At 39.8% G+C, this 129,042-nt stretch overlaps 2 protein-coding genes across 7 annotated transcripts; one reads left to right on the top strand and one right to left on the bottom strand.

The window, feature by feature from the left end:
* Positions 1-13,978: 13,978 nt before the first annotated feature.
* CENPJ (centromere protein J) lies at positions 13,979-32,319 on the top strand. 6 transcript variants are annotated; one of them, XM_027802549.2, is made up of 17 exons: positions 13,979-14,126; positions 15,618-16,127; positions 18,166-18,289; positions 19,054-19,287; positions 20,477-20,621; positions 22,173-22,278; positions 22,563-24,177; positions 25,635-25,767; positions 26,625-26,790; positions 27,771-28,010; positions 28,623-28,722; positions 29,674-29,768; positions 30,488-30,586; positions 30,698-30,838; positions 30,952-31,036; positions 31,131-31,251; positions 31,896-32,319. In XM_027802549.2, the coding sequence occupies exons 2-17, from the start codon at positions 15,705-15,707 to the stop codon at positions 32,086-32,088; spliced, it is 4,020 nt and encodes a 1,339-aa protein (XP_027658350.2). In that variant the 5' UTR covers positions 13,979-14,126; positions 15,618-15,704; the 3' UTR covers positions 32,089-32,319. The 6 variants fall into 6 exon arrangements, with proteins under 6 accessions (XP_027658350.2, XP_055558641.1, XP_055558645.1 ...); XM_055702666.1 differs by having other exon boundaries at positions 13,982-14,126; positions 29,674-29,771; XM_055702668.1 differs by lacking the exon at positions 13,979-14,126 and adding an exon at positions 14,146-14,213 and having other exon boundaries at positions 29,674-29,771.
* A 1,100-nt stretch (positions 32,320-33,419) lies between these two features.
* On the bottom strand, positions 33,420-87,673 carry RNF17 (ring finger protein 17). Its single transcript, XM_055701687.1, has 37 exons — positions 87,585-87,673; positions 86,851-86,942; positions 86,072-86,130; positions 84,995-85,050; positions 83,575-83,674; positions 80,278-80,358; positions 78,713-78,813; positions 77,717-77,888; positions 76,564-76,640; positions 74,237-74,311; positions 73,011-73,058; positions 72,784-72,827; positions 68,946-69,107; positions 67,853-68,042; positions 67,242-67,407; positions 65,717-65,907; positions 64,744-64,879; positions 64,125-64,278; positions 63,292-63,407; positions 60,817-60,937; positions 59,963-60,077; positions 56,521-56,739; positions 55,426-55,576; positions 54,198-54,316; positions 53,343-53,433; positions 52,404-52,519; positions 51,781-52,088; positions 50,374-50,537; positions 49,408-49,527; positions 48,280-48,360; positions 47,479-47,604; positions 42,723-42,833; positions 37,445-37,601; positions 36,324-36,459; positions 34,839-35,028; positions 34,377-34,478; positions 33,420-34,278 (listed from the first exon to the last, which is right to left on the bottom strand). The coding sequence occupies exons 1-36, from the start codon at positions 87,671-87,673 to the stop codon at positions 34,380-34,382; spliced, it is 4,533 nt and encodes a 1,510-aa protein (XP_055557662.1). The 3' UTR covers positions 33,420-34,278; positions 34,377-34,379.
* Positions 87,674-129,042: the final 41,369 nt, after the last annotated feature.

Raw genomic sequence — 129,042 nt, 5'->3', positions numbered from 1 at the left:
GTCTTAATTAGTCTTGCAGTTTGTTTGCCAGAAGAGGGAGAAAATGGGCATTTAAATAATTATTTAATAACAATACAGTGAATATTGTTTACTTTGTGAGGACAGGGAATGACAACAGCAGATTTCATATGGGTAGTCCCAAATGTTTTTGCCAAAAAGGTTATAGAAAGTTTACAAGGTACAGTTTCTATTTACACATTACATTCTTTAAAATACCATTCACTTCCCTGAATGTATTTTAGACAAGACGACAACTAAACCAGAAAGGTTACAAGCACAGCAGAAACCTTCATCTGTGAAAAACAGAGGACAAAGCTGTTTGCAGAATGAACAATGCATAAAGCCATACAGATCTGGCACAAGCATTTTCTAGGATTAAAGTTCCATTTTAAATACACAGCAGAACTGCCAAGGCAGAGGCATAGTTACAGTGAGATTAATTTACCTTTATTTTTTTTCTGTGTCCAACTATGTATTTATTCAATACTTGATGGCATCTTAGTAGACATATCCACAGAAAATCCACTAAATAAACAGAAAAGAAAACCCTACCTGAATGGCGCTCCAGGGAAGATGATGTTTAATCTGCATGCTATGACATCTACATGAGAAGGCACTATGTTTCCCATCCTTTTGAACTCTTTAGATGAAAGTGGACAATACTGAACTAGTTAGACAAGTTTCTATCCCGAGGACACCCCATGCTGATTCACTATGAATGTTCATAGTTTAAAAGGTTAGAAGGGATCAAGAGGTCATTTGACATGATTTCCTCTATAACACATTACATGATATTTTACCCAATTATGTCTTCATTTAAGCTACTGTTTTATTTTTAAAGCAAAGCTTCATAACAGACAACCAAACTTGATTTCAGAGAAGGCGAGTTCATCATTTTCCCTGGCAAACTGTTCCAAACCTGACTGCTAAATCTGCCCGTCTTTTTTACATACTCAGCTTTAACTTCCAGTCTTTGCTGTTTAGTTTATTTCTGTAATGACATTAAAAAGCGATTTGATAGATGCAATCATACAATACAAGATACCATACGAAGTCATGGAATCACCTCCCAGTTTGCAGACAGAGGTCAATGTGTGTGGCCTTGAGGTGCGGCGAATGAAGAGAAGCGACGTAGCTTGATGCAAGCAAGATGTTGATTTATTAGTGATTCTTTTACATTTATATACGTTTCTACCTTCTACATGTTACACACTGGTTAAATCTTAAACGTGAACTACATAATCTAAATGGAAACTCATTGCTCTTGGGAACATAGTCATTCAGCAAGTACAAAATATTTGCTTTCCTCGGAGGTGCAGTAAATGGAGAGATCAATAAAGCCCTCTGATCCCCAATTTATTGCTTAATTCACATGATATTGTACCAAGTACTTCCCCATGTCCTACTTCAGTTTTTCACCCCATTTAGAACCATACACTATGACTCACTGAAAAGCAGCAGAATTATTCATTATTTGTATCATAGTAACAAGCAGAAGCTCCTTTCAGGGCTTCACTGTACTGATTGCTGTACATTTCCATCATTTCTGTGTTTTGAAAGATTTTTAATCAGAAAGTTTAAGATTTAAATTAGATGTAACACATAACAGACAACATAACATACATTTGTCAGAAGCAAACATATTATTCTACTGCAATACTTTGGTGAGAAAATTACAGTGATAATAGAGAAGTTTTATCTGGGTAGACTTAGGCTGCATTGAAAGAAGAAAACATTAAAGTACTTTTCAATATTCCTCTCTGCATTGCAGTACATGATAACATGTAAGTTACTGTTGATGTGTATAAAACTGCAAACCTCTTATTCATCTACTGATCCTCCTATATTCTCTCACCATTACAGAAAAGCTTAGTTTTTCAAGGACACTGTATTTTGCAACTTCAAAATCTTGAGGGGAAGAAATGAGTATCTTGACCATTTTGACTGTAAAATCAGGAATGGAAACAAAGTAATTAAAATCACATATGCCCAGTAAATAAATGTACTGTAATAGTGTCCAACATCATACTAAAGTAAGAACTAATATAAGAAGATCTATTTTTCAGCAGCAAAATAACAAATTTTTTTTTGAGAAATGAAATCCCACCCAGACAAGCTCCTGCATTAACAGGCCAGAATGTCTAGTATGAACCTGAAGACTGGATTTCAAACTTCATTCTTTAGAAAAACTATGGAAGCAACACAATAAATGTATTTTCATTGCTTGGTTGCATGTTAATTTTTTAATAGCTTGGTCTATTCCTTCCCTGGCTAATTCCTCCCTTATTCCTGACTTTCACATTAAGACACGTATGTGTAGTCATACCCTTCAGCATCAGCACTTTTAAACCAAGTGTAGTTTCTAGTACCTTCCCACAGAGTAACTAAATACTTGCCCTATGACTGAACAGCAGTCTCTAAAAGTGAAAGCTGCATTTGTTTAATAGCTTTAAGAGTGTTGGAGCTGTTTTTGTTCCTTTAACTTAGTAATTAGAAACAGTTCTAACAATATTGCTTCCCTGTCAACCAAGAGCAGTCTTAGTCACCTTGGTGTTTCAGCTCTCCCAAGAATTTTCACGGGAGAAAGAGATGCTCAGCGCTTCCAAAATCAATGAATTGGACTGGATTGCAAAAACCCATGTGAAGCAAGAAAAGAAAAAACCTGTGATGATAAACAGAGCTCCAACTAGAAAATCATAAAACTTGAGCCATACTAATGCCTGCTGAGTTGGTAGAAGCGCTTTGCATGTGTTAAGGAGCTGGACTGTAGGTGTACGCAGAGATGGAAAAAGGTAAAATCAGTAAAGTACCTCAGCCTTCTCCATATCCCAGCTCTCCCACTTCCTTCTGGTGAGCGCCTGCATTTCCCGTAGTCATCCTTTTACCACCAACGTACCTACAGAAGCTTTTCTTGCCATTGATGTTCCTGGCCAGATTTAACTCTACCAGGGATTTAGCTTTCCTTACCTGATCCCTGGCTGCTCAGTCAATTTCTCTGTATTCCTCCCAGGCTACCTGTCCCTTTTGGTGTTTGAGTTTGTCCAGGAGCTCCTTGTTCATCCATGCAGGCCTCCTGGTGTTTTGCTCTTTGTGGGGATGCCTCGCTCCTGAGCTTGGAGGAGGTGATCCTTGAGTATCAACCAGCTTGCTTGGGCCCCTCTTCCCTCCAGGGCTTTATCCCGTGGTACTTCACCAAGCAGATCCCTGAAGAGGCCGAAGTGTGCTCTCCTGAAGCCCAGGGTAGTGAGCTTGCTGTGCATCCTCCTCACTGCCCTAAGGATCTTCAATTCCACCGTTTCATGGTCACTGCAGCCAAGGCTGCCCTTGAGCTTCACGTTCCCCACCAGGCCCTCCTTGTTGGTGAGAACAAGGCCCAGCATAGCATCTCTCCTTGTTGGCTCTTCTATCGCTTGGAGAAAGAAGTCATCATCCACGCACTCCAGAAACCTCCTGGATTGCTTATGCCCTGCTGTGTGGTCCCTCCCACAGATACTGGGGTGGTTGAAGCCCCCCACGAGGTTCAGGGCTTGTGAACATCTGTCTATCAAGGGCCTCATCCACTCAGTCTTCCTGCTTGGGCGGCCTTTAGTAGATCCCCACTATAATGTCACCTGTCCCTGCCCTCCCTTTAATCCTGACCCATAAGCTCTCATCAGCTCCTCATCCATCCCCAGGCAGAGCTCCCTGCACTCCAGCTGGTCGTTGACATAGAGGGTGACACCCCTTCCTCGCCCCCCCTGCCTGTCCTTCCCAAAGAACCTGTACCCTTCCATTCCAACACTTCAGTCACAGGAGCCATCCCACCATGTCTCTGTGATGCCAATAATCACAGAGATTATCACAAAAATCACAGCCCTGCAGGCATGCACATGTCTCTTAACTCCTCGTTTTACTTCTGAGTATTTTTTACATCATGACAGCTGAGGACATCAACAGTACCCACAAGAACATATGTATTCTGAAATACAGGTTACAATTGCAGTTTCTATGCACATAACTATAATATTAATCCAAACCCTGTTTATTTGCAATTCATACTGGTACAATCCTAGAGTCCAAACAATTTTAATTGAAACATCTAATCTAGAAACATGGGACCTGTGCACTTCATCATTAGACAGCAGAGAGCAGAACTCAGGTGACAGTTCAGCTCAACTAATACAGAGATATCTTCAGAGTGTGTCCACTTTTCCACAGAAACTATGAAGATATGAAGGTGACCAGGTGCCCAATGTTCTGCAGAGCTTTTAGTAGCACATAGGAGGTCCAATAACAGGCCAAGTTCTGTTGTGGCCAACATGGTACAACCCCAAAGCTATTTGGGTATAAGTGTTGAAAAAAAAAAGCTGGGCAGAATGCTAAGTAATCAGAATATGTGCTTTGGTAGCCTTATAAAGTCACACATTATTTTATTGGAATCATATATATACTGAAAATTGAAACCTTCAGCATAGTTAGGACAAAATAAAGAATTTAGAGTACTCAAATCAAATGGTCATTAAGTTAGAGGCAGTGGATTTTGCACCTCTAACAGCTAACATTAAGCATGCAAGAACTGATGGGCACAGGTAAATTAAATATTACATCAGAATGAAATCAGATATCATTTGCTTGGAAATAAGATGATAAATGCATGTACTTTTTGTTTGTCACATATGACAGAAGTATAGCTTTTAAAACCAAGAGCTCTTACCTGATACAGCAGCACCAAGCCCCGATCTGTTCTGAGGTTCCCATTTAGAGACAGACAAGACACTTTTTAATCACAACATTAACTTCTGAAGCTTAGGTGAGATTTACCCTGGACAGGCTGGCCACTTGTTAGCTGTTCTCAGCATCCGAAAGCTCACAAAATTTACGTATTAAAATCTCTCTCTTCTCACTGTATTTATAAAAATGATCCAAAATAAAGATTTCAGTTAATACCATTGTACTGCATTACCTCTTAGTTCATTTGCTGTTTTCAATAATTAATTTTTTTAGCAAAGCTTTTTTTGAAGCTTGTTTTTAATGAGGTAATTTCCTTGACTTTTTTCCCACAAATCACATCTGGAGATCAGCAGTTTATGTGTCAACGCATCTTGGAAGATCCTGAATCTACAGCACAAAGAAATCTGTCACATCTTTGGAACACTCTTGCTAGACCTCGATATGTTATTCATCAATTTTTTATTTTCTCTCCTGAACAGATGTGCATTGTCAGAGTTAGCAGGAAACCACTGGGCTCTGAACAAGACAATTATGTGCCTACAATATTCCTTTTCTTCACACATTCCTTTCTTTTCCCTTCAATGTCAACATCTTATGTTATACACAATTTAAACTACAGACTCTTGAGGATGACATATACTATATTTGCTGTTTGTAAAATGACAATCACCTGTAGGAGCTATGCATAATGGGAGGATTTCAAGTAACTCACACAATGTTCTAATAGGAAATGTTATACAAAAGCGAGAGGGAGAAATTAGCTCAGTCATACTGTCCTGGTTTCAGCTGGGATAATTTTCTTCCTGGTAGCTGGTATAATGCTATGTTTTGGATTTAGTTTAAGAATGTTGATAACACACTGATGTTTTCAGTTGATGCTAGGTAATGTTTATACTAAGTCAGGGACTTTTCAGCTTCTCAGGCCCTGCCAGCAAGGCGGCTGGAGGGGCACAAGAAATTGAGAGGTGTGGTAGGTTGACCCTGGCTGGATGCCCGGTGCCCACCAAAGCCGCTCCATCACTCCCCTCCTCAACCAGACAGGGGAGAGAAAAGACAACAAAAGGCTCCTGGGTCGAGATAAAGACAGGGAGATCATACAGCAATTACTGTCACAGGCAAAACAGACTCAACTTGGGGAAATAATTTTATTACTACTCAAATTAGAAAAAACACCTTCCTCCCCACCCCTTCTTCCCAGGGTTAACTTAGTTCCCAATTTCTCTATGCCCTTCCCTCAAGCGGTGCAGGGGGACAGGGAATGGGGGTTACGGTCAGTTCACCATACATTATTTCTGCTACTCCTTCCTCCTCATACTCTTCCCCTGCGCCAGCATGGTGTCCTTCCCACAGGAGACAGTTCTCTATGAACTTCTCCAACATGAGTGCTCCCCACAGCCTGCAGTTCTTCATACACTGCCCCAGCGTGGGTCCCTCCCATAGGGTGCAGTCCTCCAGGAGCAGACTGCTCAGCATGGATTTTCTGTGGGGTCACAGGTCCTGCCAGCAAACCTTCTCCAGTCTGGGCTCTTCTTTCCAGAGGTCCACAAGTCCTGCCAGCAAACCCCCTTCAGCGCAAGCTTCCCCAGGGTCACAGCCTCCTTCAGGTATCCACCTGCTCTGGCATGGGGTCCTCCACAGGCTGCAGGTGGATATCTGCTCTGCTGTTAATCTCCATGGACTGCAGGGCACAGCCTGCCTCACCATGGTCTTCGCCGCAGGCTGCTGGGGAATCTCTGCTGCAGCACCTGGAGCCCCCCCGCCCCTCCTTCTACACTGATCTGGGTGGGTGTCTGCAGAGCTGTTGCCCTCACACAGTCTTACTCCTCTCTTTTGCTGGTGCCAATTATCCCCCCCTCCCCCCTCTTAAATACACTATCACAGAAGTGCTACCACCGTTACAGATGGGCTTGGTCTGGGCCAATGGTGGGTCCGTATTGCAGCCGGCTGGCATCGGCTCTATTGGACATGGAGGAAGCTTCTGGCATCTTCTTGCAGAAGCCACCCCTGTAGCCCCCACTACCAAAAGCTTGCCATGCAAACCCACCACAAGAGGGGACACAGCCAGGACAGCTGACCCAAACTAGCCAAAGGGATATTCCACACCATATGATGTCATGCTGAGTATATAAACTGGGGAAAGAAGGAGGAAGTGGGGGACGTTTGGAGTGATGGTGTTTGTCTTCCCAAGTGACTGTTAGGTGTGATGGAGCCCTGCTTTCCTGGAGACAGCTGAACACCTGCCTGCCAATGAGAAGTGGTGAAGGGATTCCTTGCCCCGTTTTGCTTTGCTTGTGTGCATGGCTTTTGCTTTACCTATTAAACTGTCCTTATCTCAACACCCAAGTTTTCTCACTTTTACCCTTCCAATTCTCCCCCGCACCCCACTGAGGGGGAGTGAACCAGCAGCTGTGTGCTGCTTGGCTGCTGGCTGAGGTTAAACCATGACACATACTCTCCTTAAAACTAAAAAAACTGTATATGGAGAAACCAAAAACCTGAAATCATAACACAAGGCATTACCTTCTCCCCAGGGTGGATTAGAAGTAAGCACTCTAATATGACAACTTTTATGAGCTCAGCGTAATTGCTAGCTATGGAAAGAAGGAAATAAATGTCACTTTCAAATGGAAGAAGTAATAAGGTACTATGCCTTCACTATTAAGTTAGATAATGTTACATAATTCCCTGTCACTGTCATGCAAATACTTATATTTTAAGGCATTATCATGTTCCTTCAAGCTTCTGCCAGCTTGCATCCTCCCAGTTTCCAGGCACAGTCTGGGAGACACAACATCACCATGACCATTCCCATTAGGCAGTTTGGATATGAACATCCAGTCTTGAGGACCTCTTAAGAGGATTCACTAGTCCAGCTGTGGGCCAAGCCACGCCTGCTGGCCACAATCCCTGCAAGCATTCCTAGGCATGTAATGTACCAGTATAGATGCCGCCCACTGATTTCACTGCTGTGCATATCCTTGATTTCTCCATGCTGCGTGTTCAACATATTTAAAATAAAAAGCTGTATTTAAATTAAAAACCGCAATATCACAGACTTCTAACTCTACAACCATCTCTTCCTCACTCTGTAATCAAATGTTTGCATTCACAATAACATAACCAAAACCCAGTTCAAAGATGCACCTCTTTATTCAGAGCTTCCCCTCTCTGATGATAAGAAAAACACCATGGCAATTTATCCAGGAAAAAAACCAAACAAATACCTGGCTCTTTTGTGGAGGCAGAATATTACTCTTAATTTTTATGTGATGTTTCAGTACTACACAGCCAGTATTTTCATTTAAATATTGAACAGAGACATAATCTCTACAGTTCTTATTTCTCTACATGAGGCAAGATTAACACTCATATTTTCCTACTGAGATCCCAGAAATAAATCTGGAACTTGTCATTTTTTGTGATTAAGCACAAAATTAACTACTCCACCATTTTATTTTATGGACGCTTTCAGTCTGCTCCTCTCCTGAACCAGTAGGTGTTTTACTTCATTAAAGTACACACAGTTTGCAAAGACTGACATTGCCCTTCTGTTAAAAGGGAAAATAATTTTTTTTTTCATTTTGGCTGAGAAAACTTTCATTCCCATTATCCACCTAGGTAGTCTCTGATCAGACATATTCTTTGCAACTCTAGGAAGTTCCAAAACAAATCCCATTTTATTAGCATGGTAATCAAATCCACCCAGAACATCTCTTAATCAGTTTTGGTTTGGTTTTTTTTTTAATTATGTGGAAAATTTAGTGTGACCTACGTTTGCAATACAGTCATGGCTTGAACAAAGTGACAAACTCTTGGTTTGATCTCTTGCTGCTAATACCCACTTCTAGTAATGCGGAATTATCTTAACTTAGACTGGAACAACCTTGCTTTCAGTTCCCCTTTCACACCATACCATTAAAAAATAACTCTCTCTTTCAAGAATGTAAACTGCTTTTCATGTTTCCATTCACTGATTTATAATCTATAATATATATATAAACAACACCATCCCACAACATTTAAAAAGAACTTTGGAAAACTGATCCAGATTAAACCCAACATAGCAATGCCCCCCTGGCACCACCACCACCAAAACCCCCAAATACAAGAGGCTAATTTTAATCCAGATCTGTTTTCTGATTGATTTCACCCCCTGGCCTATGGCAAATATTTACAAAAAGGAGTAGTGTAGCAGTGGAAGCAATGGAGAGGTAAGGGAGAGACAGAAGTAGGGGGATTGCTTCTTTCTCAGCATCATCAACCTAACTTGTCTGTAAAACAACCTCAATTAAAATCAGCTGTGTGTCATTTGTGACAAACTATGCTAAGATATGAGGGGCTGGGAAAGTTTTATTCAAACAGGAGTAGAATTTATAACAACAAAATATACAGGCAGCATCTGGTTTAAGTGTTTAAAATGTATCATCAATGTGTATTTTTTTTTAGATGCCTATGAGTGTAAAGTTATTTTAAAAACTGATGAGAATGACAATTACAGTGTAAATGAGAACATTATACAGGGCACTGAGCTTTTTATATAGCATGAGCTCCTCAGCATGTCATGGGCTTTATAGAGTTTCAAACCCTATCAATGGTAAATGAGCGTTACATGCGAGCTAGAGGGCCTTACAGCTGGGTGGGTTCAGACAGAAGCCAAAACCAATGCCCCCACTGAGCTTATTTCAAGCATGGTGCCCAGTTTAGTTTTCCCTGAAAGGCATTCAGAAGGTACACCTCAAAACCACTTTGAGAACTTAAAAGGCAGCTCTTGACAAAAAAAAGATTTGGCTTAAAATTGCATCACTGCTCCAAGCCAAACGGCTAATGCAGACACACTGCTAACAGTAACTAGCATGAATAGAACATACGCTTCTAAAACAGAACATTCAGGTCATGAATTCTTTTTACCAATGACTCTTTGGATCCCAGTACACCATGTCCATATCTCATCCAGAGGGTTAGTATCAGTGTCACTGGTAAAGCATTTGGTTTTACTCTATTTGTATTTCTGGAAAAGCTACTTGATGATGTAAATTTTCCACAGTGACTTAAGGCCAAATAAATTTACTTGTGAGATAACTGAATAAAACTGACACTCTAGAGTACTTGGCCTCCCCAAATTTACCCTGGACTCACAAGATGAGGCAAAACAAATAAGAAATTGCTTGTTTGAAAGTCAAGATAATGTGAAAGGAAAGCAGTTCTTGTGTTAGCCAAAGATGTCTAATATTAAGTGCCCTTGCTCTTGGGGGAGGCCATTAGGAGCAAAAATGGCCTTTCTCCAACTTAGTGAGAACTCCCACATAGACTGCAAATTCTGATTAAGCTTCTATCCTCCTACTTCTATAAAGAAACACCGCCTACATTAAAGACTGCAAATAGGAAAACACATGCTGTTTGAACTACTTGCGTTCACATTTTTCTGCACTAGGTATGTGCAAATCAAGAAACGCTGTATTAGAGCCGTTTCTTTACTAGTTTCTTAGGACAAAAACCAAAGAAAATCATTACCCAATAGATTTTTCTGGCTTAAAAATTAGTATTGGTCAAATTTCACCAAAGCCTTTACCAGGTCAACAAAGCCTTTATGTCAACCCTGCAGAAAGATTCCACTGTAGTGTGGAGAGAGACAATAAATGAAGAGACAGTAACAATGCAGCGGAAATGTTTAAATGGCACTGACAACACTTCACAACCTTATACAATATTATTGATTAATATATCAATGACCGAAGCCTAGAGAAGATGACTAGGATAAGGTTTCAGATAAACAACCAAACCAAAACCACATTAGCCTGAGGTAATTTTAGAGTGAGATTTTGAGTTACCCATAATACCTTTAAGGAATGTGTTTATTTTCTTACTCCATGGCCTATTTGATGCTAAATGTATGCAAGTAAAGTTGTTCTTTGGTACAGTAAAAAAGGAATCATTTGGCCAATTAATGTGGAATAACTTACATTATTAGCTAAAAAGATAAGCAGCTGTTAGTCAAGGAGAGAAAGCAACAGAATTCATTTGAATCTGGGTTTTCTTGAAAACCTAGAAAATCAACATTAGCAGACACAATTTTATACACGTCTGTTTAATTTTATCTCAGGAAGGTAATCCATAGGGAGGGCTCAAAGTATCTACTGCACTATACACCTGATGGAACTGGCAACTCCTTAACAGTAATACATACTTTTAGGTTGGGCAGACAGCAGATCAAAGGGCACATGAAGTCATGATATACCTGTATTTTGTGGCTCTTGTTTTTGTTTCTTATGGCATTAGCAGTGCTTTTGGCATAAAAGTACTCTCTGCTCACACAAAAAGCCCCCAGATCTCCATATTTTACCTAAGAGGTTTTCACAAGATACTTACGAGGTGATTGAAAGATCTTGTAGGACGCAGCCTTGTTATAACTTGACTCTGTGGGAAACTGTACCTTTGAAAAGCCCTAGTTTGTAGTATAAAGTCATACTTGAAGCTGCTTTATCATTTTGAATCTTGTTACAAACCAGATAATTTGAGGCATATATAAAGACAAATGTGCCGCTGCCAAAGGCTTCCTTTTGAAACAGAACAAGGTCTTAAAATAAAAAGATTAGTCAGGATGAGTTTGGTACAACGCTCTGGGTGATGCTCTGTGTTGTACTCTAAATAATTAGAAAAGATAGGGTGGGCACCTTAAGGAGATAAGGAGACCATCAAGTCAGGAAATCGTTGAACAAAGAAAATTGAAAGGTCTACTCCACCCAGATCCCACCTATTGTGAATGGAATGATTAGGTGTCAAAATCAAATGAGTACTATGTAAAGATGCTGTGTAACCTCTCATGAAAACTGTATAAAATACCTAACTTTTCACTGAAAACGTTGCAGCTATTTTGTCCAGTGCAAATCGGCTAGCTCCCCAACATTGCACGAAATAAACACCTTTGCTGCTTGAAGACAAAACTGGTTGCTGTGCCGTTTTGTCATCACTTTCACAACCGTAACATAGATCTGGACACTGCCTCCCACTTCACTAGAGCTCTGTGTGCACTAGTTTTCACAATATATTCCCTAAAGCAGATTCTGGATACTGCTAAAGCATCACCAGAAGTTGTCTACTCAGGAAATAATGAACTCTATTTGCACAGCCAAAACAAAAAATGTATTAGAAGGCAATGAAACAGACAATAAAATGCAAGCATTGGCCCTGTCTATATATCCACATCACATCTGGAAAACACCAAAAGCAACTGAAATCGGTAGCTACATGAAGTGCAAAACTCCACAAAAGTATTTTATATTACATTTGCTTAGGACTGTCAAGCTGCTAAGAACCAAGAAAAGAATAGAGAGAACTGATCTGTAAATAAACCATAGGTCAGCTAGTAAGCAGAAAGGAATGCGTAAACTCGAGGGATTCATTTGCTCCAAATCTGTCCGCAAAGACACCCCTTCCTTCTCTATTCCCAGCACGAGAGGTAATAAATGACCCCTGGTCCCACTTCTCTCTTCAGATTTTGAGCATGCCAAATCATTTACACTCATCTGCTCAGGCAGCTGCCCTCCCTAAAGGATCTTCCTGCTTCCCCAACAGCAGCAGAGCCTGGGTGTCATAGGTAGGAAGGGCTATACACACTCGTACACCCCTGTAAAGCACCCAAAGGGACAGCAACCCAGTCAAATAAGCCAAGCAAAGCACAGCGTACTGCACAGTAAGGGGCAGTAACCCTCGCCGCACTTGGGAGGAGGAGGAAATTGTCACTGTTAAAGCACAAGTGAACTTTGGGATACTTGACAGAGAAGAGGAAATTTAGCTAAAACCTGTTCAAAGTCTTGACCCCAGCAGCTTTTCTCTCCCTTGTGTGAAGATTTTATTCTCTGTCATTGTTGATGAATGCTACCATTGAGTAATAGCCTTCTACCATTTCCCTAGAGAACCAAACCTCTCAAGGAATTTTAGCAGTGTTTGGCTTTACTGTTTTTGAATGGCAGGATTTCCAAAATTGACAATCTGTATAGAAAGCTATTGTATTTAATCTGTGTGTTGAGAATTAATTAACTACTGATAAATACTTTTATAAGTGGAATACTGTGTTGTTGCAGCACCATATAAGGAAACTATACAAAGTGGAACTGATGACAATTACCACTGGTTTAACTCTTACAATTGCCATTTACGTTGGTGGAGATCCTAAAGGCCCGAATAGCCTCAGAAGGATTCCATGCAAGCACACAAGCTTGTACTTCATGATTAAACAAATTCAACACCGTTGTTAGCAAAGAATTCTATTTTTAGCACAGAGAAGGCGACAAAAATAAATTTTTTATCATCCAGCAACAGACCATGAACAATCTGCAGTCCTGCAAGGCCTTCAGCATGCAGGTAAACTGAAAACAAACCTCTACTGTATTGTCCTACTAAAGGGACTGAACACAATGCTGCGCTTTAAATAAAGCACGAGTACAAACCCTTGTATTTTCTAGCACAGTAGCTTAACACTATTAACAAAGAATCTAGCCAGAGGACAGCTGCACAGACAACATACCTGGCAAAACCAGAGCACAGGGAAGATGGTGGGACGTCTAACAGAAAGAACCCTGTGGAACTTCGAAAAGTGACAGCAGAAAGTAAAACTAGCGGTAGGCAACTGAAGGGGCTGCCCTGGGTTATACAGGCTGGAGCTCGGGTCTGTACCTGCCGCAAGAGCTGCAGAAACAGCTCTCGGCCCGCGGCGTGCCGCCGGTGCCCGGGCGCGGTGCCCTGCCGCTCGCTGGGGCGGAGGGAAACGCGAGCGTCGCTCCCTAACGCAGAGCGGCCTGCAGCACAGAGCGCCAGAAAGCCAGGGGAGGAGGTTTGGCCCATTTATCTTTCCCTTCCGCCCTTACTGCCGCTGTTTAAAGATTAAAAGGGTACAAGCAGCCGCAATAAAAACCGCACAAGCCCGGAGCCTCAGCCCTGCAGGGAACGCCGCACAGCGAGCGGCTGGCGCGCGGCCGAGCGGGGCGGCATCTCCTCACCACCGCGCTGGGGCCGCCGCCGCCGGGGCGCGCTGCGCGGGAACGGCCCTTCGGCAACAGCGCTGCCCCAGGAGAAACCCGGCTCCCTAAAGGGCCACTGGCGGAGGACCCGGGAGCCGCCTCCACCTGCTGGCCGCCCTCAGGGGCGAGGGGCAAGCCCGGCTGCCCGGAGGGATCCCCGCCGCCGCTGCGGGCGGGAGTCAGGGCAGCAGTGGCTGCAGGCGCCCTTCTTCGCGGCGCTGTCGGTGCCCGTTAACGGCCGTTTCGCCGCTGAGGCGCCTGGGAGCTGTAGTTCGAGCTCCGCAGAACCGCCTCGCAACTGGGAGGGGAAGGCGGCGGCTTGGGACTACACCCCTCGGCATGCTCGGCGCCGGGGCGGGGCGCAGCCTGTGGCGCCGGGAGGCTGTGCGATGGCGGCAGGTTTGTAATAGAAGCAGAGGGGTAGCGGTCAGAGCGGAGCGTTGCTGCGGAAGCGGCCTGAGGAGCCGTGCCGGTGCTGCCGCCCCGGTACCTGCGGGGGGTCGCGGCGCGGGTGCTGCGGGGCCGTGAGGGCGTCGCGGTGCTGCCGGCTGGGCCGGTGTCCGCGTCCGCGGGGGGGAGGCAGGCGCCGGGCTTGGCCTCTCGGCCCGGAACGCGGCTGTGCTCCTCGCCCCACCGGCCACCTTCCCGGGGATCCCTTCGTCCCTCCTCGCCTTCCCGGGACGGGTCAGCGTCAGCCCTGCCAGCCCCTTGGGTCGGCGCGGAGGGAGGTGCTGCTGCCCGTGGGCTGTGGGGGACGCTTCGCCCCGGCGGGCTGCCTCGCGCGGCGGGAGAATCGGCGCGTGAGCCCGGGGGCTCGGGCTGGGCGGCGCGGGGGTCTGCGCGTAGCGCCCTGGGGACCTTCCAGTGGCGCCTCAGAACAGAGGGCAGGTGAAGCACATTTATCTACGGGGAATTTTGCTGTTCCTCCCGGCTGCGCCTTCAACCAGCGTTTGGAACTGTAAGCCTTTTTACAGCGGGAGAATGAACGGAGAGCTGGCGTGAGCTGTCCGCCTGGCAAGGAGGAAGCTTTTAGGAGTTATTTCCTGATAGACGGGACTGCTGAGCCTGGGCCGCTGTGGCTGCCACTCCTTCGTCCCCAGCCCCTTCTTTCCTCGGTATTCCCGTGTGCACGGGCCGAGGTTGGTTGCCCTGGGACTAGTTGGAGGTGGCAAGGCGGAGGGGTCAGGCTCTTGCTGCCACTTCATCGTCATCACCATCATCATCAGCGCTGGCACTTTTTCTTCCTAAGTAAGGGAGTTGCTTTGGGTCTCTTACCTGCCACAACGCATTCATGTTTTGTGATGCTTATGTAGGAATTTGGTTATCACTGGAACTTTTGCAGTCTTAAAACTTCGGATGGATTTTAAAAGAGGCTGGTTGGGAGAAAGAAGCTAACAGGCAGCGTGGTTGTAGAGTTTCTACGTGAGAAACTAAGGAAGACATGGAAATTACAAGTGCTGCATTGACATATGTGCAGTAAAATGTTTGTATTTAGGTGGACATATTTGAAACTTTGCATTAATATGAAGGTCCTGTGTGGGAAATCTCTCTTTCCGCTCCTCAAATCACCTCTCTTCTTTGGTTGCAGGCACTTAAAACAAAAATTCTGAATCTCTCACTGTACCCCTAAGGAGAATATTATACACAGCTTTATAATATTTGGGATAATATTAGCCACACTCAAATAAATATTAAGATTAGAAGTTGGATTATGTTGATTTCCTGCACAGAAAGCATTTATTTGTTGTCCAAATTGCTTCTATTGCCAAGGGAGAAGTAGATTGTGACTTATTTTTATAAATACACTAGGTTGATTATCAGAGAGTAACACTCTTTTACTAAAATCTGTTCTTGTAGATTTCTTATTTTGTTTATTTGCTTAATTTCTAGGTGCTAAAAGTAGGTAATAATTCCATACCAAAATACTTGGAACTTTGAAAGTTATGCTGTCCTAACCCTACACAACACAATATTGTTATGTTAATGCTACACCAGCAAACAAAGGAATACAATGTAAAGATGCCCGCTGTTGAAGATCCGGGTAGTGAACAAAACTTCGTTGCACATTGGATGTCCGATAGTTCCCGTGCTGGAGTCTTATTAGATCCTAGTTTTACTGGTTTGAAAATCAACACAGAAGACTTGTTATCTGGACCTGACAACATCACAGCTTTCCCTGCTGAAGTGTTGCATCTTTCAGACAGTTGTTCTGTAAGCGATGACTCCTTGTGTGAAGAGTCTGGCAGCTCTCGCATGCTTCAGCAGTGTACTACTGAAACACCTTTTCCAGCAGCAGCAGCATGTAACCTAGAAACCTCTAAAACAGACTTTGTCCACGGTGAAGTGGATGGTCAGAATAAATCTGCTCACAGCGATCCACTCTTACAAAAGCTTGAACAGGTAAAAATCTTAGAATTCGTTGACATAGATGCATTAAGGTTTGGTTTTTTTTGTTCCTGCATGTGATTTGTCATACCTGGGAGGGAACAGACTCTTTGCAATACATAGAACACAGAAAGCTTAAAGAGCAAGTCCTAAGTCATAGCTAGGTGTGAGTAAAAGTTGATGGCCTCCTCATGATGTGCAGTTACTGAGTCTAACTTCTGATGTTTCCAGCTGGCACAGGTTCCAGTTTAAAATGAAATTGCATTTGGTGGCAGTGTACTTGTTCTCAAAATCGTTTTACCCGGAAAGGTGCACACAGTTTTACAATGTTGCTTTGTTTCTTCACTGGAAGCTGCAGAAATGGGGTGCCAGTCATTATGGTGGTAGTACTTCCACCGCAGATGTTCACAACATGGTGAAGTTGTATGCTCTTGTATCTATAGTAACACCTTCAGTTAGTTCTCAAAGGAGGTGTGTACACCCATATACCTGACTCTGTTTAGATGAAGAGAGATGGTAGTACTGAATGTGAGTGAGGAAATATCCAAGACAGTGGGACAAAAAGGCCTGGAATTACAATGCTGTGATGTTACTGTTTTTTTCCCCAATGCATGTCAGTTAATCCAGTGTAACTGGCTATACCTTTGCTTGTAGCTCTTCCCAATTACTAGACACAAATTGCCTTAGCTGGAATTGTTCAGCAGCACTTCAGTAGATCTTGCTGTTACGGATGAAGTTGCTCACCTCCTTGTCTATTTTGCTAGCACCTATCCTTATGTCTGTTCACTCCAGTGGATAGAGGGAGAAATCTAGAGTAGGTTTCCACAACTTATCTGGTGCTGTAAGTTTTTTCCTGTATTTTACAGGATAGGAAAATATTTATTCACTCCTTCAGTATTGTCAGCAGTATCAAACAGTGGCTAAATGACAGATAGTAGCTGGTTTAACTGTATCTTAAGAGGGATTATTGTCTCCTGTCTTCAAAAGTTATTGACAGTCTAATGTGTTCTAATAAAATAAAACTGATGCTTGTAGTGGTGAGCATAGTTTTGGAAGTACGAGATTTTTTTTCAGTTTGTTTTTATGAGGCTGTCATTATCAGAACTAGTAGAAGCATGATTTCTTTAATAAGTGAAGGGGTTTTGGAGATGAGACTTTAGATGATCTTTGGATCTTGATCGTTAGCTGACAGCTTCTACTTGCATAGTGTCTTCTGTTTTCATTGGAATGTTAAGGGACTACAAGGGAAATTCAAGAGAATTTTTTTCTTACCTGTTGGATGACAGGTGTGGTCCAGTTGTTATTCTGTGGAAGGATTTAATCAGGCCTCCTGTCTTTCCTTTGGAAGAGCTGGAACTAGCGCATATGTGTGTGTTGAAGTTACAGAGATGGGCACAGAGGCCTGCCACCCATTCTGCACCCAACCAAACCACAGCAATGCCCTGCCTCCATACGGCCCTTGAGGCTGGTCTTGAGACAGGGCCAGGGACTCCTGCTACACAAGAAAATGAGGACTGCGTGACTGAATTTAATCAGTAGTTTAATTTTTTTTCTTTTTTTTCAGGCAGCTTCATGAGCCTTAATATTTGATGCTCTTTTTTTCTTGGTACTTTTTATCAGTAGTGTTCACTGTAACTGAGATCTGGGAGCAAGAGACACTCCCCCACCTCCCTGTCTCTAAAGCTTTAATTTGAAGTATTTCACATTTTAATAAAAACACAGCATAATAGAAGTTCACATTAAAAGAGCAGAATTTGAGTGTTTTTCCCATGCAGTAGAACTGAGTGTTCTGATTCCTACTGTTTGTAGATTTTATGAGGCTATCATTATCAGATAGCCTCATAATTAAAGACTAGTGGAACTGTTAATAGGGCAAACTGGAAATAGCATGTGTATTCATAGGTAGAAAAATTCTTAATTTCCTTCATGCAACACTTACACAATGGAACATCTTTAAAACAAGAAATACCTTTTGTCTTGACAACACTAATCCTGTGGTTACATTCTAAGTAAACCTAGCCTCTGTAATATGTGTATTTTTTTGTTTGGAAAGCTGAAGGAATTGCAACAACAGAAGCAGGAACAGTTAAAGAAACAACAGATGGAGCAACTTCAGAGGCTAATGGAAGAGCAGCAGAAGCTGCTTAGTATGGTATCTGGCCAGACAGCAGTTCTTGGTAAGTTGAGAAAGAAAGCGTAGGACATGCTTTGAGTAAACTGAAGAATTTGATCCCATTTTCCAGTTAAAATCTGATGGTGTATTCAGTGTTCTTGATCTAAGACTACTTGATTAGTCAAAATGCTGCATCACTTCAGTGATGGAAATTGAGTACTGCTGTAGAAGGAATACTGTCTTGTTTTTCTAAACTGACAACTGCAATTGTAACTTGATGTGCACCATGATGGGAACCCTCGTTTTGAAGAACATATTTTACATATAAAAGACAGTGTAAAACAAACAGTTGCTTTCCTTTCCGATTAGCTGTTTCTCACATATCCAAATGCAGGGGTCCCTCCGTGTTTGTGCTCATGCAGTGCAGATTTATTCAGGTGATGAACTGGACTAGGGAGATGATTTGTATTTAAAAACAAATGCTTGTAACAGTTTTCCAGTCTTGTTTGCTGTGTGCAAAGGGAGGGGACAGTGCTGGGCTGGAAAAAGCTTTGAGAGCTGAGCAGGGGTATTTTCTCCTGTTGGCAGCATTAGTCCAACCTGACTTAAATTATTATCTTTCTTTCATTCTGCCTGAGAAAAGGAATTTAGGGCTTAGTTTATGAGAACAAAATCCAGATTGCCTAATCACTTATTTTTGATATGTAACATAACGATGGAGGCTGGGTGATCAGTCTTGCCCTTCAGTGCCATTTCTGTTCTCCTGTGGAACAGTGGTGTGGTAATACAAACACAATGACACAGCCTTTTTTTTTCTTTTCCTTCAAGGGTATACTGTAGTGGCTGAAAGTCAACAGCTAAGACCCGGGCATTCGGCGGGCTTAACAACTTTACGCCGATTACCATCATCTGGGTATCAGAATGTCCTTGAAGGCAGAACTTACACTTCAATTGTTTCTCCACATACACAAGACAGTGATTTTTTACAAAAGTTAGACAACAAAGAACACACCTCATCTTTGAAGAACAGTCTCTCAGGAATGTCTGCCTGTGAGAAACAAGGTCTGAGTGTGTCTCTGAAAACGTAGAATTGTTTGAAAAACAAGGGTGACAAATACATTACTGGTTAGATAACATGGTGTGTGATGGGTTTTTTTCCGCTTGTAGTTAGTGAACATAATTTTCTACTACTTACTGTGAAGATTTTATACAAGTGTTGGTTTACTTGGCTTGTTGGTTGGTTTACTGACAGCTTACAGACCTCAAGAGTGTTCCTGTTGATGTCCACTTGAGTTCTGTTAAAAGCAGCATGAGACAAAAATCAAGTTCTTCTGTCTTATGTGAAATGCTTGTCTATTTTAGGAAAAAAATATGACTGCGAAAGCTTATATATGTGATGAAGACTGGGAAAATAGCAAATAACTACAGGTATTGGATAGCTGAATTGTTTGAACTGAGGTGTAGCCACGTCTTCACATGGCAAATGGAGAATAACAATCTGTTCAGGGATACAGAATGTCTTCAGACCAGCTCTGTTGTGAGGCTTAGTACCTGACCTGGAATTAGGAATCAAGATGGGCTGACAAGGGTGCACCATATGACTAAAAATTACTTGTACATCAGAAGCAATGCACTGAAATTCTTCATCTTTCCACCTCTTCCCACTTTTACCATTGGCACCAGCATGACTACTCTGCTGCTATGACTGGAATAGTGGTTTTGGTTTGAATCTAGCAATTTAGTAAAGTTAAACCTTATTAACCTGAAGGGGTTTCAGGGAAAAGGTATGAAATTGCATTTCGTCATACTTCATGCCAGCTTGAAAGTTTTTAATCAGTTTGGTTTAAGAGAATGTGACAGGATAAATTGATCTTAATTTATACGTATATGTGTGGGAGACAGAAGCTTGGTAGGAGAGCTCTTCAGTACAACAGGCACCCAAATTTGTTCAGTTATTTTTATTTTTATGCCATAAATTAACAGTAGCAAAGAAGATGAACAATCAGAATAAGTTATTTAAGGTCTGTGGAAGATTTTTAATGCATAATTGGATGTTCTTTTAAAAACAAAGCTCAAATTCAAGTAAGGATTAATTTGGGGAAATCCTAGGACTATTTTATGCAGGAATCCAGACTACATTACCATGAAGCTCCCTTCTTGTTTTAATCGGACCTGAATGCTGCTTGAAGTATGAGCTGAAGAGTGACTTGTTGTTGGGGAGGAAAAAAAAACCATTTTATTAATTTCATAGGAAAAAACATGTGGTGTCCAGAACAAAAGATGGAAATATTAATGGAGAGTGATGATGATCACATTGATCCTTTATGTGTGAAAAATGCAGATCTCTCTGAGAATTCCAGCAGAGGAAAACATTTGTGGACTGATACAGAGGAAAGGTAATTCAGACCATTATTATGCAATTTTTGTCAAATAACACAAGTTTGGCTCAGTTCTGAGTCCTGATTGAAAGAGTCTGATATTCTCAATATGTGTAGCTTTCTCAACCAAGGATTCCATTTTGCTAGGTACTACGGAGACCTGTAGTAAGAGAGGCTCTGACTTGAAATTGCTTATGGCCGTGAAAGATGTGATGTGTATTGGCTGAAAAGGTGTGTGCAGCCTGGGGGTAATGATAATTTAGAAGCCTGTTTTAGTATAGCTTAGGATATAAGCAGTTATAATTGCTGTTCCCAATCTGATTTATTACAACTTATCCGTTGTTAGGTGGTGAAAGTAGTAACGTGAAGGAGGAGTGTAAGGCTGTGACTTTTTACTACCAGAAGTTATGTTTGTTTAAATGTCTGTATATGGCTAAGAAGTAATAATAGTGTTTGTGGCAGAAGCTTTCTTGAGTGTGGTAAAGGCTTTGTTTATGGAGTTGATAGAATTAGTAGTGGTTGGCATTGTTTTAAAGCTCTGCCTTTTCTGCCAGGTCATCAGAAATCTGAGAAATCCTCATTCCAGGCTGTGGTGGGTTGAGCCCAGCCAGCAGCTAAGCACCCACCTGGTTGCTTGCTCACTCTGTCCACCAGAATGGAATGGGAGAGGGTATCAGAGGAGCAAACTTGAAAGAATGTGTGGGTTGAGATAAAAACAGTTTAGTAAGTAAAGGAAAGGGGGTGGTGGTGGGGAAACCCAGGTGATGCACAGGCAGTCACCATCCACCTCCTGCAAGCAGATGGCTGCCCGCTTGGTCTCTGACCAACAGCTACTTTTGGAAGACCAAGTCCTTGGTTTTTACTGCTGAACATGGTGTCATACAGCATGGAATAGCCCTTTGGTCAATTCAGGTCAGCTGTTCTGGCTGTGTCCCCTCTCAGCATCTTGCCCACCCCCAGCTACTGCCTGGGGATGGGGAGTAGGATGAAAAACCAAAGAAAGCTTGACGCTATAGCTTAAAACATTGGTGTGTTATCAACACCATTGTAGTCACATCTCCAAAACACAGTACCATATGAACAGCTCTGAAGAAAGCTCACTCCATGCCAGCCAGACCCAGTACTCCTGTAAAGGAGGAGTAGTGTGAAAGGGGAGATAAGGAACACCATCTCAGTAGCGTTACAGAGTGGGAAGGTGGTGCTGTAGAAATGGGCAGTTTGCCTAAAATACAAGTGAAAGTTTGGTGACCTGAGCAGAAGAAAGGGTCCTTGAGAAAACCAATGAAAGAAGAAACAGCCAAAACCTGCATACAGTATCTTTTTAGATACGTATATTAACTATAGCAAGGATTTGATTAAACCATTTCTCAAAGGATAAACGGCTAGTGTCACAATGCATTTATTAGATTAACTTTGACACTTAATGATAGAAGTACCTCATAATTTGTCATCTTCTATGTAACTGCACCTTAGGTTTTTGAATAGCAGTGATGTTAAACACAGTTATTTTATATAGAAATGTAAGATCTGATCTTTTCCTTTTCCTTTTTTTTTTTTTAATTATACTAGACCTATTAAAGCTGCGATTCAGGAAAAGAAACAGACATTTGAAGAATTCCTGGAAGAACAGATAAAACTAGAAGAGCAGCGTCGGGAGCAAACCCAGAAGTTACAGGTTATTTGTATTTTTAACTTTATTGTTCTTTATGTGTTGTTCCAAGATGTGATAGGTGCTTTAAAAATGTACAAGGAAGATTCTAACATCAACAGCTACCACTGAATGCAATATTCACGTTCTTAAAATGAAACAGTAAGCCTCAAATACTTCACTTGTTTAAGATGTCTTTAGAAACCCAGTAGAAATGTAGTGTATAAACTCCTAGTCATACGTGGGGTTTATTTGAAGAAATCTTGAAACTGTAACATTTTATGTTTGACTTTTTCCTTACCCCTTTTCAGAGGACAAATGGATCAGCTGTTCAAAAACCAGTGATCAAGCGACCCTTCCTGAAAAGAGGAGAAGGCTTAACAAGATTCACTAATGCCAAATCTAATATTACAAAACCTGGAAGAAACACCCCAAAACTTCAACAAAAGGCTTCAGACGACAGAAATGTTACTAAAGTAGATGGATCACAAATACAGAAGAAAACCGTGCCTCCTGGCAAAGAACTGGTTCCTGAGAACCCTTTAGCACAGTGTAAAAAATATAACCATGCTGATAAAGCAAAACATTGTCCTATTCAGAAGACCCTGGTACTCAGGAATCACAATGGAAAAAATATAGAAACAAGAATGCAACCAGGAAAAAATCATGATGGACAGATGAAAGATTCTTTCCCATCAGAAATTAACAACAAAGTAGAAAATAAAGAGAACTTAGTAGGATTTGATAAGTTTAACATTGGCAAAATCCGAAAAAAATTACCTGGCACAGAAAAACCTCAGTTGCCTTGTGAGCTGGCCAGTGCCTTTTCTAATTCTAAATGTCCTGTAGGTAACCCTGTAAAAGATTCAGAACTGTCTTTTGAAGTTTCATTTCAGAATAAGCTGGAAAACTGGGAAAAAGAAAAAGAAAAAGAGAATCTAGAATTAGATGAATTTTTGTTTCTAGAACAAGCTGCAGATGAAATATCTTTCTCAAGTAATTCTTCATTTGTGCAAAGGATCTTAGCTCAAGATCAGCAGACTTTAAAAGGCCGTAGAATGTCTTCTACCCCTATCAAGGTAAAACAGCAGCAAGTAAAGGCACTGGCTGCTGAACTTACAAATAAGGAAAATAGAAAAGCAGACTGTATGATACAGGGAAATATAAATGATAGAGCAGTCATGCATACAGTCTCAAATTCAGGAACAGCTTTTAGAATGAAGGATCCATTGAATAAAACAGACAGTGTAATATTTTCAGCTTCTTCTATGACAGCAGCTCCTGCTTTAAAAAGTAATCAGTGGATTGTAAATGAAGATAAGGGTGAAGGCAGTGGTGATACTACTACAGATTCTGAGAGTGAATTTGAGACCACATTAAAGCATGAAAATGAAGATGCAAGGACATCCGTTATAAGCCATAGGGAAAGTGATCCAGAATTTTTTGATTATGGAGGTTCTGTTACAGACATCAGCAAAGAAAGCAAAAATGGAGATGGTGACGTTGGCTTGTCAGACAAAGATTGCAGTGCACTGTTAAAGCAAAAGATTCTAAAAGCTTCAGACCATCAGAAAAACATGTCTTGTATAAGTAGGAATAAGTTTGAGTTTGATGATGAAAGAACATGGAGTGACCTGGATGAAACTGATGTTAACAGTGATTTACCTGAAAAATACACTAAAAAACCTTTACAGATGGACTTTTCCAGTAAGAATGACACAACTGTCCCAGATAAGGTAATAAAGAGGAAAGTTGCGTCAAAGAGAGGAGATGAAATATCCGAAGAGTCTGCAGTGGACACTGATTCAAATGGACCTCCCGCATCAAACCTGATGATGAAGCTGTTCCTTTCACTGAAACCAAAACAGAAGGCAGGCTGTCATTCAGAGCGTGAAATCAAATCAAATGTGGAACAGGAGCCAGGAGGTGAGAGAACAGCAACTGGTAGGAAATGAAGACATATTACAAGTCTTTCCTTCTAACACCTAAGCTGCAACCTGACATTACACCAAAGGGTGTAAGTACAGACTTCTGCTGCAGGAAATGGCTCTCTTCTCACCTTTCATCTCCTCTCCTGGTTGCATGTCTGATGTCTGATCTAACAATTACGTAGCTTGCAGGATGAGTACAATCAGTGAAAGTTTCATTTATTTTATTTTTCTAATTTTTTTCTTTCCTGGAGGCTAGTTTTCTGTCAGGCCAGCTCATTGGACTAACTTGATCTGGAGCTTCTGGGTCACTGTTTCTAAATGAAGGGAAGTACCAAAGGCATGCCGAAAATGAAGCGGTACCTCCCTTTCCGCTACGTTTGTACCAGAGCAGGGTAATGCCGTGCACTGTTAGGTTAGCTTCTTCCTCTTATAAAATATAAGGAGGCAGCAGCCCTGTCCGTATTTTCCAACAGTAGTACAGTATCTAGAGAATTCATGTGCAATATGGGGAACATGGATTCACTTTTCTGCTTTGCCCAAGCTGATTTTGACCGTGTAGTCATAGCCAGGAAGGACTCCTCTAAAGCTCCTGTTGAAGCTTTTATGCGTTTATGTGAGATCATGAAAAATGCAGTTGTTCAGTGAGATCAGGGTGGCATGGCCTAGGACTGAAATCTTTTCTCTCTTAGGTGGTGAGCTCTTGGTTTCAAACTCTGCTCCAGTGAATGTTCAGGATTTTGTTTAGGTTTTTATGAGAAGTTCACATGAAAGTAGCTACTTCTGCTTATTGTTTTGTGCAGAATTGATTTTGTAGGGTTGTCTAGACGTGCCTGCTAGATGATGTTTGCAGGAAGAGGGCTAGGGTGCTGGTTTTTTATTGAATCTCACAGCATTTAAGGGTGAATGAGGCAACTACCTACACTGCAGTATCAGTATTTAGGCTCTTCTGTTGCATACTCAGAAGCAGACTATTAAAATTCTGGGAGTGTTAAGTAGTGACTGAACAGGAAACGGATGGAAAAAAAAGGCCACGAATCCCATTATCAGCTTTGCAATAGATTTCAGATTAGTGATGGCTGTGAGCAGGCTTTGGTGTTGAATAAAACTTAAAAAAAACCTAGAACCATAAACTGTCCTGTTTGATGCTTGGCCCTTATACCTTCATTTAATTTCTCTAGCTTGACATGAAGCCCTTCACATTCCAATTCCTAATACATATTTAGTTCTACAAGGATGATAATGTACTCGGTATTTGAGGTACTTCACTAAACGGTGCAGAGTGCTTTACAGTGTCACTTCTGTGTGATTTGAATAGTAGAAATTTTTGCAATACTATTGCTATATCTAAAATAGTATAACTTGATTTATTTATTTAACTGGTGCATGATAATTGTTTACTTCAGTCTTAGAGATGGCACTTACGATAACTTGCATCTGGCTGTTCTTTGACAGGAAAGACTGTTCCATCCCAGGTACTGAGAGAGAGACTCACTGAACTGGAAACTGAAATAGAGAGATTCAGAGCTGAAAACGCAACTCTAACTAAACTCCGTGAAGAAAGAGAACATGCCTTGGCAAGTATCAGGTAATTTTCAGTTAAAATGTTTTGGTGCATTCACTTACATAGTATGTTGCAGACTATTGTAATGTCCAGTTACCAACAGCACAGGTAAATTATTGACGTATTTTGGTTATAGTGGAGACATAGGTCCAGAACTGGTTGTTGCTCTATGTATATATTAAACTGTAATTATTACTCACACACAAATTATAATATTAAGAACCCCTACTAGTTTAATATGATATCCTGAAAGGCTATACTTGGAGAATTTGTATACTTCTGTTCTGAGTGATAACACAGCCCTAAATTCGTCTTTCAGAACTGATCTTTATGCTAACATGATTGATGCTTTTCCTTTGGATCGGATGTTGGTGTGTACAAACTAAGAATATTTTTATTTGAACTGGGGGACTTGTAAGTGACATATAGAGCAGAATAATTATCTCTGGTGACTAAAATGTGGCATACCTATTGCTACCAAAGTCTGTTTTGTTTTTTTTGGAAACAGCATCATGTCACTGGATGATGTTTTGATTTGTCGTCTCCTGCTGTCAGCAGATTCTTTTCCCTGGTACTTTTGGGGCAGTGGTGTTCTACTGCTTTGAAGAATGTTGGAAGATTTTAGCAAAAGCTTTGTTAAATTCAGGATAACTTTTGTGACTAGATGATCTAAAAATGGAAATTGCTGGACTTCAAACACTTAACTGTGTGACAATTCTTACTCCTTAAATAACTAATACTATTTATGGTTAAGTCTTCTTGAGGGTAACATGCTGGTTTGGAATAAATGACCGCAAAATTCAGACTCTTTATTTTCTTCCTTAAAATCCAGATTGTAAGTCATTTTGGGCTAAAACTACAACTTTGTTTCATAATTATAGGAAAGAAATTGCAGACTTTCAACAGCAGAAAGCCCAAGAACTGGCTGAAATAGAAGAATATAAAAAAAAGGAAATCAAAAAACTGCAAAAGGAGCGTAAAGTTTTTGAAAAATATACCACAGAAGCTAGAGCAATTCCAGATAAAAAAGAACGTGATGAAATTCAGGTACAAAAATATATTATTCTAGTCCACACGGGAACACGTAAATTCATTTAAAGGCAGTCAAGAACTGAATTCTAATTTGATTGAAGGGTTGCAAGTGATTTCAGGGTGGGAACTGTTACTAGGGAACTAACGGAGGGACGAACTACAGTCTTCCAGATGTTGTTTAATGGTTTTAAGGCAAACCCCCTTGAGCAAATACTTTTGTCATGTTTCTATAATAGAAACTGCTCATGAGTATGGTAGAATGATTTCAACTTTGATACAAAATTACTGTCATTCATACTAAGTTGTAAGTTTTTATTCATGATAGTGGATCAAAATGCAAAGTAGAACTGTACTTGTGTTTTATTCTGTCTATAACTGTTGTACATTAAATGTAGTGATTAGTTTTCAGAGTTACGTTTTGTTATTACTTGTAGGTGTTTAGCTATCAGACATGTAAGAAAGAAGATCTGGTTGTTCCTTCATTGTCGGGATGTATGGTATATGAGATGTACAGACAAGTCATATAAACATCATGCATGGATTTCCCTCCCTATTCCCTACAATTTTCCCTCTTTCAGCAGGCTGAAGGAACATTTGCTATAACTAGCTAGGCAGATTTACATGTGTGTTATGTGCTTGTGTCCCCCCAATTTTTCTATTTTGAAGGAACCTCTCAAGGGTAGCCTTAAAGATTTGATGTTTCTGTCTCGGGTGGATTTGTACTGGCCAATGTATTAAGTGTAAAGGATGTCAAGAAGTCAGTAAAGATACTTCCTGTGATTGAAGCTGAGCTTATAAAGTTGGTAGTCTGAAGTAAATAATATCTATTTCAGGGAAGAAAACTACTCTTACCTTTCACCCTCTGCCCCATCAAGCTGATCTTTTCCCACTCTTGTACGGTTTTTTGTGTACTTGTATTTCTATTAGAATATTAGTATTTTTTAATATATTTAAAAATGAAACCTCTTTAATTTATAAATGTGTATTTTTCTAAGGCTTTAAAACAGCAGATTGCAGAGTTACAGGAAGATTTAAAACAAAAAGAGGTAAAATGGTCAACCACCCATCGACGCCTGAAAGATCGAATAGAAGCTTTAGTAAATGAGAATATGGACCTAAAAGAGGAAATCAAAATTATGGAGAGGTTTCGTCTAGAAGCCTGGAAGAAGGTGGAATCTGCTGGAAGCAGGAGGAAAACAGAAAATTCTGGGCCGACTCTAAAAAGAGCAGAATCTGTACGTTATTAATCTTGGTGTTTTAAATTCTTCTGTGTGAATACTCTTTGAGTTTTGGATCATAAACTTGGAATCCGATAGCTACAACTTAAATGTTTAATTTGCTGATCTTGGGATTCCACTAGTGGTGACAGATGCAGAATTGTGTTAATGTCACATTCCCTCCAACTATGAGTGCTCACAACAGGCAGCATTCATTTTGTTGAGGAAATCATCTTAGAAATTCAAAATAATACAACTGTAAGAGAAAAATCATAGGTGGGATTTAACCTGTGAACCTCTGCACCGTAAGGATCAGCCAGGCAAACCAGGCAGTGTATCATTGGCTAAAGCAGTCATACTTAGTTTTGAAACTGTTAACTATTATATTGGATTGCTGGTACCAAATCAACATTCTGCAGTTGTTGGTAGCGAGGCAGCAGACAGCGGAAGAATTCCAAAGTACAGCTTGGGCTAACGTCACACAGGCCCTTCTGCTAAATCTCAAAAATGTAGCTTGTGAGGAAAGCTTCCAGTAAATTTCATGTCACATGGCTTATAAATTTTGCTGCTGCTGTATGAACAGTTATGAATAAATGCCCCGTAAACCACAAATAACTTCTTTTCTTCTAGTATCTACCAAACAGAGGTCCAAAAAGTCAAACCGCACCTCCACTTCTTCCAGTACAGAAGTGCAGCAAGATAAATGGCAAAAGCTGTTCACAGGCGAAAGGTATGTTTGTCCAATCAGGTAATTCTTAATGTGCATTTTTTCTTGTATTAAAAAGAGTGCATCACCACCTCGAAAGGGGATAGAGAATAGTTGTAATGGACTTAAGCATATGGATAAATACCTTGCAGGGTTAAGATTCTGGAGAAAGCTGTGATGAGACCATTCTCAGAGCAAAAATGCTTCTGGTCACGTTTGGTGGTCGGGAGCGTACCGGAAGCTGAGTTCTGTAATCCCCAATGGCACCCATCATTGATGCTCTCCAAGCTGCAGGCACCGATTAGATGACTATGTTGATAGCACTGGAACTGCTGTGTCTTTTTGGAACCTTCTGTTACCGGGATCTGTAATCCTATGGGCAATGCCGGAGCAGGCGTTCCTTGTTCACAGCTAGGAGCAAATCCTGTTGGCAGCTGTACCTCTTTCTAATGAATAATCACATATGGAAAGTAACTGGAGGGTACTTTTTTGACACCTCTGACAGCTCAGGCAACCATCGTGTTATCTGTTAGAGGAGTATGTTCCAGAATCGAAGCCCGTGCTGGTTTTAGTTTGCTAATCTTTCTGGCACGCTAGGAGAGACATGGGAAAGGTTTGCCAGTCAGTTCCTGTTAACAGGTTGTATTAGTTATAAGGCATAACTAATAATGCTGTCTAGATCCTGGGGCAGGGGAGCTGTGGGAATCCTTTGTAAATCCAGAGATGAAATAGGAGAGCAAGTGCAAGTGTTAGGCCTGTTGCAATGAATCTTCAGTTGTAGCTTCTTGCAGACACATGAAGCAATGACATACCTAAGGCAGCTGGTTTACGCCAGCTTTTCACAGATGTACTGCTTTCAGTTTCTAATGCACTTAAGAGATGTAGATGCTTTGCTGTACAGCTTGACCTCATATATAACACCTGCCTACTTCAGTTTCACTGTCCAAATTAACTGTATTACATGTATCCGAGTAGGAAAGCTTTCTAGAACACCTGCATCAGGACTTGCTAGTGACAGAAGCAACTCTGAGACAACGACACCACTAGAGGATTCTTCTAGGACTTTTATGGTAGTAAGTGTGGGATCCTGATCTGGTTTTTAAGGGGAAGGAAAAAGCCTAAAATAAGACAATAGTTACTTGTACTTAAATTAGTATCTGGGGGGTGACTGGTGAAGCTGTTGACTCACTTTATGTTCTTAAACTGCAATTTTATTTTCATACCAGAGAACAGCTATGTAGTATTAGTCAGTGCAGGGTGTTTTACCTGTGTCTAGTAGTTGCAACATTCTTTGTCTGAGGAAAGAAAAGAATAACCTCCTGCTCCCTTGAAATTTGCGAAATGTTTTTACCTTTTGAGAGAGGAAAAGAAGACGGATATTTATATGCTCCATGTAGGGCAACCGTGCAAGAATCTTGTAAACAGCTGAATTAATTCTTACATTAATTGCTGTAGGTAGCATTCAGACTTCATGAAACTTCATCCACTGTTTCATACTTTGATGTGGATGATTAAAGGCAGTTGAGCACTATGCCACAACACATCAGTGAATTCCACTTTAGTCCAGACTGCAGCTGACCACAGATGAACAATTACTGCAGTCTGTCTTACCAGTTGAATTATAATAGGAGATGCATAAACCCCAGATTGTGTTTGTGCCTTCCTATACTTGTGTTCCTTCCCTGATACTCTTTAATTTCCTAAAATACCTGTCAGCCTAAGGGGAAAAAAAAAAAGGTATAAAGACAAAGCTTCATTTGGGTTTATGCTTAGATTACTGTCATTTCAGGACACCTCTCCTAATGAAGCCTGTGTGTCACTGCCATCTGGACCTGCCTGTACAGACAGTGAAGAGATACAGAGAGAAACTGCTTATCCTGATGGAAAGGTAAAATGAGAGCTCAGCACCCTGCAGTTCCAGAAGACAGCTGTTGAGAAAGACGAATGAGGATGTGAGTGTGATGGCTTAATACTGACCTCTCTATAATGTGTTCTTTAGGTTGAAAAGTTTTTGAAAAATGGCTGTCACCTCATATTTTTCCCTAATGGGACATGGAAAAAAGTGGGCTCTGATGGGAAGACCGTAACTATAACCTTCTTCAATGGGGATGTGAAGCAGGTTATGCCTGATCAAACAGTGGTATGTATCCTGTATCTTTTGTGTTTTCCCATAAATACTTAATTTATATGCACATGTGTACACACACATATAAAATTTCTTGTGTTACATTAAATCTGAACCTTTTTCTGCAGATTTATTATTATGCTGATGCTAAGACTACACATACTACGTACTCTGATGGGTTAGAGGTCTTGCAGTTCTCAAATGGACAAATAGGTAATCATCCAACCCAACCAACCCTCAAAACTGCTGCCCATATGTATGTACCTGTATTTATGTAATAAGCATGCTGTCTCAAAATACATTTCAGAGAAGCATTATCCTGATGGCAAGAAAGAAATTACCTTCCCTGATCAAACAATTAAAAATTTATTTACGGATGGGCAAGAAGAAAGTATCTTTCCAGATGGTACTATTGTTCGTATTCAGCGGTAAGCCTTGGCCTTCCAGGTACCCTAGCCTGTTGGTGGGGAAGGAGCAGTCAGCGCTCAGTGACAGAGGCAGTATATGGTCACTATATACTATAGAGGTCTGTTCCTCTAAGTTTACACTTGACTGTGCTGTACTGTGAATGTGCATTTACTGTTTGAAATTTTGATATATTTTTTTGTGGACATAAAAACTTGAATGCCTGTGAGTATTTTCTTATACCCTAACCTGAGAGCTTTCACTGATTTGTATGTAATTCTAGACAAGACGTGAGAACCTAGGTGATGTGGCAAGCAGGTCTGACCAACAGCTGATAACTGGGAGTGCTCAAAACATTGTTTTAAATTTGTCTTGGGACTGTTGCAGCAATAGACAGTGCAGAGAAAGTGCAGCAGAGTCTCTCAAGTATAAAGTTGTCACGTCAGTTTTGCTTGAACAGGTTTTTGAGTACCAGCCAGCTGGGCTGATTTTTAACAAAACAGCCTTTTCATAAATAGTGTATTTTTTTTATTCTATCTTCATTTAATCCTTGCATATTTAATGTCTTGAGATTAAGCTTAAGCCTATGTATGGTCCTTACAATGTTGGTTTGGTTTGTTGTTGTTTTTTTTTTTTTTTAATACTTACATACATCTATTTAATGCAGAGATGGAAGCAAAATGATAGAATTCACTAATGGCCAGAGAGAACTACACACATCACAGTTCAAGAGACGGGAGTATCCAGATGGTACTGTCAAGACTGTGTACTTGAATGGACAGCAAGAAACAAAGTACACCTCTGGCAGAATAAGAGTAAAGGACAAGGATGGTAATATTATCATGGACACTAAGGTGTAGGTAATGTCAAAACTGTTGAAGTGTTAGCACATCAGCAAAAATAGTGTACATTCCTGTAAACAAGAGGCGAAACCCCTTTAAGCTTGTTGTGTATATATTGTTTATACTTTTCTTGAAATTTATTTTTCAGTGAGTGTTACTGCATCAGAGATTTTTTAAAATTTTTCTCTATTTCTGTGTTAGTTTATTGATTCAGTGTTCTGTCATGTGTGGATTAAAAGGTGGTTTTTACATTGGCTGTCACTGAAAATTCATCAAAAAGCTGCGGAGTACTTTATTTTAGACATCAGAGAGGATTCCTCAATTCAAGGTAAAAAGTTGTGCTGCTGAAAACACCTCTTGTGGTGAAATGCAGCAGGTGGCTGCGGAGTCTGGGTGTCTGTTTACTTATCTTGACTTGAGAGTCAAGGAACGGCAGCATTCCTTTTCAGTCAGCCTTAGGCTATTTTTCCTTCATCTTGCCATTAGGAGGCAACAGCATTAGCAGGCCCTGAAGTCTGTTCTGTAAACTGCTCTTCTGTATTCATAAGGCTAGGACTGGTGAGACTGGTGGACAGTGTTGGAACATCACAAGTTTCCACTTGGAAATGTGGTAAGAAACACCAGAAACCAACACAGGTCATTTCATCTAATTGTTGCACCTAACACGTTTTGAAGCTGACCTGTCTTTTAAAACTCCGCAGTTACCTGTAAGTTAAGTGGTACTGCTAGAGAGTCTGCTTTCACTCTCCATTCTAGTGGATGCTGGAAAACATTTCATTCTCTTGCGCAGCTGAAAATACTCCCATTCTTCCCCTTGGTCCCCTCTACTCCTCCCCTTTCTCCTCAGTGAAAGCAAGCTCTGTAGTTACTGTGCCTGTACCCTTTTTTACTCTATGCTCACTCACAGCGAGAAGTAGCTTGGGTGAGTGGATAGGCAGGTCCTGGTCTTTCTGGCAATCTTGAATAGCACCTCTTGGGTAGTTTGGAGTCAAGTCCCTTTGAAGATGGTTGATAAGAAAACTTGTTTATTAAACAAACCAACCAACCATGTTTTGAAGATGAGCACACAGCAGTTCTATAGGGTATTTGCGAGAGCATAAAGCACATGTCTGATTAATATCTGAGTATGTACTAGAAGTCCACTACTAGTACAGACAGGCAAGCTACCCTTGCAGCATGCCTGCGCAACGCTACTGAGGTAAGTCTGGTACACCTGCTTTCAGGTGATCTTAAGGGAAGAGACATGCCTAACGCTATGTGTGTATGGGCACAAACACACACAGGAGCTTCCCTCCAAACATCAAGAAAACTTTTTTACTGTGAGGGTGACTGAGCACTGGAACTGGTTGCCCAGAGAGGTTGTGGAGTCTTCACTGTCCATATTTCTTGCTTGATAATCTAGAGAGGTGACTGAGCTTTAAATGTAAAGGATATACTACACTAATACAATAAAGAGACATCCAAAGAAACCTTACATACTATAGCAGTTAAGGAAAACAAGACTTCAGATGCATGCTGCACAAGCTCCTGTTTATTCCAACACTTTCAAATGAACACTGCAGCTCCAGGAGCAGGAAGGAAGTGCAAGGACACCCAAACCCCTATCTATCGCATCATGACAGAAAACACAGCAGCAATGCAAACATGTTCCAGAACAAAGATAGTAACACTCCCCCCCCAACTGTTCATTCCCCATCCCAAACTCTAGTACAGGAAAAGTCTGTCACCAAGTATGCCTGAAACAAACAAGAGTTACATCATAGTAATAAAACTATCATCTTCCCTCCAAGTCTTCTAACAAGGTATTAGAACACATGGGCCAAGCATGAGCTTTTAATCTATTTCTTTACCACTATACATTAGTTCCATCTACTTCTATGAAAGAGGATATCGCAGAACAATACTTAACACTCTAAGGGCAAAAGAGATTGATATATGAAAATGTTCCCAACACTCTGGAATCTTGAAATAGTGAAACTATAATCTTGTAACATCAATTAGAAAAGTGCTTAATAAATGGGAAGGAAAAGGACTACTTAACAGTTAGCCAACAAATTCAAAAATCCAAGTCTCCAGTATTCTCTGTAGACAACACATACTGTAAAGCTTTTCATTAACATATGGATATCCATACATCTAGTCAAACATGGAGTATTTTTACCACAGATCTATCTGAGAACAACTGGCACTGGATATTGAGATCAAATGCTGGAAATGAAGAAAAACAATTAATTTGGTTGTTTGGACAGAGTACACTGCCACACATCTGCAAGTTATCTTCTTCAGTTACTATTCACTGGACTTACATGTCACTCAGCCAAATCTGCAAGTCCCATCTCTATCAGTTTCATATGAACTAGACTGTTGTCCTCTTCATACAAAGAAATGGTGACCTCTGGTGAAAGAGTCTGAAAACCAGAAGTTGACAGAGTAACAGTTTTAAATCTCAAGCTAACCAACAGAAAAAAGTTACTTTACTGGTTAAACTCACTGCCTAAATGGAATAGTGAATATACAAAGCTTATTTCTGTTTTTACGTAAAGGAAACTGGTTTTAATGCAAGGAATCCTCAGAAACATTGTGATTACAGGATTAAGAAAAGTGCCTCATGATTTTCTCTCTTCATCAGCATTCCTTCATGTTAAATTTTAAATTGGGGGTGGAGTGGGGGGTGTGTGTCACAGTAAAACAAATACTCAGAATACTCTGAGTCCTACTACGAATTTTAGGCTGAGCAAGAACCAGGAGGGAAAAAAAGTGTTTCTCACAAGTATGGAAGCAAAAAGCTGTTTCCCTTGAACACAGTCCACCATAGCCCACAATGCTGCCATGCTCCATTCTGGGGCATAAGGAATTCTTTCTGCATTTTTGTCACGTGAAGCAGGTTTAAATCCAGCCAGCACAGCTTGTATTGCCCGAGCAGGATACTTCAGCAGATGATAAGGTATGCGGCGCAATCTAAAAGAGAAATGAATAATGTTTGTCTGCAACAATCCACCCATCAAGCTAAACTGTCAGTATGGACATAAGGACAGCTTAGTGGCTCATGTAGTAGTAGATCTATTGGTCCCTGCTCTACAATAACATGCTGATATCAGACTGAACAATTCATCAGGTAGGGCTAGGCCCTCTGAAGGACTTAAACATGGCACTTACCAAAAAGCAGGCCACTGTCATGCAGACCCCTCAGCCTGCCAGGCACGCTGGGTCCCCGTTACAATGCTTGGGGAGGAGCTGCAAGTGCCCAACACAGATCTGAGTACAGGAATGCAAGTACAAGTCTTCACAATGCAGGCTCCAAAAATGGAAAATGATACCACCTTTGTGGTCCAAAGTACTTTACACCCAGATGTGCTCCAGACATACTACTGGAAATCAGTACCTTAGTTTTATATTATCATGTCTCGATTCTTCTATCTTTCCATTCCAGTGGCAAGGGAATAGGGAAGCAGAAAAGGAAGTGCAACACTGAAATAACACACACTCTTTCCCATGACCTTCATAGTCCATGAAGCAGGAAATCTGCTCCAATCTCTATTTTACCTTGTCTTCAGCAAGGACCTGTAGATTCCCTAATAAACTCAAGAGCAAGTCAATGTGATTAGAGCAGTATATAGCTATAAAGTGAATGTATTTCAAGAAAGAAAATTCAGACAAGCTTAAGGGATCCTAAAAGCCTGGGGTGTTTGAGATGCTTAGCTGTGTCTGCACAGGAACAGCTCCTAGAGTGGCTCAGCACCAGGCACAACAGGGATTTGAACTTCCATTCTGCACACAAGCAGAGAGAGCAGGGTGTGTCCCACTCAGACACTCCCTTATCTTATTCCCCAGCTGTCTTCTGTGAGACTGCAGCTGCACAGGATCAGAGAGTTTGTTTGTACACCTGGAGGGCTCAGTCCCTATTTTGCCTAAGCTTCTTGGGTGCAGCAAAAGCAGATTACAAGCCTGAGCCTATTACCTCACAGATTAAATAACCTGAAGATGATGGAGAAATCTGATTATAATAATGGACTTTTCAGAACAACCTAAGAAAGAGAAGCAGGTGCACAAACCCATACCCTGCCGACAGGAATTTAGCTGGTCAACCAACTTTCTCTCCAACTGAAGCCTCATGCTAAATTATTATAAATGTCTATAGTTATATAAAACTGTAAAAGTCTGTACAACTGCTTCTAAGTACATATTTTATAATATAAGTGTGTACATACACACACACACACCAATGTACATGCTTTTCTGTCTTATGCATTTACCTGCTTCTTGGGACAACTGCAAAACTACCATAGTCAACACACTGAACCAGGATTGTAAGAGGTTCATTTTCTTCAACACTGAGGAGCTTTGCTCTATACCACAAACCATCCCAGTATTCTACAAGGCAAGGTATTTCTGTAAAAAGAAAAAAACCCCAAACCACTATGAAACATCCCAAAACACCCACTAGACCCACAGTGCAGTACAAACTAAATGAACTTAAAAGTCCATTTTACTTTATAAGTGAAATTAAGTTTTTTGTTCCTTCTCAAATTCATGCTACTATTTTGTTGTATGCATCCTTCAGTTCTCTCTGAAGGCCAATTCACAATCATAGTACGCAATTTCAGTTGTTTTTCTACCTCACATCGCGATTAACAGAAAACTGCTTGGTAAAGATTGTGATCCAAACTGTTTAATGTTAAAACTTCAACTTTGACTCACTGGCACATCTCAGTAAATGTATCAATTTGGAAGAGAACAGACAACAGTCGGGAGGACACAAGGCAGATGCTGCCTAAAACCCCAACCAGAATTTTACTAGTTGGTAGAACCAAATACAAGCAATAACTGGTTTCTCCACAAAGTTTTAGACCCACATGCTTTACAGTATTTTAGGCCCAACAGCTCTGGACAAGAGAATTAAAGCCTATCTTTCGCCTAAATGGAAATTTAGAATTGATGCTCTTTGGGGTTTACATCATTTCAAACTCTTAGTAACATGATTTTCTGTACACTGTACACAAAAACTTGCATCTTTTGAACATTTAATAGCAAGATTTTCACAGTTACAGCTTCAATGACAGTCCCCTTAAAGGAAAAGTTTTATTACTGCCATATGCAATCTAAACTCAGTTCATCAACTTTTAACGGGCATCAGAAGTCCGAGTTCTTTCCATCATTTTCCAGAGGAACAGAATCACACAGAAAACTCAATTTCACGGGAAGTAAAAACATATGATTGAAGTGTATCATATGATTAGTGTAGTGTTACTCCTTACTCTCCTGAAGTTTGATTTAAAAATACACAGAAATACAATTATTCCTATTCTTCAAAAAGTATTTCAGTTTTGTTGCACATTCACATGAAACAACAGGGAAAACACACACACTAATATACCTGTTTGGAAGTGTGTTAGAAGAGGAAAAATTTCCACACATTTATTGCACCACTTCAGGGCTTCATCAAGGCCTTCCAACTCTGAGTCGCAGCTGGCATCTCCCTCTGTGGCAGATTGCTTTATAAGGTTCTTAGAAGGATCAAGGCAAATATATACCTGCTCAAAGAAAAGGTCTCATTACAATTTTTGCAGATGACTTAGAACTTTCAAATCCATCAGTGATCAAGGATTATTAGAAGATTACTTGTGCCCATCTTCGAAAGGTTCAGCACATCCTTTCTCCCCCTTTCCTCAACTTATGAGTAATTTCATATTTACACAAAATCTTTTTCCAGAAGCAGAAGACAGTAATGATTTATTAACACATTTCAATGTTGAATATAATGAATGACAGGAATGTACATACTAAAGAATATATCCATATAAGATTTCACAGCTGTGTCTTATTAGGATTCCTCCCTCCACCTACTTGGCAAACAATCTCACTTCCTAGTATTAAACCAAAGATCAATTAACATTAACAAAAGAACTTTTGAAATTATGTTTTGTTTGCTATGCAAAGATGTTCCATTAATCTAATTTATAACTGGGGTCATCACTATAATGCTATGGGTCAAGGAACGGGAAGCTGAAACAACATGTATAGGCAAACTTAAAATCTCCATTACAGCTTCTAACTGAAATGCCTTTTTTCATTAAAAAAACCTGACAGCCATTTCAGAACATTATGATATTCCACTAGCAGCCCACAGAAATTAATAAATAGATTATTACTTTTTCTAAACACAGCATAATTCATTAGCCTGAAAAGAAATGAATTTTCCTTTTTTAATTTGTACGCAATATAATCAAGCTGTAACTCCATCATGCAGCTGCTACTTAGATCTATAGGAGTCCAGAGCAGGATCTAGTGTCTACAATTATATACTGTGATCAAAAGCAAGAGTTCAAATAATTTGCACAAAAACAACCAAAAAAATATTCATTATAATGTTTCTCCTCCAAGAGAGGAAGTGGAGCACATGGTTAAGGAAAAGCCCTTTTCTAAGATACCCAAACACTTCCATCCTGTATATAGTCAAAGCAGTTGTATATTATAGGATCACAGAATCACAGCATTGTTTAGGCTGGAAAAGACCTTTAAGATCAAGTCCAACCATTAACCCAGCACTGCCAAGTTCACCACTAAACCATGTCCCTAAGCACCACATCTACATGTCTTCTAAATGCCTCCAGGGATGGTGACTCAACCACCTCCCTGGGCAGCCTGTTCCAACGCTTGACAACCTTTCGGTGGAGGAATTTTTCCTTATATCCAATTCAAACCTCCCCTGGTACAACTTCAGGCCATTTCCTCTTGTCCTGTCCCTTGTTATCTGGGAGAAAAGATCAGCTCCCAGCTGCCTACACCCCCCTTTCAGGCAGCTGTAGAGAGCGGTAAGGTCTCCCCTCAGCCTCCTCCTCTCCAGGCTGAACACCCCCAGCTCCCTCAGCTGCTCCTCACAGGACTTGTGCCCCAGCCCCTTCCCCAGCCCCGCTGCCCTTCCTTGGACACGCTCCAGCCCCTCGACGTCCCTCCTGCAGCGAGGGGCCCAACACTGAACCCAGGGTTCGAGGTGCGGCCTCACCAGTGCCCAGTACAGGGGGCGGTCACTGCCCTGGCCCTGCTGGCCACACTGTTTCTGACACCAGCCAGGACGCTGCTGGCCCCTTGGCCACCTGGGCACACTGGGGGCTCATGCCCAGCCGGCTGTCAGCCAGCACCCCCAGGCCCTTTCCCACCGGGCAGTTCGCCTCATCCAGATCATTGATAAAGATACTAAACAGGACTGGCCCCAGTACTGAGCCCTGGGGAACACCACTTGTGACTGGCCACCAGCTGGATGTAACTCCATTCACCACCACTCTTTGGGCTTGGCTGCCAGCCAGCTTTTTACCCAGTGTAGAGTGCATCTGTCCAAGCCATGAGCAGCCAGTTTCTCCAGCAGACTGCTCTGGGAAACCGTGTCAAAGGCTTTACTACAGTCTAGGTTAAGAACATCCACAGCCTTTCCCTCATCCACTAGATGGGTCACTTTGTCATAGAAGGAGATCAGGTTTGTCAAGCAGGACCTGCCTTTCACAAACCCATGCTGAATTTGCCTTATCACCCGGTTGTCCTGTACATGTCATGTGATAGCACTCAGGATGATCTGCTCCATACCTTCCTAAAGGCAGAGGTCAGACTGACGGTCTGTAATTCTTTGGATCCTCTTTCCCGGCCTCTTGTAGATGGGTGTCACATTGGACAACGTCCAGTCTTCTGGGACCTCCCTGGTTAACCAGGACAGCTGATAAATGATGGGAAGTGGCTGGTGAGCACTTCCACCAGGTCCCTCAGTACCCCCAGGTGGATCCCATCTAGCTCCATAGACTCCTGCATGTCTAAGCAGAGCAGAAGGTCGCTAATCGTTTCCTCCTGGACTACAGGGACTTCATTCTGCTCCTTGTCCCTGACTGAGTACCCTGAGGGTAACTGGTCTTGCTATTGAACACCGAAGCAAGAAAAGCATTAAGTATCTCAGACTTCTCCTCATCCTTTGTGGCACCATGTTCCCCTCTGTGTCCAGTAAAGAAAGGATGGGGATTACTCTTAGCCCTCCTTTTGCTGCTAATGTATTTATAGAAACATTTTTTATTGTCTTCTATGGCAGTGGCCAGCCTGAGTTCTAGCTGGGCTTTGGCCCTTCTCATTTTCTCCCTGCATAACCCGACAACATCCTCATAGTCCTCCTGAGTTGCCTGCCCCTTCTTCCAAAGGTCATAAACACTCCTTTTCTCCCTAAGTTCCAGCCAAAGCTCTCTGTTCAGGCAGAACTGTCTTCTTCCCTGCCAGCTTGTCTTTCAGCACATGGGGGGACACTGCTCCTGTGCCTTAAGATTTTCTTCTTGAAGAATGTCCAGCCTTCCTGGACTGCTTTGCCCTTCAGGACTGCCTTCCAAAGAAATCTCGAACAGCCTCCTAAACAGACCAAAGTCTGCCAAAAGGCTAAGGTAGCAATTCTCCTGACCCCCCTCCTCCAAGAATCAGGAACTCTCTCATCTTGTGACAGTTGTGTTGTAAGATGTCCTCTGACCATGACATCACCCACCAGTCCTCTGTTTGTAAACAGCAGGTCCAGTGGGCCATGTCCCCTGGTTGACTCACTGACCAGCTGTGTCAGAAACCTTCTAGACTGTTTCCATTGTACTTGATTTCCAGTGAACATCTGGTAAGTTGAAGTCCCCCATGAGAGCAAGGGCTAGCAATTGTGAGACTTCCTTCTACCAGCTACTTATAGAATATTTCATCTGCCTCTTCATCCTGGTTGAGTGGCCTATACCAGACTCCCCAGCATGATTATCTGCCTCGTTGGCCCTCCCTGATTCTTACCGATAAACACTCAACCTTATTTTCACCATCAAGCACTAGATGGTCAAAACACTCCCTAACATACAGGGCTACCCCACCGCCTCTCCTTCCTTGCCAGACCCTTCTGAAGAGCTTGTAGTCAGCCATCGCAGCACTCCAGTTGTGTAAGTCATCCTACCATGCTTCTATGATTGCAACTATATAATAGTTTTTCAGCTGCACAACGGCTTCCAGCTCCTCCTGTTTGTTGCCCGTGCTGCGTGCGCTGGTGTAGAGCAGGGGTCCTCAAACTACGGCCTGCGGCCCGGATGCGGCCCTCCAGGGTCCTCAATCCAGCCCTCGGTATTTACAGACACACACACACCCCCCGCCGGGGTTTGGGGGGGAAAACCAAGCAGCCACAGATGACTGCCTGCCACTTCATCCACGTGCCGGCCCCCTGTTTAAAAAGTTTGAGGACCCCTGGTGTAGACGCACTTCAGTTGGGCTATTGATCCTGACACCTTTTTGGGGGGAGAAGCTCCAATTCCTATGTGACTGTTCTCAGGTGCTTTCATTGTTTCTAACACATCAACAACCCTTGTGTCTTTGCTGCCACATGGATCTCCATCCCCTACCTCCACTGAGAGAGCAGACTGAAGGACCTTGCTAGCGTAACATCTCTCAAACACTGGTATGCTGCCCCCGGCTTATCCCTTATGAGCCTGGTTTTATTCCTTTCTCCCTTCAAAAGTAGTTTAAAACTCTTTACATGAGCCCTGGTAACTCTTGTGCAAAGATCCTTTCCCCCTTTCAGACAGGTGTACCCTTCTGTTGCCAGCAGGCCTGGTGTTGTGTAGACTGACCCATGACCAAAACCCCCAAAATTCTGCCAGTGGCACCAGGCTCAGAGCCAGATATTGATCTGCTGGTTGTTCCTGTTTCATTCCTCATCATTCCCTGCAACTGGAAGCATAGAGGAGAACACTGCTTGTGCTCCTGATCCCTTAACAGTCAACCCAAGGCCCTGAAATCTCTCCTGATTGCCCTCGGACTTGTAGCTTCATTGTTGCCTACCTCAAAAATCAATAATGGATAATGTACGCTATACAAAATACTAATGATATGTACACTATACATTTTTTTTAAGATATGTATACTCAAGTGAATTAGTGGGGCTAATTTATATTAGACCGTTATCCTAAATTTAAAGCAATCACTTCAATACTATAAAACCTGTTGTTATCTGGTTTACAGATTTACCGAAAACAACAAATACAAGCACTTCCACATAAATCAATCCACTTACAAGATGTCAGATTTTGTAACACAATCAGCTTCTCACTGCTTCCTGTTCTCCTGTTTTCATCATTCAACATTCAAAGTCCACATAAGCACCTTTTATTTGATCAAGGAACATTACATTCTGCCTTCTGCCTGGGAGACTACTAGAAGCTGTGTCGGTTTACACAAAAAATCAATAATCAGCCATCAACCAAATATAGTAAAATACTACTGTAACAGCCAGAAAATGTTTACATTACAATGTTCCAATAATTTAGTTTTTAGAGACTAAAGAAGAGATAAACCATTATTGTTTTGCCAAGTTAAAATCCAGTGACCTATTTTCTTATTATACAAGATAAGTACCAGAGTGGCATACTTTAATTCTGAGAATTCATTTTCTAGGGAAATGGCCAGTTTATTTCTCTGCCCCCGCCTAAGAGGGTATTTCAAGTAAGAGTCCATTCAGATAGTTGCACTGCACAACCATCTGCAACAATAATCCAGTAGCAGTTTTGCAACCTCACCAATACATTTTTATATTATCTAAAATTGTTAGCCATGATTTCCTTTTCACCAGCATGATGGGACTGCAACACCTATGAGATGTCTACAAAACTTACCTCCTTAGGGGACACCAAATGGGTAACTCTGACAGGAAAGGTATCTCCTGGAATGGGTAGTGATGGTGACACGTATGAAGGCAAAACAGGAATGTCTCCTTCAAGTAGCTCCTAGACCAAGACAGACTTCAGTCAAGAATCTTATTTAGTAACAATATGGAAACTAGCTTTGGTATGATTTCTGGTTCAAAGGAGTTATGTAATAATGTAAACAGTGTGTCCTTGATGAAAAACATATTAATCAACTTTTCCTTTCAATACTTAGTAGGTTTTTAAAACAGTTGTAGCTGAAAGATCACCAAACAGAACTAGTTAATGAACACTTCCAAATATTAAGAATATACCTCTGAAATGGTCCTAATATACTGATTTGCTAACTTAATTGCTGTTAATTAAAAAATGCATTAAATATGGAATTACTTTTGAAGAGAGAATATTTAGGGAAAAATCCTAAAATAATAGCAATTAACTGGCACAGGTTAACCTGAATGCCATGCCCAATGCTACTGCAGTCTTCCAGAGTAAATCACTCCTGAAGAGAAAGGCAAAGCATAACTTTACTCCTTAGCCACCAGAATTATCACTCCTTCAAAAAGATCTTGCAAAGTACAGACACATATTGTCTCAGTAGCATAGCATGCTGTAGCGTGTCTTCTTCTAGAACCATGTATTTTACAGTTTTAGTTCTACGTATCATTAACTCATTTGTTTCAAGACAAAATAAACCTTGGTGCATTACATTATGCCTTTGTAAGGATGTATAGCACATAGCTCAGCTGGATCACACATCATGAATACAGTTCCTATACTCTCTTGTACTTTATATACATAATGAAAGATACATAATGAAAGATAAAATTTCTCTAAAATACATTGTATTTTTACACATCTACTTGACAGTTTTCATTATGCCCAGAATAAAAGAAAAGTGGAAGCAACCATCTATCTGTAAAATAAAACAATAACTGACCGTTTCTTCCCCCCTGCATAGTCTATACATAGGATACAGTACAAAACCCCATTACGTTCCTCAGACTTAACTAGGAAAAACCGCAGCTTTTCCATTGAAAGTATGTATTCGTAAGAATAAAAAAAGTCTCTTGATAAATAATAGTAAAGAAAGGATGTCTAACTATGTCATAGATACATAAATGCTAAATGCCCGATTTCTGCAAAACAATCAGGAACACTGTGACTGGCCACCTGACTACACCTGGCTCTAAAGATTCAACTTAAAGTCCAACTCACTCCCAACAGAGCACCGCACTTGGCTCAAGTGGCTGAAGTCTACCCTCTGTCAGCTTTTGTGTGTATCTTTGAAAGAAAAACTGCATTTATATTTTTGCTGTTAACAGACTGCTCTTAATTGTCAGTAGACTGGTTACTGCTAGATCTACCACACAGACAGTCCAGTTGTAAGTGCTGATACTAAAATGGTGTCCTACCAAGACATCTTTAGGCATTATGTATTTCAGACAGTTGTCCCTCACCCTTTCTGTCTTTGTGTCCACTCTTGAAAAACCTAAAAATGGCTTACATTCCTATCATTTCTGCAAAACCATAGCAGAAATGATGTATTTTTAATATGTAATATACACACCACATAATACTGTATACTTAATAAGGCATCAAGAGTGCTTTTCAGCATGAGGAATTTAATCCAAACTAAGTAAATGGTAGGTGGCAGTGCAGTGTGTTCTGTTGTACTTCCTTCTCCACCACATGCAAAGCTTTTTTTATGAACAGCCTATATGAGCCCACCCAGTACTGAGAGGCACTGAAGACATCTTTAGGATGATGAAGACCAAAGTGACAGTCTGGCAAGTCTCAGATTTTTTATTTCCCTGAAACGGACAGGGTGTCTTAGACTTTACTCTCACTGCAGCAAAAGAAAAGCAGAAAGGGCTTCCTATCTAGATGTTTGCAGAATGCTTTTCCGCTAGTCTTGCTGCAAACATCAGTAACAGAACAGGTCTTCTTGGTGTCAAGAGATGGTGGGATTTATGACCCACACAGCTGGCCTTCACCCACATGGCTGGCCTTCAACATAAGCCCACAGCCATTTGACACCTCTGTCCTTCATCCCAGGCTTGTCCCGATAAATACCTAACAAGGAAACAACAGCTTAGGGTATCTGGCAGGACTTTTAGTCATACAGCTCACTGGGTTCAGAGGAAGTTAACTCCCTATTTAAAAGGAAGGAATAAGGACAGAAGGATTAAGCCTTCCTGCAAGTTGAGTGTCAAACTACATAGCAATCTCAGTGCTAGAATTTGTAATTATGCATGCAGTACTGCAACACCAACTGCAGTTATCTGCTCTCATCTGTCCTGAAGTCCACGCAGAATCAGAAGAGGAGGAATCAGTCCTTTGTGTGCTGCTGCTTCTGCCTTAAGATTCCCCTCTCTGCCCGAAAAGATGCCGATCCTCTGTCTAGAACTGCTGGCAGGCTGAAGAGCTCCTGGTGATACCGACAGTGTTCAGATGACTACAAGTTAGTAAAATAAAAAATGGCTTTGCATGTTCAGCATTATCTTTGCTATCAATCAGAAGGCAGGTGCTAACTGAATGAATATGGCTAGTATGCCAATAGTATCTCTCCTTTGACCTAGACTAGTGAGACTCTTCCAAGAAAACCAGCACTGGCATTTCCAAGGGTGGATTAAGATGGAACAGTTCGTCCAAGTGTTTGCTCAGACTACGGGCTTAAAATCTGCAGACTTCAAGTACCTCACTGTAAAGGGGCTGATATGCAATGCAGTTAAAAACAAGAACAGTCTGTATAAAGAACTTTGAACTGACTTTGTTTCAGATGCATGGAAATTGTTTGTAGTTAACTGCTGTAGAAAAACTAATTCTAAAAACTATTGTTAATTAAGCCTGAGCTCAGAATGAAGACATTAAAAGCCTTTCTGTCAAATGAATCAAGGGTCCTCCATGCCAGAATATATGAGCACAAGACAACACTTGGCTGCTTGGTTCTGACTCACAGTGGTAGAGAAACAAACAAAATCAAACAAACAAACCCCATTTCCCAAAAAGCCAAATAAAAAAATACCACAGTGTAATGGTCTTGTATATATAGGTAAGTATGCAAGTACCTATACGCACGCACACACACACATATATGTATACACACACCTGGAATGATATTCACTGCTGTAAGCTCACTGCACTTGGGGTTCTGATCCACTCTCCAATATCATACTGCCTATTCGAGGATTGTTATAGGGTAACCCAGCCCAGCTCCTAAACCCACCTGTGCAGCTCAACAGAACTGCATCCCAAAGACAGTAAGACATTCTGCAGCAAGCCACAGGTGTAGTGGGCTCTGCCTAAGCAGCTTATTACCACTAACAGAATTACAACACTCACAGAACAGAATACAGTCCTTAACAGACTACTTACCTGAAAACACAGATTTGAAGCAATGAAATGAAGTTATAAAACTAAAAAATAATATATATAATGGCTATACTTTATACAATAGTATCCTTTAGTCCATGCAGTTTATCAGTTGGCTGCTTTGTGTCTACAGCTAAACCCAGAGCTGATTACGTTTAAATGCTCTCAGTGCTGCATGCTTCCCATTTCTGCTATTCCTGAGGTTCTGCTCCTGGAACCAGCTCAAACTCTGGAGATGCCTTGCTCCTTTTCTGGTCTACAACTGAACACCTCTGATACTCATTTTCTTACACATTGTTCTGAAGCATTTATTCCTGGAATGGATCTGCTTAATGCTACATTCCTTGCAGAAATCATTCCAGGCTTTCTGAATGCTTCTTGCTTACAGCCTTCTTACACAGCTTTGTTTTTTTTTCCACATTTAATTTTTGTTTAAAGGGTAAAATCTCATTTCAAGATCCATATTTAGTTTGCTGAATGTTTTGTGTCATGCTGACTTTATGAAAATTCAACAAGAGACTGATTTACAGTTAGGTTTTCCATGATTACTCAGTTTTAATACACACTGAGAGACTGTTCTAACTGCATCACAAGCCCACTGACATACATGCCAAGACTTACATCAGCAGTGACAGCAGCGTACTCTGTATCGTAAAATTATTTTCTGAAGCAGAGACTCATGTTGGAAAGAAAAATATGTACGCAGGCTTAAACAAAATTAAGAGAAAAACACAGCAACAAAGCTGCAGTAATTTAAACAAACTTGATCCTCAGATTTCAAGGAAAAAACCCAACCCACAGAGAAATAACTTACCTATTTGTGTTAAGCCAATGAGGTTTGGTGAAAATTTCAATCCTTCTCTAAAGAACACCAGATTGATATCTCAGATACTTGGAATGAAGAACCTGGGTAACTCTTAGAACACTAGGTTTATGTTGAAATACTCGATTTAATTTCATTTTGAGTATCTCCAGCCTTGGATATATTTCTATAATTAACTAATCCTTTCAAGTGATAAAAATATTACCCTATTCCTATTGGTTTACGTTTTAGAGGAGCATAAAAACTAATCTGACTTTAAACAGAAATACAAAGCTCTCTTTTCAGTAAGGACTCCAAGCACAAACCCTTGGCAATTCACTATTCCATGCAATCTTATAAACACATCATACCTAAACCTGTTACGCTACAGAGTTCTGTACTTGGTCCTACTGTTGTTTACACCACAAAGCTGTATAAAAATATAAAAAGAAGTAAAAAAACCATCAAAGGTCACAACAAGCAACTGAGTAATCTTTTTAATGTCAGAATAACAACAGCAAAACACACACACATGCACAAAAATCTCACCAGCTTTGGTATGTCCTGACCATCTTCAGCAACACAGTACTGCTGGTATACCATGAAGGAAGAAAGTGACATTCCACCAAAATACAGGTTGACAGACAATTTGCCCCATGGGTTATCTGGTAATTCCTACTTACGCAAGATAAAGTAAGATTAGAACAGCAATAGTGTGACTGAGGTTTTATAAATAGTGCCCAGGAAATTCAATCTCATGATTCCTATATGCACCATACTCACTCATCAAAGATGCAAAACCAGTAAGGATGCCTATTAACACCAGTTACGACACAAATGGAAATGTGCATCTATCTATGGAACAGCAGCACCAACTACTCAGTCTAACACTGAAATGTTATCCCATGTTTGTGCACTCGGCAACAAACCTTTCTCTTTCACCATTTATCATCAGAAATCAAACTATCTGAAATCGCAGGTTTTCAGACAACACAGATTATGTTTCCCTATAACGTTAATACAGTCATTTAAGCACGTCCATACTTAATTATGCCAAATTTTGATCACTTAAAATTGAATTTAGAAGAATTTATGCTTGTCAGAATGACAACACAGAATACAAACAGGATCAAAAAATAATACTTCTAAAGGACACATTTAAGGCTTGAAAACTATAATAAAGGTAAAGTCATAGGAGAAATAACTTCAGGTATGGATTTTGTTTTGTCTAAGAAATACATTCACTGCTATACTCCTTTATCTATTATTCTTAATGCAAGTTAAAAGAAGAAATAAAATCCCAGAACAAAAAGTAAGCCTCATTCCATATCTATGAATAAATTAAGCTACCTGAACATGTATTTCAACCTCTTCGTTTGCAAGTAGTTCTTGAAGACGATCTATGGCATCCAGCTGCCAAGAATTTCCAATCTATTTAATAAAAAGCAAGAAACCTCCCCACATTAAGATGCTGACAGGTAATACTCTTACTGTTCTTAACATAGTAAGATGAGAATATGTGACTATCATTGAAAAATTTAATTGAAAAATTCACATCATTAGTTTGATTTGTCTACAACAGTTCATTACCTGCTACTTGTTACACTAAATCTTGTGTGACAAAGCCAACCAGAAATTTTCAGGTCTTTAAGTGGCTTAGAAAGAGATGTTGCTTGCCAAGTCTAACCTTTACTATATACATAATAATGTATGTGTACGCAATTACCTGAAGTATAACCAAAAGATACAGAATTACACTTGAAGATGACTTAACAGTCAATAGAAAACACAGGATCCTTTAAATACTTCTTTCATTCCTTGCAGTACCTGTTTGCCACCCAACCCAGAGCCTTGTAAGCCTGTCTGTCTTAATCTATCAATTGAACTACTTACAGCAATGAGAAGGTTTTCTTTAAATAAAAGTTTGCAAGTAATTTCTGTAATTCATTCACATTTACTAAACGCACCATTCAAATGTGAGTAAGATGTGACGGTATGTGAAGATGTTATTTACACATCAAACACTTACTAAGAAACCCCTCTAAAACAATTCAATTGCATTAGTTTAGCATAACAGATTGCTTCCTGCACAGCTAAGTTGAGAATGACAGAAACACTTCTGCAGGACTTCAAGATTTACAACCTTCTGGCCATTTTACATTAAGAAATCCGGAATTATTTCTTGTTGCTGCTACTTCATAATGAACTACTGCTTCAGAGTACCGTCCTGCCATCGTACAGCAGTGTCACGATTTAATTCCAATGGCAGCTGCTTTTGAAGCATGGTCACTTCATAATGCAATCTAGCAGTTCCTGATAAAAGGCTGTCTTGCTGAAACGATCCTCATCAGCTATTCTCTGAATCCTCATAGGCAAGAAAAAACATACCACCAACTAATCTCAACCTTTGTATGACTAAACAGTACATCAATTTGAGCAACCACCTAATAAAATGTCTTCAAATTTACCATTACTTACCGGTACTATCTTGTAGAGCTGACATGGTATGCAAAATGGAGGAATACCAGTGTACAATGTAGTTGGATACAGATGACACTGAAGAATGTTCTCTATGAAACCACAGTCTATATATTGTACCTACGTGAAAAGAAAAGCTTTCCTGAAATAATTCCTGTTTTTTAAGTCAAGTTTAGTAAGAGAGAGTGTTCATTTACAGCATTCACTTTTCCAAAGGAAAAAATAATGGTTTGCTGTTAAGTTGGTGATGTGACTACTTAGAAAGGAAGAAAAGGATTAAAAAACTGGCATTGCAGATTAGAAGTTCCATTTCCAAACTTGCCTTGCAAGAGATCCCACCTTTTGTATAAATAACCTACAGCAGTTTAAAATTGAAAGAAAGAAAAAAATTCTGAACTAGTATTAGACTTGCAAATCCACATTTGAGAAGCATGAGTAGACCGAAGTGTTCAGGTAAGATTAACTGCTAATTAGAAAAAGTAGCTCTATACCTGTGAAGCAGAAAGAATTCAAAACAGCCAGCCACTACTTTTTGGGTAGGGACAGAGTGGGGTGATGCTAAGCCTAAGTATTTTCAAAGCATTCCTCATATGGTAAACAGCAACAAGAAAAGAAGAAAAAACCTAGAAGCGACGACTTACAGGTGATCAAGGGTAACTTTTTACTTAAGAACATTTATCATCATCAGGAAAACTATGGGAAAAATCATGACAACTGAAATAGGCAGATAGAATTAATCTTTAAAATAAATGTAAAAATCACAAAAAAATTATCACACTTTAAGCAGAATGAGCATCTGAATAGTCAGGTCAGCTGAACAGAAAAAAAGGTGTGATCATAAATTTATTTTAGAGGACCAGATTAATTGCTGCAAAACCCCCCTCCCCGTTTTTTTTTAAACTTACATATGCATGTGTTCATGCAAACACACACACAGACACATATTCCCCATATAATCAAACTTACCTGGAGAGCAGTACCACCAAGTTCTAAAACTTTGCCTCGATACCACATGGTATCTGATCCTCTTACAACACAAGCTTCTCCCTTTTTCCAGCAGTAGGGTTCCGGAAGACCAAGGCATTTGAAGCTACTTTGTATTTCAGTCATCAATTTGTTTAGTTCCATTTCTGCGGTGGGGTGGTAAAAGAAATAATATGAGAATAGTCTATAACATATTGGGGCAAATTATTTCAATCACTAAAAACTATGAGATTCAGATGAAGACATGTTCAAACAGGAAATACATGTGCTGCTCTGAAAAGTATTTTCCAACACTGACAGAATATGTATGTTCAATGTCTAGTACATGCAAACAAGTTATTACTTAAATGAAAAAGCAAACTGAATTTCCAATTGTGAAGCCATTAGTAACTCTGGATTCTCATCTCAGAGAAGAAAGGTCTACAAATTTTGCAACTGACACCTTGGCAACACTAATACAAGAGCCCCTCCATGAACAAGACAACGGATTCCCAGAGACAGTGGTAGGACACCATGAAACAACACAAAACAGGTGTCAAGAAGTGCCTCTTCTGCTATGGGTACAGTCTACAGCAACAACTGCAAGAAGAATATAGTCTTGGGCAAGTGGCCTTACTGTACTTTGGATTTTAAAGTTTTATGATATGATCTAATAGTTAATTGTATTCGTAGAGTAAAAATAATTGATTAATACTCTTATATGGAAACATTTCTCTAAAGCACAATATATTATCATGATACTGAAGACTGACACTGCATCTGTCAGGTGAACATGTGCCTCTTTCAAACAGCACAAACACAAAATACTAAGAGATACAGAATCTATGACAGTACAAATAAAGAGCCCAAGGAAACAGGGCATTGAGCTCACTCCAAAGGAAAAAAATCCAGAAATATTTGAGAACTAGGCTAACTTCCAAGAACCTTTAGGACTGTACCTTCATTATTAGTAAAATGTACCTAACTCAACGTTATAAAACAAAGCACGTGCTGCTTTACCCAACACTGGCTAGAGAAGAAGAGGCAAGTAACTGGCCCATCCAAGCGCTTGGGGTTGTTAAGATGTCTTGGGAGGTGGAGGGACAGGAGAGTGGATTCTGGTGGGTTTCAGGAGGGTGCCTCCTCCTGGGGAGGTGGGCTTTCTCTGCTGGAGAGCTGCCAGCCCCCTCCCACTGCTGCAGAGCAAGGTGTGCACCAGCACCTGCCCCTCGTCCTCCACCCTCCCTGCCAAAGGCCTCATCACCTCCTGACAGCAATCCTCCTGACAGGAATCTTCCAGAACTGTGTTCTGATACAGAACATGTATACTAGGACACTTATTTGGTATATTCTGATATAGCAAAGCTATTAGATTCAGACATAAACGTATTTTCCTCTATGTAATCTTACCAGATGATTTTGGTAGTATATAAATAGTTCCATCACGTCCAACACAAGTTACTACAGCTCGAAAAATTTTCTCTTCAGGTATAAGAGGAGGTTTATATATTTCATTCATTCCTGACTGACACGGTGATTGGAAGTTTTTGCGTGATTTCTGTTCACTCTCTGAAACAGCGACGCCTTCCTCTGGAGCAGCACTGTTTCTTGCACATGCAGTTTTGGAATTACAACCATCCAGTTGTGTGTTCTCTTCCTCTAAATATACTTTAAGATGTTCCTTGGAGACTGAGCAAGCCATGTCAGCTTTATCAGTTCTAGCAGATTCAATCAAATCATATCGACATATTAACTGACAACTTAAAGCGCAGAAGAATAGAATACAAGTGAAAAAACCACACATAAACATGGCAAATACTTGTTAAAGTACTTTCAAGCATCCAATTTACCAACTCAAGAGAACTGAAAAGTGCAATGGATACAATTAATGTTACACTCAAATAAGTTCACTGAAGATGGAGTTCTGATCCTGCATAAGCTGTAGAGGACAATCCAAATTTGTGTTTTACTTATTAGCTTATCATGATGTGAATATGAAAGTCTGAAAGAATGTAAACAAAACATATCCAAACCTTTTGCTCCTAAAAGCCAAACCCTTTTTAACAAGGTGCTCTGAAATATCAATCAATTCTCCTGTTTCATCTTTGCAAAGAATTTTCACAGGCAATGCACAGACCACATCACTTTCCTGGAAAAAATGAGAGGTGGACAACATATTACAGTATGTACTTCCTCTAAACTACAGACATATTTTTCATTTTATTGATACTGACTGCAAATCAGATGGTTGAACAACTGATGCCCACATCAGAAGACACAAAATTTATTTAATCCATGTCGTGTCATCATTTTACTAACTGTTAAACATGACATTAAAAAAAAGTAACAGACTAAAACCTTGCTTCTTCCCTTAGCTGTTTTATCAGAATGAACTGCTAAACCACTTGTTTTCCTCCAGCGGGAGTTTTGAATACACTCATCAATAATTTTGCTCATTAGTGCTTTTACTTCCAGACACACAGTAAAACCTCACTGGCAGGTGCCAACAGATGCTAGCCAAATTGAACCCTCATAATAATTCCAGGGGTTTTACCAATGATGGGTTTTTTACTAATGATGTTCATACACCGGACTTGTTCTTTCAGTTTCTTAGGCTTGAAAACATAGTAGCTGCTGAAATCATTCTCATCAAGAATATGAGCACCTTTCTCATCTGTCCATAAAAGGTGTCAGCATCCAGTGATCCCAAAGATGTAAATATTTTTCTTCAGTAACTAAATATATCTAAGACTGCATTCTTTCCACACTGGGTAGCCAAACTGCTCTAATGCTCCAGTGAATAACAAAAGCAAAGCAGAAAAGAGGAAAAGCATCTTTTCCCCTACAGCAAACAGCAATCCAAGCAAGCTTCACTCAGGACTTTTCTGAAGAGTGAAAATACTAAGAAAAAAAATAATTTAACAGAAAATGTGAAAGAAATTTTACAAATACCGCTGGTTTTGTCTACAAACCTGTATGAGTATTTTTACTTGTGCCCCCGTTAGGTAATATGATAAACAGTCACAGGCTGTTGCTGTCCACTCCGTGCTTCCACCTGTTGGTCTAACATGGAACAAATCATAATCTCTGTTAGTACGAGAGAAGTTGCCATCTCCAGAGCTTAGCCACAAGCCCTTCCCCTAACTGAAGTTTTGATCTTTTTTTTGAAACTGCCAGAACTGTCAGAGAAAAAGACAATCTTCATTACAGTCAACAGAAAAAAAAATGGTTATTTGTGCCTGGATCTGTATGTCAGGAAGAATTCAAAAATCAACCCCAAAACTTCAAAATGAGGAGGAGGATCAAGAGTTCCAGAAGTATGACACCTGTCTTATCAGAATGAAGGAAAACCCATACTTCACCTGCAAATTAGACTTTTTACATTCATTCAGGGAATAGGTATTAAAAACATGATTATTTTTTTCTTCACAATATAGACAGCACACAAACAAATGCATGGGAGAAAACCCTGGTTTTCTCTCTTTTCTAGTCTAGGGAAGACAGACCTCCTGTACATTTTCACTAGATCTGATTAATCTTCAATTCTGAGCCACGGAAAAAATCATTCAGTGAAGTAAGAGAAACCTTTATCATCAGTATTTTACAATTCAGCCTAGAAATACTCCTTTATATAGCACGGTTTCTGCTTTACAGGTATGTAGCATAACCCTCAGAACAAAAACCCTTTACAAAATAAATCACAGTTGCCATCCCATTTCTTCTATATCCAAAAAGCAACCCTCTTCCAAATCTTAGATAATCAGCACTAACACAGTTATGTCATTGTTAGTTTCTAATACTTCTCCTCAGTATAAGGGAAAGGCTACCTTATATCTGTCAAGGAACATTCTATTGCTAATGTCCCAATTGCCTTCATCTCTTCATCAAGTTTTCTTAGACACCTGATATCCACTGTTCTTTCAGCTCCAGAATCATAAAGTATTACCTGTTACAGAGAAGCAACATAATGAAATAGAAAAAAAGTCGCTCTCTTAGTGCTATGTGTAAGGAATGATAATTCAAAGTATGCCTGATTAGGTAAACAAAATTCAAAGAAACACTACCAGGATTCAACAAATGGCCTCTGCACTGAAGTACTTCACCACACAATGCAAACACCCACCGCAGTGCAGTGAGAGGACAAAAACATGTGCAAAGGTGGTTGAACTTTAAGGATTTTACAGAGGCAGTTACTTGAGTAAGATTTTTTTTTCCTGTGCTTCAGTGATGATGGTGTGTTTACCAGAAACACTGAAAGAGCCCCCCTCCAACCCTTGCTTTTTATTCTGACACGGTTAAATAGCTGCTTGAGGGCTCTTAGCCTTAGAAAGCAGACGATGCAAACCAGAAGTATAGGAAGGTCCACTCCTACTTCCTACTAACAAGACCCACAGGCATAATCTGATGACAGTGGAGAGAACCAATAGTAATCCAGTTCTGGATTATCTGTATATTAAAAAGACGCTGTTACTTTTGAGGCAAGTAGTTATTTATTCATGAAATGCCTCTTCTGATGCTCCTTATTCTTTACAAATGAGTGTAACAAAACGCAGGTTTAAAGCAGCACTGTGTGAGAAGTTACTATGGAAAATGCTACATCTACATGGCACAGTGCATTATCATCAGTTTAGGGTTCAGCAACAGCATGACTACATGCATTCCTGTGGTGGTGTTGTAGCCAGTTCAACTGGCTCCATCTTTTAGCAAGGACTGTTAAGTTTGAATTAATGTGACCCACAGGTCAACACAGCTTCTGGAATCTAAGCTAAACTGGTAGGCTATAGCTTGGGAATCTGTGCCAGTGTTGTGTAAACATATGCAAAGTCAACCTCATGAGCCTTCCTCAACTACCAGGTTCCCTGCTAAAGGCATCTGAGCTTTGATGAGACAGTAATTTGCAGCAATGTACAACATACTTAAACTCTCAACAAAAGCAAAAGACTGTATGAGAAAATATTAACACAGAAGAAGCAAAGTTTTTATGTTATTTTCATAAATAAATGCTTACAGACTTAAGAAATAGAAGTATGAACTCTGTTATGATAAGCAATTTACCTTTGCTTTTGTTTCAGAGACAATCCTGCTTATTTGACCTCTTTGCCACTGTTTCAAATCATGTACATAAACAGCACAGTGCATACTACTCTCCCACTTCACAGACTGTGGCTGGGATTCTTTGTAGATGGTAGCCATCTTCTCCTGTAAACTAACATTCAAAAAAACTTTCCAAGTGGTAAAATTTTATACAGTGAATACACGACTTATTTAGTTTACCACTGCTTAACTAGTATACAGTAAAGATGTAGTAACTGTTTAACACACACTGTCATTTTTCTTCATTGTATGTTAGAAATACATGACATGGAGCTTCAAAACACATGCAATCTGATTAAAATTCTGTAGAATTACCATGTTTTCTTAAACAAAGGAATTAATCTGAGTGATCCTGACTGTTTTGCATAGCACTACTTGAAAGATGCACTATTTTCTCTCAACAACTTCAGAACATGGTACTCATTTAGGGTCATGACTAATTCAACAGGACTCTCAACGTAGCGAGGTGCAGGAAGGTAAAAAAGATGCAAGGAAGAAGAGGCAGAAAATAAGCAACCTGCACTAAGCAATGACATTTCCATTTAACTGTCTTCAAATAGCCAGCACTATTACCTAAATGTTACCTAAACATCTACCAAAGGTAAGCTGATACACTATGTCTAGAAATTGCCTTCAAACTTTCCTAACAGCATATCAGAATCCTGTTGAAAGAAGTTAACTTGACTGAAGTTCTATGACTTGGAAAACCGGCATTATTTAACAAGATTTCTAATGAAGCAATGGGGAGGAGAAAAGAAAAAGCAGAAAGATTTAATCTTTTTGGACAGTGCTGCATTTATGAGGCCCCAATACTTACTACATCAAAACTGATTTGAAATAGGAGTTAGACCATGTACTTAGCTTGGAATCACAAATATTTAATAAATGACAACACAGTGCAAATCTGTCTTTTGTTCCTATACTTTCCTCAACAAAGCAAGCATTCAGAAAAGTACCCAGTGCCAAATGCAACCCTAATCAGACTGTTCTAACCATACCTCACCAACTGGTAATAAAAATGTCTTAACTTGAGAAAAGTTTTTTGAATTTTAGTACCTTTTCAGTATACTTCCCGATGACAGCCATTGTATAAAAATTTTACTAGGAGACACAACATGACTAATTCTCACTTGTAGCTCTTTTTTACAAAGTGGTCTGAAATCTCCTTCATACACAGGTTCCATGTCTATAGGATCATCATCTTCTGAGGTTTCAATAATTTCTGGAGGAACATCCCATATTTCAATGGGCCTTACAGCAGTACTTTCAGTGTACCTGTAAAGAACAAAACGTAATTGGAACGGAAAGTTTAAACACATTTTAAACAAAGTGAAATAGAGCTCTGTTCACCTTGACAGGAACCATTCAACCTGAAGAAGAGTGAATAACTAAGAAAAGCAGAAAAAAAACCACAACAAAAGACAAAACTAAATGTTACTTCTGAAATAGTCACAATAGTAATATTTTTATCCTCCTTCAGAAGGTATCCTTGCACATTCTACTGTCAGATGAAAGCACTTTGCAATATAGGCTGCCAGCAGAAAAAAGCAAGCCTGACACATATGGGCTGCTGAACCTTAATGTCTCTATCTGGCTTAAAAGACATCAAATTACTAACACCATGCTCCTGGAAAGCAATGTTACCTCAGAGTAAAAGCTGCAACATTCAGTTTCTATGATGTGTAAATATTCCTTTCAGAAGTAAAGTAACATTTACCTTTCTAGCATTCCCTGAGGACATGAATGCAACACAACTGTTGCTGGCACTTCCCTAAGTACAGGACTGAATGAAGTATAGTCATGGTAATACCCTGATGAAAACTTGGTTTTAATTGTGTGGACTGGATAGAATAAACCCCAACAGCAATCAAAAGTTGGCTGGTATGTATTTTGAGCCACAGCCCAGCTTAGTGCAAGTCTGCATGAAGCATGCCAGCTAGAGATGTTAAGAGATGGCAGCTTGAAAAAACAGATCAATTCAAAAGAACTAGTTTCTTGTAAACATAACTGACTAAAGGAGATAGCAAGCCCCAGTTTAACTGCTGGCCATTTCTGGGCCTCCACGAAGAAACTCTCTTCTGTTTTCAGAGATCTACTATCTGCCTGTTTCCTTCCTGTGAAGGAAAAATCTGCTCTGTTGGAGAGCAGATTCCACAGTGTTTAAGCATTGAATCATCCGCTACATGCAGACACACAACTATTTATGCAAACCCTCCTGATGCAGGTATTTGGAAACTGCTCGGTAAACAACTGACTTGTTGAATGACATGAAACTACTACTAGACATACAACTAGTCTGAACTATGAAATGCAGACACAATCTGCCATGAAGAGTTCTTCCAAGTGAAATAAATACTATTACATGACTTACAACCCCCTTCCTATTAACTCCAGTGTAGCATTATCACTGCAGATCCACCAGAAAAAACGATCAATTTGGAATGAACTTCAGACTTTTGAGATTTCTTCCTGGAATTCTGTATGGGCTACTCCTTGTCCCAACACAAGAATAAGGTTACTGATGTTTGCTCATCAGCAAGCCAGCTTCAATGGACCACTGTACTCTCCTGCTTACACTGTCTTATATTAGTTTAGGGCTGGCCTAGTATCCCTCACCAGCATTAAACATGGAGAAGTTATCACATCCCAAATGTGATTCTAAATGACATAAAGCAGGTTCAAATTACTCACCAGTCTCTTGACTTTTTGCAGACATCCATATTCAGAAATGGGAAATTAATCAAGAAAGCATGACAAACGAGCTCTGAAGAACTAGACACCTATGTGCACTGGAAACAAAGAGAGCCCCAAACCCCCCAGGACCTCTCAAAACAACTCACTACCCCTCTGCTGCAATGGAAACATAATTGCAACTAAAAGACATGTTGCACTGGGTGTAAATGGCAAGGTCTTGCCAGCCAGGGAGAGGGGCTGCATGGGTGACTTCTAAGAGGCCAGGTGTTGCCCTCTGGCAGGCACAGCCTGTTTTAGCCATCTCTGCAACAGATACTCCACAGGACATGGCTGAGCTGTTCTGTGAAGCTGGTGGCATCTCTGTTTTAATTTCAGGGCAGAAAAAGCTAGGGGGAGAGAGAACAGAAGAAAAATAATATAGGGGACATCAAGATCAGAAAGGAAGGTATTTTGTGGGAGAAGAGGCATGCTCTTGAATGGACTGAGGCCTGTAGAGGGCCCATGCTGGAGCACGGGAAAAGCACGGAGGGCGCAGAAGGCAGAAATTGCTCTGTCCTGACCCCAAGCCCCTGCACTGCTCACTGCCTCACTGAAAGGACTATCATCTGAGTGTACAAGGGAAAGCAGAGGTGCTTGGAGTAAACCTGAGCCTGGGAAAAGGGGAGGGTAGGTGCTATAGTTTGTCTTTTGTGTCCCAGTGTCTGAATCAATAATTATTTATGCTAATTCGTAATAAGTTAATTTAAGTCTGTTTTGCCCACAACAGTACTTTGTAATCAATTTCACTGTCATTGTTTTGACCCATGAGTTTTCTTGCTCCCCTTTCTGTTTTCCCCACTCTGACTAAGGAAGGGGGAGCAAGAGTTACCAAAAAATCCCCATTAAAGTTATCAGTGTTAGGTAGGAATGCCTATTAAAGTAACATACCCACTTGTTTGCAGGCCAGAAGCAGGCACCTAAGTATCACTGCAATGCAACAAAATACCCTAGTGACAGTGACAAAACAATTCAGTTGTTCAGGTTTAAATTAAGCTGCCTAACTTCACAAAAATCTTACTAAAAATTGTGGCCAGTACAAACAAAGGTTTACTAGGATTTAGTTATATTTCTGAGCTAAGAGATGAAAACCCACTTGCTTGCTTCTTCCTCAAAAAAGCAAATTCAGGAATTCCCTTTTGGAATAGAAACTTTCTATTCAACAATATTTTTATTCTCATCAGTATGTAAAAATTATTAATGAAAGAGTAATTATTGATTTTAATGAATACAGCCTATGGATTATCTTTTTAAAAAGCCAACAAATTAAATGCAGCAGTGTTACCTTCCTATCAGCCTCATTTTCCCCAGCAGGCCTCCCAAGCCTTCTACTGCCTGTCACACTGCATTATTTGAGTATTTGCTTTCTAGTAACAGAGCTTCCACAGAGATGACTTACCTCAGATGCAGGTTAAACAAACAGAAGTGATACTTCTTTTCTTACGAGAAGGGAATGGGAATGATAACCAGTTTGGGAAGATTCAGCACTTAAGCACACTACAAGTATGGTATAAACATTTAATCTCCAACTTTTGAATCCCTTATAATTTCAGTACATTATGTTACTCAAGATTTAGTCATTTTCATCATTCAACTATGGCAAAGTGTAGTTACACTCTGCAACTTATGTCAGTTATGAATGTGATTTGTAATGATTTGTCACAAATGTGATAAATTCCAGCCACTGGTGGTGACACACTAAAGCCAGTAATTTTCTTTCACAGATTCAGTATTTCCAAACACTTTAAGTTATGCACAGTGTATTCACCCAGGTATGTAGGATGCCAGGTTTTCTTCAACTAGATGGTAGTTAATACTAAAACTTCTTCCATGAACAGCACAGTCGTCAAAGAGCTCAACAGATAAGATGTTATCTAAATTATCTGTGAATAAATAATATAAGCATAATTAGTGCCAGTCAGTGACAGTATAAAAACTACTTAAGGTTTTGCAGGCATGGGAAATGATATGAAAAGACAGAATTTGGTAAAATTAAATTTGATTTATATAACAATTAATTCTGAACATCAATAATACATAGATGCTTAGCTTTGCACGTATCTCTAAAATTAACTTAAAACCCACCAATCATTACAAAATATTTTTATACAAAGAAACCAACTGCTAAATTTAATTTCATTTATTAGTGGGTTCCAACCATCAATGCTGAACAGTAACTGCATATTAACAATAAATGGTATTGATAAAAACCCTATTAAGGCATGTATGTGTTATATGAATTATCTTTTTTTGGGGGGGGGGGGGGGGTGATGTTTCTGAGCAACAGCGATCACACTCTCAGCTACCAATGAAGTCAGGAAGAGTCAAGGATAGCTAGTACTTTTGGAAACAAGCCCATCTGAATGAACCAGGATACTTTTCTCACTTAATGCTGGTGTGGTCTGTAGGAGAAGACATAAACAGAGCTTCTGTCCTAAGTTTTATCTGTTATGTCTCCCCCAATTAGTTCATGTTTAGATATTCTCACTCCAGGCTACCTGTTGCAAATATGAACAGAAGCATTTCAAAGAAATACTATTTAAAATATGAAAGTGCATGCTTCTAAGTTTGAGTCAATTTAATAATATTTAAATACACATTAATACACTCCTGGTAACATACCAACAATTGAACACATCATACGTTTATCTTCAGTCATTTCTTCAAATCTTTCCTTGGCTTCTCTGTTCCACTCACTTGCCCCTTCATAAGGCTCAATGGAAGCCAGCCTGCACCTGATGGCCTAAAGAATAACTCCAATTACATATCCACCATCACATATCAAGACCACCTAATTCAGCCAAATCACAGCCTTTGCTTTACACTCATGCAGGACAGCATGACCTTGGCTTCTGGTTCCACATTACCATTATTTGATTTAATTTAAGATGATCCCTGCCCCCAGCAGCTGAACATGAACCTCAAATTCAGATACATTCTTGCCAAAATAGAGCTTACTTCTCCTTGCCTCCCTTCATGGTTAGGCATAAGATTGGTGCACAGCTCAGGAAAGATTCCTGCAGAGAAGTGATAATGAAAGCAAGCCTTCATCCGGTTTTGCTTATGATATAATAATCCAGATTCAAAGCATCTAAGATTAACAGGACTATACCACTGTAGCAGTCTGAAGGGCTAAACACAGAGACACCACAGTACCCATGTCAGACGATACCTCCCAGATTTCTGAAATGTATTAATTAGGAGAGATGAAAAGAGGCACACACAGGCAATCAGACAAGATAAAGTACTTTGATTAGAAGAATTTTTATCATCTCTATTGCAAATTTTGGTGGCTACACTAATGGCTCAAGTTTAAATCAACTGTGAATGTCTCCCTCATTTATTGCACTGAAAAAAAAAAAAAAAAAAGTAACACAGGTGAGGGAAAAGGGACAGAAAGGAAATAAAGGCAATAGAAAAAACGATGTTTTGTGCAGACATTCTTAGGAAACAGGCCATCGGGAATATGAAAATAAGACTGACTGACAGGTTACATAACCATTAAAAGAAAGGGCTGTGGATGACAAAACCAACACTACATTAAGCACTGCTTATTCCAGTCTTGGCCAAGATTTCTGCACCACCCAAATCCACTGAAATGCTTGCAAACTATATTAACAGGATGAAAAGTCCAGCTTCTCTTGTAACAGCCTAATTCAAATCTCTTAAAAAACTAACATTTGAGGCAGTCCAATACATGATGATGTGTGAACACTTATCAATGCTTTCATGCAACAGAGCTGCACAAGCAACCTAATTTCTGATACTCTTGCCCTCTGAATACCTGATTTTGCAATCTCATGTTCATTCACGTTTCAAAGAATTTTAAATTCTTAAATCTTATTATTTTTTAAAAAGAGAAGATTTGAAACTGTAGCAACACATAAGCAGACTGAAGTCTGTTGATCTTTTCATTACCTGCATTAAAACTAACAGCAACAGGAATTTGTTATTTCATACCGAAACTTCAAGTGTAAACACCTTGCCAGAGTGTTTCACTGTAGCCTATATATGGCATAAGAATTCGGAAACTGGAGTGTAACCTGTGGGTTCATATTTTTTTAAACCACTCTGGAGTGGTCATATACCCACTGGCATCTGTAACTCTTTAGCCCCTCCTCCTTTATGTTCGAAGTGAGGGGGCCTAGTAGCATGCGCTCAAGAGATGACAAACCCTTAATAGATTTTTCTGAGGATTTATATTTGGTCAATGACAAGCAATCAGTTGGAACGATGGGATAAAATACATCAAGAATCCCGCCACCCTGATTCATTAGCCACTGTGAACTGAGCTGCAAGAACATTTTACCATTTTCAGAATGCCTCCTTCTCCCTTGCTGTCAAAAGAGGCTTGATTATTTTGGCTGAAACTTTCCCCAGAAATATATGCTCAAAACATAAACAATTAAATCCTGTTTTTAGTAAAAGATGCTGGCCATTCTTAGTTACAACAATCACTACTTCTGATGCCTACAACTGGTTAAAACACTCCTATCAACATATGAAGTTTTAAAGTTTAGCATAATTGTTTGACAACCAGAACTATTGAATGAACAGGTGAATTCAGAAAAAGAATTATTTTCTACTTCTGTGTGTTTTTTATTTGACAGAAATACTTTGCCATTTCCTTTCCCACTCAGTTTTTCTTCTTGTAAAAAGGGGGAAAATCCTACCATACCTAAAATTAGGAAAACAGCAAACCTTAAATACCATAACATAAAAAAAAAAAATAATCTTTTTTTTTTTTTAAAGATCATTATTAGATTATCATTTGAAAATTAAAGAATGTAAACATTAATTCAGCTTAATAAGGAGTAAAAGAAGGTATTTGAATTAAAACACATACACCCACAATGTATATACACCTCCTCACTACAAGGTAACATTTGATTCCATTTAAAACTGAATGATGTAAAAAAACCTGAAAGTTTTCAATGTGTACCCAAAATATACTGAGTAAGTCACATCATAAACGCATGTGAAAAGGAACTTGCTTAACATTTTATTTACTTCAGAACATCAACAACTCTCTTTTCCCTTCCACCTACTGACAATCTATTGATTTTGATTATTTAATCCAAGCAAGCACTGATTTACCTTTTCTGGAAAGCTCAGAAACTCCTTTTTCACTCTGCGTATGTCTTTAAGAGTTAAGTTAGCAACATTGCCAAAGTCAACATATTTTACCATAACTTCCTGACGACTTGGCAGCCCTTCAAGAAAAACAACCCAAGTTATTAAAACAAAAAATGAGTATCTGATACAGGTTAATGCACCAGAATTCCAGAGCAAAATAAACATTTATACCGTCTAATCATAAAATGCCACATTTTCAAATGTTCTATAACTCAATCCAAAACCTATATTCTTTAAGAACCAGCTCTTTCAGGTTCCTGAAATGACAGGAGTTAGCATTTTGGTCCCTTTCCATCTAATCACCTTATGGGGCACTGGCATATTAAATACCTGCCAAGTAGACGTGTAAGCAGAGAGGCATGCTAAACTACCCATACTGGTAACACAGAGGTCAGCACAAGTACACCCCCATCCCCTTCAGAATTACCATGGAGAACTATTAAACCACACTGGTTATATTCTGAGGTTGGCTAAAACAGACAAGTCTGTAGTTCAAACTGTAATAGCAAATGAAACATTATTTAAAATAATTAAATAATAGTATTTCAGTGACTTACAGAAAATTAAGTACACTGCTTCCCTTTGTTTAAAAAAAAACAATTTCTAAACCACTCCATTAATAGCAAAAGAATGTAACATGAATTAGTACCACTGACTTCATGAACCTGTTAGTATAAGAATGCCTGGTAGAAACAACAGCTGTTTGTTACTATGCGTATCCAGGGCGTGGCTCTGATCTAGCGCCCCATCTGATTTTGCAACCTATCATTAGAGTGAAAGAATCGATACTTCACCTATAATCTGTGCTCTGTACCAATTCCCATCTTCCTGTTTTGCAATACAAGCCTGGCCTTCAACTGGGTAGGCAATTTCCAAGTTTCTTCCAGAGTCATATTTATATACCTCCTGAATTTTCTTCGGAAGATCTGAAGAATCCAGACTCTCTGTCTGAAAAAAGAAAACCAAAACATACACACCCACCAGATGTTCTTTTTTTTTTTAAATGGCATTTTTTCTCTTTTAAGAGACATTTTTTCTAGTACTGTACTTCCTAGTCTTCCCGCCAAAATTAAACAATGGTTATGAATACATAAAAGTGAATTAAAATGCCTAACAACTGTTGAGCACTGTCCTGTTTAATCACCACTCTAAACAGTAAAACACTACATACTCAACACAGGAATTAACCATGCAACAAAACTGACAAAAAAATGTTAACCTTCTGGAATTCTATGAATTCCTAGAATTAATCTAGGACTGTAGGAATTAATCTATTAATTCTAAGAATCCTAAAAATCTTAACAAGTAACAGAAGTGAATGGAAATTATAGCTTATTTAATATGGACTACAAGTACCTCAACATTAACACGTCTGTTCAGTTTTATTTGAATAGACCTTATTTCTAAACTTACCAACTGGAGATAGAAATCACTTGGACTATTAATGTGACAAACTACAACAGAGACTTCTCTTTCTTGTGGAATCTTAGGCGGACTATACTGCAAGACGGTATTATTTTCTAACTGACTGAGAAGCTGTGAACTAAACCTGAAGTAAACAAAACAAAATTTTTCATAAATTCTGTCAAAATTAACTTAGAAGATACCCTTTTATATTCAAATGTCATTTCCCATGAAAAATGCAAAATGGTCTTATGAAAATAACTTGATTTATGTTTGTATGAATAGTTTGAACCTTCATTTTTGCAGTTGGTACAGTCAATTCTCTTTCATGTTTCTCCCACCACAAATGTAACATATGAAGAATGAGGATGTGGCTTTGAGCAACCTGGTCTGGTGGAAGGTGTCCCTGCTCATGGCAGGAGGGTTGGAACCAGATAATCTTTAAGGTCCCTTCTGACCCATAGAAACCATTCTATGATTCTATGATACAGGGCAGCTGGCTCCTAAAAAGATTTTGTTATTTGGGATGCAGTAGTGTACTTTTAAATTCTTAAAAAGAAGCTAAAAAGGCTAGAATCCACTACATTGACAAAACCACTTTCTTTTAGACTTCCTTTTCCTCGCTTATGAGAAAAAGCAATTACCCGAGCGGTACAGATGCTGAGCGTAACTAGTTAACACTCATTTCTCTGTGTGCAGCAAAAAGAACTTTCAACCCTTTATTATTCAAACTTGCACAGCAATTTATTTTTTTGCCATTTTATAAAATAAAGTTCATTATCTAAATAAAGCCCTGACTAGTGCAAGTGGGTATACCACAGTGCTTGTTAGTGAAAGGTGAAAAAAGGGAATCAACAGATACTGCTGGAGATGAATACATCACACATAATGTATTAAACACTGCAAAACTAACGTGCTTGCTCCAAGTATTATGCTGTTATCATTTATGGCATAAGAACATAAACTAAAGGAAAACGCATACCTTGCCAAGTCTAAAGAAACTAATGCATCCTTGAGAGACACTGGCATGTTACTCTCCATTTTATCAAATGGACTTCTTTTCAAATCCACAATGAGAACATCATCCTCTTCTCTAAATATGGTCATTAAAACAATTTTATTATTTACCATTCCCAAAAATTTTGCCTTTGCTTCCTCTCCCCAACCTTCACCCTGTTAAGAAGAAAGAAAAAGTTACTGAAGACATCAAAGAATATTAAAACAAAAACTACAAACAGTAATTAAAAAAGGCAAGGAAGTGAGCACAGACACATCAGGTGAAATACTGAACACACTGACTGTTTAGTCCATAGCCAGGACAGCTCTGAACAGTATTCTATGATGGATTTTAAAGTGTTTTTAACTGTATAAAACTGAGTCAGATCTAAGGGCTGCAGTTCCCACCACGTTCCTGTTAAAGATTCGAGATTTCATTCCCTCTGATTGTTCTGACAGATAAACCAAAATTGTCATATGATGTTTCATCTCATGACTCACATTTCTGCTCTTCCAATTAATTTCGAAGTTCATTCTTATCTTTTTGTGCCTTTATACAAATGTACAACTTGTTTTTGTCAATTTATGCATTCCTCCTCTCCACAATATTCTTCTTGACATTTTATCTTTCTTGAAAAAGCCTGTCTGAATTTATTTCTCTTCAATCAAGTTGATGCATTCCTCATTTGATACTGCAAATCTGTGCCTCTTAGGTGTGAAAAAAATGAAAGCATGTATAAGGAACGCATTTTATCCACACCTGCAATAATTGTTCCAGATCTTTCCTATTTAAAGCTATTTCAGACAACATCAGACTGGTAAAAAAAAAAAAAAATCCCAAACCAGCCATGAGTTATACTGTCAGAAATGCACAGCTGCATTAGACACAGTACATTCCCACGTGAATGTGGCAAAAATAAAGCAAGCCAATGAATAAGTAAGTGAATACTGAAAAAAGTAACACTGACATATACGTCCTCCTTCTAAGGGATTTCAGGTATTTGTTGTCATACAGAAAGAGAACAAGTAACACTTTCCAGTACATGGCAAAATTTTTTAAGTAACGAAGGACAATCCCTGAGAAGTTTCTCTTAAAAATTCTCAATCCATTTCTTCTCTGTTTGGATTATTTTTGAAAGTTACTACTTGCATAAAGTTATGAGACAGCCATGAAGTATTAGTCCTGTAATTTGGTTTTAAATTGGACAAAGAACATGTCTAGAGTAAGAGTAGTGAGATTTAAGCCTGAAATATGTATTTGTAAATGCAGCCACTTTTTAAGACAGATGCTATAAGCTCTTTTCCCCTTTCCAATGAAAGCAATGCAACCCATCTTTTTATAAGAGATGACTTACCTTTTTCTTAGAAATAAAATATACCCTGTACTCCTCTCGAGTTTCCTTCTGTTTATACTAGAGTAAGATCATTGTTAAATTATGTATTTAAGTTATTTAATATATATCTTAGGAAGAAAAAAATCTCCTCAAATAGTACAAACAGCTTTTACTTACTGCATTTTTGGGAACAACATCCTTCAATGAACACCGTACTGCTAAAGGAGGAACAGCTGCAAGTTCTGCCTCAATATGCTGATCAAGCTTCCGTACAAAAAAACTTATGTCACCTGTTTTAATAGTTTGCAGAGTAGCAGGTTCAGGCCTTTCAGCAGGAACATCTCTACTGTCAATGGGAGTAAAAGCAGTACTAGCTTAGAAGAAAGGCAAAAATAACCCAACACCAAAAAAAACCCCAAACCAAACCCCAGACCTAAAATAAAGGTAATTCTTGCAATAATTGGCATAATGTCACGTCTCTGAAACAAAACTAGAAAGTCTCAATGAAATGCATTTCTTTTTTTAAAAAAACAAGACATTGTGGACTCACACATTCTCTTTTGCAATGCAAATCCAAACTAAGCATTTTAACATGTGAAGGCTTGTACACTTGTGTACTTACATACATTGCCACTTTTCCTGTGGGAAATACGTGCATACTGAGTATTAGTGTCATTTGGGTATCTGGTTGTCTGCTTGTGTGAAGCTAATGGAGGACTTGTTTCTTAGCAGAATAGCAACAGTCAAGGACAACAGCTGCAGACAGAAACCTCTCTCTGTAAACATACCCTGAGAAAATTAGAACTATAGAGTTCCCAAAATCAATCAGGAATACTTCCAGCAGTGTAATATCACAAACGTTGTATCTTATTGGACCACAAGGCTTCCTCTGATTTTTATTTTTTTGGGGAATTAGTTCTGTGACAGTCCCACGACACCACATTCCAGTTTCCTTACTCTTAATAAAAATTCTAGCACCTATACGGAAGCAAATAAAAACCCAGTAAGACTAAATTCAGTATTTGTAGATATTTTACACTGGAAGTATTATCACATTTCTGCATAATGTTCCATTGTTGCCTATCTTCCACACAGGTAGTAAAAGTGCTACCATTACAATAAATTAACAAAGACATTAAAGAACTTGTCTTGACAGCCACCAGAAGTTTTCTCCCCACAATCATTTAGACAACGTCTGTAAGGCTAAGAGGTTTTTGGCTTGTATTAAGAAGTCATTTCTGGCAAACTTTCTATACCTCCTAATAAAGTGCCAAAAAAATGTACTGAAGTTTAGGCCTATTGCATACTTTTTATCAGTTTTCTAAACACCTTCTAGAAGTGAGTAACACTGTCAATATGTGAGCTAGAAATGGATGTTAATGATTTAGCAATGTATTATTGTATTTCATTTTTACTCCCAGAATGGTTTCTACTCAGTTAGTGAACTTTAAAAAAATAATTATCCACTCAAAGGGAATGTTGCTTGCATGAGACAAATCTGATTTACTGAAGTAATGAATGAACTAGGCTAGTCATTAAAATCAGCATACTGAAAAAACTACCAGTTAACAATGACCACCTAATTCTGGAAAACATTACATTTACAGCCAGGTGTTTCAACTGTTGATTACTCTAAGTGCTCCATCTGTTGAGGTTGAGAACTGCAGAGTCTTTTTTACTTTTACTATTTCTGTTTATGATTTAATAGGTCTACTTTACTAACCAATGGGTACATGTTTCCCAAAATGGATTAATTGTAGATTCCAGAACAAAGGACTGTTTTATTATGTGTGTGGCAGGGGGGAGAATACTATATTGAGGAAGACATATTGCAAGATAGTATTTTAAGCTAATGTAGACCTTTAAAAGTTAATGATTTACCTAGTTCCAAAACGTCTGAAGGCAAGAGATAGGAACTCTTATTACAAGAAAATCTTTTCAATTTCTTCTCCAAAATCCTTGCTTCATTCTTCTGTGAGTATTTCTGAACATAGAAGTGGCATGGATTTATGACATGGCTTACAAACACTGCTTCTGTCGAACCTGAGTAAGACATAAAACAGATTATCAAACACTCTCCAAGTGATTCCAACAGATACTATTAGACACGCAGTTACGTTTGTGTTACATTAATCATAACGTTACCTCAGATAGCTTTTAACCTGACAAGTCTGTTCACACTTGGTTCAAACTAGTTACCATGTTTGCTTTCTGATTAAATCCACACTTTTGAATTACTTCCCTTATGCTACCCTGCAAAATAAAAGGCTGTCTCACTGCTTACAAAGCGGTAGCCTGAATTTAAGTAGGCAATTCAGTTTGTATTCCCTCTATTTAACAGAGAAATAGGAAGCTTCTAGAAAGCAAATTATATCTTTAAGAACAGGTATGCTAAGCACTTTTGTATAGCTATTCAGTGTTAATGCATGAAGATCAAGGAACAGCCTAAAGCCAGCCTAGAGATAACCCTTTATAAGACAAGTACTTCCTAAGCATCCAAATCCTTTGTACTGCAGGCACCTCCCTTGATTTGGGATCCAAAATGCAGGTTGCTGTTCCTGAAGCTACTCGCCAAAGATGGTGGATGGGTCAGAAGGTTTTAGAAGCCCAGCAAGTCAATTCCTACACAAGTATTTCATACCACAGAACTCCCTGCAAGGAGTGGACAGCATCATCTAGACCAATGCCACCTATGCGACTGATCAGGTCACAGCAGACTGACAGATTGGCAGCATACTGGAGGGACAGCCATCTCTGTGTCCATCTCTACAACTGACCAGAGGCAAAAGACAGTACAAAGAATCTGGCATTTGAAACATTCTGAGCATGTACACAGGACTGTGCTTGGAAGTTTAGGAAATACAGTGCCCAGAACAGATGCAAGATCACTCTTGGACAGGCGGCTTCCACAGAGCATTGATGATAACTTTTTGACACAGATGGTGGAGAAGTCAACAAAGTGAGTTGTGCTCCTAGACCTTGTACTCACAAAGAAGGACTGGTTGGAGAAGGGAAAGCTGGGGGCAGCCTTGGCTGCAGTGATGATGAGATGGTGGAGTTCAGGATCCTGTATGGAGGAGGCAGGGCACCAAGTAGAATTGTAACCCTGGATTTGACAGCTAACTTTGGCCTCTTTAAAGAACTACTTGGGAGGAATCCCATGGGTCAGGGCTCTAGAATGTAGGGGGGTGTCCAAGACAACTGGTTAATATTTAAGCATCACTTCCTCCAAGTTCAGGATAGATGCATCCCTATGAGTAAGAAATCATGCAAAGGGGGCAGGAAGCCTGCACAGATGAGCAGGGAGATTCTGGAAAAAACCAAAAAGAAGGAAGTTTATGGGATGTGGAAAAAGGGCCAGACCACTTGGGAGAATATAGGGATGTTGTCAGAACATGCAGAGAGGCAATAAGGAAGGCTGAAGTCCATCTGGAATTATACCTAGTAAGGGACGTCAAGGACAACAAGAAGAGCTTCTTCAAGTACACCAGTAGGAAAAGGATAACTAGAGAAAACGTGGGCCCACTGCTGAACGAGGTGGGTGCCCTGGTGATGAATGACAGAGAAGGCAAAATTACTGAATGCCTTCTTTAGTTCAGTCTTTACTGCCAAGGATGGCCCTCAGGTTTCCCAGACCCTGGAGGCAACAGAGCAAATCTGGAAAAAGGAAGACTTTCCCTAGGTCAAGGAGGATCATGTTAGAGACCACTTAAGCAAACCTAACAGCCACAAATCCATGGGCCCTGATGGGATGCACCCCCCAAGTGCTGAGGGGCTGGCAGATCTTACTGCCAAGCCACTCTCCATCATTTTTGAAAGGTCATGGAGAACAGGAGAGGTGCCCAAGGTCTGGAGAAAAGCCAAGGTTACTCCAGTCTTCAAAAAGGGCAAGAAGGATGACTCGGGAAACTACAGGCTGGTCAGACTTGCTACCATCTCCGGAAAGGTCGTGGAACCGCTCATCCTGTAGGTGATCTCGAAGCATGTGGCAGAAAAGGTATCAGAAGTAGCCATCATGGATTCATCAAGGCAAAATCATGCCTGACTAACCCGGTAGCCTTCTATGATGGAATGACTGGCTGGGTTCCCAAGGGAAGAGCAGTGGACACTGCCTATCTTGACCTCAGCAAGGCTTTTGACAAGTCTCCTGTAACATCCTCATAGGTAAGCTCAGGAAGCGTGGCTTAGGTGAGTGGACAGTGAGGTGGATTAAGAACTGGCTGAATGGCAGAGCTCAGAGTTGTGAAAAACAGCACAGAGTCTCGCTGGAGGCCTGTAGCCAGCGGTGTTCCCCAGGGGTTAGTACTGGGTCCAGTCTTGTTCAACCTATACGTCAATAACCTGGATGAAGGGACAGTGCACCCTCAGCAAGGTTGCTGATGATACAAAACAGGGAGGAGTGGCTGATGCACCAGTAGGCTGCGCTGCCATTCAGCGAGACCTGGACAGGCTGGAGAGCTGGGCGGGGAGGAACCTCATGGAGTTCAACAAAGGCAAGTGTAGGGTCCTGCACCTCGGGGGGAACAATCCCATGCACCAGTACAGGCAAGGGGCTGACCTGCTGGAAAAAAGTTCTGAAGAGAAGGACCTGGGAGTTCTGGTGGGCAGCAAGTTGCCCATGAGCCAGCAGTGTGCCCTTGTGGCCAAGGTGGCCAATGGGACCCTGGGGTGCATCAGGAGGAGCATGGCCAGCAGGTGGAGGGAGGTGATCCTCCCCTCTGCTCTGCCCTGGTGAGGCCCCATCTGGAGTGCTGTGCCCAGTGCTGGGCTCCCCAGTTCAAGGGAGACAGAGAACTACTGGAGAGGGCCCAGCGGAGGGCTACAAAGCTGACGAGGGGACTGGAGCATCTCCCTTATGGGGAAAGGCTGAGAGATCTGGGCCTGGTTAGCCTGGGGAAGAGAAGACTGAGAGGGGATCTCATCAATGTCTACAAATATCTTAAGGGCAAGTGTCAAGAGGATGGAGCCACACTCACATATCACCCCCTACTCTGTCCCTCATCCTCCCCAAGCATTACTAATCATATGCATTTTCTAGGTATGTTGTGCACACAGACACTCTGAATTATACTGTGGGAAGCATCTGTCTATTTCCCCCCTATTATCTAACTGGATTTTCCATGTTCCAACTTGCTCCTAATGCCTTCAGCCCTGTCCTTGAGCACCTCTTGGACAGCAGCTTGGTAGGCCCTGCTGGACTCGCTCCAGTAGGGTAGTGACTTTCAGTACTGCAGGGTCCAACACTGGATGCAGTACTCCAGCTTCAGTCTCACAAGAGCCTAACAGAGGGGAAGGATCACTTCCTGGACTGTTAGCTACACTCTTACTAATACAATCCAGGGAAAACCTGCAAAGCTGAGGAAGCTAACTGCTACTGTCAGTAGGGAGACAGATTCAGGAAGCCCACTGAACTGCCCAGAAAAGCATTCTCCAGGAGCCAATATCAGAAACTCTGAAAGGGACTGTAATAACTAAGAGCCAAAAAGAATCATCCAGGCAGACAGAGGAACTCAGGACCCTTCGAGAGAACTTTTGAGAGAATTTTCACTAAGCTAAGCTGAAGGAGGGGAAAAAAGAAACAATGCTAGCTCAAATGAAGGTAAGGCAAAAAGAAGTCATATGAGCTGACAAGAACTACAAGCACACAACATAATACAAAACACAAATAACATCAGGCTTGACAATGGAACATTGAAAGCATCAGATATTAGAAACTTACATGCCACGTCGTCGTCATATATTTCTTCTATTATGACATCAGGACTGGATGGAGACTTGGGTAGAGCAGGAATACTCTGATGACGTATCATAGGACACGTTTCTTGTACTTGAACATTTTTCATTTCTTTGTGAGCATCAAGTTTATATGCAAGAGACTTTATTTTACTTTCTCTGCTAAGTGCTGGAAACTTATTCTCTACCGATGACTGAGTATCACAGCTTGGCATTTCTTCTTTGCCATCAAGGATAAGAGTGCATTGTCCAGTATCTTCACTGTATTTAGGAAAACATTTATTTGGAGACATTAATATAATCCAGTCTGTTCTCAGAAAAGCACAATTCAAAGCACAGGTTTAATTAAGAACATACCACTATGTAAAGAAAACACCTCCTAACAGCTGGTTAAAAAAAATATGTTAAGTTTTTGAATACCATAACAACAAAAACATTAACATGATTTCTGAAACCTAAAAAAAGACTAGCATAGAAATGGCATACATTCTTGGACACAACTCGGTACAAGAGCCACCCCTGCTTAAATGAGCAAACAGACCACAGGTAAATACAAAGTATTTGAAAAAAACCTGTTAATAATGTCACAGATAGTTCATGTTAAGATCAAAAGGCATGTCAGATGCTTTTGCACTAACAGTTACTCTCCCCTGTAACCTGCAGGATTTTAAAATATTACAGTATGCAATATGCCTTTTTAAACATAACCAGTGCTAACTTTAAAAGGGGCTAACAGCAACTCCATTCCATTTTCTCAAGTTTTTGTCAAAGACTGCAGGGAAAAATAAATAAGGGGGACTAATAAAATAAAAGCAATTGTAATTTTAAAAATAGTAATTTTTTCCTGGTTCAAGTTAATTTTAAGTAATTTTTCAGTATTTGACGCAATCAGTACTTACGACTGTAAAGTGGAAATACTGTAAATTTCAGTATTTGCTGTTGATTTTAAAGATTTATTTACACTGACATGATACAATTTTCATATACTATTATGATAAACATCTCTATTAAGTGTACTATGAATATGCAGATGTGGTCCTTAGGGATATAGTTTAGCAGTGGATTTGGCAGTGTTAGGTTTATGGTTGGACTTGATGATCTTAAAGGACTTCCAACCTAAATAATTCTATGATTCCATGACTATAACATTAAATGCCAGTCAAAGCTGAAAAGTACACAGTATAAAAAAATCTTAGTAACTTAGGTGATACAGTGAAATACAACTAAAACTGAAATGTTAGAACTGAAACACTAACTGGAATAACTGGAATGCTGATTGAAATAACAGGATCTGAAGTTTTGTTTTCTTTCACTATACTCTTAGAAACCTATAAGCACATAAAGATTTTTTTTTGAAGTTTTTTGATCTCCAATGAATATTTAGCCATTAGAAGAACAGGTAACTTACCGTATCTATCTTTATAAAATAATATACTTACTGCCCTGTTGCTCCCCATTCAATCTTGCCCAAATTTTTTAATAAAGATGTAATTTCATCCATGTTTAGGAAGAATCTCAAGAGAAATGAAAGAACATGACAGAAAATGACACAAATACTGAAATCATTCTTGACAGTTTATGATGTATGATATTTTTCAGCACAAGTTTTCATGGAGGGGCCAAATACGAGATTATCTTACCCCAGTTTCAGTCTTCCACTCCTGTTAACAGATTTGGTTGCTCAGTTATCTTCACACTCATACTTAAGAACTCTCTTGCCTTTTGCTTCCTCATGCACGGATTAAGTACTCCAAATTCAGTTACCAAATTTTCACACCTATACCCAGTTTACTTCACTAAATTATTCTGCACAGAGAAAAAGAATTCTCCAATGCTCCTGAAGAGAAAACCTTAACTGAAGTCCAAAACGTACTTTTTTTTGTTCCACTTATTGTTACACTAATAAGCACCTGTTTCTTTTACCGATGAAAGCCAGCAAAATCTTTTAAGTACTTCTACATCTAGGCTTAACAGTAAACATAACTTCATGCAATCAAATTCTTAGCTTTGCTGCCAGTTATAATGAACAATTTGTGAAAATTGAAGTGTAAGCAGTATTAAACAGCCCATCTTTCATTCTTCCCTTCTTCCCCCTGCCCCTTCAAGAACATATCTACTCTCCTTTCTATTCTATTTTACATCTACAGAATGTGCCTCAACTACTATGCGCCTCCTAGATGGGATTTTTTTTCACCTTTGCTGTTATTCTGGAGTGGTACCAGCACCTTTATGCTCATCCTTCACCAGATCTCCTTCCCCTGCCATGTTTTGTTCAAGTTCTTAAAAGGTCTCCCAAAGTAAACAAATTTGATTTTGTGATGTTTTAGCTTTCTTCTGGGTTAGGAGAGTTTGGCACTGTGCATTTCAATTGGCTTCTCTGAAATGTTCATTCACTACTTACACTATCTTCAAAATAGGCCCTACCTAGCTAGTCACCAAGTTCTGTAAATGATGATTTTAAAGATTCCTTTATCCATATTCTAATGACTCAACTAACAGATGACAGGAGGAGTTGTAGTTTCTGTCAAGTACTGGAACAGGCTGCCCAGGGAAGTGGTTGAATCACCATCCCTGAAGGCATCTGGCCGAGATAGTTGGGGCCTTACTGTAGTCTTTTAGTACTTGAAGTGGGGGGTGTTACAGGATGGAAACAGACATAATAGGGCCTGCTGCAGTAGGACAAGGGGTAATGGTTTTAAACTAAGAGGACAGGTTCACATGAATACAAGGAAAAAAAATTGTTATGATGAGAGTGGGAAAAAGACTGGAACACGTTGCCCAGAGAGGTGGTAGATGTCCCATCCCTGGAAACATTCAGGGTCAGGTTGCATGGGCCTCTGAGCAACCTGATCTAGTAGCAACTGTCCCTGCTTATTGCAGGAGGGTTGGACTAGATGACCTTTAAAAATCCCTTCCAATTGAAACAGTTCTGTGATTCTGTAATTTAAAGGACTCGTAAAGATGGTGCTGAGGGACATGATTTTGTGGTGGACGTGGTAGCGTTAGGTTGGTGGTTGGGCTCCATGATCTTCCACATCTTTTCCAACCTAAATGATTCTATGATTTCATGATAATTTTTCACACTTCGCATGCAAGTAATCAACTTTGAGCTTCATTCCTCTGTGCCAGTCAGAATCTGATGACACACAACCACTCTATCCCCCAGGGTGGTGACATGTTCTAAAATATAATGGGATCTCCAAGATGTTCCAGCCTAACACCATCTTTGTTCTGTCACTCCACCATTCCTGAATTTGGCTTCTATACACTAGGATTACAGCATGCTGACCAGCCTTATGATCAAGTTGCATATAGGGTCAGCTGTACCACAGCCACAACATTTTCTTGCTTATTTCTGGTACAGAAAGCATATTTGTCACTTTCAATGAGGGCAACATGGTAACTGTGATTTTCCACAAATTACTTCTTAAACATCACTGCCCCAAAAAGCATTTAAGTCTTTCCTGAAGGTGAGAAACAGGTTCATTTTTTAGTAAGTAATTAAGCCACTATTCCCCAATTTATTTCTACTTATAAGGGAAGGACAGTAAAAGTGGCAGAAGTCTGTCAAGAATTTCTTCCTCAGGTGAAGGCTACTCTGCAGTTAGCGATGGGTTTGCATACATCTGAACTAGCAGTTTTTCACTAAAATGCAAGTAAAGCAGCTCAACTTCTGCTATTTAACTGCTGTAAGAACCGTTTTTGTAATTAAGATATCCAGTGCAACCATTTACCTCCCAATATACCTCCCACTCCAGTCATTTACCTTGGAGGAATTTTTTCCTTCCAACTATTCACTCTTGAAAGCTCAGCCTCAACTGGCAACTTTAAATTACAAATAACCTGAAATTAAGAAGTAAATTCTTAGCTTCCATTATACAAAAAAGCAGATTATACAGATACCTATTATCTACAACATGACAAAGCCAAGAGTATAACATCTTTAATTTTACAGAAAACCCCCAAGAGTTTACTCATTAACAGCCAACAGCCAACTAGCAATGTAAGAAAACATAATTGAGCAGACCTAATGGTTGGGGATTTTGTAATGTTTGCCTGTAAACAGAAGCAGGAGTCAGATTTTCCTTTTATATGAACAACTACTGAGAAGGTGACTTAAGTAAGAAGGTAAACCTATAGGAGGACTGTGATGAGTGCCAGCTCCCAAAAGCCACACTGGACAAGATGGAGGTAAATGACAGAAAAAAACAAGTGATCAGTCTTCTTTTCTGGGTCAGATGAGAAAAACCAAGTTTCTTCATACGGAAAGTGACAACTGGAAGCAGGGAACATGACAGTCTAAAAATTACACTACTTTCAAGAATGACAAGACCAGGTATTCATTGTTTTTCTCAACACAAGGACCACAAAGGCTCCAAATGGAGTAACTGGGTAGCACATTTAGAACAAAGGAAGCTATTTTATATACACCTCATTTTAAGTATTAAAATGAGAACTCACTGCCACTACGTATGAATACATACATATAATGTACATATGTACACTCACATACACACTGCCACAAGCATTACAAAGACATTCAAGGAAGTGTTCAAAAGCTTATGATAGAATGAGGTAATGTGTACTGACCCTGATGTATCCCACTGATTATAAAATCCTTAACGTTCAACTTCCTAACACACTAAATGCCCAGGTTCTTCGATTCTTCCTTCCAAGCATCTTTTCCTTTCTGTAGTCAGACAGGCGACTTCACAGGATGGACCTTTGGTCTGATAGAAACCCACACTATCTGCTACGCTGTGGGTTTCTATGACCAAGACTATGCCTCTGTGTGTGTGTGTGCGCGCAGTAAGACTAAATTACTGCAAAAATCCCAAAGACAGATCACAAAACTTTTAACCCAAATTGGAATACATTCATTAAAAATAAATTATTTCACAGTGCAAGAATGTAACTACCTGTGCAAGATCGTAACAGGTTCTTATAGAACATGTAAGTTCTAATTCCTTTGCAATCCTAATCGCACCAATCAGGCACTTTTTCTTCTTTTCAATGACTTCCTTAGCTTTTGCAATATCAGTGCTGTAGGAGCTGATGGTCTTCACTAATTCTGCATGCAATCTTATTTTCCTGTATTAAAAAATACTACTTTTCAGAGTTTAATAAGCACTCAGCCATACAGATTCAAACTTCAACTATAACACACAATTACCAGTTATACCACAACACAAAGTGGATACATATCACACAGAAATATCATTTTCTTCAAACAGTGAAAGGTGGAAAGCATGGAAAACCTGCTTAATTGGAGGAACCACAAAAGTTAAGAGTTCACACTAAAAAGCCACTTCATTTGGAGAAAGTTTTTAATTAAATGTTTAAAGCACTCTTCCATACACATCCAACTGAAAACTAAACAGTTGAATTTTACAATTCAGTCTATTAAGGTATCAGATCCCCCTCGCAGAGGCTATTCTGGAATCCCAAGTTTTGACACCCCTTCCCCCTTTAAATCTGAAGATAAAAATATTTTTGAAAATGAAGAAATGAAGAGTCCTGGAAGACATCAAGAAATGAAGGGCTTTATCAGCTTGAAAATTTGCAGAAAGTAAATTTTAAAAAAAAGTTCTTCTTGATGTTAAACTCATCTAGTATCAATATTAAAAAAACGTCAAAATTGAGCTATTTAAGAAAAATAGTGTCATTAAGACTAAGTTTTTTCTTTTTTTAAAGAGCAGAGGCAACATAAGCTAGTATTTTCCAGCCCTGAAAATGAGCTCTAACAGATGCCACTATGAAAAGAGCAAAAATACTGCACAAAAATTAAGAGACAGGTATTATGAAATACTGCTGAAAGGAAGACTGAAATTTTATATAGAATTCTTTTATCTGAATTAGAAACAACTTCTTGAAAAAATAACTCATGCCCACCATTCTGCAAAACAGATTACTACCTTGAGAGGAGAGAAGTAGCAAGTTCATCAAATGCTTTATCAGCAGTTTCTGCGACTTTGTCTCCTTCCTGCTTCATTCTCCATTCCAAATATTCCAGCATCTATTTCATTCAGTGTTCAATAAACATGCATTAATTATTTCGCTATCCATTATTAGTATTTCATTAGTGTCACATCAATTCTTTCCTTTTTTTTTTTAATTCAGAACAGAAGCAATGAAAATTAAGACAATGATCAATACTTAGCAGGAAGAGTGACACTAAACCATGTAAGAGCAATACTTAAACCAGCTATAGCTCATTAATCCCTTTGTTTTCTCTAGCTTCTAGTCAGCTTGCACTGGCTTGTGATCCTCATGTCAACTGAAATCTTCAGATCCATGAGGCAAGAAACATATAGATCTATGTGCCACCGCCTCACTTTCCTTACTTGACATAGTCATATAGCACCATACCCAGCTAAGTAGCACAATAAGTTTCCTGTTTTTTTAAACTCAGTCTGAGCAGAAATGAAAGAAATAAAGATTCTTTCCCTGGCTAAGCATTAATTTTGTCGCTATAGTTACATTTAATGAAAAGACATGGAAAAATATCTCAGCAATGCAACACTGCTTTGGCAACAATCAGTCTGTTGAAAAGCTGTGGGAAGACCACAGTTGTATGCATGAGTTACTGTATTAGAGCTGCTGAAATGGCAGCTTTTTACAAGATGCTCTTAGTATACAAATTACATATTCAATGTAACTTTGCTTAACTCACAGATTGGCCACTATAACAAAGCAAGTTAGAAAGGGAATGGATAACAAGTTTTAGGGACGCTTCATACCACACTTACTAGAATGAATTTGCTTTAAGTTTTTGGATCATTAAACACTTCTATGCCTGGGTGTATCTTAGAATATATGTAAAATGTAAATAAATGTCAAAGACAGAACTGAAAACTCTCCCACAGTGTATTTAATAAGAGTTAAAGTTTAAATAAAGTCATTATCATTAATGAAGTTCACAGGTTACTCAGTAAAACCTATTACCAGCATTATCCAGTATTTTAGGATTCTTTCTGTGCATAAAAAGGCATTACTTGATTTACATGTTTTGCATATTGTGTCTGTTAAAATCATTACTTCTGTTGCCCATGTAATTTCTTTTCCACCTTTAAATCCAGAACAAAACACATGAAAATGAGAAAGTCAGCATAGTCGCCAGAGCAAAAACAAAGGTTGAATTCTACCATGATTCAAGGAAACAAAAGTTTAGTACTTAAAAGACTGGTTTACATATGGTTCTGCTATATATGGATTGACCTATTAACTATGAATTATGCATAAGCTCATACACTTCTTTACAGATGATCCTGCAGTCGGTACCTTTCAGACTACAGCCTAGCACTTAAAGCCATATATTCACAGAAACGTCCCGAACAGCTAAAGGACAAAAGAGATGTCAAAATGAAGGCAGTGATAACATGTTTAAATAGCATGCTACTGTGTGACTACTCCCAAAAGAATGCTTCAATCAAGGATAGGATTTTATGTTTTGTGATTTATTTAACTTATTTTCACCCACCTTTTCTGCATCATTTAAGTGGCTGAGATTACAAGTAGCTATGCACAAAGCTTCATCAAGATATTCCATAGTTTTGATGTCCTGGGGGAAAGATTTGCCAATGAATATAAAGTTGCCTGTGTGACTAGAAGACAAGATAGCCTAAATTCATTTGCCATTTTGACATGAGAGGCACTTGATGTGGGTGACTGAATCTGTGCTCTGCACAGCTCTATAGCTGAAAACAGGCCCCAAATACTTACCTAACCTGAATTACAATAAGAACATTTACATTGTAGTGTATTCTGAATTTTTTTGACTGTTATAAACATACAATTCATTCACACACACACAACAACCAAATTAAAACATAGTACATGAAGGAAAATCAAAATAAAGTTACCAATACAGAGGAAAAAAAAATGCAAGACTGAAGAATGGGAACATTGCAGCCTAGAAAAAGGTAAAATATTTAGGAATATCATCTGGGGGAAACCAACAAAAAAAAGGTAATAAGCTCCTAGTGTTATGCTGATCCAAGAAGAGACAATAAAATCTTGCATATGACTCCGCACAGAACCAAACTTACATACAGAAACGTCTTATTTTCTCACTGGCACTACTAAAGCTAATGTTAAAGAGTACTGGTTAGAGTGCTGGTATTTTGCTAAAAGCAAAATGAGATCATCATCAGATGGGGATGACCCAAAAAGCCAGGGATGGTATGGTGTAAGCCTTTAGGCAACCAGATCACCTTGCCAAAAGGCAAGTTAACTAGTGTGGAAACATCTCCAACTTTTAAAGTGTTCCTCACTGGTGTTAAGCAGAACAAACACAAGCTAGAGAGAAATAAAAGCTTAAGAGTTCAAAAACCTGAAAGAGTTCTGTCTCTGATCAGACACCAGCATAAATGAAAGGAAGTGCTACCTGCAATCTGGGAGAGACCTGTTAATCACACACATCATTTTGGACTTTACTAAAGGTGTTTGTTACCTTCAGCTCTAGATCTTTCCAATTAACGTACCTGAACATCTCAGACGGATTTTATCGCCTTCCTAGGAGCAGAAAAAAGGAAGAAAGCCCTCCTCCTATTATGACTTGAACATTACCTGGAATACTTCCCTGTGACAACTGTTCCCACTATTTTGAGCAGGCACAAGGAGACATAATAGGTAAAAAGCTCATGGAATTACATTGCTGCCTCTCTGCTTCGTGGTTCCCATTATGATCAATGATACAGTAATAAAAATCCTTCTAAAACTCAAAGACACGGACATACTTATTCAGTGATGTAAGAAATGATACTGCCAAAGATCTAGTAATCACTAATCAAAAAATAAAGGAGTCTGAAAAAAACTTCGTAAACTTCATTCAGAAAGATCATGTTAGAAAACTTCATAGAATGTTTCAAGAGGAGGTGTCTCACAATCACTAGCCCTTGCTCTCATGGGGCACTTCAACTTACCAGATGTCCACTGGAAATGTAACAGTGAGAGAACACACTCTAGGAGGTTCCTGGAGCACATGGAAGATAACTTCCAGACACAGCTCATCACTGAACCAACCAGGGGACATGGCCCACTGGACCTGCTATTTACAGACGACTGGTGGGTGATGTGGTGGGTGGAGGACATCTTACAACACAGCTGTCACAAGATGAGACTTCCTTCTTCTTGGGAGACTTCTTCCTTCTGGGAGAAGGAAGGGGTCTGCAGAATTGCTACCTTAGCCTTTCGGAGGGCAGACTTTAGCCTGTTTAGGAGACAGATTTCCTTGGGAGGTAGTCTCGAAGGGCAAAGCAGTCTAGGAAGGCTGGACATTCTTCAAGAAGGAAGTCTTAAAGGCACAGAAGCAGGCTGTCCCCTTATACCAAAAGATGAGCCAGCATGGGAGAAAACTGGCCTGCCTAAACAGAGAGCTTTGGCTGGAACTTGGGGAGAAAAGGAGTGTTTATGACCCTTGGAAGAAGGCACAGGCAACTCTGAAGGACTCTAAGGATGTCATGAGGTTATGCAGGGCAAAGAATAGAAGTCTGCAGGCAACACCAAGTCGCAGGGGAGTATTATCTGCGCGAGGGTAGGAAGGCTCTACAGAGGGATCTGACAGCCTGGATCAACGGGCCAAAATCAACAGCATGAGGTTCAACAAGGAGAAGCACTGGGTCCTGCCCGTGGGTCACAACAACCCCACACAGCACTACAGGCCTGGGGAAGAGTGGCTGGAAAACTGCCTGGCAGAAAAACACCTGGGGGTGCCAGCTGACAGCTGGCTGAACATGAGCCAGCAGTGTGCCCAGGTGGCCAAGAACACCAGCAGCATCCTGGCTTGTATCCGAAACAGTGTGGCCAGCAGGACAAGAGGAGTGATCATCCCCCTTACTCAGCACTGGTGAGGCCGCACCAAAAATACAGTATTTGAGTTTTGGGCCCCTCACTGCAAGAGGGACACAGAGGTGCTGCAGCATGTCCGAAGGGCAGCAAAGCTAGTGAAGAGTCTAGAGAACAAGTCTTATGAGGAGCATCTGAGGGAAGTGGGGTTGCTTAGCCTGGAGAAAAGGAGGCTGAGGGGAGACCTTATCACTCTCTAAAGCTCCCTGAAGGGAGGCTGTAGGCAGGTGGGAGTCAAGTCTCTTCTCCCAGGTAACAAGGGACAGGACAAGAGGAAATGGCCTCAAGTTGTGCCAGGGGAGGTTCAGATTGCACATTAGGAAAAATTTCTTGACTGAAAAGGTGGGTAGCATTTGAACAGGCTACCCAAGAAGGTGGTGGAATCAGCATCCCTGAAGCGTTTAAAAAACACTTAGATGTAGTGCTTAGGGACCATGGTTTATTGGTGGACTTGGCATCCCTGGGTTACTGGTTGGACTTGACGATTTTAGAGGTCCTACCCAACCTAAATGATTCTATGATTCTAAAAGAGATTCATTTACCCAACAACCTTGTTGTGCTGAATGACTGCTTCAAGGATGTGTTGCATGAACCTTGCAGCTGCCTCAAATTGCAAAAGAAGTAAAAAAGCCTCAAACCCAAACACTGTGAAGCCTCAGGTGTCTTAAGAAAAGCGAAATTCAAAATACTTAGTTTCACAGTTAGCTGAATAAACTAGCCCTCCTCAATTATGACCTGGTTGGGTTTGAGCTGATTGATTTTGTCAAGTTATTTTATTAACATTGTAGCTGCACTTCAAGTCTGTGCTAAGACAGACTAATAGAACGTAACTATTAAGGTTGCAGGTTTTTGTGTTTTAGAAAGTATGGTAGTAACTATGCACATACAAAAGTAATGAGAGAGAATATAAGGAAATTCCGTATTAACTCACCATGTCTGCTGATGGAGGTAAACCTTTTTTCTCCCTTAGCCCACCATTTGAAGAAACTTGGTACTGAACATTTTCCTCTTTGGTTTTGTGACTGAAGGGCCTGCAAAACAAAACTTTAAGGAAAAAACCTACACATTTCAACTAAAATATCAAACTTCACAGAAACAGAGACAATTTGAGTATTACAAAATCTGTCTTTAAATGCATACACACACCTACTTTTTAAAGAGTAGAATTCACTGTGATATACTACAGATACCTCACTTTTTGAAAAGTTTCCTTTCTACTAGCATCATCTTAAAATTCATCATTAGTAACTGAATTTCATCTGACAATTTTGGCAAGGCTGAACAAAACCTTAGTAGGTTGCAGTCATTTTTATCCTCAGTAAGAGTAAAATGCATTACTATTAGCATTCCAGGATTAATTTGTCATTTGTTGACCAAATGTTTTCCTTCAGACATCCCATCAGATATTGATTAGGCTGTTAAAATCTTTTGAATACATGACAGATTATACTAAAACCATCTACTGACAACCTGTTTAGAAAGCTCTTAAATTCTGTTGTTACGGTCACCTATATCTGCTCTTTTGCAAAGTACAAATGGATCTAAACATCTGTCAAGGCTCTCAAAAAACAGTCTGCAATAAACCAGCCCAACAACAGGAGGGAAGCATAGTGTTTTTCCTGTGCTCAGACTGTTGCTTCGGATGGGTTGTGAGAGGGCTTGGAGAACACTGCTGCAGATGCTGACAGCCATATGTGAAATCTTGAGTTTCTATTTTACTTTGGGAAAGGTTTGGTGCGTGCAATGTGCGCTGCTATTTCGCAACATATACCTCCCTTACAGAATAAATAGATTCATACAAAACAGTTCCTTTATGTAACAGATCTGTAAGAATTATCTGGGCCTATTCTCATTTGTATCAACACAAATCTCCACAGTAATGGCAGCAGGGGGAAAGACACCCACTTTAAGGCTTCCTTCAAGTTCACGTAGGCTAGACAACTAATAAGCAAGTGAATGCGTGACTTAGATATGCAGAAGGTGCAATGAGAGCAGCAGGGGGGTGGGAGGGAAGAAGGCACTTCAGTGATACAGTCCTTCCTATCACAGCCTGGCATTTCAGCAGTTCTCTCTCTCTCAACCTTTATCAGGGTGTTACCACAACACTTCAAACTTTCAGTTCCAAACGTTTTCAAGCCAAACCCATTTGCTTCTCACTCTCTTTCAATGAAAGTTTTTTTGTACTCAAGTGTCAAGCAAGTTGTGCCCCCACAGTAGAGACACTCATAATGGGAATACATTAAAAATGAAAAAAAAATCAGCCCAAGAAAAATGGCTGGAAATGCTTGCTCAGTCAAGTCCTCCCCCAGTCTGGCATCTAAACACAAAACCCATTTGAGTTAAAGGCTTACCTTTCTAGCCTTTGTGAGTTGTAGCTGCACAGCCCAAGTTTAAAATCAGGTATGGTCTAAATTCAGAGGGAAAAAGTAAAGTAAGTTCAAATACAGGGTTAAATCCAAACCCCAGTACAAAAATGTTCTATAAGCCTGTTTTCACCTTCAGTACCACCCCCCCAGCCCCCTCCTCCAAATTTCAATGACACTAAGCTTTAAAGCAAGTGCAAGGAAAGGTATAAGAAAACAGCTTCCAGGCTGAAGCTCTCTAGCCCATCACTGTACCTTTTTGGTAAGTGAAAAGTGTTCCTAGTAAAAGGAATGTTAACTTCCTGTTTCCTCTTAGTACTTTTCCCACTACTATGCATAACTTCTAACATATTGCATTACTGAACCTGATTACAAGGGTTTTTTTCAATAAAATATAATGACAGGGCTTAACTCCAGAGATTTGACTTCTCTGTATTTTGCAATACTAAATCTCAATTTCATAACAGAAAAAACAGAATGGCCACACCCTATGTTTTGCATAAATTAAAACAAAAAAAAAGGCACTTAATGTTTATCCAAATTACAGATTTCTGTAAAACAAATGGCACTAGCAGGTTAGAACACAGAGATGATTCACAAGCAGAGCATTTTTTTAAATACAGAAACAGAAATATATTCAGAAATTACGCATTGGCAGGCAAACTGAAATAGTTTTAAAAAAGTATCAAAAAATCTTTGAAGTCCTTTTATTTGTGAGTTGACAGGGAAAAAGTGTTTTTTTATTTAGTTTTTTTAAAAAACCTACATAGTTGGTTTCTGGCACATTCTGTGCAGACGAGAGGGTGGAACAGAGGTGGCAACACGGGGCACTAAGGAGAACTATACAAATAAACCTAAAACCCGACTCTGGACATCAGATGCATACTGCACAACAAGAAATGGTAGCTAAGACTTGCTGGAGAACAGGTGGTTATAAAGTTCAGGTCCTTACACCAGAGGGGATGTAAGCTTGCTTTAATCACTTTCAATGCAACTGCAAAAGGTCCTGTAGTATCACTATTTCAGACCACCACAGCGACTACTGAACAGAAAACTTCAACTTACTTCTGTAGAAGAGAAACCGAAGAAATCAGTGTTCTCATCCTTCACATCATCACACAAGGCTGTAAAAGCAAGCACAGAAAACACTTGACTGCTAATGTTGTTAACTGTAAGGTGTCTCAATCAATTAGATAAACAGGAATACATGATCACTAGAGCAGTCTTCTAGGTAGTATTCATAAAGAAAATGGGAATTTGGACATTGACTTGTAATGACAGAATTTGAAAGCTAGAAATAGAAATCCAGACAAATAGATATGGAAGTTAATTGGGAATTATACAAACACACACACACCCCAAAACCCCAAAATTCAAACACAATTTACTTGCATTTAATGATTAAGGTATTTTCTGCACAGTTAGCTGTATTACATTGCTACTACATTCAAGACAGGATAAACACACAAAAGGGAAGCCGAAAACGCAAAAGAAAACACACATTCAAAACATGTACCTATAGTACAGGAAAAAAAATTTTCATAGAGCATCCGTACACAACAATTCTGCAATTGGGAAAAAAAAATACTCAACCAAAAAAATCCCAGAAAAATGAGGTTTCCTATAAAGCAAACTCTTCAGTAACTTTGTCAAGAATAACAGCAGGAAGAGAAGAGAAAGATATTGATCATTCTTGCCAAGTACTACAAATGTAGTAAAACAATGCATTAATCGAATCTGGCAGTCCATCTATTGGCTTTAACAGACCATGTAACATAAATTAACAGTGAATACTGCACACCACAAAACTGCTGGAAATAAAGGTCAAGATCCAAAAGCCTTACCTTTTACACTCATAGCTCTTGACATACGACATAATTCACTGTTTCTCTGATTTGGTTCTGCAAAAATCTCTTCCAGTATCTCAAAACATTGCCTTCACAAGTAGAAGTATAGGTTGAAGGTAATTAGAGATTACCAACCAAACACAAATTCTGACTACCAGCTCTCTTAGAGCTAAGCTTGCCCACTTTTACCAAATGACATTATGGAGAAGGTGCAGTTAATGAAATACACACCACGCACACAAAAATGTTGTTACTTCTTCTAACTGGAGGGGGAGCAACTCACCTCCACGATACTGAACTGATCATAAAAGTAGTACTAGAGCTTTTAGATATGCAGCATTTATGGTAACTAGAACCAGCATTAATCAATTGTTATATAATCGATTTTAATCACATTAATTAGAAATTTAACTGAATATATATTGACTAGACCAACAATAGTTTATTTACTTGCAGAATACACATTCAGATCAATATGAGATATTAATAGCCCAATAACTAGGTATTTTACAACCCAAGATGCATTTACATTTTTTTCCCCTGAACCCACTCCACACATTAAAACTTCCCACAAACTGCATGTTTAACACATAAATAGCATAAAAATGGACTCAATTGCAACACCACAGAGTACAAACATTATTTTCTAATTTCCTCAATATGATTTCCTGATAATTACATCAGAACTTAAAAATACTAAAGCCACTACAGTAATCTCAAAATTCACGTACCATAGATATTTTTTTAGTCTTCTATATTCTTCCCTACTGTCACGTTCTTCACTACTGTTATGTACCAAGAACTCAATCTTTCTACTCATGATGGTATACAATGGTCTCACACTTCAAAGTAAAAACGTGGCTAATTCTCTACAACATACACGTTTTATCACTTGAGCCAACACTACAGATTACTTGCAGCACTGGGCAAAGAGCAAAATGAAAAAGGTAAGACAGAAAATTAATTGAAAACATACACCTGTTTTTTCCTTAAAAAACAAATATTTTAAATGCAACAAAATGCTGCCCTGTTTTGCACTGTTCAGCTACTCCACCCCTAACCTTATCAGACACAGCAGATGATTATTTCCCGTTTCTACAGCATCTCAATACCTTAGGTTCACACCTCGCTCACAATCCGCCACGTATACTGACCCCCACTCCTTTCCTTAAGGCCTGCTATCTGGCCATTTGCATCCTTGACCCTCCCACCCCCCACGTCCCCCAACCACCCACCTCCCCCTCCCCCGAAGGGAGAGGTGCTCTTTCCTCCCAGACGCCCAGAGCACCACTGCCGCTGCAGGTGACAAAGGCCGATGGTGAAGAGGCTGGAGCGGGTACACACCGAGACGGCCGGGAACAGGACGCGACTCCCCTCACCTTGAAAGGAGGACGAAGAAAGCCTCGTGGCGCCCACTGCGCGCCAGAAGAGCTACCCCAATCAGCGAGCGCCCCGCCGGGCCTCGTTCCGATCGCAGCCAACCACGGCGAGGGGGGAGGGGGAGGGTGGTGGTTGCTGCGGCCGGCCAGGGCGGCTTTCGCCACCGGGTTGGCGGCCTGCGGCGCTGCGGGGGCTACCGAGCCTCATCCTTTCTCGCTTCTGCCGGGAGGCCAGAGTCCCTTCCTTGAAAACAAGGCGTTTCCTGGGCTAGAAACCATCAAGTCCATGCTTTGGGGTAGCTGTCCTACACGCCTTCTCATTATTTGCAGGACAAGTAAGAGATTTTTTTTGTAGTGTTTTATTATTCCTGTTTTGTCTGTCACAGATGTAGCGTGATGCTCTCCAGATTTCTGTTTAAATTACCTCTAGCAAAAGAAATTGACTTTTAAATTAAAAGTACACTGATTTTCCTCTGCAACTTTTGCTTTTTGCACTTGCCAGATAATGATCTAGGCCCCAGGTTTCCAAGAGGCCAGTTTCCTACCAAAACCTAGCTAGTTTGTATTTTTGCCCGGTTCATGTAGTAAAACTAGGTTCTACCCCACACCTTTCATTTTAAATGTCCTAAGTATCTGTGCATGCTGGGCTGGGGTTCTGACTCAGGTAAGGAGGCAGAGTTTGAAAGGCCACACAAGCTCTAGGTTTCCCTGGTAGGGAGTACTTCAGCAGTGTGGCCAAGGCAAACAGTGACTTGAGAAAAGAGGCAATGGGGAAGATTAGTTTTGTCTTTTGGAAGGGCACAAAGAGAATTTCAGGAGTAATGGGAATGAAAGCATAAAGAAAGGAGCAGTAAAGCTTAAAAATTAGAAAATTCTGTGGAGCTAGGCCCTCGCCTGTGTTTTGTTAAACCTCCCAAATCAAGCAAGCTTCCATTAGTTTCCTTTGGCTATACTGGAATGTGATTTGTTTGTGAGGGGCAGAACTTTCCAGAAGTTTTCCGCAAACTGATCCAGCTTGTAAATAATTTCCCCTAGAAGCCCTTGTTCACCAGGACCTGATTAGACTTGACTACGTATAAAATCCTTGTGGAGATGTGTTGTCAAATTTTACAGTTGTGCTTTGTGCCCAGTCTGGTTCCATTTGGTGTGGTTTGGCCTATGGACACTTTGTAGGAAACACTGTGAGACTGAAAATCAGTACCAGGGTGAACTGGTACATGCAGTGTAACGTCCCATAACCAGTAGTGTTTGTTTTTTTTTAAACAACCTGCAAAGAAGTCCTACAAAATACTGTAAAGGACAGGGCTGGGAGACAACAAATGAACCCTGTCCCACAGAAGATAAACCCGCTTCTGTTCTGTAAATATGAGTTGTCCTTTCTCTCAGATTCTCCTATCAGATTTTGCAATGAAGTTAAAATCTCAGGAGTTTTCTCAACTTGTATTTAGCTTTGGAAATCGCTTCCTCTATTTCAAAGGCTTGTGCACCCAAAATTTTGTCTTTATCTTCTGTATTCTGTGTTAATTTCCACTTAAACATTAACTCATAAACATTACTTAAGAACATAGTGAATATTGGCTGAGGGGTAAAATATAGGATGGGTGATGGCAGACCTGTTGTGGATGTAGCAAAGAAAGGGAACGGTAGGAATGATTGCCTTGTTAAAGGTCTGAATGCAATTTTAAAGCTGCAGTGTAAAGGATAGTCTTAACAGTAGCCTAACTAGCTCTTTGATTAGAAGCCTGATTAGGCCTAATTGGCTCTTTGGTGGAAAGACAGCTCGTCCTTGCTTATATTTCAACTTCAGCTCCATTTAATAAATAAGTGAACAATAGCAACAAATGCTTGTTACCATTTTCTGCTTATGAATTTGTGAAAATTCATACAATTATAGCTGAACATTCTGTTCTTTATGACTTTACAAAGAATTATAAAAGCTATACATACACGTTATGTTATATATCATGCATATAATACGTTTGTTTGTAGCTCTGCTAGCCTATACATGAAATAAACATACACTGCACCACTTCAGTTTTGCGCTCATACCGCTCTGAAAATCTGAAGATGAAACTGGCAACTTGGTTTATTATTTCTGAAAAGACAACAGTAATATTCCGTAAAAGAAGGAACACCTTCTGTCTGTGTCATTAGCTATTCAAAGAACATTCCTGACGTTTCTTAATTTTATACGATAGTATTTAAAACGCAGGCATGCAAAAGTCAGTGTTTCTGATGTGGGGAACCACAAGATGGCAGCATGGATTAACCCTGGGTGGATTCATTCGCCCGTTTCTAGTTACACGGGTGCGATTGATCTCAGCCACTTCACTGGCTTTGTCTGCGGAAGAAAGTAGAGTGTATTAGAAAGATAATACTGAACAGCCCGCTGTCTTTGGTGTGAACAATGTAGCTGTATTGAAAAATCACAGTCAAATGCTGGTTGAAAACAATATTGTATACTGTCTATATCATCTTTCCAGCCAGTTGTTATTTCTTCAAATTATCCTCCTTTCTCATTTGCATCTTGCCCTTTCTCTGTGAGTTCTGCTTTCAAAATTTAATGACTCAAGGCTAGAATTGCCAGTGTTTGGGGTTCTTCTGTTTGTTTGGGTTTTCTTTGTTTGTTTTGGTTTTTCATTTAGATAGTACATTCTGTGAACATGTATCTTGGTTATTTGGTATTGTAACCATTATTGGATTTTTTCTGTGTATGACCATATGATGACATGGTAAGTGAAAAAACAGTGTTCCCCTAAATATTATGTGAAAGGCTACATGTGTATGGGGAGGGAAGGAGACCTGTTACATATTACTGCAGACAGGGCCAAGTGCAATATTTAGAACAGTTTGTAGATCGGGGATATGCAGGTGTGTTGAAAGTATGATTTTGTCAATGAAATGCTAATTATGTAGCATTAACAACTGAATTATCTGGTTTCTAAGGTTTACACGTGTTAGACAAGTAATTTAAAAATGTGGTGGTGGTCTAACAGAGAGACACTGATACCTGAGGGAAATGTTGTACTTAATCTCAACGCCTCATCCACAGTTTCTGGCTCATAATATTTATCTTTTTGAAGTATCCCAGATTTAGGTTACTTATACTATGAAAGGGATTAGACTTTTCAAGGTCATCAGTGTATTTGTTGCCCAGGATTTACATGTCGGTGATCTCTAGAATTACCCAATGTGTATAATTTCTGCTCTAACACTGCAGTTGGTGTTTTCTCCAGTGAAGTTTCTATCATTATAAATAGTTAATTTTTACAGCTGTAGTATCTGGCTACAGTCATTCAAGTAAAAATAACTGCTTACTCATCTTCAGTTAATACATTGCTTTTATCACTGTGCCTGAAATGAATTCTTAATGACCAGTTAAGGTTGATCTAAGCCTGTGCTGTTGCTGAAAGGGTAGGCCTTGTATTTTTCTGGTTCCAGGCATGTGTTCACCCTTCCCTTGTGTTACCAGTAGTGTTTCTGGAGCCATACAGTGAGGATGTATGGATCTCTAGGTTGCTGTTAGGTAACAATTAGTTCCCTCATAATTCATACCAAGAGCCCTGGATCCTTGCATTTAACAATGTAGGTAGTGGTTGTTCTTACATGAGCATGTCCTCATAGTAATGGTTACTAGGTGCTTACATTCATTAGCTATTACCTATCTAATTTTCTATGAATGAAATCGGTTGCAAAGTATGCCAGATACTTTTTTTTCCTCATCCACCCTCTTGGTTAAAAACTACAAACTATCTGTAAATTACGGTGGACAGTTTGGTCCTAGGTACTTCTGTGGCATTGGTGCTGAACTCGTGCTACTTCCATTTCTCTACAGAATCTTTTTTTGCTTGAAGCACAGTCTAAGAAATTTGCTGAGTCTTTCTGTAGGTATTTTAGTTGTAAAAATATGAAACGAAAAGTCATAAGTATAAAAGCATTTTATTTAAAATGTTACTGTGATTTTTAGGAAACTTAATGCTCAAATCAATCTTTCATCCTTTAAAGTTCCTCTTACAAGCTTTTTACTGTGAGCATAATACAGTACTCTTTGTTTAAAGTCCATCTTTTTTTAGCATGTAGGGAAATAGCAGCCAGAGTTTGGATTGTGAATTAGCCTTGTCCGTTGTGTTCAGCTGCTAAATCTGGGAGCCTGACAGAGGTGAGGCTGTTGCAGCTTCATCTCTCCAGGTCCAGCTGGTAGCAACACTGAGCATGCATTCCCAATTTTAATCTAATTTTGAAAAGACTACATTGCACCTTGACCACATAGTATAAATAGGGTTACCTGGAAATAAGGAGTTTTTAAACAAGCAGAAAATCTTTTCCTGACTTCAGCTTTCAATCTCCTGATACTCAGCATGCCTATAGCAAGGCACAGATTTGGTCCTAATGCAGAAATAAGTATTAAAGAGAGAGACTGCAGTATCCTGTGGGGTCTGACTGAAGGCTCTGTGTAGGCACTGAAATTTGTTTGGGGGTCTTTCAATTATATTTGTGTGTATGGAGATTTCAACATCTTTAATACATCTCCAAAATCCATGTTGTTGGTCAGTCACTGTTAGGCTTCTTGAAGATGAAATTCTGTCTCTAGGCTAACCAAGCGTTCTCTTTTCTTCCTAAAATCTTTAAGAAACTTGGTTTCACAGCAAAAATGCCATCTGAAATTCTTAATGAAATACTCTTTGTAGTCCAAATTTTTGGAGCATAAATTACTTAGTACAACAGGGGGGAAAAATGTCTAGGTTTTTAGGGTCTTAACACATAGCTGAGAGGGACATGCTGGTGAGCAGGCTTGTTATTTTTTTTACCCTGTCATATAATGTAACTTTAAGCTCATCCTTTATTGCTTAGGTGATTTTAAAACACAGCTTCAAAAATAACTAAAGGTACATGGAGCCTCCAGGAGGCTTTATCAGACCCTAAGGAAAATAGCAGTATTTGAATAAAACATGGGAACCCAACACTGACAAATGGTAAGCAATGCTTTTTTTTGGTAGCAAGTATTTCAACTGCGTACATGCTTGTGTAGTCCAGAATTACTCTAAACTCTTCAGGAACAAAACAGAATGGCTCTCTGTGCCCCTGCTTTCAGAAACCACATGAGATGATAGACTATATTAATAGTGGTTCCACAGTCTGTGGCATGTAATATTACACTAGATAGTATAATGCAAAGCCTTTTCTGCATAGTTCTGCTTAAGCATAGAAATAAAGACTCCAGCAGTGTTTTATGGAGCTTGTTTGTGAGAGAGTAAAGATATGGTAACCTGGGCAACCAGACTCCCTGGTAAACTTTACAATGCACACTGTGGCTTGCTGTGTCATCTTTTCATGTATTACTGTCCAAACTAATGGGATCCAAGGTAGTTATATGCATATTGCAACCATATCCTTCGCTGTAGTATGTTTATTTTTCAGAGACAAAGATGAAAATTATTTGCTAGTCACAAACGGAGGTGGTGGAGGCAAAGGCTTAGGAAAGCATAATCGCTCTGCAGAACAGGCATGGTCTCTTGTATCCATAGAGATCACATAAGGAAAACGTGCTGAAGGGAGATTTGGCTCGTGACATTGAGACTTTGTATGCAAAGGCTATGGGTAGTCAGAAAGTCTCACTTGAAATGGACAGAGAAGACATTTCTTCTCTCAGTTCTCCTTTGGGATCTTTCTAAGTTAACAGCTATGCACTGTAGGCCATGATGGATGCTGAGATAAATGCAGTGATCTGGTCCTGTGATAAAGAGTACTCCCAACAAATAATCTTTTGTTAAGAACCAAATTTATTAGAAGATTTGCCAGAATCACCTATGCAAATTAAGGTGAAAAGATCAGCAGTATTCTTTTAGTGCCTGTACATGGTTTCAGCAGTTCAAGATGCAGATAGGCAATGAGGTTCTCCTCACAGCAGATTGTTGAAAATACAGTTTACCATGTGTGTCTATATAAACCTCTCAGCATCCCACTGGGCTGCTCAGCTTTGGTGTCCCTTACTGGATCTCTCTGCAAGACAGAACCACTAGCTTCTTCATCTTTTCTAACAAGTGTATAGAAAATAGTTGATTTCTTAAGAAGGCATTTAGAGGATTTACTAGTTAGAATTCTTCATAATGCATTGAAAATGGGTACTGATGAAGGGAGAGTATGGATTATTCCTGTGGTTAAGAAGGCTTTGTCTGATGGTTATGAATTTGGATATTGAAACTGATGACATGACAGTTTAGTACCATAACCCTCCACTAAGTCCTTGTATGACCTTGATCTGCTTAGTTACTTGCTCATCAGTTCCCCTTGTCTTTTTGGTTGTTTTGTGGTGATTTGTCCAAAACTGTAGACAAAGGAGTTGTATAGCTATTAGGTGTTGTAATACCCATGAGAAATATCACATACCGTTGCTTCTGAATTCTGTTGCTTTACTGATAAAAGTTATGTTATTTAAAATGAACAGGATTACCACCCTGTAGCACACTCATTTCAATCCCTGGCATTGTAATTACTATCAAATTAATTCTGCCTATTCTAGGACAGATATTTAAGTATTTACTAGAATGTACTCTCTGTCTTAAGGATTTTTGTTATTTGTGTGTAAAGAAAAAGGAATAGATTCAATGACAAATGGACAGTCTGAATTTAAAGAGACCACTAAGCAAGTGGGGCACAATCTCAGTACTGTGAGCATTTTAATTTTGAATCTATCACTCTCTATACAAGGTATAATATTAAAAATTCAAGTAACACAATGTTTGTGGTCACAGAGAAAGCTATGATTGCGTGCTTCTTGTACCTACTGTTCCAAGAAATTATTTTTGTATTGTTCATTTTTTGGGGTGCACATCTGCTATTTGAGGAAGTGTAAAGTATTGTTGCTCTGTATACAGCATCTGAGCAGGAATACACGCAGAGCTTTTGCTGAATCCCCCAAAAGATCTGTATTTTAAGTTTCACTCCCTTTTAAAATAAAATATCACGAACAGGAAGTTTTTGTTTACCTTGGCTAGTATAGCTGGCTGATTAATCTTTCATGTACTTATCCATCTTTCTGATTTTTTCTGCAATAATAGTTTAAATATGTGGTTAGTAACTTTTATCTGTGAAAAAGCTATTTTTTTAGTACATTCATATAATGGTGAGCATAAATTTGAGGTTAATAATCACATATAAGGGAAAATGACTAAATTAGAGGTGCATACATTTTTGTTCTTTGCATTTCAAGGTAGAGATAAAAATCACTGTAAATGATTAGAAATATGCAGAGATTTCTGTAGGAAAAGGCTTACCGGGGCTGTCACTCTTAGGGTGTTGCTGAAGAACAGAGTATAGCACAGTTTTCTGTAAGAACACAGGCATGGTTGTTCATTCCTTCTAAGTAACATAAGAACCAGAAGGCACCTGATGAAATGATAAAATGACAGACTTAAATTAAGCAAGAAGTACTTCTGAAAACAATCCATAATTTAACAATAAAAATTACTTCCTACAGAATTATACATGTATTAAAATATGATCAGTCAATGTTATGGTCCATGAATTAGACCAGAAGAACTGCTAAAAAGGATGGTGCATACATGATCTGTTATAGCTGTCTTAGCCTCTCAGTACTGACAGCAAGAGAGTCTGCTAAGGGAAGCACCATTCCGTACCGGCCTATTTTTATGTTTGCTCTAAACATCCACTTCTAGCCATGGTAGGAGATAAAGCCACTCTTCTCAAATTGTCTCTTGGTGTGGACCAGTATATAATTGCTTTTATTTCCATGCTAATAGATTCTGACCCGAAGAATCTAATAAAGGTCTAATACAAAGGTAATATTGTAGAGTACTACTATGATGTAGTGCCTCTCTGGAGAACTAATTCAACCATGGCACAAGATGATTCAGTATACATACAATATAATCTTTGCACACACATTTCAGGTTACACGTGTTATATTTGATAGCATCCCTAGAATACATTTTGAGTTTTAGTGTATTCCCTGTTTGGGTAAACAACCAAATTAACATTTTGGCAGGTACATTAACTTTAGCAAAGATGACACCGTTTGAGTTGACAATGTGAAAAACATCTTTTTTCCCATTAAGATACGATCCTTCTGAGATAGGCTGACGGCTTGCTGATGGAATGCAATGGGAAATCATGAAGAGCAGTTAAAGCACAGGCTTACATTTGCAATGATAGGCATTCTGGCACCTTATTTAATTCAGACAAGAGCTTGTTTGTGAACTTATGATGTGTCTCGAGTAGCATTTCAGAGAATATATAATGAAAATTTATGACATATATTAATCAAGGGACAAAAAACCTCAAGCATTTCCCAGTGTCTGTCTGTCCTCTGTGAAGGGCGGGCTTTACTGGATTTTCTCTCCATGTTGCTTTCCCCATTTCTTCAGTCACACTTGTCAGGCTGAAATAATGTGTGGAAGTTCTTCCCTGTAAGTCACATATATTCCAGGAATCACTGGAGTTCTAAATGGAAAATGTGAAACCTGTTCTAAACTGAACAATATACACAGCCAGATTGGAGCAGTAGAGCAGTGGCTGGAACAAGCCGAAAAACAAATCCAAACTTTTCAAGCAGACTTCAATTAAAATAATGGAAACTAGGATATAATCAGAAATGCTAGAAATTCCTCAGAGTATATTTCCATGTATTTACAAAGGGGAGCTCAGTCACATTCCAGGCAAAGCTGATCAGTTCATCCCTGGCCAGTTGTTTTCAGTCTTTCCAAACAGGTCATACGTTCAGGAGTCCTGGACACATATTTAGAAACCCAGATCAAGTTGTTCTTATCCAGGAGTTGCTAGTGAGTCCAGGAAAGAGCCTGCAGATTGGTTTGTAAGTGTATATGGATGTTTTTTTAGTTTTGTTGTAATTTTGTCAAGCGCTTTAAAAAAAAAAAATCCATTTCAGATGGGGTTCTGTGTGGAGTTTGCTGTTGGAGAATGTCATTTAGTAAGACAGGCTGGTTCAGCAGCTTCTGGATGTGGACATGAAGGGAGATTACCTGAGAATGTAGAAGAGAAGAGCTATGGTGTTTGTGAAAATATAAGTGGGAACAAAGGCCTTAAGGAGAGAAAGCTTGATAAAAGTGTATTAATTCCTGCCCAAAATACTCTGCTGAAAATTTTACTTGTTTTTATTTACCTTGTTATTGTAGCCTTGAGGCTAATAAAAGCATTGTGTTTTCCTGGTTTCCTGTAATATAACTAAAAGGTACAGCTTCAAAAGGAGTCCCTAAGCTTATATAGAATACTGTTAAACTATGTTGTTAAGCTATGTTGCTCTCCATTATAGCAGTTAATCTCGGTAAGTCTGAGAAGAAACAAAGATGGCAAACCAGTAGTATGGCTTCACTGGATTCTTCCTGGAAGATTCTCAAAGGCATCACAAGGAAAGGTTTGAAGGCGTGTTCTGTCCAGCTAACTTACTTTTCTCCCTCCCCTTTAAAGAAAACCAGGGCCAGAAGAATTCTGGGCAGAAATGACCATGCAGAATAACATTTTCCAGATGGGGCTGGTTCCCTGCAAACACTCCATGCGTGCAGTTTCAGCCCTTGTTTACCCCTACTTGTGAATAAGCTGACCAGAACGACATGGGACCCAGATGAGTGGAGAATACCAGCTCTCTGTTACTTGTGGTGAAGAACTCCTACCATGTCTGCAACCATAACTGTCACCTCAAGGGTCAGTTTGTAAGCATATGGATTCCTAGATCTTTCCAACCTGGATGTGATTCATCTGACCATCCTCTGGTAATTAGTGAAGAGGAACAGGCACTTTTAGAACATCAGTCTTTGCTTTATCAAGGGGATGTTGAAAACAAAGCAGATGAATCACACAAGGGCTTATTTTTCTCGCTGACTATAAAGGGAACTTAGGCTAGCTGAGATCATGACATCTACATTGCAACCTTTGGCTTAGATGAATTCCACCCAAATGATTCTGCTATCTAGTAACGTGTCTGGAAGAGTTCTCTTGTCTCCAACCTGTAAAAGTTCTCTTGCATTCTGTCCAGGTACATTAGCCATGTGTTGTTGGGTTTGGGACTTACTAATGCTTTCAAGCATGACTGAGAAAGACCAAAGTGCAATTGTTTACTACAAGTGAAACTTTGAAGAAGTGTGCAGAGGTGCCAAGGGTGCCTGAAATGTCAGTCCCCAGGAAAAAAAGTAAATATTTCATTTTATGCTCATCCAGCAACTGACTTTCCAAAGTTGAATTCATTCAACCCAAACGGTATAATAATCTGACCACAGGGAACATACTTATAGGGTATCTTTCTTTTAGCAGAGTAGTTAAAAGTGCATTTTTCATGCTGCTGTATTTAAGAGGCCATCCTCATGCTCCTGAAGTCATGTGTTTTTACCTGCTCTGATGGCAAGTTTCAGAATTGTCAATCTGGTATGAGAATTTACAGCATATTATTTTTTGAAAAATTCACATAATATCTTACTTTTCAAAAAATACAAGGGATTGTGATGCTATTACTGGTTTCCCTCCATCCAGTTTAAAGACTAGGGCCAGGGGTCCTCAAACTACGGCCTGCAGGCCAGATAGGGCCCCGCAGGGTCCTCAATCCGGCCCCCAGTATTTACAGAACCCCCCGCCGGGGGTTTGTGGGGGGGAAACCAAGCAGCTGCAGATGACTGCCTGCCACTTCATCCACGCGCTGGCCCCCTGTTTAAAACGTTTGAGGACCCCTGGCCTACACTGTAAATTTATTTGTAAATTGAATTAATATAACTGCAGTTCTAGAGGCATGCAATTAAATTATAACATTAACTAAAATTACATGTCAGCCTTTTGCCAGATTTTGCCAAGATGGTACAAATTAGTTCAGTCAGCTTGGCTTTTACTTGTTTTATTTCTTTCTTTGTTTTATTGTCATTTTTGTTTGTAATTATTGTTGTTATTAATTGATAAGGGTTTAGGACAAGCAATTAAAAGCCATTGACAAGAAAAGCTTGTTTGTGCTTTTCTAATAAGATATAGCATTTGCTTTCTGATGATTCAAGTAGCAGGTTATGTAAACATTTCTATTTCTGATCCTTCTAAGGCTTTGGTCTCTTGTCTATTAAGTATTTTGTGGGGGAAAACATGATCATCAAGTCGGCAATCTGCCTAGGATTTTAGAATGGCATGAAAATAAATAATTACACATGATGAAAACATTTAGGATATTACATTGCGATCATTTCATATCACTGGCAGACGCATTTCAGGACGAAAAACATTACATAAAGTCTAGTGGTTCAGTAAACAAGGGGATTTAAAGACTGATGGATATTGCTGTGTTCTCTCCCTAGGATAAAGTATCAACTGTAATACTTTAAAATTAGGTTTTCTCTTCTTTTTTTTTTCTCCTTCTCTCTCTTTTTTTTTTTTTTTTTTTTTTTCTTTTTGTCCACAACAGAGAAATCTGCAGGTGGCTGATAATAAGTAATAGGACTTTGGCAGTCTGTAATAGCTGTTACTGCAAAGAGTAAACTGAAGGGAGTAGAGGACTTAATTTCATAGAAGGATTTCCTTCCAAGATCACCTGAATTTGAAACATCTTACCTTGGTCACCTACCTAATGATTAGGAGGAGCACAGCTACTCAGTTTCAGGTTCCAGGCCTGAATAGTGCAGTGTCTTTGTAATAGTAATTCCCTTCAGAATTCAAATATAGCTGATATTCTACTTTATTTATTTCTTTTATCCTTGTTCTGACTATAATGCTAATACTCATCTGAGCTTCTGCTCTGAAGTTATATGCTGCATCAAAGGAGGAAGTGAAAGTGATCACTAAAAGACAAGGTGACCTAATTTAATGTAATTAATCTACCATATTAAAAATAGCTTAGATATATCTGTTTTTCAGAAACACTACATTTCCAGAAGGTTGGTAGACGACAGTGGCATAAGCACTTTCACAAAACAATTCCTATGCCTGTATGCATGTGGGAACAGAAGTTTTTGTCAGCTCTTATGGAGCTATGTCTATACTTTTCTGTATGTCTATATCTATACTTTTGAAATATTTATCTCGCCCTCTGATCTCATAAACTGGATCTACTTAATAAACAAAGCTACTTGAAGACCTTTTTAAATAAAGTTCAAGAGATGTTGTTAGATCCTTGGGGTTTGTTAGCTTGAAACCCTTGTGCTTTCTTGTGCCTGAAACCCTTGAAGTGAGGAATGCCACTTCCACGCATCATCTTCTAGTGTGAAGCTGCTTTTGTATCAAAGGAGTCCCCTTGGCTTCTCCCATTTGGGAAACTATGTGATCACAGCATACTACTGAATGAGTGATACAGGTCTGTGATTCACATTGCTCTTGGCCTGAATTAGTGGGAGTTTGGGTCAGAGGAAGTGAAGTGACTGAACACGTTTTGTCATTGAAAGAAATGGAGGAATGGCCTCAGCAGTGGAGTCATGCAGAAAGCAGGTTATTTATAATGAGAAGTTGTTTGAGCTAATTAGTGACAAACACGTGAGGACGTACAGGTTTTATTTATGGGGTGGCTCTTAGAGTCTTTATCTTCAATAACATAGAAGAGAATAGATATTGTACACTATGCTCATGTAAGGTGATACAGTTAAATTCACTTCAAACAAAGGCAAGAGGTCTTCAGGATTGGGTGCTTAATGGTGCAATAGGTTTCTGGGAAAGAAAACCACTTTGCTGTATAGAAGTAACACGTTCTCTCCTGCCTTTGCCATATCTCCTCTGTGACTGCTAAGGCACCTGTTCTTTGAGTGGCAGCCTTTTTCAGATGTTGTTTGGAGGGAAGGTCATGTCCCAAGAGCAGTAATGCCACTTTCTTCTGCCAGACATTGCATTGTGGATGTCCTCAACTAAGATGTAAACTGGGCCTGTATGTGTTGTATGAAAGCCTTTTGAAATGATGTAGTTTAAAAGTCACAAAGTAAATAGGAGTCCATAATGGTATGTTATTGTGAAGAAGGCAAGTGTCATCTGAAAGATACTTAGCACGCCTTTTCTGTTTTGCAGGCCTCACTGCTCTATTATGCCAGTTTTGGGGAAGCACATCCAAGAAAAAGGTGGACTGGTTGAATGGAGTACCAGGGAAAGCAGCCACATTTGTCATGGGACAGGAAAGCACAGCCAATGAAAAGATAATTAAAAGGAATGTGAATAACAGTGAGATGGGTTATCTTGAAGTCAATAGACTGCCCTCCATGTTCACTGAAGAAGGAACAGAAGTTCTTTGTGGGAGCTTTAGCCAAACAAAGTCTGGACTTCAGCTAAAACAAAGAGTAATTAGGCTAAATACTATGGAAAAGCATTAAAATGTTAAGGATAGATAGGCACCTAATGAGATAATTGATATTTTAAACTGTGTACCTTAAGAATATATTAAAAGAACACCTCTCAGGAGCGGTATTTGACCCTGGCTTAAAGTAAGGTGTTGGGCCATGACCTTGTAATTTTCCTTCTCTACCTATTGCCTATGATTTTATGGTAACTACTTACAGTATTGACGTTGAAAAGGTAAAAACTCAGAGCACCAGTTTATAAGAGTAGCTGTACTGGTTTTGGCTGGGATAGAGTTAAATTTCTTTATAGTGGCTAGTAGGGGGCAATATTTTGGATTTGTGCTGAGAACAGTGTTGGTAATACAGGGATGTTGTTGTTATTGCTGGGCAGCACTTAGACAGAGTCAAGGTCTTTTCTCCCTCTCATCCCACCCCACCAGCGAGTGGGCTGGGGGTGCACAAGGCGTTGGGAGCTGACACAGCTGGGACAGCTGACCCCAACTGACCAAAGGGATGTTCCATACCATATGACATCATGTTCAGCATATAAAGCTGCAGGGGATGTTGTGTGTGTGGGGTGCCGCTCAGGGACTGGCTGGGCATCGGTTGGTGGTGAGCAATTGTTTTCATTTGCATCACTTGTCTTTCTTGTGGTTTATTTTTCACTCTCTTACTTTTTTCCTCTTTTCCTTACAATTTAAAAAATTATGATGATGATTATTTATTTTTAATGATTAAACTTTTTGTCTCAACCCACGAGTTTTCTCACTTTTACCCTTCTATTCTCCCCCCCATCCTACTGGCAGGGGAGGAGTGAGTGAGTGAGCAGCTGTGTGGTGCTTAGTTGCCAGCTGGCATTAAACCACAACAGTAGCCTTACAGGATCAGACCAAAGATTGAAGTAAGCCACTAAATCAGCATGACAAAGTACCTGTCTGGGGTGCCAGTATGCTAGTGCATTTGGCATGGGGAGCAAACAGGGGGAATTACAGGTCTGCATGTACCTACAGGGTTACAGTCTCACTGATCACAGCAGCACGGCAGGATAGCTGCAGTGGACTGGAAACACAAGCTGGGAAGATAAGGAGGGGGCGTACAAGAATGTGATGGATGTACTGGAACAAGTCCACGAAGAGCCATGGAGATGATTAAGGGCTTGAAGGATCTTCCGTATGAGGAGAGGCTTAGAGAGCTGGGACTGTTTATTCTGGAGAAGACTCAGGGGTCCTTATCAGTGTTTATAAATACCCAATGGGAGGGAGCAAAGAAGATGGAGCCAGAGGCTTCTCAGTGGTATCCTGTGACAGGACAAGATGCAGCGCACAAATGGAAAAAGGAGAAATTCTCTTTGAACATAAGAAAAAGCTTTTTTACTGTAACGGTGGTCAAACATTGGAAAGAGTTGCCCAGATAGATTATAGAGTCCTCCTGCTTGAAGATAATCAAACCCATCTGTGAACAACCTGTTCTATGCTCCTTTGAGCAGGGGTGTTGGAGTAGATGGTTTCCAGAGGTCCCTTCCAATGTTAGATAGAATCTGGGATTCTATCAATTAGTGGTAAATAGTGGATGCATAGAGAAACAGTAGTGCTCCTTCTCCTGGTTTGTCCTTCTAGCTTCTGGAGTCAGTAGGTTAAATATTTGTTTAGTAGTCATTGACAGATCTCATCTGCATAAATATATTATTATAAATTATTTAAAAATAATTTTAGTATTATTTTAAACCTATTTATGCATATAATTTCTCTGGCGTGTTATGATAATGAGTGCCACCATTTGATTAGGCATAACACAGTTCATGTGGCCAGGACTATAAAATCAGGCCAGTAAGTTCCCCAAATCAGAAAGCTCTTAGCCATTGATATCGGTAGGAGGTTGTGTGGGGATCAAAGGAGAATGTGTCTTTCTGTGGTAACTAAACACTTAGGTCTTTATGATGTATTCAGCGCCTTTTGTTTACATGTGGAAATCTCTAAGAAAATGTGGTCTGTTCTAGGTTGCTGCTGTTCACTTTTATCTTTCTGCCTCTTCTTTCCCTTTCCCATCTTTGAAAGGCCTTGTTTTTGTAACATTTCCCTCCATGGTACAACTCTGAACTCCTAACAGATCTATTTTCACTCCAGTGCCTACCCTATCTGCACCACAAATATGACTGCTTCTTGATGAGATAGTTTTGATTTCACATGAATTTTATGTGCTTTAAAGCAGGTAGTCCAGAAAAGAAGGATTTATGACTCTGTCCTTGGGTAGATAATATTGGATGAACTTGCCTCATGCTTGTAAGGGTCTCTGCAACCATGACAGAGGCTACCATGTAAAAAAAGGGTGATAGATGGATTTCTAGAGATATTTTTATATATGTATCTGTGGCTATGTAAATGTATTGTATCATCTCACACAATCACAATAGTGAATTTAAAAGGATACAGTGCAAAGACCAGTAGTAGAATATATTTATACTTTGACAACACCATCTAATGCATGTATTGAACTACAATCTTAGAAAACTAGTCTTAAAGCTTTCCTCAAATACAAAATGAATAGTAATGAATTTTCAATAATGTTAAAACTGAATTATGTTTTTAAAAATGCTTGAAATGCCATTTAAATTACTAAAGCTGTTTTTTTACTGCTATGGTTACTACTATCACTACCAAAAATAAAGCTTTGTAACTGGTCCTGATCCAATTGAAGTAAATACTGGTTTTGTGTGGAAGAACCTGGTTGAGGATTAACTTGAGTTATATTGGATGCAACCCATACTGTTTTTTAAAATGAGTTACCATTATGAACTTAATTTTTTGCTTTTATTTTCAGTAGTTTGGAACATTATAATGTTAAAATTCTTAAAATATAAAAATCTTACCTCGTTTCTCAAATAACATTTTGGGGCAAATGTTTTCTAGGTACTGTTCTGTTGTGGGTTTTTTGTTGGTTTTTTTGTGGGGGTGGGGGGAAGTGGGGAGTTTGTAACTTCATGGATTAGGGAGTATTCCAGCTTTTTTTGTGTAATTCTGAAATTATCTGAATTTTAGGAAAAAAATTAGAAAAATAAGAAACAAAGGTGTGAAATAGAGCAAGACAGAGAAATGATGCTGGAAAGGATGGATTCTGAGTAAGTTGAATTCATTATGTGGAAGGTCAGTGGCTGGCTGTGGCAGTTAAATCTACTCCTTTGGCCTTTAGCTTGGGCACAGTTCTCTAGCCACAGCTTTTGTGGGCCTTTGTGGTTCAGGCCATTTTACTTGGTATGGAATTGTAGATTTCCCTGCCTGTCCCCACATGACTGTGTCAGCTGGCTGTTTATGATGCCATGAGTTGAGCTGCAGGTGAGATCCCAGCCTGCTTCACCTCCTTCCTTGTTACATCCAGATCTGCTAGTTCTACTTGCTTTGAGGCCAATGGAAAGAAAGACAGGAGGGCCTGTGTGAGAAAGTTATTCTAGAATAAGATGGAGCATGTGTTTCAAGACAGTACTTCAACATTAATACAGTCCACTCACAAAATTAAAATGTCCGTAGAGGCAGCTTTGGAGAAAGAGGTTTAGCTAGGATAAACTACAAAATCCAAGGAACTGGGATTATGAATATTTCCTGTGAAAATCTTTCCCTGCATTGCATTGATAAGGAGGTGAGGTATATATACAACAGCCAAAGCCAGATGCAGAGGTGGTAACCCAAGTCCTGCTGAGCCACAGAGCATTAAGAGCATCATTTCCACACCTCTTTCTGCTCCCTCTGCCCCTTCCTGAGTCTGCTGAGCTGTAAATTAGAAAGATGAAGAGTGTGCAGTGAGCACAGCTTTCTCAGGTGTGATGGAGTTCAAGCAGGTGGATATTTCCAGCCCAAGGGACATAGGAAGGCTGAAGTAACTATCCTGCTGTGTCGATATGGAGGATGTCAGAAAGCATCTCTCAGCACCTCCGCCATGACAGCCTTCCCTGTGGGAGCTCTGCTGCTTGGACTGAGCATGAAGGCTGGCCTGCTGTGCTGGAGAGAAGGGGAGAGCACACACAGGTCCAAAACACGTGAGCATCCACTGTCAGAGCTGATAGTCCTCGCATAGGAGGTACTCAGTGTGCTCTTGTTGTTCAGGATGGTGCACTGCGTACCCTGAGAATACTAGTGTGCACAAGGCCCTGGAGAAGACCCTTGTGAAGAGAAGACTTTTTAGGCTGACTGGAAGGAAGAATAGGTTAGGAGGGACCAGCACTGAGAATTAACCCGCCTTTTTTTTTTTTCTTTAATAGCTTTATTTAAAAAAACTGCCAAAAGAAGGCGTTCCACTACAGCTCTGAGGAGCAACAAAAGTCAGAAGCTTCTGAACGATTGCCCCTTTGTCAGCCTGACCTCTAGCAGCTAGTCTAAATGCTTTTATGTTGCATGTCGCTATGGCGGAGGGCTTACAGCACTCAGCTCATTGCAGGAGAGGAAACCAATGCACAAGAAGATGGATTTTTATAATTGCATTCCCTCACTTATAAATATACATTAAAAATGTTGCAGGTAGCAAAATCAAATTAATCTAATCTTTAACATGGATTTTTCATTTAAAACTGGGAAGAGGAAAGTTTCCCTTTACTGTGACAGTATCAAGCCAGCAAGGATGGACTGGGTAAGGAGAAGACCACTGTTAATGCCAAAAAGTTTTGGATTAATTTTTCTTGTTCCACTAAGAGATTTCCTATATTTTATTCTCTATGATATCGTTTGTCATCTCACATGAAACTGTTTTATTCATGGTAAGAAATGAACATAGGGCTGAGAGAGAGATGGTTCAGGAAGAAAAAAGTAAATAGAAGACAGCATAAATCCTTGTGATGTCAGGCAGGCAACATTAAGCAGTAACTGTAGAAGCATTAAGAAATTAATTCCGAATGGAGTAGCATACTATGAAGGTGAAAAAGTTCTCAAAACATTGATCTGCCAGAGTCTACCAGCCACTCAGGAACTAACAACTGCCCTTTAGAAAAGTGTGCAATACACAAAGATATACAAAATATTATCAGATCAAGGCTGTAGTGAAGACAATCCACATGGAGCAGATTCTTGTCCTACTGATGTACAGTTGCCTCTCTGTAAGGCAGAAGGGGTTTTGCCTCCAGCAACTGAACTATGCCTTCCCCAGCAGGTTTGTGAAGAGCCTTGAATTCAAGAGCGTTGAATTCATGTACATAGTTAGGTATCATAGCAGCCTTCTCAGTGGGCTGCTGTCTGTGGTCTCACTCTCTTCCAATTTTAATAAGTAACATTTTGAAAGTTTTCCCCATACAATTGAGAATTTAAAACAAAATCTTTCATCAAAATGATAAATTTGGTAATGAGCTGGTTGAGTGTCAGCATCCATGATGAGACATTCTAAAAAGTTGTGTATACATTCAGTAAAACTCACTACACAAAGCCAAGCAATGATAAGTAATTGCGTTAGCAAGAGCTTACTGTTAGCCGTGCAGTGGTCAAACTGTAAACAAACTAGTGGTCAAACACTAGTGGATCTGCATTTTTGCCATTTGGTATGAGAGGTGGTTGCTCCAGGGTGCTGGAATGGATATCATGAGAGAGATGAACAGTGTGGGAAATAGAAAATGCATGAGGAAAAAATAATAATCTTTATGCAGAGCTATTATCTTCATAATTTAAAATGTTTAAAAAACTGGGCTTGGAAGGCATTGTATGTTCCTGTCTCTTCTTTTTACTAACAAGTAATGGAGAAGGGGTTTCTGAAGAGGATGGTAGAACTGTATGAGGATACACACCTGCCAGTGATCCAAAAGCTTCAAAATAATGCCATTAAGATCTAAATGGCTATATTAAGAAATTATTTTTTATAGCATTTTTGTAAATATGGTACTTACCATTTTTTGTATTTTTATTTCTGTGCTCATCACTGTATATTGGATTGTAGGTATCAATAACTCAATCTTTTCAAAGAAAATAATTTTAAAGTCAAAGATTATATTACACAAGGTAAAGACCAGATAATGCTTACAACTTGATATCATGCTAATATAATGCGTCATCTGTCAGAACTACTGTTTGTTCCAAGCAGAAATAATTTGAACTGATCAGGCTCATTGTACAAGGGAAATGCACTTTATTTAAGGAAGCAAGGATAAGTTACTGCCCACAGTTTGTGCTTTTCTGGTGGTGAGATCTCAGTGTGCCTGAGCTCTGATATGTGTGTATCTTGTTGAGCTGTGTCCAGCCATTGGATAGGTGAGGTTTTGTACCAGACCAGGTTTAGCTTGGTTAGAGTTTCTTCCTCTTCTTCACTCCGTTGCCTCATCAGAAATTGGAAATTTTGTTCTTACTTGTTCTCTTGTACATAACGTGACTATTTAAATTCTGTTGCTAGTGGTTGACATTAACAGAGAAAACACATTTGAGCAGTTGCGTTTGGGAAATATACTTGTAATGTGGGCTTTTCTTTAAATGGTGGAAAACCACTAGTTTTGGGAGAGGAGCAAACTGGAAGTCAAACTGTCCCAAATATATTCTAGGTCAACACATTTAACCATAATACTATGAGTTTGAAATTTCTTACAATAATTTTTATCTCTTGTAACTTTTGTTACCAGTTATGGTGGCCACGATTTAAATGTGCTGAATTAAAGTAACTAGTTATTGATGAAAAAATTACTCTTACTATTCTTCACTGCCTTCCGTGCTAGCTGCTAATTGGCATGAATGTTAACAGGCTTTAGAACTGCATCTAGTTTTGCCTTAAAGACTGTAAATTAAAGGAAACTCATCACATTTGTAAGAAAGTTGTTAAATTCCTTGTTAACTGTTTCCACCTATTTTTAGGCCAAAGTCTCCAGTTTCCATGTCTACATCTTGAATCTCATAATGTCTTTCCTCTGCTAGATTAAAGATCCACCTACTTTCAGAAATTTCTCTGCTGTGTAGATATCTGACTGAATCAAGCTCTGTATTTGCCTTCCATTAGAGAAACAGCATAGACCATGCTTTTAATTCTTCGGTAACAAAGCTGTATCTGGATGTGTCACTGTCCTTTGAACAGCTTTCCCAACTTTCGTCTGTGTGACATTAGGACTGGAGAAAATGCTGTGCGGAATGATTACTACTTCACCACTTCTACTGCATAGTGTCTGTTAATGTACTGTAAGGTTGCATTTTTGCTCTCAGCTAAAATTAAATCACTCTCAGCTCGTATTCAGTTGGTCACCTTGTCACACTCTTGTAATTTTCTTTGCTTTCTAAACTAGTTTTTCATCTGCCAAATTACATAAATTTGTTTTTTTCACTCAAGTTTGCAGATACATGAGTTTGTCAAAGCTATGTATGTGTGTATTTATTTAATTATACTTTTGAAAAGGTACTTAAAAGAAAAATGTCATTATGAGAGTATGGCAGTCTAAAATTTTAGTGCTCCCTTATTACTACTTGTACTACAGATTCTGAATCTAATAATGTGCTGTGCCAAAGACAAAGAGAGATAAGAAGCCAGAGATTGTGTTAACTTCACTAAGAGGTTTTGCATGTGTACCAAAAAGTGATATGACAGATGGTTTTAGCAGTATAGCTCCTCTAACTGTCCATATGCCATATCTGTCTGATATTTTCAACAAAATATTCTGAGAAAAAAGGCTAAAGTTTCTGGATTGATTGTGCCGAAGGGTAAGCATCAATATTTTGAGGGTTTATACTTCCTTTTTGGCTTGCTCTTTTCATTTTCAGATTCTCAGTTTGTGAATGTCCTTCAGCAAGTCAAGTTCAAATTTTCAGGGTCATTTACAGAGCTACTAAACATCAGGGAAAGTGTCAGTCTTGGTTTACATCTGAGAAAAGCCCCAGACGTTGTGCTCTCTGAAATATTAGAGAAAGCTGAGTTGATTTCTTCCTAATATATGATCATCTTTACAAGTGTTACAATGTCCAAGATACATTACTTGGGGAAATCGTTTCCCACAGAAATTCAGAAATTATTATTGGCTCCATGCCTGTCCTATAGTCCTCTTTTTAATTTCTTTATTGTTTTTTATTTCACAATTCTGGTAATGTAAGTGAAGTCAAACCAGTATAAAACTGATGTGAGGGAATGGAAGACCGTATCTTCTCGGAACGCATTGATGTATTGCGACTAGTGTACTGACATTTAGAGAAGATAATGTAACTGTGAAAATGCCAAGTTCATTATCAAGATCTGAATATCATCTTCCTTTGATCTCAGTGTTCTGTAAAGATTGGTAACTATAAAAAAACTGTTGGGTTTTCCTTCCCCATTTGTCTTCTCTGTAGAGTTTCTACTGCTTTGGGAACAGCACTGACATTTATTTGAGTGCTTAGTGGCAAGCACAAAATCACATCATGAAAACAAACATACAGATACTTGTTGAGACATCCTGCCAGCTATATACTTTCAACTGTGCTGCTTTTTGGATCTGCGTAGGCAGATGTTTTGTAGAAAACAGGTGTCATGGAAGAGATGGGAGCAATATGGATAATGCTGACTTCTCGATGCTCATGAAATACTTCTGATGGATTCTTCTCTGAGCCTAGGCAGGAGTGAATGTGAGAAAGATGATGAGTTCTTTGTATGGTAGCTTGTCTGGCAAGAGATTGGCTTGCACAACCTTTAGAAAAAACTGCTGTATTGCAAGTGCTAATGCAGTCTGTGACCTTTGCATAATAAGAACATTGATAATGGATTTTCCAATGGTACACTCATTAATAAAGCTCAGGGAATGAGACTGGTATGATGGGTGTGAGGCAGATAGAATTAATCATCTCTTCTTGATGACTGAACTGCTTCACACACATTTGTCTTAGAGGCATGGGCTGGAATTACACATCAGACCTCTACATCCTCATTAATATCCAAGTAAAGATTAATTTGCTTTTCAACATGATGCTAGACACCTTTGTACCTGGCCTGATGTCTGAGACGTGCTGCTGAAGTCTAACACAGATAGGATATACTTATTAGGGTATCTAGTTTCCTGTGGGGATGAAGGGTTATGCCTTACAGAGTGTTTTCCAGAGTTCTATCCAGTCTTAGAAGTCACTGGCAACAAAGTACACTTAAGAGTAGCACATTAATTATTTTTCATTGAAGGATTGTGCCAATGATATGCTAATTTGTACTGAATCTTCCTGACAAGAAGCAGAATATTGACTCTGTGTTCACCTGGCCAGGAAGCCACTCTGCTGCTGGGAACGGTGCTGGCATGCTTACCAGGAAAAAGGTACAACGTGCTTCTACAGGAATGTGGGAAACAGCATGTATTTAGGCAGGACTTAGAAGCACTATCAGTATATTAGTACTATATTTACTGTGTACAACAGAATTCTTTCCTGGCAGAGTTACCCTGGAGCGGAGCATAGGGCCATGCAAGGATTGAGAAAGATCAAAAAAAAAAAAAAAAAAAGGCAGTAAATGAAGGAAACACATTCTGCAATCATCATATGCAATTATCCTTCATTGAAATGAGAATGAGGCCATTGCTGGAGGCATTGTAAATCCCACTGGTATCATAGAAATAGGCCAAGAAAGTAAATATTAATCTGTAAAGTACTGAAGAGGCCATTTATTCCAACTATGCAAATGTGTGAGAAGGCTGAACTCAGCCACACTGCTTTTGTTAAAAGGCATTTGATGCTGGTTTTGAAATGTGGATCTGAGATCCTTAGTAGAGAGTCCCCTGGTCTCATAGTCACATCATTTCTTAACTACAGACTTATTTTGGTGACTCTTTAGTGGTACAAGCCCTTACAGTCACTCAGATGTTTCCTGGAAGGGCTTAGTTTTAGACTGAAATTAAGTTTGGGATTGGCTTGAGTAATTAGCTCAGCCTGGGGATGTTGATAGTGATGTCTTTGTTGACAATGTGGAGAGGTGTAATTATTATTTTTGGAATTAGTTTAGATACTGTCAATTTGTTGCCAGCGTGGCATATACAGTATGTTTTAATGAAATAAATCTTGCCGTGGACACATACTAAAACTATGTATTACCTGTCAATCCTCTAAAGACTGAAACACAATCTCTAATGGGGAAAAAGGTCCAAAGTAAAAAACAAAGAATTTCACAAGGGACTTCAGATGGTGCAGAATCTGTGCTGAATTTCTCCAAGTAACACCTATTACTTAAGCTTCATGTTTTGATTACCTATGAGAGGGAGAGAGAGAATATTGCTGAAAATCTGTACTTCTTGGAAATAAAACTGTCAAAAAGTAAAAAGGGTAAAATGATGAACAGAAGGCCTGTTCTACTAACTGTGTTGGTTATGTGCTCCCGTGGTCCCATTCCCTGAGCATCCATGGTGCCTTGCTCTGGGAGTGTACTTGACAACATGGTGAGCTGTTTATTTTGAATGCCAGTTGCATAACACCCAGGCTTGCCCTTCAGCCCATGTATTCAGCTTTTGTCCAGCACATATGTATGGCACATCCCCTTGCTCTGGTACCACGGTGGGATATCTGAGGTGGAGTTACCACATGGCCCAAATGTACCTAGTGACTAGGCCAGTCAGAGCCCGGAGTGGTCCTAGAACGTTTGGATAGCCTTTACCAGTACTGTGCATATTTAGACAAAGTGGTTTAGTCTTTCAGCTTCTACTCTATATAGTTGCAGTCAGTGCGTGCTTAGGTCTTTTGCCCCATTCTCATCAAACAGCAAAAGTTGTCCCAGTCAGCTAGCACGTTGCAAAGAGGCACCAGCATTAGCCTCACCCCATGTACATGAACAAACATGCAGATAGCATGCCAGGAAGAGGAGCCAGAGGAGCTGTCTCCCTCTGGACACAAAGCATTCTCATGCCTCCCCGTTGCTGCAGCCCTGCCTCTTCTGCTACCTGAGCTATGTTTCCAGATGCTGATGAAGGAAAGGATAGCGCATGGCCCCATGTCACCCACCAAGCTCAGTGTGAGGTTCTACTCTTTGGCCTGGCACAGTCTGTTGTGTGCAAGCACTCAGCAGGAATCCAGTACAGTGTGCCCTAGACTGCCGTGAGCCATCCTTGGGGATGGACGGCACAGGAGTCAGGACTGCCAGAGTCAGTCCATCTCCTCTTGTTGCCCATAACAATACTAAACCCTAAATGCCCTGTCCTGGGTCCATTTACATTCACAGTTGGGTTTCAGCGTTGAAGGGAGAGGAAAAAGCCTGGCCCGGATGGTGTTCAGATCAACATCTTAAAGAGATGGGAACTCACATTACTCCTGCTGTAGTGTTCTTAAGGGGAAGAGAGTTAATAAGTTTTTTTTGGGGCACCTAGTCAGATGTATAATTGAGAAAAAAAATACCAAGTCCCTCCAAACTGAAGACTTTGTTCCTCCAAAGCCAGCTAGCCATAGGTGCCATCCTGAGAGGGCTTTGGGACTCACATCTTGCAGGTAGTGTGTGGACAATGGTGGCAGCTGGAAACAGCCCAGACTCCTTAGGGAAGATGTGGGGATGCTGTTTCATGTTGAAGTTTTGAATTTATAGGGTGCTGGCCTTCCTTTTTCTGTCTCAGTTAGCTGAGTTGCCAAGGTAGATGCTCTCCTGTCCAGATTTTGGCAAGCAGCTTTTGGCTCGTATCTGTGCTTTAGAAGACTATCAGAGGATCCTGAAGGGTCTGAGATGGAGGGTGGCAGCCTTCCTCCATGAGGCAGCCTTTGCAAGGGGACTGACAGATGTGTCTAAAAGCTGAAAGAAAAGACCATGAAGTCAAGAAAACCAGCTGGTCATTTAAATTTTTTATATACTTAGTGCTGGCACCCGCATTTTTCTTCTGTCATCAAATGTATTTAAATTTTCCCTAGCATGACTGTCAGGACATAAAGCAGTCCCCCCTCCAGTGAAACTTTCAGGCAATAGCATTTCTTACAGATACCCTCTTATAAGTGTGTATCACCCACTGGTTCTTCAGGACCTCTTGAATGAAGACTTTTCTGAAGTGTTTAGGGAAATACAAGCTGGAAGGCTCTCTTAACCCCAGCAGACTGCTTTCTCCCTGGAGAAAGTCAGTTGATGTTAACTTCACCTGAAAGCACTGCCCCCTGCAGCACCTCTGTGATGCTTTTGTGGTCTTTTCTGTCCTTAAGCTTCTCTGAAACATCGAGATACAGTATTTAGAGCATCTTCTTGTCTAGTTAGCTTCCTGGCAGCCTGTACAGTGAATCTATATGAATCAGATTTTTGTGTGCTTATTTGGTGGTAAAGAGATGTATTTGGTCACCCCCTATTCTTGCATCTTTTGCTTAAGTTTTACTTGTGACATCCCAAAGTGTCAAATTGGGATACTGCTCTGCATTAGAAAGAAATGAGGAAATCATCCTGTTCATTATGAAACATTCTAACTGTATTTAGGAGAAGAAGCACTGTTCAGAATGAGACCACCTGATTATTTGTGACATATTAGCATATACTGTGTTCCGGGGGACTGAGTGGATATAAGGATCAGATTGCAGCTCTGGTACATAGTGTGCTGAAAAACACTTGCTCTTACTTCATTTTTTTTCTAAAACAAGTTGAGTTCTTCCTCTACTTGCATCTACAGGTCTCTAACTTTTTTCCAAGAAGGGCCATTCCACTTTATTCAAAAGGGAATTTTGCCTAACTTAAGTTTGCAATTTCAGGGTGGGTGTTTATAGTTCTCACAGATGTCTTTACCACGCACAGGGATGGGAAATTAAGTGACACAACCTCTGGGAAATGACATGAGCTATATTAACCATAGAAGAAAGTCTCTTAGGAATTAGATGGTAGGAAAAAACACAGTGAGGAACCGTACTGTCAGGAGCAAATGTGAACTGGCGTAAAAACAAATAGTGTCATGCATCTACCTTTCTGAATTCTACTATTTTGTTTGTTCAAGCTTGTATATACACAAAAAGCTCTGCTAGGTTAAAAGAATTTGTGCTAAGACATACCACTATCTCACCAGTCACTGGGACCTGAAGTGTTCCTGTTACACTGCTTAGTGGATTTGAAGTATTATGTTGCAATAGTAGGAAGAACAAATTTTCTTAGAAACTGTAAGAGATGAAAAAATAAAAGTAATATTAATTAGATCATAGTAGACTCACGAAGCCCTGCTAACTCCAAGAAGGGTCAACAACAGATGCTTAGGTAAGAGTGTAAGAAATGAGCAGCTTTTAATGATGCTTTTTCCTACCATTTTGGTGTGGAGGAGTAATAATTTCCTGCAGTATTGAAGATGTAGTTGCCTGTACAGCGACCTGGGATACTTTTTTGCCTTCTAATACTTTCAACATTATCAAGTTATTTAATGGAATTACCCCATGGCCTTATTCCTGAATGGCAATTGCCAACTCAGAGCCCAGCATTGTAAACATGCAGTTATAATTTTCCTCCTCTGTATCATTTTAGGTTTACCTGTACCAAACTTGATCTGTCTGTTTCTCTTTCAGTCACTTACTGATAAGACTCTTCTGCATTTCTGCAGTCAGCTGGCATCTCTATTGCCTTACACAGCTTGGTATTGTGAACAAATGTTGACAATCTTTATGCATGTTATCTGTCTCTTTATGGATATGGTGAACAGTATGGCCCCAAGCAGAGCTTCATATTGACTTCCCATAACATGGAAACTGAGTAAACATTCCTACCCTTTTTTTCTAGCCATGTAGCCATGTGAGGACCTTTCCTCTTGTCCATTTTAGTTTGGTTCTTTAGAAGTGTCTCACCCTGCCAGATGCATTTTGGAAATGAAAGTAGAATATATCAAATGCATCTTCTTTGTACACACGTATATTAAAAGTATAATGAGAGAATTCCAGCAGATTTGTGATGCTTGACCTCTGTGAAGGCTGTTTTGATCTTCCCTACTTTGTACCTGCTAATTCTATTCCTTAGAAGAGTTGCTACCAGTTTCCCCAGTGTAGATGTTGAGGTTATTTGCTTATAGCTCCTCAAATCTCTTTTGAAAGTCTTTGTAAAAACTGCTGCCACTTTTTTGATCATGAGGCAGTTTTAAGGGATTTAGTGGTTTGGCTTTTTTATTCTTGAGTATACCTTTAGAAGTCATGAGTTCCTACCATCTTATCCCATCCAGTTGTTACCACTCTTTCTTTTTTCTACTCCATAACTACTGTTATTGACACCTTGAGTTGAGACAGATCTGCCATGAGCTTACCATAAAAAAGTGTTCTGATGGGTACCAGCATATCCTTCCCCACCCCCCCCGCCCCCACAGCAATTGCAGTTACAAAATACACTTAGTTTTTCTGCTATGGCTTCATTTTTGCTGAGCCTTTCTGTTGTAGCTTCATCATCTATTGCAGATGCAGGGTCTCTGATATATTTCTTGCTCTTACTGTGTTTGAAAATTTATGATGGTTTTATTCCTTACCATTTTTCAGTTCCTGTTATTTGGCTGCTTCTCTGTACTTACCTGAACTCTGACAAAATATTGCAGCTATCATCACAAGAACTGTTGTTTATGGAAATGCCTGGATTTTATTCTTTTCTCATTTACAACAGGTCAAGCTGAGAACAATGCTAAAGTCAGTAGAGTTAAATCAGTGATCTTTTTAAAGGAAAATATGAGTTATAAACCTTGAATTTGGGAAAGCATTTCTGTGACCTCTAGATGTAAGAATCCCGCATCTGTTGGTCTGGCAACCCCAGGATATGGTCCTACCTCAGTCTTTAATACGGAAATAATGATACACAACATTTCAGCCTAATGCCTTTTTTGATACCCATTATGAGCATAACAAGTATCTGATAACATGTTCCAAGCTACAGTACTAGCCTTGTGGCTCTAAGACTTCGTACCAAAGGCTGACTTGCCCGCCCTGTCCCTGAAACCAAGTGAGGGGACCATGCACCCTTTGGAAAAGAAACTATGATCCAAATACTAACTTGTACCAACCAGAGTCCAATCAGTTCTGTTTTCTAAACACACAAATTTAGCTGTACTTTAGCTTTTGAGTGTGTTGTTTTTCACTAAAGTCATCCAGACGGCTTCCAAAATATGGGGTACAAAATCATCATGAGCATTTGAAATTTCAGTCTTGTAATTCTTGCTTTCAGATAGAGTAATACTGGAAAGAATAGTATTACTGAAAACAAGAACACATCCCAGTACGTCGTGTAATATATGTAGTGAAATGCCTTCATATGCTTTAGGCAATATCAACATTTCAAGCTTTCCCTTTGTATGACCCATCCATGAACGTGATACTGAACTAGCTAATCTAATTTGAAAGGCGGAGGCACCCGTTCTTTGCTTATAAACTTTTACTGCAAGCCCAGCAGTTGAACAGAGTATGTTAAATTTACAATATTAAAATGGAAACATTTGAGGAAACTTTTTGTTCCCTGTCTCACCTTTCTCTGGCACTATTCCATCTATTCTGGATCACAGATGAAATAATTTAAATGAGGAAAATATAAGAATATAGTATACACTGTGTAGATATAAACAGAATTTGGAAATAAAATTTATGAAATTTCTCAGTCTGTCACTTGCAGAACTTATAATTAGTCAGGCAAAACAAATGAAATTGTACCTCTTTTGCACAGAATGAAAGGAGATTGCTTTTGAGCAAACTGGTTTCCCAGATAGTCTCAGATGAGTGACAGTGAGCTCTGATATTTGAACTACAGAGAAGCAAATAAAATCCTCTCCCCTGTCCAATTTTTTAAACTAATTTGGGAAAATTTACTGTCTCTGCATTATAGAAAGAAAGTGGGTGTAAGTGTGAGATAAGTAGAGGATACCTGTCATATGGCGTTATTAAAACATCATATCATAATATCAATTTGTAGGAACGATAATTGTCATACATGATTGTACTAATGCATTATCTGCTTATAAGATAAATTGCCTTTGATTAAATTCTTCAGAATTACATACCTATGAAAGATGCAGAAGGTGATGTATTTAATCTCAGCCCCAAGAAGATGCATCTTTGCTGCTTTGCATGGGAGTTTTGGAGGTACATTATCTCAGCTGCATACCTAGCAGTCTGGCTTTGTTCGCACTGTCTTCTCTGACTTCACCAAAACACAAAAGACCTTTCCTGTTTCCTTTATTCAGCTGTTGAGTATAGGAATATCTTCTTCCCTGAAGGAATCTGATTGTGACATTGGGCTATGTAGCTTGCTGGAGTCTTCTCTTTATGCAGCAGAAATCCCATTATATTTTCTCATTAACTGGAAGAACCATTAAATCAGAAGTACTCAGAACAGTTGGGATGCTGTTCATGATGGGTGAGTAGGTCTCCACTATGGAAAAGAAAGGTCCCATTATTAGTGTAGCTCTACACTTGAATCTTGTTTGGAAATGCTGGAGAAACAACTGCAGAGCCACAGTGTCTTACTAACTTTGGCAGAGAGGGAAGGGCTTTCCTTTCTCTGAAAGTCAACTCTATAACACAGAATAGTCAAAACTTCTCTGAAGTGAGCAGCAACTGAGATACCTATAACAAGGGTTATCCCAAATGCTTACATGATATGAAGAAATGCTTTATGGGAATGAGAATTGTTAGGTTACAGAATCACTTCTGAAAGGAAGCAGGAGGAATGCCAAGACCTACAATGTTGACAATTGGCAGGCTATAAAATGTACCAAAACTGAAAATTTAAATACAATCATGTAGTTATAATGAGGCAGACTTCGTTGCTCACTTAGTGTTCTTCCTCTCTGACTTCAGTGATTCTTGTCCAAGTTATTACTCTTCCTATTATTCATGACCTCAGGATTCATTCAGATTCTGAAAACAGGTCACATCAAGACAGAAGATAAGGAGAAATTGGTGGCAATATGAGGACAAGATTTTTTTAAAGAAGTGGGTAAAGCTTGCTCTGGTCTCATTTGACTGTTAGCAGATGTCAATGCACTCCCATTCTTGGAAAATTATTGTAGCAGTCTTTCTGAGCAAATGCATATGGGGGCGGAAGTTATGATGCAGTTCTGAAGTAGAAAAATGACTTATAACTCAAGCTTTATATATTTTAAGCTATTATGAGCAGCTGTGAAAACACATATTTATTTTGACTATTTGCCTTTGCTTCAGAATTTGTAATTGGAATGAGAAATCACAGGGTGTTCCCTTTCTGTTTCCTTTTTTAAAGATTTGTGTGCAGGGCCTCTTTATACCTGTGGATTCCAGAGCTATAAGTAATGCAATAAAAGTCTGATCCAAATCTTACTCAAATTGGCAAGTGGCTTTCCGTGGGCTTTCTGGGGCTTTCTGATGGAACTTCTCTAGCTTTGGATCAAGTCAGGTACTTTAGTGTTTTCACATCTACAAGAAAAACTGCCTATTTTGAGGGTCTTGTTTAGAAGCTGGGGCAAGACTTACCTTCAGGCTCTGACTTGCCTGAGAAAGTTGCACATCTGCAACTTGCAACTTTGCAGAGTTGCAACTTTGTCTACTGGGGTTTAAACGGAAGTAAAAATGACAGCATAAGGGGCCTAATGTCTGGCCTAAAATGGATTTTAGGAAGATGCTGAGCTCTTGGACTGTGCTACCAAAACAGAGGGTGCCAAGAGAACTTGGGGTCCCACCCACCCAACTGGGGAGTTTTGGCAGTGATAGCCTAGAGCCTTCTGACTTGGTGCTTGGATTTGGAGACGTAAACTTCCTCCACAATCCCAGCGTGAACAATTCTGCACCTTGCTATTTTTGTGTTTTGCTCATCGCTCATTTGTCTACCATCTGCTTCACCCTCTTTGTTTAGACACTGAATGAAAGAGTTGTTTTAAAATCTGAAGTGGGACTGTAGAGTGATTCATGACCAAGTATAACATGTATAGCTCATTCTTAACTCATTTGAGAGTTCTTTTACATTTTGAGAGTACCTTTCCTGAAAGTACAGGAACCTGCAAATTCAGATCATCAGAAGCAATTCATACCATAAAAACTAAGGAACCATAGATTGAGTTGTAATGCTGAGCAGTTCCATGTAGCTGACTTAATTCATCACCTACAAATGAAAAAAGGAAAGTTATTTTTGGCCACAGTTTCATGGGACCTTACAGAGAGCTCCACGGAGTGAAAGCCTGTGGATGGGTCTGCTTGAAAACACTTGCTGTTGCAGGAGTGATTGACCCTTCTAGTGGTGTGGAGTTTCCCACTGATTGCTCAACAACTGTAGGCTTCACTCATCTTTTCTGGTCCCTTTCAGTAGGGTAGGAAGATCTCTCTTTTAAAGAAAGAAACATGCTCTGTGGTATCCATGACTATGAGATGCTAATCTTTGTAATTATAAGCCACTGTGTACATTTTGCCACTCCAATAGGAGAGAGTTTATATTGCTTAGTAATGTCTGCTAACATTAAATCTTCTCTGAAGAGTGACTCTAAGAGACTCAGAGGAGGGTTGATTATATCCACACTGTACTTACTTTTAAGATCATTAAGTTAAAATTAAAATGATAGCTGTGAAGCTTATTGAAAAATTAAATTGCTTTTAAGGTTGCTGTGGGCTGTTTTGAAATAATGACGTTTTGCTTTGCAGTATATAGTATCTAGTTTGGAGAAATCATGTGTTTTAAACCCGCTGAAAATTAGTGTGATAACACATAGTTCTATTCTTCGGTAGTAATGAGACAGCTTCACATGTATGCATCAGAAGGACTGTTTTTTGTGTTCATGCTAGGTTGTGAAGGTCACCTAATCCCCTCTGTTACATCAGTTCTATTTCAGGGGAAGTCTGAATGAGAGAGTAATGTTTTCATGAAGAATTTCTTTCTCCAGCACTATTTGTGGTGAGCTGAATCCCTGCCTGATATGATCTGCCCAGTTTGATGCCAGTGCCAGCAATAGATGCCCAGTGCCTGGAGAGAGATCACAGGTCAGCAGGAGAGCACCTGAAGATCGACACAAAGGAATTCCAGCCACTCCAGTCAGTAAGTCAGCTTCATCAGGAGCCCAACTTCAGTGCCTCTATGCAAATGCATGCAGCATGGGGAATAAACAAGAGGAGTTAAGAGACATGTGCATGCCTGCAGGGCTGTGATTTTTGTGATAATCTCTGTGATTATTGGCATCACAGAGACATGGTGGGATGGCTCCTGTGACTGAAGTGTTGGAATGGAAGGGTACAGGTTCTTTGGGAAGGACAGGCAGGGGGGGCGAGGAAGGGGTGTCACCCTCTATGTCAACGACCAGCTGGAGTGCAGGGAGCTCTGCCTGGGGATGGATGAGGAGCTGATGAGAGCTTATGGGTCAGGATTAAAGGGAGGGCAGGGACAGGTGACATTATAGTGGGGATCTACTAAAGGCCGCCCAAGCAGGAAGACTGAGTGGATGAGGCCCTTGATAGACAGATGTTCACAAGCCCTGAACCTCGTGGGGGGCTTCAACCACCCCAGTATCTGTGGGAGGGACCACACAGCAGGGCATAAGCAATCCAGGAGGTTTCTGGAGTGCGTGGATGATGACTTCTTTCTCCAAGCGATAGAAGAGCCAACAAGGAGAGATGCTATGCGGGGCCTTGTTCTCACCAACAAGGAGGGCCTGGTGGGGAACGTGAAGCTCAAGGGCAGCCTTGGCTGCAGTGACCATGAAACGGTGGAATTGAAGATCCTTAGGGCAGTGAGGAGGACGCACAGCAAGCTCACTACCCTGGGCTTCAGGAGAGCACACTTCGGCCTCTTCAGGGATCTGCTTGGTGAAGTACCACAGGATAAAGCCCTGGAGGGAAGAGGGGCCCAAGCAAGCTGGTTGATACTCAAGGATCACCTCCTCCAAGCTCTGGAGCGAGGCACCCCCACAAAGAGCAAAACACCAGGAGGCCTGCATGGATGAACAAGGAGCTCCTGGACAAACTCAAACACAAAAAGGAAGCCTACAGAGGGTGGAAGCAAGGACAGGTGGCCTGGGAGTAATACAGAGAGATTGTCTGAGCAGCCAGGTATAAGGTTAAGGAAAGCTAAAGCCCTGATAGAATTAAATCTGGCCAGGAACATCAATGGCAAGAAGAAAAGCTTCTGTAGGTACATTGGTGGTAAAAGGTAGAGTAGGGAAAATGCAGACCCTCTCCAGAAGGAAATGGGAGACCTGGGATATGGAGAAGGCTGAGGTACTCAGTGACTTTTCTTTTGTCTTCATTGGCAAGCATTCCAGCCACAGCACCCAATTTGCAGAAGGCAACGGGACAGGGAGAATGAAGCACTGCCAACTGCAGAAGAAAATGAGGTTCAAGACCATCTAACAAACCTGAAGGTGCACAAGTCCATGGGACATGAGGGGGATGCATCTGTGGGTCCTGAGGGATGGACAGCTGGTGGATGAAGTGGCTAAGCCACTATCCATCATATCTGAGAAGTCCTGGCAGTCTGGTGAAGTTCCCATGGACTGGAAAAGGGGAAACATAACCCCCATTTTTAAAAAGGGAAAAAAGGAAGACCTGGGAGACTACAGGCTGGTCAGTATCACGTGAGTGCATGACAAGATCATGAAGCAGATCCTCCTGGAAACTATGCTAAGGCATATGGAAAATAAGGAGGTGATTGGTGACAGCCAGCATGGCTTCGCTGAGGGCAAATTATGCCTGACAAATTTGGTGGCCTTCTGTGACAGGGTTACAGCATTGGTGGATAAGGGAAGAGCAACTGACGGCATCTACCTGGATTTGTGCAAAGCATTTGACACTGTCCCACACAACATCCTTGTCTCTAAACTGGAGAGACATGGATTTCATGGCTGGACCACTCAGTGGATAAGGTGTTGGCTGGATGGTCACACTCAAAGAGTTGTGGTCAATGGCTCAATGTCCAAGTGAAGACCAGTGCTGAGTGGCATTCCTCAGGGTTGATATTGGGACCAGTGCTGTTCAACATCTTTGTCGGTGACATCGACAGTGGGATCAAGTGCACCCTCAGCAAGTCTGTTGATGACACCAATCTGTGTGGTACAGTCAACACACTGGAGGGAAGGGATGCCATCCAGAGGGACCCTGACAGGCTTGATAGGTGGGCCTGTGTGAACCTCATGGAGTTCAACAAGGCCAGGTACAAGGTTCTGCACCTGGGTCAGGGCAATACCAAGCACAAATGCAGGCTGGGCAGAGAATGGATTGAGAGCAGCCCTGAGGGAAAAGTCTTGGGAGTGTTGGTGGGCGAGAAGCTCAACATGGCCCAGCAATGTGCACTTGCAGCCCAGAAGCAATCTTTAAGGTCCCTTCCAACCCAAATCATTCTATATTCCTATGATTCTGTGATTCTATGATTGTGCCTATACTGAAGATTCAAGTTCAAGTTTTTCTTGAGGTTTCATAGAGGTGTTTGATAGATCAGAAGTAGTTTGTCTCTTCTTAGGAATAAGATAGGTACAAAAAATGGAGAAATGCTTAAGCTGGAAAAGCAAGCACTTTTATTTAGTAAAAAATGGGGTACTTGCCTATTATTTTCTTTAAAACTCTTCCCTTCAATGAACAGCGTAGATGCCAAATGAATTAAGGTTGACTATGCACTCTGAATTCTGGAATGTTCTGTCTTTGAGTCATAATTTAGGTCACAATTTTAGGCACCTTGATTTCAGAGAATAGGGTGGTAGGGTCCCAGATTACAGTTCTTGCCTACAGCTTTCCCATGTGGAGTTCCCACTTGCTTTGAGAGAGGGGTGAGACAGGAACCAAAGGGGTCTTCTCCCACAGAGAAGCGCCCTCACATTGATTAAGACTTCCATACCTTATAGGATGACCCCACTACTCAGGCGGAGTGGAGGTTGTCTCCGCTATGGATTTTTCTTTGGTCCAATCTTAAAGGCATTTGCTGTTAACGTGAGGTCTGTGAATTCAAGGGGGGGGGGGGGGGGGGGGCGGGGGGGGGGCTTACACATCAGTCTTCTCATTCTTCATTAGTGCTGTAATTTCTTTGTCTGTTTGTTCAAACTCCCCCCCGGCCCCCCAACCTGCCCCTGATGTGCTGTTGTCTTTTCCTTCACTCCTTTCATTGCTCTCCTTCCTCTCTCTCCCCATCAGCGTCTGTCCCTGAATGAGGGTGTTGGTATCTAAAATGTGCATGGAAGCTGGCATCTGTGGAGAAGGCCTGAGTGAGGCACCTATGCAGATGTCTTCTGGTATCCCTGGCCTTTTTTGTATTACTGAATCCTGCTCTCTTCTTGTTTGATGTTTGAAAAGGCCAAGTTACACAGGGTGGTGCCCAGGTTTCTAACAAAATCAGTGGCAGAACAAAATGCCTCACTTAACTGCCTATAATCCCTCTTAGAATATGTCTTGACCTCTCCATTTACTATATGGAAAGCCTTATCCAGTTGTGGCAACTTTTTTGGAAGCTGAAGACCAACTGATTGAAAAAAATCAACTTTCTTATGAGTAGAGAAGCTAGTGTGAGTAACTGGTAGTATAGGGGCTTAATGCAGTATCTGCTGTTGCAGATCTGTGGACCTGCATAATCTTGTACCTGAATGTGGCTGCTATGAGAGTTACATGCGTCATACTCATTTGCTTGTATTGCATTTTATGCAATCTTTAATGAGAACAACTTTTCAGAGAACTACATTGATTAAAAAAATTTCACGTTGTCAGTGATAAAAATTTCATGTGCAAGAATTACTAGGCTCTTAGGATTTAAGTTTTGATGTTGACACTTGATGTTTCACATTGAAGAGTTTTTAATGGTTCTTCTATGACAGTCCTATGTAATTTTTACAAATTGAATTCAGCTAATAATTCATCTTCTCCATCTGTGAATAGTTTATAACCGAACAGACAGAATTCTGCATTTATAACACATTAAATCTAGCTTTATCAGGATTCATGATGAACTGGATCATTCTAGTATTTTTTCTAGCATTTTGTTTGTTTTTTCAAATAAAAAAAATATTAAATTTCTCATGAAATAATTAAACTAAGACAAGTGCTTAATACCTCCATGTTCCATAATTACCGTTAGCACTGTTGTGAAAATGGTTTCTTATCAAAGTACCTTCAGTAATAGGAAACATTTTAATTTTTCAAATGTAATCCTTGAAAATAGTTTCTCTTGAAGCTTGAGCATACTTTGCACATTTTTTTTGTTGCCTTGAAATAGATGGTTTAGTGTTTTGAGATCATGATTAAAATTAGCAAAACACCTGAAGCCTGTGGGCTACTGTTGATAACACAGTTACAGATAATTCTGGCCAGTGGAGGCTAGCCATAATGTTACCTCTTCCAAAGTCTGAGTAAACACTTGCATATAACTAAGTTGTCCCATACTTTTATTCATCAACATCACTGAATACTATAAACTCTCTTTTCCAGAAGTATCTTGAACTAGTGATTTTCAGTGCTTACAAAACAATTCCTTTATTTTTTCTTTACAATTTTAACCTATTTATTTTTTATAATTCTTGGTCTTAAGGGTTCTGTTTTGTCTGACCTTCTTCGTGTGTGGCAATGAAATGTAACATGAATACCCGGTTACTTTTTCATATGGGTAAGAGTCCACAAGTATCTCAGATTTGGTTCAGCATTTGTTAGGAAATGTGTGGCTTTTGATGTAACAAAATCAATTGCAGGCAATAAGTTCACAATCATCTTTGATTTTGTTGTTCATGGAGCTTAGTTCCTCTTCTAATACAATACTATATGCTTATTTAACAGTAATTGTCAATATTGTCTCAGAACTCTTTCATCAAAACAAAGTGAGAAGTATTTCTCTTTGCCCAAATTAGCTTTCAGTAGATTTGTAATATCATGTCTGAGTGGGCTTATTCTTTTTTAGCTGTATTCTGCTGCATATTTTGATACATTTAATACTTCTAAACCTATATTTTCACAAGTGACATAGCAGAAGACAATATAGTTTCTTTTATGCAGTCATTGTCAGATAGGAGCTTTCCATATTGAACAATAGAACATGCCACCTAATAATTTATTAAATAGTAAAGTTGGGTTTAGTCCTTGTTGATGTGCATCCCATTAAAGTGGATTAGGAGCTCTGGAGAGAATTACAAGTTAATTAAAAAAATAAACTCATCCTTCTTCTCAAAATACTGTAATACCACATTGCTTCATTATTTCCTAAGCATGCTGCTCAAGGAATAAGAATTCTTCTTTCTTCCACTTGGAAAACCAATTTTTTTTGTGACATCTTTCAAAATGCCATTTAACAATAAACATTCTACAAAATATTTTCTTTTTTAATAATACTTTGCTCTTTCATTCAATCACTATGTGCTTGAGTATCATTTTTGAGAACATCTACTGGGATTTGGCTTTACTTTTTTAACTCTAGGCTTCACTATTATGAAGCCAAACAGCTTAAGGGTCATGGGGTATGTATATAACACTTCACAATTTTTAACCCTTTTTTAGGCACTTTTAACTGTGTTAATCAATTTACATTTCCAGAACTTAGATAAGAATATCAATTGATTCTATGATTCTATGAATTGTATCGTAAGTGTAGATCGGCTTGCTTCTGAAGTGGGATGCAAGCGAGGCTTGTCACCAACTCCCACACAGAAATGGGTTATGCCATTCCACCAGTCTTCATTCCTGCTCTTCAAACACTTTGCATGTCGGCAAGCTTTGTGTGGGTGTGTTATGAAATAAATCCTTTTATAATAAGAAATGCTGTAAACATTATTACTGGTGCCCACCCAGATCTCTTTCAGGGCCAGTGGTGCTGGTGTTTCATTACTACTGGCCTAGGTGTCTGCTGCAGAAGGTGAGTCTGTGGGCTTTTGTAGCACTGAAGTGAGGTGCTTGAAGGAGATGTACAGAAGCTGCCCTGCTCTCCCCAATTTCTTCCACTTCTGTCTCACATTCTTTATAGCCTGTTTAGTTCTTGTTTTCAATTTCATTTCTGGTGATGTTCATTCCATCTTTTGAACACTTCTTATCTCTGTACCACTTTAGATGTCATTCTAGGTCTGCAGTCCTGTTGCCCAACCATCTTTACCTCTCTGAAAATAAACTCTGCAGATCATTCAGGTAAAACGTTGCTAACAACCATTGTATTTCTTATTTGTTGATCTTACAAAAGTCTTCAAGTAAGTAAAAGAGGTAAATCAATATGCAAATAAATGCAGATCGAGCAAATAACAGTTCCTGGAATTAAATATATGCTACTGAGCTTGCAAGTAATTATCCTTCAAGTTTTTGGGGTGTTACATTGGTGTAATTCTAGCTAAATTCCCCTACTTTAAATAGCAAATGATGTAAATCTAACTAACCGGCATCAGGAATTCCTCAGAGCTGATGTCAGCGAGGGACTTTCAGTAATTTCAGAGGGGAGATATTTGTAAGCTGAAAAAACATTTTTATTATGTTTATTATTGGGATTAAGATATATAGACCTATTATCCCAAAGCCTTTTGAAAAATGTAGTTGCACAGTATTAAGAAAAACTGAAGAGAACTTCTGTGAAGTAACAGGAACTCAAAATGCATTCTTGTCCAAAGACAAATCTGACTCTAAAGCACAATTCCCTTGGGCTGTTTTCTATGATCTTAGAACATTTTTTATTCTTACACCTTAAAGTACACAGATGGCCTGTGTCAATGCAATCACCTTTCTTGCTTAACAGAGAAGAAAACAGATGATAGAAGTTAAATAAGAAATGTGAAAGTGCTAAGTTAAGAAAGTGCTAAAGAGAGGTCTGTGCATTTCTTTCACCTCCAAGTCTGCAGTAGCCTCTGTGTACAAAAGCTGGAGGCCTGTGGTGTGCAGGATCACAAGGGTGGGCTGCCAGAGCCAAGCTGGAAGGCACTGACTTCAAAGAGACCTTTATATGTCACACAGGAAGAAGAGAATAGTCTTCAAAAATGCAGTAATAGAAATGAACAACAACAAAAAAAGGGCAACAATGCAAAGTGCAGGACCATGTAGTTAGGAAGTAATAGAAAAGCATCTTCTGCAATAATGTAGGAATTCACCACTAAGAAAGACCTGACCAGAAAAAAAGAGCTGAGTTATTAAGAGCTGGATGTAATTATCAGCAATCATGGGACCACTATGAGCAACAACTGTGTTACAGCCTTGGAATACACAAATATGTTCCCACGATGAACAAGGCAAGATGTTTCCATTGGAGGTAATCTCATCAACAAGTGCTCCCCTAGAGTGTTGTGCTCTGCTCTGGCTGTGAATGCTCAAGGAAGAGTTAATTGCAGAGGAACAGATAGAGGGAGGAGTTGTTTGCACGATTGAGGGAGCAGGGAGGGTCTTAAAGAGAAATAAAAAGAGCTTGGTTTCTTCCAGTGAACTGAAGCTAGCAAGTGGGCATTATTGCTCTCTATAATGTAACTGGAGGTGGCGGAGAGGAGAGGAGGAAATGAAAGTGTGACATAAACGCTGGAGAAGAAACCGGACTGTTTAAACAGTATTGACAATTTTGGCACAAAACCTGGTCTTGCCTTGAAAATTCTCAGTCACGTAGCCAAAATATTATTTTGCTGGAAATAGGGTCCTTCAGGCAGTAATTCAGTTTTGCAGTAATGGCAGAGTAGATGCCACAGAAGAACAGGAAAGGATGGGCACCAGGAGACCTCAGGGGATGCACTGGGGTCCTGTGCTGGGTCGGGGGAGGCTGGAAAGGTGAGGGAAGGCTGGCCACTTCTTGTGAGGCTGTGGGAGGTAGGGCTAAAAAAAATATGAGGGTAAGCTTTTGGTCAGTGTCTCTCTAGGGGGTTAAGCTGGGCAACTGGGAGGGCTAGTCATAGCTTGATGGGGAGCTTTGGATGTGGGTGAGGTGATGTAAGACATCAATTTCTGTGTGCTGGGAAAGGCTTTGTATGTAGATGGGGAGTATTTTGCTGTTTTCCTCCTGTGCTCTTCAGGAAAAAGGAAAACCTTAGCCCACCTCACTACCAAGGTTCAACAGACTCTCCCCTACCTCTTCAGCTCCTCCCTGTGCCCTATCCTGCTGCAAGAATACATTTAAGTGGGAAATGAGAATAATATTTTTTTGCCATCACGGAAAGGAACATTTTCCTCTGGAACAAGGACAGTGGAGACAAAATACCTAACAACTTTAAAGGTGAAACTTGTTCATTTCATGAAGGTCTTTATGGAACATGTAATGCAGAGCAAGGCAAGGCTCAATGACCCTGGATGTCCTTTCTAGTCCTGTATTTCCATGAAAAAAATACTGTCTTCTGTTACCTTAAATAAATGTTTTATGCTCAAACAAACAAGACAATAAAAGCGCACTGCTAATGTCTATACACATCAGTGGTTTCTACAGAAAAATCACAAGGCATGGGCAGCCAAAGAGGTGCCCTGGAAATTAAATTGCTTTTGTGAGAATATCTGACCTGCTCTGTGACCCTCTCTTCTATCTTGCTTTACTACAGATCTGACTTACAGCATGCTGGACCCCTTCTCCATGAGATTAAGCAGGAATAAAGGAGCCAAACTGAATAAAGCGGTGCTACCTTGAGCTAGGTTTTCTGTTCATACTGTAGCAAAGGACTGAAGGGCCAGCCTTCCCCAAATCACTTTTACTTTTCCCCACATCACTCCAAAATATCACTATGATTTTATTCCCTTTCAGATGGTGAGATATTGAAAAAAACCCACTTTAAATTCAAATCTCTGTAATTTTCATTACACAAAAACTATGAAGTGCTGAGAATGCAGGGTGATTTTGTCCGTGAAGGTAAATATTAACAGCAT

The sequence above is a fragment of the Falco cherrug genome, chromosome 2, assembly GCF_023634085.1.
Source record: "Falco cherrug isolate bFalChe1 chromosome 2, bFalChe1.pri, whole genome shotgun sequence".
In the NCBI taxonomy this organism is placed as follows: Eukaryota; Metazoa; Chordata; class Aves; order Falconiformes; family Falconidae; genus Falco; species Falco cherrug.
The sequence above is the reverse complement of the archived record's forward strand: the minus strand, read 5'-3'. Positions and strand labels throughout refer to the sequence as shown.

Excerpts from the sequence above, each read along its gene's own strand:
- CENPJ (XM_055702666.1), top strand. The coding sequence starts at position 15,705 with ATGTTAATGCTACACCAGCAAACAAAGGAATACAATGTAAAGATGCCC. Across the intron at positions 18,290-19,053 it reads TGGCCAGACAGCAGTTCTTG|GGTATACTGTAGTGGCTGAA; the intron begins GTAAGTTGAGAA and ends TTTTCCTTCAAG. Across the intron at positions 24,178-25,634 it reads TGTGGAACAGGAGCCAGGAG|GAAAGACTGTTCCATCCCAG; the intron begins GTGAGAGAACAG and ends GTTCTTTGACAG.
- RNF17 (XM_055701687.1), bottom strand. The coding sequence starts at position 87,673 with ATGAGTAGAAAGATTGAGTTCTTGGTACATAACAGTAGTGAAGAACGT. Across the intron at positions 86,943-87,584 it reads AGACTAAAAAAATATCTATG|GCAATGTTTTGAGATACTGG; the intron begins GTACGTGAATTT and ends CTACTTGTGAAG. Across the intron at positions 86,131-86,850 it reads AAGAGCTATGAGTGTAAAAG|CCTTGTGTGATGATGTGAAG; the intron begins GTAAGGCTTTTG and ends TTGCTTTTACAG.